Raw genomic sequence first — 142,754 nt, 5'->3', positions numbered from 1 at the left:
CAGGACAATGCTGGCCTCATAAAATGAGATTGGAGGTATTCCAATCTTGATTTTTCAATTTTTTGGAAGAGTTTCAGAAGGAGTGGTGTTAGTTCTTTAAATGTTTGGTAGAATCACAGTGAAGCCATCAGATTCAGGGGATGGTTTTTTTGATTACTGATTCAATATCCTACTGGTTATGGGTTTATTCAGATATTCTGTCTTTTCATGATTCAGTCTTGGTAGGGTTTTTGGCTTTTAGAATTTGTTCATTTCATCTATGTTATCCAATTTAATGATATATAATTGTTTGTAGTACTTGATAGTCATTTACTTATCCTTACTTTCATTTCTGATTTTAGTAATTTTATTAGTCTTGTCTCTTTTTGTCTTAGTCAATCCAGCTAAATGTTTGTCAATTTTGTTGATCGTTTCAAAGAACTGACTTTTGGCTTCGTTGATTTTCTCTATTTTTCTATTCTTTATATTATTTATCTCTGCTCTAATCCTTTTTATTTCCTTCCTTCTTCAAGCTTTGGGCTTAGTTTGTTCTTTTTCTAGTTCATTAGGTTTAGAGTTCGGTTGTGATTTGAGATCTTTCTTCTTTTTTAATGTAAGCATATGCAGCTATAAATTTCCCCCTTAGCACTGCTTTCACTGCTTCCCATAAGTTTTTGGTACGTAGTGTTTTCATTTCCATTTGTCTCTAAATATTTTCTAATTTCCCTTGTGATTTCTTTTGACACATTGGATGTGTAAGAATGTGTTGTTTAATTTCCACAAACTTGTGAACTTTCCAGTTTTCCTTCAGTTATTGACTTCTACCTTTATCCCATATTGGTCAGAGAAGATAGTTTGTGTGATATCTACCTTTTCAAATCTATTGAGACTTAACTGGTAGCCTAATATGTGTTCTATGCTGGAGAATGTCAAGGTGTACTTGAGAGAATGCACATTTTGTTATTTTTGGTTAGAGTACATTGTGTATATCTGTTATATCTACTTGGATTATTGTGTTGCTCAGGTCTTCTATTTCCCTACTTATCTTCTGTCTGGTTGTTCTATTCATTGAGAGTGGAGTGTTGAAGCCTCCAACTATTATTGTAGAACTATTTCTTCCTTCAATCTGTCAATTTTTGCTTCATCTATTTTGATGATCTGTTATTAGGTATGTAAATGTTTATAATTATTCTATCTTCTTTTATTGAAGCTTTTATTAATATATAATGTTCTCTATCTCTTGTAACTTTTTCTGATTTAAAGTCTATTTTGATTTCTATTACTATAACCATCCATTCTCCCATTAGTTACTATTTGCTTGGAATATCTTTTTCCATCCATTCACTTTCAACCTATTTGTGTCTTTGGATCTAAAGTGAGTGTCTTGTAGACAGGATATAGTTGGGTCATTTTTTTAATTGCATTCTACCGGTTTCTGTCTTTTGATTGGAAAGTTCAATTCATTTAAATTTAAAGTAGTTACTGATAAGAAGGGACTTACTTCTGTCATTTTGCTATTTGATTTCTATATGTCTTATTCCTTTTTCTATACCCTCATTTCCTGCATTACTCTTTTTTTGTGTTGAGCTGATTTTTTTTCTGCAGTGCAACTTTTAGATTCCTTTCACATTTCCTTTTGTGTATATTCTATATCTCTTTGTGTTTACCATGGGGATTACATTTAACATCCTAAAATTAAAGCATTGTATTTTGAATTTATACGAGCTTAACTTCAACAGCATATAAAAATCCTGCTCTTACCTAGCTCTTATCTTTCCCACCTTTCAGTTATTGGTGTCATAATATTAAATATTTATACATCGTATGTCCAAATTCATAGACTAATAATTTTTAATGAATTAGTCTCTTAAATCACATAGAAAACCAAATGTGGAATTACAAATAGAAGTTACAATAATACCAGCTTTTAAATTGTCCATGTGTTGACCTTTACCTTGAATCTTTATTTTTCATACAGCTTTGAGTTACTCCCTAGTGTCCTTTTATTTCAACCTGCAGGACTAGTGTTAGCATTTTTGGCAGGGCAGGTCTAGCAGTAATGAACTCCCTCAGATTTTGTTTATCTGTAAATATCTTAAGTTTTCTCCTATTTTTAAAGGACACATTCACTAGATATAGGATTCTTGGTTGAAAGTTTTTATCCTCCAGCACTTTGAATATATCATTCTACTGTCTTCTGTCCTCCAAGGTTTCTGATGAGAAATCTGCTGATAAATTATTGGGAAGCCCTTGTTTGTGACAAGTCACTTTTCTCTTGCTGCATTCAAGATTCTCTCTTTGGCTTTCTACAGTTTGCTTATAATGTGTCTCACTATGGGTCTCTTTGAATTTATCCTACCTGGAATTTGTTGAGCTACTTGGATGTTTATATCCATGTCTTTCTTCAAATTTGGGATTTTTTGATCACTTTTTTCCTCAAATAAACTCTCTGCCCCTTTCTCTCTCTCTTCTCCTTCTGGGACTCCCAAAATGTGAATATTGATCCATATGATAGTGTCCCACAGGTCTCTTAGGCTCTTTTTACTTTTCTCCAATGTTCTTTCTTTCTGTCACTCAGACACAATAATTTTAAATGTCCTATCTTCAAGTTCGCTGATTCTTTCTTCTCCCTCAGCAAAACTGCTTTTGAATCACGCTAAGAAATTTTCTTTTCACTACAAACTACAAATCTTTTTGTAATTTTGAGCTTTAGAAATGTTGAGGGGTAAAAGGGAGTTCATATTTATGTTTTCTATCTCTTTATTGATATTTCTGTTTTGTTCAAATGTCCGTCTATGGACTTTAAACACATCTTCTTTCAAGTCTTTGAGTCTTTTTTTGTCTGGTGAGAATGCTTAAGATATATGCTCAGCAAATTTCAAGTATATAATACTGTACTATTAACTATAGTCATCATGCTATACATTAGATCCTCAGCTCATTTTTATTTTATGACTGAAAGTTTATAACCTTTGACCTATATTTCCCTAATTTTCCCTTCCCCCAGTTCCAAACCCCTGTAAAATACCATTCTACTCTGTTTCTATCATCAGTTTTTTTGTTTTTGTTTTTGTTTTTTTAGGTTCCATATATAAATGATACCATATAATATTCTTCTTTCTCTGTCTGGCTTATTTCACTTAGCATAATGCCCTCCAGATTTATTCACATTATCACAAATAGCAGTATTTCCTTCTTTGTTATGGCTGGATAATATCCTATATATACATATACATATATGTACACATATATATATATATCTCCACTCTATACATATATACACATATATATAGTATATATATAATATATATCACAATTTTTTATCCATTCATCTACTGATGGACACCACTTAGGTTGTTTCCATACCTTGCCTATTGCAAATAATGCTGCAATGAACATGCTAGTGCAGATATCACTTTGAGAAATGGATTTTGTTTCCTTTGATATGTACCCTGGAGTGGTATTGCTGGATCATACGGTAGTTCCATTTAAAAAGTTTTCAGGAACTGCCATACTGTTTTTCATAATGGATGTACTACTTTATATTTCTAACAACAGTGTACAAAGATTCCCTTTTCTCCACACCCTTGCCAACATTTGTTATCTCTTGTCTTTTTGATAATAGCCATCCTAATAGGTGTGAGATGATATCTCATTGTGGTTTTGATTTGAATTTTCCTGATGATTAGTGATGTTGAGCACCTTTTCATGTACGTACTGACAATTTGTAAGGCTTTTTTTAGAAAAATTTCTATTCAGATCATTGCCTTTATTTTAATTGGATTATTTGTTTTTTTCCTATTGATTTGTATGTATTACTTATATATTTTGGATATTAATCTCTTATCAGATATATGGGTTGCAAATATTTTCTCCCATCCCATAGGTTGCCTTTACATTTTATTTATGGTTTCCTTGTTGCTGTGTAGAAGCTTTTCAGTTGATGTAGTCGCTCTTGTTTATTTTAACTTTTGTGTCTTGTGCTTTTGGTTTCATATCCCAAAAGTCATTGCCAATACCAACGACAAGGAACTTTTTCCATATATTTTCTTCTAGGAGTTTTATGGATTCACTTCTTACGTTTATGTCTTCAATCTCTTTTAAGTTAATTTTTGTGAGTGGTGTGAGCTAGGGAGGTAGTGTCATTCTTTTGCATGTAGATATCCAGTTTTCCCAAGACCGCTTATTGAAGAGACTATTGTTTTCCTGTTGTGTGTTGTTGGTACCTTTGCCAAAGATTAATTGACTGTATTTGCAGGGTTTATTTCTGGTTTCTCTTCTGTTCCATTGTTCTATATGCCTATTTTCATACCAGTACCATACTGTTTTATTACGAATTTGTAATATTGTTTGAAATCCGAAAGTCTGATGCCTCCAGCTTTGTTGTTCTTCCTCAAGATGTTTTTGGATGTTCAGAATCTTTTGCGGTTCCATATGAATTTTAGGATCAATTTTTCTGTTTCTTTGAAAACTGCCTTTGGAATTTTGATAGAGATTGCATTGAATCTGTAGATCAATTTGGATAGTATGACTATTTTAACAATATTTATTCTTTCAATCCAAGAACATGGGATAGCTTTCCATTTATTTGTCTCTTTTTAAATGTTTTTCATCAGTGTCTTATAGTTTTTAGTGTGCATATCTTTCACTTGGTTAAATTTATTCCTAAGTATGTTATTGTTTTTGCTGCTATTATAAATGGAGTTGCTTTCCTAGTTTCTCTTTCAGATAATTTCGTGGTTAGAGTGTAGAAACACAACTTATTTTTGTATATTGATTTTGTATCCTTCAACTTTACTAAATTTGTTATTAGTTCTAAAGTTTTTTATTAGAATCCCCAGGATTTTCTATATATAAGATTATGTCATAGCCAAGATATCAAACAGCCTAGGTGTCTGAAAATGGATAAATGGATAAAGAAAATGGCATATATAAGTATCATACACACACACACACACACTCACACAATGGAATATAATTCAGCCATAAAAAAGAATGAAATCTTTCCATTTGTAACAACATGGATGGAATTTGAGGATATTATGCTAAATTAAATATGTCAGACAAAGACAAATACTGTATGTTCTCACTAATATGTGGAATCTAAAAACAAACAAAACAAAAACCAAAAACTAAGCTCATAGATACAGTGAACAGATTGTTGGCTGCCAGAGGTGGGGGATGGGGAGTGAAATGGGTGAAGGGGGTCAAAAGGTACAAATTTCCAGTTATAAAATAAATAAGCCATAGGATGTAATTGTACAGCATGGTGACTATAGTTGACTATACTGTATTTTATATTTGAAAGTTGCTAAGAGATTAAATCTTAAAAAAAATATTATGTCATTTGCAAACAGAGACAATTTCTCTTCTTCCTTTCCAATCTGGATGCCTTTTATTTCTTTTTCTTGCTTAAGTGCTCTGGCTAAGACTTCCAGTACTATGTTGAATAGAAGTGGTAAGAGTGAGCATCTATGTCTTGTTCCTGATCTTATAGGAAAGGCTTTTAGCTTTTCACCATTGAGTATGATGTTAGCTGTCAGCTTGTACTATATGGCTTTATTATGTTGAGATACATTCCTTCTATACCAAATTTTGCAAGTTTTATCATGAAATGATGTTGAATTTTGTCAAATGCTTTTTCTGCATCTATTGAAGTGATCATATTATTTTTATCCTTCTTTCTGTTAATGTGGTGTATCACATTTATTAATTTGTGTATGTTGAACCATCTTTGGATTCCAGGGATAAATTCCACTTGATCATGGTGTATTATCCTTTTAAAGAGCTCTTGAATACATATTGCTAGTATTTTGTTGAGGATTTTTGCATCTATCTTAACCAGGGATATTGAACTGTAATTTTCTTTTCTTGTAGTGTCCTCATCTGGCTTTGGTATCAGGGTAATGCTGGCCTTGTAAAATGAGGTTAGAAATGTTCCTTGCTCTTCATTTTTTTGAAGAGTTTGAGAAAGATTGGCCTTAATTCTTCTTCTTTAAATGTCTGGTAGAATTCACCAGTGAGGCCAGCTGGTCCTGGGCTTTTCTTTGCTGGGAGATTTTTGATTACTGATTCAATCTCCTTCCTAGTAACTGATCTGTTCAGGTTTCCTATTTCTTCATGATTTAGACTTGGTAAGCCATATGCTTCTAGGAATTTATCCAATATTTCTAGGTTATCTAATTTTTTGGCATATAATTGTTCATAGTAGAGTCTTATGATCCTATGTACTTCTGTGGTATCAGTTGTAATATCTCCTCCTTTGTTTATAATTTTATTTATTTGTCATCTCTTTCTTTCCTTAGTGAAGCTAAAGGTTTGTCAATTTTGTTTATCTTAACTTAGTTTCATCAATCTTTTCTATTGTGTTTTTAGTTGCTATTTCATTTATTTACACTCTGATATTATTTTCTTTCTTCTACTAACTTTGAGCTTAGTTTGTTCTCCTTTTTCTAGTTACTTGAGGTGTAATCTTAGGTTATTTATTTGTAATATTTCTTAATGTAGGCATTTATTGCTATCAAATTTCCTCTTATAACTACTTCTGCTGCATCCTATAAGACTTGGTATGTTCTGTTTCCTTTTTTGCTTATCTCAAGAAATTTTTTTATTTCTCTTTTGATTTAGCCTTTGATCTATGGTTGTTCTGGAGTGTGGTGTTTAATTTCCACGTTTGTGAATTTTACAGCTTTCCTCCTGTTACTGGTTTCTAGTTTTATATCACTGTGATTGAAAAAGATACTTATATGATTTTTATATTCTTAAATATGTTAAGATTTGTTTTGTGACCTAACACTTGAGCTATCCTGGATAATGTTCTGTGTGCACTTGGGAAGAATGTGTATTCTGCTGCTGTTGAATATAATACACTGTATATGTCTGTTAGATCTGTATATGTCTAAAGTATAGTTCAAGTCCAATATTTCCTTATGATTTTCTGTCTGAATGATCTATCTATTGTTGAAAGTGAGGTATTGAAGTCCCCTACTATTATTGCATTACTGTCTATTTCTGCCTTCAGATATGTTTATAATTGCTTAATATATCTAGGAGTTCCAACGTTAGATGCCTATATATTTATAATTTTATATCTTCTTGGTGAATTGACTCTTTAATCATTATATAATGACCTTCTTTGTCTCTTGTTACAGCTTTTGTCTGATATGAATATAGCTCATCCTGTTCTCTTGTGGTTTCCATTTGCATGGAATACTTTTTCTATTCCTTCACTTTGAGTCTATGAGTGTCCTTAGAGCTAAAGTGAATCTCTTGTAGGCAACATATAGTTGGGAGTTTTTAAAATCCATTCAGCCACTCTAAATCTTTTGATTAGAGAATTTAATCCATTCACATTTAGAGTAATTGTTGATAGGTAAGCACCTACTATTTTATTAATGGTTTTCCAATTATTTTTAGTTTCTTTGCTCCTTTCTTCCTCTCTTTCTGTCTTCCACTGTGAATTGATGACTTTTGGTAGTGAAATCCTTTGATTATTTTTTCTTTATTGTTTATGTATCTACTGTAGGTTTTTGCTTTGTGGTTACTGTGAGGCTTTCATAATTCATCTTATATTAGTCTATTTTACACTGATAACTTCAGATGCATAAAAAAAGCTCTACACATTTACTCCTCCTCCCACATTTTATGTCATTGATCTCACAATTTACATCTTTTTATACTGCGTATATGCTAACAAAATATTGTACCTATAGTTATTTTTAACACTTTGTCTTTTAACCTTTGTACTAGAGTTAAAAATGGTTTATACTCCATCTTACAGTACTAGAGTATTATCTTTATATAATTACCTTTACCAGTGCACTTATAGTTTCATATGTTTTCGTATTATTAATTAGTGTCCTTTCATTTCCATTTGAAGAAATCCCTTTAGCATTTCTTGTAAGGCATGTTTAGTGGTGATGAACTCCCTTAGATTTTGTTTGTCTTGGAAAGTCATTATCTCTCTTTTATTTCTGTTTTTTTTTTTTTTTTAAAGATTGGCACCTGAGCTAACAACTGTTGCCAATCCTTTTATTTTTCTTTCTGCTTTTTCCTCCCCAAATCCCCCCAGTATATAGTTGTATATTTTAGTTGTGGGTCCTTCTAGTTGTAGTACATGGGACACCACCTCAACGTGGCCTGATGAGCGGTGCCATGTCCGTGCCCAGGATCCGAACCAGAAAAACCCTGGGCCGCCGTAGCAGAGCGCATGAACTTTACCACTCGGCCATGGGGCCGGCCCCTCTCTTTTATTTCTGAATGATAATTTTGCCAGATAAAGTATTTTTGGTTGGCAGTTTTTTTCTTTGAGCACTTTGAATATATATTACCCCCTCTCTCATGGCCTGAAAAGTTTCTGTATTAATCTCTTCAATCTTGCTGAGCTTCCATAAAATAATTATTTTGAATTTCTTTTTAGGTAACTCACAGATCTCCATTTCTTTGAGATCAATTACTGGAAAATTATTGTGTTCCCTTTGTAGTGTTATGTTTCTGTGCTTTTTAGTGTTTCTAGTGGCTTTGTATTGATGCCTGTGCATTTGCAGGAATAGTCGCCTCTTCCAGACTTTTCAGACTGGCTTCAGTGAGGAAAAACTTTCACTTGAAAGTGGTGCAAGAGTGCTGTCTGGGTGAGGTGCAGCATTTCCAGTTCTGGGAAGGGTACAGTGGTATAGTCTCTGTGCGGCTCTGTCAGCTGAGGTCAACACTGGCAAAGACTTTTGGGGTCCTTAGCTGGCAAGGCTACAAGTGTCTGTGATGGTAGTGGAGGCTAGGGCTTCTAGGATCCTCCTATTCTCCTTCTTGCTTATGGGGGAAAGTTCTAGTCAAGGAGATCTTTCTTAGTACTGGGTCTGGTGCGCTGGTCTGGTACTCAGAGTGGTAGTGGAGCTGGGGGTCTCAGTCTTAGAGGTGTACAGAACTAACAGAGTGCTTGAGGCCTGGGGCACAGGAGCAATTTCTGTGGCAGTGGCATTGACGTCTGTGGTCCAGGCATGTGCAGATCACCAACAGAACTGAGGTCTGGTTCTCTGAGGCTTGCAGTAGTGACTCAAGCCCTAGGGAGGGAGCAGGGCACAGTTGTATCAGGGGTCCAGGGATGACAGGGTGCAGCAGTGGGCTGGACCTAGGAGACTTGGCACAGAAGCAGCATGCTCCAGTGATGATGGGTCAAAGCCTCAACTTAGGGACCAGAGAGTGGGGCACAAGGCATCACCAGTATGATCCTGGTGATGGTGGGTCAAAGGCACAACTTAGGACGCAGGGCGTGGGGCATAGTGCAAAGGCAGCTCAGCCCCAGTGATGGCAGGTATGGAAGCAGTGATTTAGGACCCAGGGGCCAGGGTATAGAATAGCAGCAGCTCAGCCTTGGTGATCACAGGTCAAAGCCCTGACTCGGGATGCAGAGGGCAGTGCGTACAGCAGCAGAACCACCTGGGTGATGGTGGGTCAAAGCCCTCATTCAAGGTCCAGAGGGTGGAGTGTGGAATGGCAGTTGCACAGCTCCAGTAGTGGTGGGTCACAGCTCCAATTCGCGACCCAGAGAGCAGAGCACAGTGCAGCTGCAGCTCCAGTCTCTGTAGATGGTGAGGTGCTGTGATGTCTCAATCCTGGGCAGCAGAGTGCAGTCATGACTTGGGCCCCTCAAAGCAGGTCTCACCACAGCAGGAGCTCCAGCCCTGGGAAGGAGATGAAGTGGCAGGGACTCCGGGCAGCTCCGTCAGCTAGATTTAGCATTAGTGAAGATTGTGGGGGTACTTGGTAGCAAAGGATGCATATGTCCACAGGGGAGAAGGACTGCTGGAGTCCGCCTGTTCTCCTTTTCCCTGTGGGGTGAAATCCATCCAAGGGGATCTTTCTTGGTGCCGAGTGCTCCGGACTGGCGGATGGGGTGATGCAGGTAAAATGCTTCCTTTGCTTTCCTATGCAGCCATTCTTGATTGTTGTGCTCTACAGAATTTCTGCTCCGTCTTCACTGTAGTCCAGAACGTTCCCAGAGCTATTTTCGTCAATTTGTAGTTGTTTATTTATTTATTCAGAAGCAGGTGTGGTACCCTATATATTTTAGCTAATTAGTTTTTATTTTTACCTTTTGATTTTTTTTTTGTTTTTGCTGTTTTTATGGAGGAGATGAGCATTGGGACCTCCTAGTCTGCTACCACTCTGACTTCAGTTTGAACATTTTCAAGTCAGTTGTTTTAAAGTCTTTGTCTAGTAGGTTTGCCATTTGTTCTTTCTCAGCGACAGTTCTGTGGATTGATTTTTTCCTTTGAATGGACCATACTTTCCTGTTTCTTTGTATGCCTTGTGATTTTTTTTGAAAACTAAACATTTGAATCTTATCAATAACTCTGGAAATCAGACTCTCTCCTTCCCAGGATTTGCTGAGTTTTTTGGTTTTGCTTTTATCTTTTGGTTGTTTTTGTTGTGTAAGGTATCTCTGTGGCCGAAATTTCCTGAAGTGTATACTTAGGAACTTCTCAGATCTTTTATGAGCCTGCACCTTTCCCTGGGCATATGCAGTAACTTTTTAAATTTCCCCATATTTGCAGTTGCTTTTGGATGTTCTAGTCCTTATATGCCTGCCTCCAAAAATTTTTTTAAAAATGGAAAATGAAGGGAGTAAAAATTCCCAAGCCCTTTAAATGCCCTTGATGTTGCTTCAACAGGAGAAGAGGCTTGTATTAATGGCAATGGGAGTTGCAAATGTTAATGCCTGCCTCTTTGCTGCACCTCCTTGATCAAAAGCAGCAAGCAGCAATCAGAACACTCATCCCTGATATTTGGAGGACAGGGTTCTAATTGCCCACCTTAACTCCTGCAAGCTGCTCTAAGGACACATGCTGGCTGCCTGCAAAGGCCTAGAGGGTGGAGGGTGCAAAGCCCCTAAGGTGCTAGGCTGAAATTGACTGAAGTCAACTACAATTTAACATCCAGGCCTTCCCCTGGAAGTTGCAAGCCTTCAGTAGACCTTAGCATTCCAAAATAGTTACATCAGATGGATTCTACCAGTGCAATTGTTGTACAGGTGGCAATATGGATCACTGATGCTTCCTATTCCACCATCTACCCTGACATCATTCCTTCATAGTCAATCATTGTAATTTAGGGATTCTAGTGAATTTGTCATAGTATCTCCTTATGGATTTTTTAAATTACTTTACTGAGATATTTTTCACATGCCATTCACCAATTTAAATATACAATTCAATAATTTTTGATATATTCACAGAGTTGTGCAACAATCACCACAACCAATTTTAGAACATTTTCATCACCCCCTAAAAGAAACCTCATACTTATTAGCAGTCACTCCTCATTTCTCCCATCACCTTTCCCCCAGCCCTAGGCAAGAGTTAATCTAATTTCTGTCTCTATAGATTTGTCTATTATGGACATTTCTTAAAAGTGGAATCATACAATGTGTGGTCCTTTGTGACTAGGTTCTTTTACATAGCATAGTCTTTTCAAGGTTCAGTCCTGTTGTCATTATGGTTTTAATTTGCATTTCCCTCATCTAATGAGGTAGAGCACATCTGTGTATGTTTGTTTATCATTTAGATTTCTTCTTTTGTGATTTTCCCATTCATCCACTTCCCCTGTACTCACCATGCTCTGTACCCCAGGAGACTATCCTCTATCGACTACTTATAGTATGGACTACTGTACCTCCAAATGCTCCCTAGCTTATGCGCTTCCATTTGAGTTTGGCAAATTGCAAGCATTAGACTATTCCTCTCTTAAATAGTCTGTCTTATACTCATTGATCTGAGAAGTTTTTATATATTCTGTGTATTAGTCAGTCCTTGGTTTGTACAGATACAGCAGAACTTCCCAATCATTGCCATCCACCATGGGATGCCCCAGGAGAAGAGGTGAGTCAGAGATGGAGAAGATATTTTGTGTCCTTTTTGAATTCTCTCAATGATCTCAACATTTTTCCAATTTTTTTTTCTCACAATTCCTTCTCAGTATGAGCAGTTTAAAGATTTTCAATGACACATTCTTATGGCTACCAACCTATTTGGCCAAGGCCTGGACATCGATCAGGTGAAGACTGCCTTTAACTTTGACATTCGTAAGGGTTCTGACACCTACCTACATTGGGTAAGTCCCACACCCAGAAGGACATCCCAGGGTCCTCTCCCACTCCTTCTTTTTCTTTATCTTTTCATATGTTACATCTTCATCCCCCTTTTGGGTGTCTTCTCTATTTGGGTCTTCCAGTGCTACCATCTGTCTCCTTCCAGGTGGCCAGAGCAGACCATTTAGGCACCAAGTGTCGGCCACTACGTTTGTGTCAGATGAGAATGATGCCAAGATCCTCAATGATGTGCAGGATCACTTTGAGGTCCATATTAGTGAGCTGCGTGATGAGAAAGACATCTCCTCCTACAGTGAGTATTGATCTCGTGAAACTGGCTTCTCCAACTCTTTAGATTCTCCTCGTTCCTTAGTGGACAGTCATGTGCCACACGACAACATTTTGGTCAATGACAGACCACATATACAATGGTGGTCCCATAAGATTACTACCATATAGCTTAGGCGTGTAGTAGGCTCTACCATCTAGGTTTGTCTAAGTATACTCTATGATGTTCCCACAGTGACAACACCATCTAATGACACCTTTCTCAGAACGTATCCCTGTTGGTAAGTGATGCATGACTGTATTTGTTTTAAATCCTATCTTGCATGTAATGGGCATCTAATGCATAATGGGTACTTGACAAGTTCATGGCTCCCTAGTCTTTATGCCAGGTTGGGATGTTTTGTGGACGTCTATGTAGGGTCTTCTTCCTCTCTCATTTACTTATTTTTCTTTCTCCACCCCCCAAGTCTATCCTCTGAATCCACACGCCATAGAAACATTAGCAAGTATGTGCATATGTGCTTCTGCCATCCTCACTTTTGCCTTTCCATGCCTTATTCCAACTGTGCCATGTTTTCTCTTCAGCTGAACAGACATGGTAGAGGGTTTACCCATTCTTCCCCTCTTCAGGAGATGACACCAAGTGTGGGGGTAAAGTGTGCCATCTACCCCTGACAACCCCATCCCACAGCTTCCCCCTTTTTCATCACCACCACTCCTAAACCTCCATTTATGATTTGGCAGAATTTTTAAAATAACATTACAATGAAACATGTGTATCTGTGGTATCTGTAAATGACTAAATTTGAGGTGAGGTAATTTTTGGGCATGATCCAAAAAAATTCCTGTAAAGGCTTGGGGCTTATGTACCATGCTGTGGAGTCCAGGTCAATGGGTGGTCAATGTAGTTTTCTTTTCTTGTAGTGTCTTTGTCTGGTTTTGAGATCTTGGTAATGCTGGCCTCATAGATGAGTTAGGAAGTTTTTCCTCTTTTTCATTTTTTGGGAAGACTTTGAAAAGGATTGGTGCTTCTTCTTCTTCAAATGTTTGTTAGGATTCAACAATGAAGCCACCTATTCTAGGATTTTTCTTTGTTTTCGATTACTCATTCAATCTTCTTACTAGTTATGAGCCTATTCAGATTTTCTGTTTCTTCATGCTTCAGTCTTGGTGGTTGTGTGTTTCTAGGAATTCGTCCATTTCATCTAGGTTTTCCAATTTGTTCATATACAGTTGTTTTTCACAATACTTCTTACAATCCTTTTTGATTCTATAAAATCAGTAGTAATGTCCCACTTTTTCTGGTTTTAGTAATTTGAATCTTCTCTCTTTTTTTCTTAGTAGATCTAGCTAAAGGATTATCAATTTTCATTGATATTTCCAAGAATACCTTTGGTTTCATTGATTTTCTGTCTTGGTTTTCTAGTCTCTGTTTTATTTTTCTCTGTGCTAATTTTTCTTATTTGCTTCCACCTGATAGCCTTGGACTCAGTTTGCTCTTCTTTTCGTAGTTCCTTAAGATATAAAGTGAGGTAGGAAATCTTTTTAAAATATGTCCACTTCCATTCCTGCTGCAGTTTGAGTGCCTGACCTGGCATAGAGCCCTAGACACATCAAAGGGAGATCCTGGAATGTTCTTCTGTCAAATATCTCCTGAATGTTCTAGACCAGTTGGGCCGTCACATGACTGCAGCCCCAGCTCGTGTCATATGGGGCAGAAGAGCTGCTCGCTTAGGCGAGCCAACTCTCAGAATGAGGGAGAATTAAAAGGTTATTGTTTTATTTGGGGACTGTTTGTTACTCAGAAATAGATAATAGGAACACAGACCATATAATTTAAGACTATTACTGTTTTTATTTATTGTCTGTCTTTCGTCTCAGACTATAAGCATCAAGAGAGCAGGAGTTTTTTTCTGTTTTGATTAATTGATCACCAGGCCTGGAACAATGCCTGGTACAGAGGCGCTCACTAAACATTTGCAAGTAAATGAATAAATACTGTGACCAGATTCCTTAAAGCTGAGTCTAGGGCTTGAAAGGGGGAGTTTATTGGTGTTTGGTTTTGAGGGTCTTCTGTGACGTGTGTGTGTTTGATACCTACCAATTTGTCCCAGTTTCCTGAGCCCCTGAAAAGCGCTCTCCATAGAGCTGCACTGTACTTGGGGTCCAGCCACCCAGGCACTGCCCACAGCCTGGGATGACCACCAGCTGCCTCCTCGAACTCCTGTGTCCTAGAAGGAAGCCCACCTGCCCAGCTCACAACCATGCTCAGCGACAGCATGTGGCGCCCTTTCCTATGAACCCCAAACCCCTGGGTCAGTCTTCAGAGTAGAAATGAGATTTAGGGTTGGTGCTGCAGAGCTCCTAAGTTCAGGGGTTGGGGTTATCAGAAAGTGAGGCCAGTGGTGTCCAGTCTGAGGATCTGGGTACTTGTGTCACCAGAGAGGAAAGAGGCAGGACCCCAGAGTTCTCAGGCAGCAAGCTGCGGAGGGTGCAGGGGCTGCCTCTAGGAACCTGGGAAATGCATAATAGGTTGCCTGGGTCTGCTGGCGAGGTCCTTGTAGCCCTTGATTGTGTCCAGCCCCCAGGTCATGTCCAATGCATGGTTGTCTAGGGCCCCTCAGCCTGGGGCAGAGGCTCCAGGTCTCATAGGCAAAGAAGGAACAATTGAGCCTACCTGCCCAGCTCACAACCATGCTCAGCGACAGCATGTGGGGCTGGGCTCAGATCACCTGTGAGGTCCTGGTGCCGGGAGTGGGACCCTAGAAATCCCAGAAATTCAGGACCAGGACTGGTCCCTACAGGGTCAGTACAGCACCTGCCCTTTGCTATCAGCCAGTACCCAGAAAACCCTCTCCAAACACAGTCCACAGGTGGCCCCTAGGCCAGCCACTCCTATGCACCTCCCTTCTCTGTCTCCATCCCCTCTCTTTCTCATAACCTCTCTGCCCCTGATGTCCCTATTTCCTCCCTGTCATCACTTCCCTGGGGGGCATCCCCTCCTTCCTGGACCTGCCGCCCCAGGGCTTCATCCCCTGAGATCCCAAGTTGAGAGACTCAATGGACTGAATCCCAGATGGAGGGACCTCCAGCCCCAGCTGCAGTAGGAGGAACAAGTGACAAGGACTCAGCAGTCCAAGGTCCCATGCCTGGAGACTGAGGGGATCCAGTGGGATGCAGCCAGGACCTGGGATTGGCTATTATGTCCTGAGGCCTCACTGGGCATCAATGTGGGGATGAGGAAGCTTTTGAGCAGCGTTGGACTTCACAAGGGTCAGGCTTGAGGGTATGGCAGGGATTGAAAGAGAAGAGAGCTCAGGAGCCCTTGTGCATTCCTCTGATGTTTCCTTCTCCTTCTGCAATCCCTCTCCCCAGCCCCTTGATGGGAACACCTCAGAACGCTGAAAAGTGGAAATATTTTTTTCTACTTCCTATTTCTAAATTTTTCAAAACTGAATTTTTAAAAAATCATCTCTTATTTGGAAACATCTCAATGTCTACATAATATTCATAGTGTGGATTTGCACATTGGGACTAAGAGCACAGCTCCCCGAGGACTTCTGTCCCCCTCAGCAAGGCAGAAGAGACCCTCTGTATCAAGGGTCACACCTGGTGCCCCAAAATGTCTCTCCTGAAGGAGGCGTCAGGCAGACCTGAGACCTTGTATGAGTATACTTCCACCCTACAAGGGTCAAGAGTGAACCCATGGACTTTGTTTAACACTCCTCCTCCCCCACTGGGGGGTTGCACCCCATAATCAGGGGGTCAAGAAAGGATCCATGGACTGAAACTAATCTCCAACGACCCCACACTTCCTCACCTTCATTGACAGAGCCCAAGTGAGAGCCCCAAACCCCTGCTCCTCCCCACTTTCATCTCTCACACACTCACCGCCATTACTTGCCTTGAATCCCCCAGGACTAATCTCATTATTTCCTTTTCCCTGTTTGTGTCAGTCATCCCTGGTTCCCAAATATCCTGCACTCTCATCCCCACAAGACTCTGCACATGCCCATTCTGTCACCTCTCACACCCCCTCATCAACTCCTGAAACCTGTCCACTGCGCCCCCTGCACTTCTCAGCCCATGATGAGCAAAATCTCCAAAGTTCTCTCTCAGGATGCTCCCTTTACCTCGCAGCTCTGACAGAAACCTGGGTCTCCCTGAGGACACAGCTCCCTCTGGAGTCCTCTCCCACGGGTGTTTTCCCTCCCACAGACCTTGTATCCCTTAGCTTGGAGGTAAGAGGTCCCTCATTACATCCAACCCTCCTTCTCCATTCTTATTTTGGCTAGTGACCTTGTTTCCTACTTCACTGAGAAAACCGAACACATTAGAAGACAATTTTTACCGATTTTTACCACCATCTACTCACGTAGTTGCATCTGCATGCTCAGGATGAGCCTTCCATCCTTTATCATAGGTTAACCGTCCATGCTCCCAGCCAGAGCCAGTCCCTCTGCTGGTGCAAGAATTAAGGAGCAAGAGGCTTGGGTGTCTGACCCAGCAAAAGTTGTAATCCCTTGCTCAGTAACAAGACCTGAGCCAATTTTCAGATTCAGAACCCTTTGACTTAAGAAGTGTCCAAATCCCTAGGAGGAAGGACCTTGGAATACCACGGCAAGTAGGTACTGGAGCAATGCCCTCGGTCTTTCTGCAAAGGAACCTACAGCCATTTACTCAAGTGACTGTACACTGAGGAAAGAGAAGTTTGCCAGAAATATTGAGAAATATTGTACATCAGGTTTGAGCTGACATTGATACCTCGATACCCACGGCATCATCACGTCCCCCATTGCAGTACAGACTTACAGATGCCAGGTTATAAATAGAGTCCTAGACAAAGTCTAGTTCACAAGGACCCCTGATTCCATAGATCTATGCTGTTATTTCCCCAATCTCTGAGTGCATAATTGGCATTGATATACTTTGCAGTTGGAGTAACCTCTGCACTGAGTCCATCGCTGGTCTGTGGAGTAAGGTCTCTCATAAGGTAGAAGGCCAAAGGGAAACCTCTGAAACTGGCCCCATCCCGGCCAAATCAGAAATGACAGTATGTTCCAGGAGCAGATATTGTGGAGGCTTTTGCAGGTATTGTAGGGGTTAGCACCAGCATTAGAGACCTCAAGGACGCAGGAGTGGTGTACACTCAAGTGACTCCATTTAATTAATTTAATCAAGTGACTCCTCCATTTAATTCAGCAGTCTGGCTCAGTGGAGACCCGATGGAGCTCAGAGAATACATGGGATTATTTCAGATATAACCAAGTAGTGGTCCTGATGCAGCTCCTGTGCTGGATGTGATGTCACAGGTAGAGCCAGTTAGTAAGGCCTCAGGCACATGGTATGCAGCTGTTGATTTTGTGAGTGCATTCTGTTTCATTCCAATAAGAAAAGTGGAGGTGGAATGATTAGCATTCACAGGAACAACAATATTTATTTATAGTTTGCCTCAGGGCTCTTTTAAGTCTCCTGCCCTCTGTAACAAAGTCTTAAGAGCTCTGGACCTCTTGGATATCCTATAGAATATCACATTAGTTCATTTAACTGAGAACATCATGTTGATTGGGATGGATGAGCAACAGGTGGAAAGTACAAGGGAGGCCTTGGTCAAAGACATGCATCCCAGAGGGTGGAAGATAAACCTGACAGAGACTCAGGGAGTGGCTGCCCCAGGTCAGTTCTGGAGGTCCAGTGGTTAAGGGTATGCAGGGATGTCCCCTTCAAAGTAAGACACAAAGTACTGCATATTGTGTCCCTCACTACATAGAATGAAGGATACAGCCTGGTATGCCTCTTTGGGTTCTGGCAGCAGCACGTTCCACACTTAGGTATGTTGTTTGGCCCATATTCTGGGTGACACAGAAGGATGCCTGTTTTGAGTGAGACCTGGACAGGAAACGACACTGCAGCAGATTCAGACTATCAAAATTATTTTCATCTGTATAGCAACAACCTTGTACTTACTTCATCTTGTAAAATCTTCTCTTTATCCAACTTCTCCCACCAGTGTCCCCCTCTATTTTGCTTGTCTTTGTATTATCTCTGAGTTAATAGTCATTTGTTGTTTTAAGCTGCTGAGTTTCAGGGTAATTTGTTACACAGCAATAAATAGCTAATCAGGCTTTCTTAAATTTCTATTATTCTATAGGTATTGTCAACATCTCTTTTATTTCCTCGAACCTTGAAATGTTATCTATGCTCAATTTCAATTCCTCTCCTCTCTTATTTTTTATATTTTTATCTTCTTTTGTCTTTTCTCCTTCCTTTATTCTTCTTATTGGATATTTCAAACATATAAAATACTGCTTTGTGGTTATGCTAAAAGGAAGCATTACCTAGGTATATAAGCTAAAAGTGTAACACCAATGTATACGGAATAAAAGTAAAGTATAGGAAGTGACTGAGAGTCTGAAAATAAAACGCCTGGGTGATTCTGCAACTCAGGAAGTGACTTTCAACTCTTATTTCCTTCCTTCCCCTGAGTTTGTTTTCATTTCAGAACAAACACATGAGCAACATGAACTCTTACACATTCCTGGCAAAAGTTTAAATTGGTGCTAGCACTCTGGAAACCAAATTAGCAAGGTCTAGAATGGTTAAAGTACACATCCCATAGAATCCAGCAATCCCATTCCTGATCATACACTCTGGGGAATTTCTTGCCTGTGTGCCCCAGGAGACACGTACACTAACGTTTACAGCAAAATCTGGAATCAACACAAACACATCAATAGGAAATTAGCAAAATTGTGTATAGTCACAAAATATAAAACTTCAGCAGTAAAAATGAACGAACAACAGTGTCATGCATGAGGAATAAGTCTGCTACAGGGAATGTTGAGTCACAAAATATACATGGAGTATTTCACGGTACATAAAGTCCCCAGACAGGCAAAACTAAATAATATTTGGTTTGGGGCTATATACACTTATTGTAAAATCTTTAGAGAAACTCAAGGGAATAGTGAACACAAGACCAGGATAGAGGTTACAGCTGGGGGATGGGGTTCGGGAGGCGCCCACAGTGGCTTCATAGGTTCTGCTTCTTACACTAGTGGTAGGTGCCCAGGTAATCACTTGGTCATAACTTCTTAAACTGACATTTTTAAAACTGCAGCTTGTGAACATTCCTGGTTAATTTCTTTTTAAACGAAAAAGAAAAGAAATTACCAAAGATCATGGCAAGGATCCTTATCAAAAACTACCACATTGAAGCAAAGCCACGGACAATGTTATGAGCAACATGAGAAAGAGGGCCAGGATACCATAAAAAATTAGTCTTGGCTAGAAATGGGTCATTTGATCTTTTTCTCACTGGGAGCTCTTTAGATTTTCTGTACAGTGTTCAATCTGATGTGCCAGGCAATTCTATCTTGTGAAGGTTTTGAGGTGCTGCTTACATTTAACCTCACTGGAGTAAATGCACTTACAGAGTTGGAAAAGACCATTGTTGATCAATATAAGGTAAACTGGGAAATTTTTAAAGGAATAACTAGTGATAGAGCAGAAAATATGAATGGAAAACAACAGAGATGCTTAAAAACAATTTAGAGGCACATGATAACAATGCATTTCAGAGTCACACTGGTGTCCAAATCATATCTATCAAATCTCATCAAAAAACACAGTGAAAGATGTTAAATTTATTGTAAGATGTCAACTAAATAGTCAGTGCCTGGAAGACTTAGTTCCTAGATTGACGTTAACCATTTCTGCCTATTGCATCACATCAAAATCCTTGTCATGATGCTAAGCCTGGAGTAGAATGAGGTATGAGAGCCACATTTTTCTTACTGAAAAGCAATCTGATTAGGTAAATATTTTTGAAGATGATATTTAAGTGAGAAATTGGCACTTTAGTTAATACTTTTAGCATTCTTAACAAAGGAAATTTAAAACTTGGAAGGAAAAACTCAGATTATTTTACAGGCATTATTATTATGGCATGGAAGTCTTGGAACCACTTGATCTAGCAACTAAGTATATATTCTCAACTTTGTTGCAACTTATTGAAGAAATATTGTGCCTGCTTTGGCAGCACGTATACTAAAATTGGAACATACAGAGAAGACTAGCAGGGCCTCTGTGCGAGGATGACAGGCACATTCGTGAAGCTCCTTATTTTTAAAAGAAAACAAAACATTATTATTAAAGGCCTTTGCAAGAAAAACCTAGAAATATTGTTGTATCTCTTTTCTCCGGTCTCAAACTTATTCTTAATCATTAATTTCCAAAAGATAAATTTAAAGTATTAAAAAAGAATCAGATAAAAAAAATTTGACTTACAAAATCCTGAAATGATATTTAATTTTTATTTTGGCTTTAATATGTATCTAAATTCTTAGATACTCCTCCCTTCCAGAGGTGGAGCTTAATTCCCTCCTCTTGAGTGTGGGCTGCACTTAACGGCTCTCTGCAAACTGATAGAATAAGGCTCGTGGAATGGTGTGAGACTCTGGGTCTAGGACATAAAATACATTGCAGCTTCCATCTTGGTTGCTCTCTCAGATCATCTGCTCTGGGGAAAGCCAGCTGCTATGTCATAAGCAGCCCTATGGAAAGGTCCATGTGGCTAGAATCTGAGGCCCTCTTCCAACAGCCATATGAGTGATTCCTGTGATTTCATAGGAATCCCCCAGCCCCAGTCAAGCCACCAGATGATGCAGACCTGGCTGACAACTTGACTGCAAACTTGAGAGAGGCTGTGAGCCAGAAGCACTCAGGTAAACCACTCCTAGATTCTTGATCATCAGAAACTGGGAGAATAAGTGTTTCTTGCTTTGAGCAGCTAAGTTTTGACTAATTTGTTATGTAGCAGTAAATAACTAATACAGTGTCTATGGTGGAAAACAAATTATTGCACTTTAATTTTCATTTGCTCTAAATTAACTATAAGATATTAAGTATGTCATTTGGTTTTAGGATTTAAGGAGAATTTTCATTATTAGACAGGATGTATTTTATCACCAAACAATCTATCTACGTGAACTTCAATTTCCATCTGTGACCCAATTAAACACAAAAGAAAGAACCAGGCCAAGCTAGCTTGATTTTGTAAAGGACCTCCCATAACCACTCCCTGGTTATTCACCCTCCCCCCAGTTAGTCACTCAAACATTAATGTAGGTGCTGCCGTGAAGGGATTTTGTAGATGTAACTAAGGTCACAGGGGGATTATCCTAGGTTGGACTGTCCTAATCAGGTGAGAACTTAGGAGTCCCTGAGCAAAGAGATTCAAAGCGTGAGAAGGATTCAATGTGAAAGAGGTTCTTCAGTGTGGGCTTTGAAAATGAAGGGCCACCTGGTAAAGAATGCTAGTGGCTACTAGGAGCTGGGACCAGCACCCACTTCCCCTCCACCAGCTGGCAAGGAAACAGTGACCACAATCTTATAACTGTAAGGAACAGAATTCTGCCAACAGCTCTGTATGAGTTTGAAGGGGGATCCCACCTCAAGATGAGAACCCAGCTTTGTGAGACCCTGAACAGAGGGCCCATCCATACCATGCCTGGATTTCTGACTAAGGAACTGTAAGCAATTAAATTGGTGTTGTTTTAAGCCACTATGTTTATGGTAATTTTTATGCAATAATAGGAAACTAATATACAGGTTCACTGTGCAACAGATAAGCACATGGCATTTTTTCCACTGGGATGAAGTTATGAACTGATATGCATACTAGTTGCATGAGATAAAACCTTTTCTGATTTTGTGATGTAACTAAACTCTAATGCAGTCAAATTTCATTCTTTCATTCAACATCAACTAATTTAATGCTCACTATGTATCAGGAATGGCTTTATATGCTAGGGATACAACTTTGACTTAAACAGCCCAAAGCCCCTGTGTTCATGCACTTTACATTCTAGAGGCTTCCCAAGAGTGAGACGGAGCCATTGGAGTGTTTTAGTGAAGAAATGACACATCCTGACTAACATTAGCAGGATCACTGACCACGGTGAGGAGCAGAGTCCATGGGTAGTAAGTGAGGAGGTGGTGCTGGTGCCACAATTCAGGAGTGAGAGGGTGGAGGAGACTAAGGGGAGAAGAGGCCCTGAGAGGTGAGAGGACAGAGAGAAGGGCTGGAGGAGCAGGGGTGGGGAGAAGAAGCAGAGGTAAAGAATTCCAAAGCAATGGAATGCCCAGCTTTAAATCTATTGTTTTAGAGATTTTTAACAAATATGTATCTACAGGGTTTAGCAGGATATTCTCTGCATCTAGTACTTACTACCTGCTGTGGGGCTGCCTAAAAACCAAGTGCTTCCTTATGTTAATCAGGATAAAAAAAATAACAGGTGCCCCAATATAATATGCACATCCCTTAGGTGTCAGTTCATAAACATAGGCAATGCATAAGCATTGATAAAGGGCATTTTGATTGCACTAAATACTTGTAACTTTGAGGTGATTAAAGTTTGTATACTCTTCTAGTTGAAATATACAGTAACAAATTGTGCTTTTGAAGCCAGGTACCTGAGGGTTATTGTAGATATTCAATATGAACATGACTGCCTTTCCACCTTGTTCCCAACACAGACATAGATGAAGACAGTGGGTGTTGAAAATCTGTACCTGAGGGTTACTGTAGATCGTGATTGCCTTTTGCAATTTGCTGTTTAACCTGAGGGGTGACTCAGGGGTCATGAGAATTTATGAGCTTGTTTTGCAGAAGAAAGAGAATGCCTTTGGGGAGGACGACCAGCCCCCAGAATTCATGCCCAGGAGACATATTGCCCAATGGCTTCTCTGGAGTGAAAGATTACCCCTTTGTTTCTCTGAAACTCCTCCTGCCAAGTCCCTTATCTCTATAACTCTGCTTTCTTCTTCTGTTGTTAAGGATTTGAGAGAACCCATCCTCCCACCTTCTCCTTTTGCCCAATTCCAATAAAACTTTTCTCCATTTCCAAGCACTAATGGCTCAGTGATGGGTTTATTGCGCATTGGGCACACGAATTTGAGATTAACACATTGGGTATCACTTCCGTATGTTTCTTTGTATTGAGGATATATCTGGGACTCACAAACTCAGGGCTATGGAATGAAGATAATTTTAAAATACAACACAGGAGTCACTGATACATCGGGAAAGTTTAAACTTAGGAGCTTTGTGAGTCTGACTGCAGGGCTGTGTAGACACATTTCTATAATAAGGGGCCAAAATCACTTTTACAGATTAGATTCTGATTTTCAGGGGTTTTCAACATTGTGTTACCCACTGGAGTTAATAAACAAAAAAGAAACGGGTCTCAATGGGAATCTCTACCCGGTGTTTTCAGGCACAACTCCTCCAGCTTTAAAGAGAAGACCCCTGTCACTCCACCTCCATTCCCAGGGCGAGCTCACTCTCTGCCAGCAAGTTCCCTGGGAGTGAGTTTTCTTCCAGAAGAGTCCAGGGGAAGAAGTCAGGGGTGGGTGGCAGCGAGTCCAGTTCAGCGAGAAGGATTCCAGAAAGAACAAGGCAGGAAAAGCGGCTGAGCCCAACCTGGGGATCGCTTCCTGGTTTCCTCACAGGGTCACGGGCCAGGCCTCAGGGAGACAGTGTGACAAAGAGCGCTCTGTGCTGGAAAACAGGTGGAGTCGGGAAAAGTCTTAGGTCCCGGTGTGTGGCAGGGGTCAGGAGCCAAGGGCGGAGTCTGGGGCGGGGAAGCTCAGCGTCGGGGAGTCCACATCTCCCTTGGTTTTTCACACAACCTGTATCAGCTCCTCCTGCCTGGAGACTCATGACGCGGCCCCAGTTCTCACTCCCATTGGGTGTTCGGTTTCTAGAGAAGCGAATCAGCCTCTCCGCGGTTTCCGCTTAGAAAATTCGCAGGGCAGGCTGGGAGTCACCCTCCCCAGACTCCGAGGGTTTGAGTCATGGATACCCGAACCTTCCTCCTGCTGCTCTCGGGGGCCCTGACCCTGACCAAGACCTGGGCAGGTGAGCGCGGAGTCGGGAGGAAACGCCCTCTGCTGGGGGCGGAGCGAGGGGACCGCGCGGCGGGAGCTCAAGACCCCCGGGGAAGGGGCGTCTCCCCGGACACTAGCCCAGACTCCCCCCCACGTTGGCCCTGCCCCGTCCTGACCCCTCCCCTACACTCTCTGGCCTCCTGTCCTCTCCTCTCTTCCACTAGGGTCTCCCGCCATCCCTTTTCTGTCTCAGGAGCCCCTCGTCCCCTCCCTCCCCCATAGCCCTCGGACCCGGGACCCGCGCCGGGAGGAGGGTCGGCCGGGTCTCAGCCCCTCCCCGCCCCCAGGCTTCCACTCCATGAGGTATTTCAACACCGCCGTGTCCCGGCCCGGCCGCGGGGAGCCCCGCTTCATCACCGTCGGCTACGTGGACGACACGCAGTTCGTGCGGTTCGACAGCGACGCCGCGAGTCCGAGGATGGAGCCGCGGGCGCCGTGGATGGAGCAGGAGGGGCCGGAATATTGGGAGGAGAACACGCAGACCATCAAGAGCACCGCACAGAATTTCCGAGTGGGCTTGAACACCCTGCGCGGCTACTACAACCAGAGCGAGGCCGGTGAGCGACTCGGGCCCGGGTCCAGGTCCCGACCTCCCGAACCCCAGGGCTGCCCCGAGCCTCCAGGTCGGAGCACCTCCCCCATGTCCGCCAACAGCGCCCTTGACCTGGGAAGGGCCCATGGGCACTCGCTCAGATTTTGTTTTCGGTTTAAACTGAAAAGGCTCTGACCAATCACCGCCCAGAGGTCTCTCGCGGGAGCGCGGCCAAGTGGGCGTGGCTGACCGCAGTGTGTGGGTCAGGGTCTCACACTTACCAGTGGCTTTGTGGCTGCGACTTGAGGCCGGACGGGCACCTCCTCCGCGGGTACAGTCAGTACGCCTACGACGGCGCCGATTACATCGCCCTGAACGAGGACCTGCGCTCCTGGACCGCGGCGGACACGGCGGCTCAGATCACCCGGCGCAAGTGGGAGGCGGCCGGTGTGGCAGAGCAAGACAGGGCCTACCTGGATGGGAAGTGCGTGGTGTGGCTCCGCAGATACCTGGAGATCGGGAAGGAGATGTTGCAGCGCGCGGGTACGAGGGACGGAAGGCGCCTCCTGCATCTCCCCTCAGGGTTTGGCTTGCTTCCCTCTACTAGAGGAGGAAAACGAGATATAGGCCAGAATACGCTCCTCACAGCTGCCAGGAGAGTGAGGAATCCACCTGTGTTCAGGTTAGGTACCAGAGAGTGAATCGCCCAGAGTGCCCACCCTCCTCTGTAGACAATAAAGGAATGCAGTGTCCACTGGGATGGAGGGGACACCATCTCTGAAATAACTGATCGATGATTCCCTTTTACTCTGCCAGCTGCTCTGGAAACCATGGGGGACTCTCTCAGGCTTTGTTCTCTGCCCTATACCCTATGTTTGTGAGATCTGATTCCAGCTTTTCTGATCACTCAGCCTCCACCCCCATCAGGGTCAGAAATCCCTTTTCTCCCCCTCAGAAACCTGGAGCCTCCTATGCTGGACTGTCTCATTCTGATTCTAGAAATTCCCAAAGAATAGTAAATTATCCAAGATGCCAGCTTCCAGGCTGGTGTCTGGATTTTGTGCTCCCTTCCCCCACTCCTGTTGCCCTGTCCATTCTCAGGATGGTCACATGAGTGCTGCTTCAGTGGCCCAAGACAGATGTAAAATTCCTGAGTTTTCTGAGTCTTCTCCTCAGATCCCCCAAAGACACACGTGACCCGCCACCCCATCTCTGACCGTGAGGTCACCCTGAGGTGCTGGGCCCTGGGCTTCTACCCTGCGGAGATCACTCTGACCTGGCAGCGTGATGGGGAGGACCTGACCCAGGACACAGAGCTTGTGGAGACCAGGCCTGCAGGGGACGGGACCTTCCAGAAGTGGGCGGCTGTGGTGGTGCCTTCTGGAGAGGAGCAGAGATACACATGCCGTGTGCAGCACGAGGGGCTGCCTGAGCCCATCACCCGGAGATGGGGTAAGGAGGGAGCCATGGGCTCAGAGTCTCTTCTCAGGGAAATCAGGAGCCCTTCTGGAGACCTTCAGCAGGGTCAGGGCTGAGAGCTGGGGTCAGGGCCCTCACCTTCCCTTCCCTTCCCAGAGCCACCTCCTCAGTCCACCATCCTCATTGTGGGCGTCCTTGCTGGCCTGGGTCTCTTCATGGTCACTGTAGCTGTGGTGGTTGGAGCCGTGATCTGGAGGAAGAAGCGCTCAGGTAGGGGATGGGTGGGGTCTGAGTTTTCTTGTCCCCACCCCCCCCACTGCAGGTGTTTCAAGCCCAGGTAGAAGTTTGTCCTGCCTCATTAATGGGAAGTCCCATCCATAGCCACATGTGCTTTCCTAGTCTGGGGCTGACACTGTTTAGGAAAGCACATGTGGAAATGAAGGACAGATTTATCACCTTGATGAGTCTGGTGATGGGGACCTGACTCCCAGCAGTCACAGGTCAAAGGGGAAGGTTGTTGGTGAGGACAGACGTCCAGGAGGGCAGTTGGTCCAGTCCCCACACATGTACTGTTGCCAGCTTTCCTGATCCTCCCTTAGGTCTGTAATCACAGTTCTGGAAACTTCTCTGGTGTCCAGGACTAGGTGATTCTTTTAGGACCTCATGGCCCTGCCTGCTTCCTGGCTTCTCACAGAATGTTTTCTTCCCACAGGTGGAAAAAGAGGGAGCTACGCTCAGTCTACAAGTAAGTATGGACAGGGGGTGATCCCTGAGATATTGTAGACAGGAGCCCATGGGGGAACTCACCCACCCAGAGTTCCTCCTTTAGTCTCATCTCCTGTTGGCTCTGACGGAGTTCTGTTTTGTTCTACTCCAGGCAGCGACAGTTCCCAGGGCTCTGATGTGTCTCTCATTCCTCCTAAAGGTGAGACCCTGGAGGGCCTAAAGTGGAAGGGGTTGAGGCAGAGGGAACAGACTGAGTTATGGGGATTCTTTGGTTGGGACATTTTGAGCATGTGGTGGGCCATTTAGAATGTCACCAATTACAGCAACTGGCTTCAATTTGTTCAAAATTATTTTCTTCTGTAGTTTGAGACAGCTGCCTTGTGGGAGACTGAGTGATGCAAGATTTGTTCCTGCCCCACCCCACACTGTGACTTCAGGAATCTCTGTATAGGGCATCTGAATGTGTCTGCATTCCTAATAGCATAATGTGAGGAGGTAGGGAGACTGGTCTCTCCCACAATCCCCTCCCCTCACTGACCTCTGTTCTCTTTCCTGATTGACTTGCCTGTTCCAGCAGAGGCGGGGCTGGTTCCTTCCCTGTCATAACTTCGTGTTGCCCTGAGCTGCAACTTCTTACTTCCTTATTGAAAATAAGAATCTGGATACCAATTTGTTTTTTCAAATTCTTGCCATGAGGGATCAATGGGTTAATTAAAGGAGAAGATTCCTAAAATTTGAGAGAGGAAATAAATGGAAGCACTGAGAACCTTCCAGAGTCCATATGTTTGCTGTGCTGAGTCTGTTGCAGGTGGGGACAGGAGAAGGCTGTCAGGAGCCGAGTGTGGACGGGGCCTGTGTCCACTCAGTGCTCAGTGCATCGTGGGGTGGGATGTAGTCACTCCTCAGCTGAGTCATCCCTCCGCTCCTTTGTCCTTGTCCCTTCAGTGGAACCTTGTCCCACCAGGACCTGTGATCTCAGGGACTCAGACGTCACCTGGGCTTTGTCATGTCTCCAGGACCCTGGGCAGTGAGGGCTTCCTGGGGCCGGGTCAGCCTAGGCTCAGGCCTGGGTTTGGCCTTCAGTCCCACTTTTGGGTGTTTATTTGTAGTTTCTTTGTTTCTGTTCTTGTTCTTGTGTAAAAGTTGTGGTCTCATTCTCCTCTGGGTGTCCCCTGTCTCTGACAGCAGCTAGAGTTGTTTGGCCTGTCATTGTCACCACAAGGCCAGTGGCCCCTGCACACAGGCGTCTCTGGTGTCCAGAGATGAATTTTCAGGCTCGTCCAACTCTGCCTCCTTCTAGGCCTTATTGTCATTTCCACCTTGTCCCAACCTCTCAAAGGAACCAGATTCTGGAATTAGCAGAGAGGGAGGGATCCCATCATTTCTCATCCTAGATAAGATCCTGTTGGGATGTTCCTGCTCTGCAGCCTGCCCTCTCTCCTGGCCCTGAGCTCCAGTCGTCCTAGTGCTGGCTCCAATCCAGACTCACGATGTATAAAGTAGAGTCTAATTTAGATTTGTATTTGGTTGGGAAATAGGACGCGTAACTCAAAGATCATTCATTGTTTTCTGAAGAGACAAGTGTGTGCTGTGGTGTGCAGGAGGGTTGGTGTGGGAGGGAGGGATGGAAGAAGAGGGAGGGGAGAGCAACACTTGTGAGAAAAGTACAAGTGGCATTGGTGTCAATGTGAGTGCACATTGTGCTGTTGCTGCCACGAAACAGCATGTGCCTGAGGTTATGTTAATAAAGATACTGTCTCTAGAATATGGAGGTGCTCTACACTGATCATTCATTCAACCGATATTGGTTATGTGCCGGATGTATCACATACTATCTTTGCATCTGTGAAACAGATAAAAAGTTGAAGTAAAAACAGAAGTTTCTGGCCTTGTGGAGCATATGTTGTAGTGGGAAGAGACAGACTATGTGCTATAAGCATAGTGAATAAGGACAGTGTTTATGTTAGAAGGTGGTATGTGCTATGTTAAAAATGCAGTGGGGCAGGTGATCCAGAGGGTGGGGGTAGAAACAAGGAAGACGGCTTTTTTAACTGGGGTGGTCGGTGGGGGCCTCACTGGGAAGGTGACTTTGAGGAAAGATGTGAAGGACATGAGGAATTATCCACAAAGATGTTTGGAGGAAGTTCTTTCCAGGCAGGGGCCTCCAGTGCAAATGTGCCAGGGCAGGAGTGTGTCTATGGGTCCTGGGGAGAGTGAGGAGGCCAGTATGGCTGCAGGAGAGAGCAATAGACATGAGATAGAGGTGCTGCCGGACCATGTAGGCCTGGAGGATGTTAGAAGGGTTTTGGCTTTTGCTCTGAGTGAGATGGGGAGTTAGATGACAGTTTAGAGCAGGAGAGGGACATGGTATGACTTCTCCTTTAAAAGCATCACTGTGGCTACTGTGCTGAGAGCAGAACTGGGAGGCAAAGGGTGAGGGAGGCCCTGGGGAAGCAGCAGGAACAAGGGCAGGGTTCCAGGCTGGAGGAGGCCACGGCTTCCACTGGTGTGAGCAGTGGAAGGAGTGGGAAGTGACTGGATCTGGATACATTCTGAAGATGGATTTCTTAAGGGATTACTCTGGGAATGAGAAAGAGGAGTCAAGGAGGATACCCAAGATTTTGGAGTGTGCAAGTAGAAAGATGGAGTTGCTGTCAGCAGAGATGGGGAAGTCTCTGGAAGGAACATATTTACAGGAACTTGGTTTAAGGGAAGTTGAATATGAGATGTCTATTAGAAATGCAAGTGAGGTCGCAGATCGGCAGTTGGACAGATGGGTCTGGAGTTTAGGAAAAATGTCTGGGCTGGAGAAGTAAATTTGGAAGATGATACCATAAAAATGCTATTTAAAGCCTGAGAACCAATGAAGTTACCAAGGGTGTGATGACTAGAGAAGAGAAAGGAACAAGGACTGAATCCTGGCCTCCCCAGTGCTAAGGGATCTGATCAGACCACACACCCAGAACAGAACGCACAGTTCTGATACCGCGTCTAGAAGGCACAGAGATCAGGGAGTCCCAAACTTCCCTGTGCCCAGGAATCCCCTGGACATGTGGTTAAGATTCAGAAAGTCTGGAGTAGAGCATGAGATTCTGGGTTTATAACAAGATGCTGATGCTCCTGGTCTTCAGGTCACACATTCAGTAGCAAGAACATAGACCGGGATTCCCACATGGCTGTGCATCAGGCTCACCTGTAGTTCTTGTGAAATAAGTGATTCCTTGGTCTTGTGTCTAATGCGCTGAGATCCGGGGTCTGGGGAGAGGCCTGAGTATTTTGTAAGAAGCCCCACAAGCAATACTCAGTCAGATTGGGAACTACTGAGGTCAGTGACAGAGAGTGCACAGGGTAGGGAGGGGGTCTTAAATCCAAACTAATTTTTTTTCCCCCTAGAAAATAAAAGGGAGGACCTATATTGTCAACTATGAGATGCCATGTGAGGAAATATATGTTGTTTCCTCTCCCATGGGCTATAGTCGAAGATTTAGGAAGTAGTTCATAATTCACCAAAACGAAAAACTCTGAATCCTTGCTCACTGAAATTATTCCCCAGACAGATTTTTCACTCATTTCTTGGAACAAACAGTGGAATCCAAAATTTTTCTAATTTAGACATAAAGTTATATATATACACACACACACACACACACACACGTATATATATGTATATACATATATATATACACACACACATACATGTATATATATATATATATGATACTGGGGACTAGTAGTATTTTAGGGAAGACCACAGAACAGGCTTGAGTCTACACAGTCAGGAAGAAAATTCACAATCCAGTCTAGGTTGGGTCCCACATAAGAACCACTGGCTTGCTGCTGGGCACTGCTCACACCACTGACACCCGTCATGATGGACACTGGACCCTGGGGCAGGGACTGCTGTCACTACTGCTCCTGGCAACTGGTTGTTGTAACTGCCACTCATGCCATTCTTGCCAAATGCAATCTGCACAATTCCAGCCTCTCCATGTCACCATGTCCTGAGTCACAGTCTGACATGTGGTCACCTGACTGGAGGAGCCTAAGATGTGGCCAAGTGCATGAATGTTTGGGAAAGTGGATTTTCCTCTCTTATGGAAAGAGGTGGCTCTTCCTCTTACCAAGACTCTTTAAGTGTTCAATTCTCCTAATTTAGGTGCTGCGGGGGGGCAAAGGATGGAAAAAGAATGGCAGATTTCAGCAATGGTCTGAGGTTGGAACTCCATCTGGTACTTTGTAGGCACTCAGGTTTGGGTGGAAGAACAAGTGACTAATAAATGACATCCAAGGTAGAGGTTTACTTGCTTACTCTTACTCTGAATTTCTTTGTGGGATGGTGAGGAATTGTTTTCCTCCACCCAACCAATTCTCTGATTCTCAGACACCATGTGGATGTCCTACAATTCAACTCAATTCTGGCCCTAACTACCTGGAGTTAGCATCAGACCCCACAGGTTAAGGGCTCAGTCCCAGAAGACTGCCCTCACTTCAGACACAAGTCTCAAGTATCAGTTCCCCATGTTGCCTGCACGTCTGTCTGACTTAGCTACAAAGTTCCACTTTGAGTTCCACTCAAGTTTGATAATTTGCTAGACACTCATAGAGCTCAGGAAAATGCTCTGCTTACTATTACAGTTTACTATCAAGGATACAAGTGATGATGAAGAGGTACATAGGGCAAGGTCTGGAAGAGCCCCGAGTATAGGACCCTCTGTCACTGTGGAGTTGGAGTGAGCTACCCTCCCAGCATGTGGATGTGTTCACCAATTCAGAAGCTTTCTGAATTCTGTCATTTTTTATAGAAGTTTCATTATGTCAGCATGATTGATTAAATCATTGGCCATTGGTGATTGAACTCAACCTCCAGCCCCTCTCCCTAGGGTCTGAGGAGTAAGACTGAAAGTTCCAACCCTCTAATCATGCCTTGGTCTTTCAGAATCCAGCCCCCACCCTGAAGCTATCTAGGATCCCTCAGCCAAGAGTCATCTCATTAGCATCCCTAAGATACTCATCACTCAGCAGATTCCAAGCTTTTGGGAAGCCCTGATCCAGGAACCAAGGACAGAAACCAAATATTTTTTATTGTACCACGGGCCATCCTCTGGTATTTGACCACAGATCCCTTATAGTAAAAGGATTATAACAGTTAAAAGATGCTAGCATATTACTAGAGCCCCATTCAGTCGCCAACAATTAGACCAGTTCATCATCCTATTGAGGATATTTACGTGGCTAATAGATTTATGAAAAATTGCTCAACAGTTTTATTCAGAGGGGAAATTCAAGTTAGACCATAATATGGTATCACTCCACACCTTCCAGAATGGCTAAAATGAAAAATCAGACAAAATCAATTGTTGGCAAGAATTCGGATTAATCATAGGTCTCATATTTTGCTAGTGGGAGAGTAAACTGATTAAAATACTTAGAAAAGTAGTTTGGTGGTACCTACTAAAGCCAAACATTCTGTCACCATATGACCTAGCATTTCCATTCCTAGTTACACACCCAATAGGCATGATCCACATGTGTGCCAAATACGTGAAAAAGTTATTTACAGCTGCGCTACGTCTAAAATATGGATGTAACACAAATGCCCGTGAACAGTGGAGGACAAGAAATGTGGTCTATTCATATAATGGAACACTTTATAACCATGACAGTGAATAAACTACAGCCACACACAGCAACAGGGATAAGACCCCGTGACATAATGTTGGGTGAGAGAATGAGATACAGAGGGGTATCCACTGTATAATTCCATTCTATCAAAACCTGACAGAACTCATCTATGATGTTTAAAATCAAATGATGATTACTTTGGGGAAGGGGGTTGGTTTATGACTGAATAGGATTCAAGAGTGTTTCCCAGATGCTGGAAATGTTTTTCCTTGCTGTGGGTGTTGCTTATCCCGACAACTATTTTGTGTACACTTATGATTTGTCCACCTCTCTCTATGGGTGTTGTCCTTCATGAAAGTATACTTTTCTGGATTTTTGAAACAATTCTCTCTAAGCTAACATAGAATTCTTCTCACTGAAAGCCCTTAGAAATGCTGAATTGAAAAATTACTGCAATTTAAAAAAGTCCAAGGAAATACATGCCTGTGATTCAGATACAAAAAAGAGAATCTAAAGTAAGATCAGTAAGCCTGGGAGCTGACACCTGAACAGCTGCGGGAATGGCTGTCCAGCCAGGAACTAGGAATCGAGACCCAAACAAGACCCTGGGAGGTGGAGAGTGTGAAAGATTCCCCCAAGTAGTGCATGAATGATTCATGGGCGGTGGCTAATGTGTTGGCTGGCTGGTTAGGAATTTGTGCAAAATAAAGTTGGAAAATTGAGAGGAGGAGGAGAGATGTGTTCATAGACTCTTGCCATGTGCAGAGTGGGTGAAGATACTGGTGTGCATGTGGTACAGCAGAGGGCAACCATGTGGTAGGGGCTGCTTGTAATCGAATGGGGGAATTGACTTGATGGAGGGTGTCACTCAGCCTTTCCTCTGCACCACAAGAGTTGCTCATGGAGTCCTATGCAAAGTGGCCGTGGTGACTGGGATGGAGACTGCATGGGCACAGCAATGTGGCTCTCCACTTACCAAGGCTGATCTGGCGTCTGCCACTGCTGATAACCCAGCCTGCAGAGAGCAGCTGTTTCTTTGAAAAGAGAAATAAAATAACCAAAATTAAGAACAAAACAGAGTTGTCTCAGATAAATATGTCACTGCAGATATAGAAGAGATTTCAACAGTCTTAAAACTATGAAGAAATGTATGGCAATGGAAAAGACTTCCTGCAAGTAGAGAAGCTAAAGCAGTTGTAAAAGTTCTATTTCCCTTCAACCATGTTGAGAATGTTTTACAGGTAAGTTCTACCAAACCTTCAAGGAAGGCTCCTGATCTTATATAAATATTCAAGAGAATGGAGAAATAATGGGAAAGCCAAACAATTCATTTTATTAGACATGAATAGCATTGATCCTAAAGCCAGTTAGGGAACAAAAAGAAAAAAAGTATTACAGGAAAATCACCCTTAACAAATCACATGTGAAAATCCTGGGAAAATCGTAGGCTATATCCACCAATGTAATATAAAATGATTAAATATCTTGGCCAAGTTAGGTATCCCAAGAATGCAAGGATGTTTAAACTTTAAATCTTTCAATGCAATTCACTGCTTAATTAAGGAATAAAAAGAGACAAGGATGATCATATCTTAGTAGATGTAGAAAGTATTACAGATGAAATTTAACATTCCATCTGACTCAAAACTTCTTCTTCAGTGTGTGCCACTTTTAAGTACCCATGTGATTAGATTGGCCCCCTCCTCCCAAATCAGGCTAATCTCTTCATTCCAAGGTCCATGTCTTTAATCACACTCATGAAGTCTTTTTTCTGTGCATGGTAACACATTCACAGGTTCTGGAGATTATGGCTTGCACATGTTTGTGGGGCCATTATTCTGTCTACCACATCATATATGGTGATTGAATGAAGAAATTTAATATTAGTCTAGTTAAAGTCCCAGAAGGTTGTTGATGCAAATAATCTATAACCAATCTATAAATCAAAATTGGGGTGGGTTTATTATGAGCCAACCCTGAGGACTATATAGCCTGGGAGAGTCCTTTCATAAAGGAATGGAGCACTCCAAAGAAGTGGGGGTGTACAGAGTGGTTATATACTGTCAAAGAGTGTGTATCACATATGATTGGAATGTCCCTTTTACAATAGTCACGAGATTGCTTTGCCAGCACAGCAATTTGGTGAACACAGCAGGTTGGTGGTCACAAGGTGAGTGGTCATAAGGTGAGTGCAGCAGGTCAGCAATCAATCCTTAGTTTAGGGAGAGATACTTATCCTTAAGAAAATGCCAATCTGAGAGTGAGATAGGAACCAACCTAACAAGACAGGGCCATCTGCAAAGCCCCTGGCCTAACAAGGTAAGGCCCCTAACCAATTGGCAAGCTAAGAGAATCAGATAGAGGCCACCAAGATCCACATTCCGCAGCCTCCGGACTTTCCCAGGCTTATGCATGCACCCTACCACCCAGGAGTCACTGAAGGTCATCCTAGCCCCATTACCATAGTAAAAATCACACCCTGGGGTGGAGAGCTAGCATGCTAATGATACATCCATTGCATGTAGTAGCATGCTACACAACAGCACAGGCACAATCATAACTCCACCTCTATATGCCTTGACAAGTCCTCCTTCCCAAACTTTGCCTAATAAAAGTCCCATAGTCTCATTCCCTTTCCTTTCCACACTGGCTCCCTTGTGCCTCTGCTGTGCACAAGCTAATAAACTTTCACTTTTCTACTCCCATTTGTTGTCTCTCTTGATTTGCATCTTGGGGGACAACAGAGGAAGTTACATCCTTATCTTTAAGGGCATTGTTCTTGTCTTTGGGCCATAGTAAATACTTAAAGCAGATATACAAGGCATTTGCAACAGCCACGTCAGGCCCTTGTGCAAAACACAAGTTCAGGCAGAATTAGTTTTACACCAGTGGCTTCATCACATACTCCAATATACCCTATTGTTTGTCATTTATTTATCAAGATGAAAAGGGAATAAATGGAGGGAGGGATTGTGTAAAGAGATTATGGCTAAGGGTTAAGCAAAGGTATACAGAGAAATACGAATAAAAAGAGATCCATGTTGATTCATAACTCACAGGAACATTAGACGATAAAGACAAACGATGATCTTAAGAGAAAAAACAGATCATCTTGAAAGGAGCTGCCACAGTTAGAATGCAGCCAATTTCTCCTTGTCAGGAATGGCATCCAGAAGACAGTGAAATAATGTCCTCAAAGCTGAGGAAAAACCAATGTCACACTGGGAATTTGGGACTTGGAAATCTACCTTTCATGCATAAGATTAAAAAAGGACATTTTCATGTCAATCTAATTGTTAATTTATTAGCAAAATATCTACTCAATATATTTACAATGTCATAGAGATAAGAAAGCAAGCAAGCAGAAAAATTAACTGGTAATGATAAATCATGATAAATCATTTATAGGTAAATCAATACTGTCTATATAAATATTAATAATGTGAAGTTCAAAGCACAGAAATAAGAAATAAAATAACATATTGTGTCATAATTTCTTTCCATATCTTCCCACCTGCACCTAGGCTGTGTCATCCTTGAGGACTGAGAGAGTTTGATTCTTTTTATTGAGACTCTACTCCTTATACACAGTACCCTGAAGAAAGTAGATATTTAACAAATGTATACCAAATGAATGAATTTCCTGGAAGTCCTTAGAAGACTAGGAATCATGATGCATAAGTACGATTGAAAAGAGGCTGAAAGGAGTGACCTCAGAGAAAATGATGGCATGGGAACTGCAAGGCCCTTATCCTTATACAGAGCAATGAAAAAAACTAGCAAAACCCATCAGAATCAACTTCATCAGAACTTTGGAATGTCACAGAATGCTTATAGTTACCAAGAAAATGCTAAAACGGAAACTCAGTAGGAGAGCTCTGTGGTATCTTCACTTAGTCTTGGCCTATTTCCTGCTCCCCAGCTCAGCTGTGATCTTGAAGACAGCAGCCTGTGCCTCTAGCGTGGGTTCTTGCTGCCAGAGAGATCCGAGTGGACCTTGTTCTTAAAGAATTTGGTGATTTTCTGTTATGATCTGAAGGATGAAGGTAAACAGCTTGTCTTTAATTCCCCTCACTCAGAAATCTCTCAGGGCAGAGAAGGAGCTAAGGCAAAGGGCATTTGTCAAAAATATTGAAATGCCAATGAGCCAGTAGCTGTCACCTGGGGCAAAAACATGAGTTGGGGCAAATAATAGACATTCAGAAAAGCCTAGGAGAAAAAGCTGAAGAGTGAGGTGCTTTGGGCAGTAAGGGCTGTGGAAACTTCCAAAAATTTCTGGGAATCTAGAAGGGCATGTGCATGCCCAGGTTGGGGCACATGATCAGAAAAGATCTGAGAAGACCATGAGATCATACATCTGGCTGATCTTCAATCTCCACACAAGCAGGAAGGGGAGGCAAAGGCAGAGTTGTAAACTGTCCAGATGAATGTGGAGCCATGCCCCAACACACACACACACACACACACACACACACACACACACACAGAGCACAGCTCCAAAGACTGGGAAATGTTTTCTTTTCTTTTTGGCTCCAGACATTTAAGGTAATCTCTGTCAAATCACTGAGTGGCCACTAAGCTAACAGAATTAAGACTTAAGTGACCACAGACAACAAAGAACAAAGTCTATACAAAAATAGTTAAGAAAATTCACTAAAGAAACAACTACAACCCACAACAAGTAACAAGAAGCCCCAAGGAGGAAGAGGGAGAATAATCTGATTTTCAGAGTTCTTACATCATAATATTCTAAATATGTAGTTTTCAGCAAACATTATCAGGCATTAAATGAAACCAGAAACTATGGCCCATTCAGAGGGAAAAAAAGAAATTGACAGAAACTATTCCTGTGGAAGCTCATACTTTAGACTTACTAGAGAAAGAATTTAAATCAACTATCTTAAATATGCTCAAAGAGCTAAAGGAAACCAGGGACAAAGAAGTGAAGGAAGCCGGGAGAACTATGATTAACTAAATAGAGATTATCAATCAAGAGATACAAATTTTAAAAAGGAAACAAATAGAAATTCTGGAGCAGAAAAGTACAATAACTAAAATGAAAAATTCACCAGCGGAGTTCTACGTCAGACTTGAACATGCAGAAAAAGAGTCAGCAAACTTGAAGGTACGTCAATTGGTATTATACAGTTTGAGGAACAGAAAGAAAAAAGAATGAGTAAAAATGTACAGAGGCTTAGAGATCTGTGAGATACCATCAAGCATGCCAACATACACATTATGGGAGTGCCCAAAGGAGAGGAGAGAGAGAAAGCATCAGAAAGAGCATTTGGAGAAATAATGGCCAAAACTCTCCCAAATTTAATGAAATTCATGAATCTGCACATTCAATAAGTCAACAAACTCTAAGCCCCATAAAGTCAAGGAAACATACATAGAGACATATTCCAATCAAACTGTCAAAATCTAAAGACAAAAAATCTTGAAATAAGCAAGAGAGAAGTAACTAGTCACCTATAAGGGATCCTCAATACGATTAACAGTTGTTGGGGATCAGAATGGCCACCCCAAAATGTTTCTCTTTGCCTTGCCTTGATTATTTTTAAGAATAAAAGACTCTGAAAGAAACTTTGATCTTCCCCCTAACTGCCTAAAAGAAATTTAAGGTAAAGGCCTGTCCCCAGGACAGGCCATCACCATAGATAACTCTGGGTATCCAGTAGACTGGGAGGATCCTTGTTAAGCCCACTCTTATCAAAGTTCTATTTACCAAACATTTGCTTTTCTATTTCCATGTGAATTTCTTTCCTCCCCTTTGAAATCCCACACCAATATCCCCAACATCCTCCTTTATCTGTAGCCGAAGATCGTACTTAAGATGAGATCCTCTGCCATTTTGGTGAATTATGCAGTTTTACTGGGTCTCTCCCATGTGTACATGTTATAAAGCTTTGTTTGATTTTCTCCTGCTATTATGTCTCATGTCAGTTTAATTTGTAGCCTAGCCAGAAGGACCAAGAGGGTAGAAGAAATATGTCTTCCTTCCCTACACAGTCAATTTTTCTGCAGAAACTGTGTAGTCCAGAGGGCAGTGGGATGACAAATTTGAAGTCTGAAAAAAACTGTCAACCAAAAATTCTATATTTGTCATAAGTATCTTTCAGAAATAAGGGAGAAATTAATACATTCCCAGATGAACAAAAGCTGAGGGAGTTCATCTCTAGTAGATCTGACCTACAAGTAATGCTAAAAGGAGCCCTTTAGGCTGAAATAAAAGGACACTGGAAAGTAATTTCAAGCTCGATGAAGAAATAAAGAACACTGGTAAAGGAACTACATGCCTAAATGTGAAAGCCAGTATTATTGCTTTTTGCTTGTTTGTTTGTAATTCCTCTTTTTTTCCCTACACAATTTAAAAGACAATTGAACACTCAAATGTCCATCACCTGATGAACGGATAAAGAAAACAGGGGTATCCATACAATGGAATATCATTTGGCTGTAAAAAAGAATGAAATACTCATATCTGCTATAATATGAATGAACCTTGACTACATTATGATAAGTGAAAGAAGCCAGACACAAAAGGCTGTATATTGTATGATTCCATTTATATGAAATATACAGAAGAGGAAACTGCGGAGAGACAGAAAGCAGATTAGTGATTTCTGTGGGCTGGGGCTAGAGGGGAATGAGGGGTTCTCTGCTTAATGAGTAAGCAGTTTCCTTCTTGGGTGATAAAATTGCTCTGGAACTAAATAGTGGTGACAGTTGTACAATATTGTGTATGTACTAAATATCACTGAATTGTACAGTTTAAAATGGTTAAAATGGTAAATTTTATGTTATGTGTATTTTATATCAATTTAAATAAAGAGACTGGGGGAAGATCCAAGATGGCGGTGTGAGTAGTCTTCTTTGTCTCTCCCCCTTCGAATCTACAACTAATTGGACATTCATCACTTAACAAAGGATATCCATATAGCATCTCAGGACGCCTGAGAGACCCACGCTGCTATACATCGGAAGGTGGACGGACTTCCCTCCGAGAGGAGGTGGAGATAGGTGAAGACTCTCCGATCCCGACCCCGAACAGCCTAGTACCTGCAAGCAGCTTTCTTCCAGCGGACGCCCCCAGAACATCGCCACACACCAAGGGCAGGAGGGAGTGCACACCAGAGGAGCAATGGTGGAAACAGGTGACCAGAGCCCTACCTAAGCCCCCCACAATTACACCTAAGCCCAGGGAGAAACTCCAGAGTTACACACCAGAGGCAGCAGGGAAAACCCCTACCCGCCATTAGTGGAGAGGCACCGCCTAGCATCCACAGTGCCAGGAGGCTCCTGGAAAGAATCCCAAATGGCGTGGCGGCCTGCCAGCTGCTGCTGCCAGCCCCACTGACCAGGCTTTCACCTTGGCAGGGCTCGGGGCTACTGGAGATCTCCTGGGAGAGGACTGGGGCTGGGTGGAGCTCCAGCGGCTGGCTCTGCGGCCTGGGGGGGAAACTCCAGAGTTCCGTTCGGGCAGCAGACAGAGTCTCTACCTGCCACTAGTGGAGAGGCCCTGCCCAGCATCCACAATGCCAGGAGGCTCCTGGAAAGAATCCCAAATGGCATGGCGGCCTGCCAGCTGCCGCCGCTGGCCCCACTGACCAGGCTTTCACCTTGGCAGGGCTCAGGGCTACTGGAGATCTCCTGGGAGAGGACTGGGGCTGGGTGGAGCTCCAGTGGCCAGCTCCATGGCCTGGGGAGATAACTCCAGAGCTCCGTCCAGGCAACAGGCAAAGTTTCTACTCGCCATTAGCGGAGAGGCCCTTCCCAGTATCCACAACGCTGGGAGGCTCCCGGAGAGTATCCCAAATGGGGCGGTGGCCTGCCAGCTGCCGTCACCGGCTCCACTGACTGGGCTTTCACCCGGGAGGGGCTCAGGACTACCGCAGATCTCTTAGGAGAGGACTGGGGCTGAGTGGAGCTCCAGCGGCTGGCTCTGCAGCTCGGGGGGGAAGCTCCAGAGTTCCGTCTGGGCAGAAGGCAAATTCTCTGCCTGCCATTAGCGGAGAGGCCCTGCCCAGCATCTACAATGCCGGGAGGGTCCCGAAGAGGATAATCCCAGGCAGGGCAGCAGCTGGCCAGCTGCCACTGAACTCAAGGTCTCTGGCTATCCCCCAGACAGGGCAAGGGGCTCCCCGAGATCCTAGGGGAGAGGACTGGGGCTGGGTGGAGTTCCAGCGACCTGGCTCCATGGCCCAGGGGGAAACTCTACAGCCTCACAGCAGCCTCAGCGATAGCCTCTGCACAGCACTAGTAGAGAGCACCCACCTGGCAACCACAAGGCTGGAAGACCTTGGGACAAAAGTAGCATAGCTAGGTGAGCTGACCACAGACTGCAGAAGATGCCCATAGCTCTGCTGTGACCCATAGTGGACAAGTGAGATTTTGTGGGTGCCGACAGTGACAGAGCTGCAAATATAAGTGATCCTGCCCCTGGCCGCTGGAAAAGCCCATAACACTGCTGCAGATCCTAAGGAGGGAGCACGTCTAGGTGGTCTGCAACAGTAGGCACCAGCAGCATGAAGCCCCCATGTGATGGCCCCCATAGCTGAAGAGGGAACCCATAGGATCACTGTGACTGCGAGGAGGGGACCAGGCCCAGTTAGCAACAGCTGATAGGGTTCCTGGTTGGTGCAGCATAAACAGCTGTCCTCCCACCACACCAGCAGAAACAAGTGGAAGCAGTAACTAAACTCTATCTCTATGCAGAGGCACAAATCTACACCATCAAGCAATATGAAAAAATATATTAAATCTCCAGAACAGAAGGAAAATGACAAACACACAGAAAACAATCCCAAAGACAACGAAATATACAACCTAAATGATGATGACTTCACAACAGCCATCATTTAAAAACTCAATGAGTTAAAAGAGAATTCAGATACACAACTCAACGAGTTCAGGAGCTATGCCACAAAAGAGTTTGATACTATAAAGAAGAACCAAACAGAAATACTGGAAATGAAGAACACAATAGAGGAGATTAAGAAAAATCTAGACACACTGAACAGTAGGGCCGATAATATGGAGGAAAGAATTAGCAATTTGGAAGATAGGAATATAGAAATGTTGCAGGCAGAGGAGGAGAGAGAACTAAGACTAAAAAGAAATGAAGAAACTCTCCGAGAATTATCTGACGCAATTAGGAGATGCAACCTAAGGATTATAGGTATACCAGAGGGAGAAGAGAGGGAGAAGGGGGCAGAAAGCCTATTCAAAGAAATAATGGCTGAGAACTTCCCAAACCTGAGGAGAGAGATGGAACTTCACGTGACAGAAGCCAATAGATCTCCAAACTTTATCAATGCAAGTAGACCAACCCCAAGACATATAGTAGTGAAGCTAGCAAAAGTCAACGACAAGGAGAGACTACTAAGGGCAGCCAGGCAGAAGAAATTAACCTACAAAGGAACCCCCATCAGGCTATCAGCAGATTTCTCAGCAGAAACGTTATAGGCTAGAAGAGAGTGGAATGATATATTCAAAAATCTGAAGGACAAAAATCTGCCGCCGAGAATTCTCTACCCAGCGAAAATATCCTTCAAATACGATGGAGAAATAAAAACTTTCCCAGATAAACAAAAATTAAGGGAGTTTAATGCCACAAAACCTCCTCTTCAAGAAATGCTCAGGAAAACCCTCATTCCTGAAAAATCAAAAAAAGGAAAGGGGCTACAAAACCAAGAGCAAAGGAGATAATTAGAAGGACAACAACAGAGAGTAGCAGCTCTCCATCAGAACAGACTAAACAATGGGACAAGAAACAAAGGAAATTGAAGAGAACTGGAAAACAAGACATAAAATGGCAGCGGTAGGCCCCCACATTTCAATAATCACTCTAAATGTTAATGGATTGAACTCTCCAGTCAAAAGACACAGAGTGGCAGGATGGATCAAAGAACAAGACCCAACAATATGCTGCCTCCAGGAAACACAGCTCAGCCCCAAAGACAAACACAGACTCAGAGTGAAGGGATGGAAGACAATACTCCAAGCTAATAATGAACAAAAGAAAGCAGATGTCGCTATACTAACATCAGACAAAGTAGACTTCAAAGCAAAACAGATAAAGAAAGACAAAGAGGGACAGTATATAATGATAAAAGGGACTCTCCACCAAGAAGACATAACACTTATAAATATGTATACACCCAACACAGGAGCACCAAAATTTGTAAAGCAACTCTTAACAGAACTAAAAGAAGACATCAGCAAAAATACAATAATAGTAGGGGACCTCAACACACCATTAACACCAATGGATAGAACATCCAGACAGAAAATCAACAAGGATATTATAGAATTAAATGAAAAACTAGACCAGATGGACTTAATAGATATATATAGAACACTTCATCCAAAAACAGCAGGCAACACATTCTTCTCAAGTGCGCATGGAACATTCTCAAGAATAGACCATATTTTGGGAAACAAAGCAAGTATCAATAAATACAAGAGAGTTGAAATAATATCAAGCATCTTTTCTGATCATAATGCTATGAAACTAGAAATCAACTACAAGAATAAAGCAGAGAAAGGTGCAAAAATGTGGAGACTAAACAACACGCTACTGAACAAACAATGGATTATTGAAGAAATTAAAGAAGAAATCAAATATTATCTGGAGACAAATGAAAATGAGAAGGTGTCATACCAAATCATTTGGGATGCAGCAAAAGCAGTCCTAAGAGGGAAATTCATCGCAATACAGGCTCACCTCACTAAACAAGAAAAAGCTCACATAAGCAACCTCAAACGACACCTAACAGAATAGAAAAAGAAGAACAAACAAAGCCCAGAGTCAGTAGAAGGAGGGAAATAATAAAAATAAGAGCAGAAATAAATGATATTGAAACAAAAAAGACAGTAGAAAGGATCAATGAAACAAAGAGTTGGTTCTTCAAAAAAATTAACAAAATTGAAATACCCTTAGCCAGACTCACCAAGAAAAGAAGAGAGAAATCTCAAATAAATAAAATTAGGAATGAGAGAGGAGAAATCACAACAGATACCAAATACAAGGGATCATAAGAGAATACTATGAAAAACTATATGCCAACAAATTGAACAACCTAGAAGAAATGGACAAATTCCTGGACTCTTACAACCTCCCCAAACAGAACAAGGAAGAAATGGAGAATCTGAATAGACCAATCACAAGTAAAGAAATAGAAAGAGTAATCGAAAACCTCCCCAAAAATAAGAGTCCAGGACCAGACGGCTTCTCTGGAGAACTGTACCAAACAGTCAAAGAAGATTTAATACCTATCCTTCTCAAACTATTCCAGAAAATTGAGGAAGATGGAGTACTCCCTAACACATTCTATGAAGCCAACATCACTTTGATCCCCAAACCTGACAAGGACAACACAAAGAAGGAGAACTACAGGCCGATATCGCTGATGAACATAGATGCAAAAATCCTCAACAAAATTCTGGCAAACCGAATACAGCAATACATCAAAAAGATTATACACCATGATCAAGTGGGATTTATACCAGGGACACAGGGATGGCTCAACATCCGCAAGTCAATCAACGTGATACACTACATTAACAAAATGAGAAACAAAAACCACATGATCATCTCAATAGATGCAGAGAAAGCATTCGGCAAGATCCAACACCCATTTATGATAAAAACCCTCAATAAAATGGGTATAGAAGGAAAGTACCACAACATAATAAAGGCCATATGTGACAAACCCACAGCCAACATCATACTCAACGGACAAAAACTGAAAGCCATCCCTCTGAGGACAGGAACAAGACAAGGGTGCCCACTTTCACCACTCGTATTCAACATAGTACTGGAGGTGTTGGCCAGAGCAATTCAGCAGGAAAAAGAAATAAAAGGAATCCAAATAGGCAATGAAGAAGTAAAACTCTCACTGTTTGCAGATGACATGATCTTATATATAGAAAACCCCAAAGAATCCATAGGAAAACTATTAGAAACAATCAACAGCTACAGCAAAGTTGGGGGGTATAAAATCAACATATATAAATCAGTAGCATTTCTATACACTAACAATGAACCAACAGAAAAAGAAATCAAGAACTCAATTCCAGGGGCTGGCCCCGTGGCCGAGTGGTTAAGTTCGCGCGCTCCGCTGCTGGCGGCCCAGTGTTTCGTTAGTTCGAATCCTGGGCGCGGACATGGCACTGCTCACCAGACCACGCTGAGGCAGCGTCCCACATGCCACAACTAGAAGAACCCACAACGAAGAATACACAACTATGTACCGGGGGGCGTTGGGGAGAAAAAGGAAAAAATAAAATCTTTAAAAAAAAAAAAAAAAAAAAAAAAAAAAAAGAACTCAATTCCATTCACAATCGCAACAAAAAGAATAAAATACCTTGGGATAAATTTAACCAAGGAAGTGAAAGATCTATACAACAAAAACTACAAGACCTTCTTGAAAGAAATGGACGACGACATAAAGAGATGGAAAGACATTCCATGCACATGGATTGGAAGAATAAACATAGTTAAAATGTCCATGCTACCTAAAGCAATCTACAGATTCAACGCTATACCAATCAGAATCCCAAGGACATTCTTTACAGAATTAGAACAAAGAATCCTAAAATTCATATGGGGCAGCAAAAGACCACGAATTGCTAAAGCAATCCTGAGTAAGAAAAACAAAGCCGGAGGCATCACAATCCCCGATTTCAAAACATACTACAAAGCTACAGTAATCAAAACAGCATGGTACTGGTACAAAAACAGGTGCACAGATCAATGGAACAGAATTGAAAGCCCAGAGATAAAACCACACATCTATGGACAGCTAATCTTTGACAAAGGAGCTGAGGGCCTACAATGGAGAAAAGAAAGTCTCTTCAACAAATGGTGCTGGGAAAACTGGACAGCCACATGTAAAAGAATGAAAATTGACCATTCTTTTTCACCGTTCACAAAAATAAACTCAAAATGGATCAAAGACCTAAAGATTAGGCCTGAAACAATAAGTCTTCTAGAAGAGAATATAGGCAGTACACTCTTTGACATCAGTTTCAAAAGAATCTTTTCGGACACTATAACTCCTCAGATGAGGGAAACAATAGAAAGAATAAACAAATGGGACTTCATCAGACTAAAGAGTTTCTTCAAGGCAAGGGAAAACAGGATTGAAACAAAAAAACAGCCCACTAATTGGGAAAAAATATTTACAAGCTACTTATCCGACAAAGGATTAATCTCCATAATCTACAAAGAACTCACACAGCTTAACAACAAAAAAACAAACAACCCAATCAAAAAATGGGCAGAGGACATGAACAGACATTTCTCCAAAGAAGATATAAGTATGGCCAAGAGACACATGAAAAGATGTTCATCATCACTAATCATCAGGGAAATACAAATCAAAACCACACTAAGATATCACCTTACACCCGTTAGATTGGCAAAAATATCCAAAACCAAGAGTGACAAATGTTGGAAAGATTGTGGAGAAAAAGGAACCCTCATACACTGTTGGTGGGAATGCAAACTAGTGCAGCCACTATGGAAAACAGTATGGAGATTTCTCAAAAAGTTAAAAATAGAAATACCCTATGACCCAGCCATCCCACTACTGGGTATCTATCTTAAGAACCTGAAATCAGCAATCTCAAGAGTCCCATGCACCCCTATGTTCATCGCAGCATTATTTACAATAGCCAAGACGTGAAACCAACCTAAATGCCCAGAAACTGATGACTGGATAAAGAAGATATGGTATATATACACAATGGAATACTACTCAGCCATAAAAAAGGACCAAATTGTTCCATTCGCATCAACATGGATGGACCTTGAGGGTATTATGTTAAGCAAAATAAGCCAGACAGAGAAAGACGAACTCTATATGACTCCACTTATAGGTGGAAGTTAACATATAGACATGAAGAAATGATCGGGGGTTACCAGGGAAAAGGGGTGTGGGGGAAGGGCACAAAGGGTGAAGTGGTGTACCCACAACATTACTAACAATAATGTACAACTGAAATCTCACAAGGTTGTAATCTATCATAATCTTAATAAAAAAAAAAAGAGACTGGGGAATATATCCAAAAAAACGTTTATATAGTTAACACTAAGATTTGCCTCAGAATCTGCCCCTTTGTCTTCTCCCATCAGGACTTCATCTCCTGCTTAGAGCTCACCCTTGGTCTTCTGCCTGTGGAAAGCTGCCTTTCAGAACATCCTCCAAGATCAGTAAGATCTAAACCACAAAATGACTTCCTGCTTTGGATCCAAATTCTCAGATGCAAGTCTGAGGCTAATTTTCAGTGGGAGTTAGGAGATTGTCTAAATGTTGGGATTCACTGTGGATGACAATGATGAATCTTAATGTTAGGGATGTCGTGTTCATTTCTGAAGAGAAGCCTATGACAAGTGAATATACAGTTGTGGTATGTGCAGGGAGAATCCTCAGCAGAGGAACTAAAGATGGCTGTAGGAACACCAGGCACCCTGCTGCTAGCTGAACGACTCGCTCATCTGCCCCCCACAGCTGAAGAAAGACTGGAACTCTTACCTTGGCCCCTCCTTCAGCTGTGTTCCACTGGGTGTGGACAGACTGTGAATGTGAAAGATCCCGGGATTTCAGCTGCTCTTCCTGCTGTTGAATGTGTGACATAGAGATTTTCTTGTAATGATATTTCTTTGATTGACTTTGACATCCACTCCTGGTGGCTCTGACTTCCCTGACTGGTCCCTGGAGGGAATGGCCTGTCCTGCGCCACTTTTTAGTATCCCTTTGAGTAGGAGTGATCAGTAGAGTCAGAGGCAGGGGCTCCCCCGCTCTCTCCCTCCTCCTTAATGCAGAGTCCTTTAAGCTTTTGGTGTGATAGGGGGTCTTCACAGTCTGCTGATCTGATGAACACTATTGTCTCATCTCCTGAAATAAAGGCACTTGTACGCAGAACACCAACTTTTGCTTGCAATGCCAACATGGGGAGGTTCCAGAGATGCCAGGTGAAGGACTTTGACTCTCCATTTAGACATAAAGAGAGGGGTGGATGGGAGTTGGGGCTGATGTCCAGAGTGGGAGCCACAGGTCTCCTGCAGGGTTTCTCCATTGGTGTTTATTTGTTTTCCTTGAGTTTGGAGGAATTTACACTCAGGAGAAAAAAGCCTTTGAAGGCTTTGAAGAAGGTGAGAGATATTCAGGAGCTGTGTCTGGAAAGGGGAAAAAGATGAAGAGGTAGAGACAAAGCAGAGTGGGGCTGGGCAGGAGGTGACGGGAGTCCAGGTGGAGAGGGGCCTGGCCTGATGGCAGCAGGTCTGGAGCCTGGAGCCTCACTGCACGGAGGCCCAAAGCCATGAGGAATGGAGAGAGTTCAGGACCTTCTACTGGCCAGATAAATCAGGGCAGAATTTGGCTTATTGTTTTATTTTTGTTTTCTATCAGGATGAATTTGTTAACTCAGCAGGAGTGAGACATAAGGACCTACTTTTCAAAGGATTAGTGTTAATCTCCTCCCTGTTTGATCTCATCACCAGTCACCTGGAGAAGAAAGCCAGGCACCACACATTCTTGAAACTTCTTTAGATCAGAAAGTCAGTTTTATTCTTCAAACTTGCTCCAAAAGACTTTGACCTTTCACAAGGGCAAACTGATAGTCAAGGAACAGGATTTGCCCTGATTTTTTAATGACCCAAGGATGCTATAGCAGCTTGGGTTTCAAACTTGGTTTGCGTCTAAATGCTATAGGGTCCATGTGCCCACACTGATTTCATGTCTTTTTTTAAATTATAGCCTGTGCATTTTATAGCATTTTTATGTATCTGTCTACTCCACTAAAAACATCCCTCTCAAAAGCACTTTAAGAAACATTCAATGCTATCGAAATATGAAGGATTATATTAAAAGAGAATTTCTGGAGTTGGATTAAATTAATAATTCGGTTTTTAAAAATCTGTAGCTTAATGAGTTTGTGGCTGAGCTTCACAATATTTTAAAACTAAAACATTCACTCCATTACCCCCTTTTAAACCCAAATTTATATTAAAAGACAAAATTTAAACATTTCTGAGAAAGTGAAAGTCACCAATTTATCCCACTCCCTGGGGATACCACAATTAAAACTGTGGTGAGAAATCTTCCAGGTTTTTCCCTATTTAAAAAAAAATAGAGAGGGGAGAGGTGTCAAGATGGTGGCATAGGTGGACTCTGAACTCACCTCCTCCCATGGACACAACTGATCTACAACTAGTCTTGGAACAACTACCCCTGAGAGAGAACTGAAAACTTGATAAAAAGAACACTCACAACAAGAGACAGTGCTGAGCTAGGTGGAAGAGGCAGGAATTCCTTCTTCAGAGAAAAAAGTTACCTTCATGAGCCATGGTGTTTCACAGGCAGCCAGGAGCAATCCTAAGGTGCACAGCCTTCCCTGGAGGAACGGTGCATCTGAGTGGGGGAGTGTTTCTGCTATAAGCACCCTTTGGACTCAGCATAACGGAAATGAATGTCACAATATCTGGCTTTGCTGGCTATTAACTACAACGGGGAATACCCCTAAAAAAGCTATTGGACATAAGCAGAAAAAAAGCCAGCTCTTAGAGGGCCCATGCACAAATTTACCCATTTCAGAAAGCAACGTAAAACCACCAGAAAAGTGCACAGTCTTTTCTTGGAAAGAGACTCACCTGGTAGGCTCTGGGCACATCTCAGTGAGACGTGAGACCTCTCCAGGGACTGAGATATTGGTGGCAGCCATTATTGTGACCTAGTAGAGGCATGCTGACATAGCTGCTAGCAGATGCCATTAGAGTTTGTCCCCTGGCTTGTTAGCTCAAGGTCTGCCCCACCCACTAGAGCACTGATTTAATCCAGCTCAGACAGGGATGGCAGCCCACCCTAGGGACTGACACCACCCAGCAGCAAGCCCTCAGGCAACTTGTGGGCCTGCATTGGCTGGGTGCCTGGATCCTCTGTAGCCAGGTGAGTGGGTCTACCTCTGTGGGCAGGGTGTGCATAAGAAGGAGGAGGAGTGTGTGGGGCACTGGCAGAGTGTGGGGGCCTCTGCTGTGGGGCAACTGGGTCTGCTTCAGGGGGTTGAGGCATGCACATGGCTCAGGACTGTGTTTATGGTGTGTGTGGCCTTGTGGGCAATGGGGTATATCAGCTGCAGAAGACTTGTGCTTCTCAAACAACCACATAGGGGATTGGCCCCACCCTCCAAAGTCTGAAACAATTGGGTACTCCTGTGCCTGGGGCTGGCCCCACTCAGCTGCAACCCTGAAAGAGCTGACAAGAGCCTTGCAAGCTGGAGGCCTACAGCAATTATAAGCCCCTGAGCCTAGCAACCAGCCACAGTGGGGGCCTACTCACTCAACAGAAAAACTGCAACAGGAATATGTTATTAGACTTTACAGCCAGCTGTGCTGGGGATCCCCATGCCTGATAAAGTAATTAAAGGGTCCATAGCAGCCACATGCAGCTGAGAATTACAACCAGCTGCACGGGGGGACAGTCTAGCCTCCCTGAGCACCTGCGGCAAAAGCAACCCTGCCACAACAGAAGGACACATGTAGCCCACACAGGGGACACCCCTGGAACATTAGGAACTGGTGATGAGTGGGAGGCACACTGCTGGGCCTCATAAGGCATCGCTTTACATAGGCCATGTCTCCAAGATCAGGAGATGTAGCTGACCTACCTAATACATAGATATAATCACAGAGAAAGAGGCAAAATGAGGAGACAAAAGAATACATTCCAAGGAAGGGAGCACGACAAAACCTCAGATAAAGACCTAAATGAAACAGAAATAAATAATCTACCTGAGAAAGAGTTCAAACAAAAAGTCATAGGGATGCTCAATGATCTTGGGAGAAGAATGGATGAACTCAGCGAGAACTTCAACAAAGAATTGGAAAATATAAAAAAGAACCAATCAGAAATGAAAAATAAAATACTGGAAATGAAAAATTCACTAGAGAGACTCAATAGCAGAGTTGATGATACAGAGGAAAAGATCAGTGAGCTGGATGAAAGACTAGAGGAAATCACCCAAGCTGAATAGATAAAAGAAAAAAGAATTAAAAAGAATGAGAACTGTCTAAGGGACAACATTAAATGCATTAATATTCATATTATATGTATCCCAGAAGGAGAAGAGAGAGATAACAGGGAATAGAATCTATTTGAAGAAATAATAGCTGAAAACTTTCCTAACCTAAGGAAGGAAACAGACATTCAAGTACAGGAAGCATAGAGAGCACCAAATATCAACAATTGAAGATAAATTGAGAATTCTAAAAGCTGTAAGGGAAAGGTAACAAATTACATACAAAGGAAACCCTATAAGGCTATCAGCTGACTTCTCAGCAGAAACCTTACAGGCTAGAATGGAGTGGCACGATATAGTTAAAGTGCTGAAAGGAAAAAACCTACAGCCAGGAATACTCTACCCAGCAAGGTTATCATTCAGAATGGAAGGAGAGATAAAGAGTTTCCAAGATAGGCAAAAACTTAAGGAGTTTTTCACCAAGAAACCAGCTTTACAAGAAATGCTAAAGGGACTTATTTAAGTGGAAAACAGAAGACAGCAAACAGGAATAAGAAAATTATAAAAAAAAAAAAAAAAGTAGGGCTGGGCTGTGGCCAAGTGGTTAAGTTCGTGCACTCTGCTTCAGTGGCCCAGGGTTTCACCGGTTCAGATTCTGGGCACAGACATGGCAGTGCTCATCAAGCCGTGCTGAGGTGGTGTCCCACATGCCACAACCAGAAGGACCTATAACTAGACTATACAACTATGTACTGGGGGGCTTTGGGGAGAAGAAGAAAAAAAGATTGGCAACAGATGTTAGCTCAGGTGCCAATCTTTAAGAAAAAAAAGCAATAAAATCACTGGTAAAGGCAAATATACAATAAAGGGAGCAGATCAACCAGCTATGAAGCTAACATGAAGGTTAAAAGATAAAAGTACTAAAATTATCTATTTCCATGATAAGAGGGTAATGGATACACATGCACAAAAAAGAAGTTAGATATGTTATCAAAAACATAAAATGTGGGAGCAGGGGAGTAAAAGAGTAGAGCTTTTAGCAAGGGGTCAAACTAAAGAGACCATCAAATTAATATAGATTGCTATTTACATAGGTTATTGTATATGAACTTCATAATACTAAAGAAAGCCACAAGGGAAGAGAGCAAGAGAACAAGAAAGGAACAGAGAAGAACTACTAAAACACCAAGAAAAAAACTTAACAAAATGGCAGTAAGTACATTCTTATCAATAGCTACTTTAAATGTCAATGGACTAAATATTCCAATCAAAAGGCATAGAGTGGCTGATTGGATAAAAAAACAAGACCCATATATATGCTGCATACAAGAGACACACTTCAGACCTAAAGACATTCACAAACTGCAAGTGAAGGAATGGAAAAAAATTGAACTGTATATTTTATAAATTTATTTATATTTTATAAATATAAAATGTCCTTTTAGGCAACAAAAGCAGAAACAAACAAGTGGGACTACATCAAACCAAAAAGCTTCCATACAGCAAAGGAAGCCATCAACAAAATGAAAAGGGAATCTACTAAATGGGAAAAAATATTTGCAAACCATATCTGATAAAGGGTTATAGTCAAGATATATAAAGAAGGCATACAACTCAACAGCAAAAAAACAAACAATCTGATTTAAAAATGGGCAGATGATCTGAATAGATAATTTTCCAAAGAACACATACAGATGGCCAACAGGTACATCAAAGTTTCTCAGCATCCCTAATCATCAGGGAGATGCAAACCAAAACCACAATGAGATCTCGCCATTCACACATGTTAGAATGGCTACTATTAAAAAGATAAGAAATAGGAGCCCACCCAGTGGCGGAGTAGTTAAGTTCACACACTCTGCTCCAGCAGCCCAGGGTTCATAGGTTGGGATCCTGGGTGCAGCTCTAGCACCACCCATCAAGCCACACTGTGGTGGCATCCCACATAAAACAGAGGAAGATTGGCACAGATGTTAGCTCAGTGACAATCTTCCTCAAGCAAAAAGGGGAAGATGGGCAACAGAGGCTAGCTCAGGGACAATCTTCTTCACACACACACACAAAAACATAAAAATAACAAATGTTGGTGAGGATGTAGAGAAAAGGGAACACTGAGATACTGTTGGTGGGAATATAAATTGGTGCATCCACTGTGGAAAACAGTATAGAGGTACCTCAAAAAATCAAAAATAGAACTACCATATGATCTGGCAATTCTACTTCCGGATATTTATCCCAAAGAAATGAAGAGACTAAATAGAAAAGATACATCCATCCCCATTTTTCTTGCAGTATTGTTTACAATAGCCAAGACATAGAAGCAAATTTTTAAATCAGATTGTTTGTTTTTTTGCTGTCCATCAATGGATGAATGGATAAAGAGAATGTGATATATACATGATGGAATATTATTCACCCATAAAAAGAAGGAAATCTTGCCATTTGTGACAATACAGATATACCTTTAGGGCATTATGCTAAGTGAAATAAATCAGACAGAGAAAGACAAATACTGCATGATCTGACTTATATGTGGAATCTGAAAAAAAACAAACAAACAAAAAAACCCAAAAAACAAAACCAAACTCACAGATACAGAGAACAGATTGGTGGTTGACAGAAGTGGGCTGTGGGGCTGGGCAAAATGGGTGAAGGTAGTTAAAGACACAAACTTCCAGCTAGAAAATAAGTCAGTCCTGGGGTTGTAATGTACAGCATAGTGACTGTATTGCATATTTGAAAGTTGCTAAGAGTGTAGATCTTAAAAGTTCTCATCACAAGAAAAAAGATTTTGTAACTATGTGTGGATGTTAACTAGACTTATTGTTGTGATCATTTCACAATATCTACAGACAGGGAATCATTATATTGTACACCTGAAACTAATGTAATGCGATATGTTAATGATATCTCAATAAAAAGTCCTTTTGTGGCTTGAATGGTACTATTTTAAGTCTTCTTCACCTGAAATTAACATACTTAAACCAGCTTTGGACGGTGGTGTCTCTCTCTCTATTTTCTGTTAGACTTTGTGGTGGATTGGCTTTGCTTTTGTCAGGAGCTCAGCTCAGCTGGAAAGAGCTGAACTGCAGGCTGTGAGTAGCTGATTAAAGCAGCAAGCCAAAACTGAAAGCAACGGTTAAGGCTTTGTCACTTCCTGTGATGGTACAAGCCGGAGGCTAACGCAGAGAAGAGGCCCACTGCCCGATTCCATTTTCCACCACAAAAGGTGCACTCTGTAGAGGGTGACGTAGGTTAGCATAGACGAAGGAGTGGTCTCACTGCTGAGGGAGATGGGAATAAAAGGCCCTTGCAGTTTTTCGGGGGAGGAAGGCTGGGGAAGAGGAAGGAGGACCTTGGGTGAAAAAGTGCTGAGAACTGAGTCAGAGTTGAGAAAAGTGTCTCAAGACTTCCCCTCCTTGCCCTGACAAAGAGGTCTCAGCAGAGGTGCCTGAGGAAAGCCCCAAATAAAGAGGCTTCGGAGTGGAAATGCCCGGGTGAGTAATACAGATACTCCTAAGAGCGTGGCTGGTAAGGGAGGTTTGAGTCCTTGACTGCAACTCCCCTTAGAGTCTGTCGTGTATTTGGCTGTGCACCAAGTCTGGTGTTGGGTGGGCAGCTTTCTCCTGAGAGGCCTGCCAGGTAAAGCCTCTGTAATTGCCTATGGTCAGGCCTGAGAAATCACACATAAGTTTTTAACCAGGAGACAAACTCCCCCATTTTTCTTTTTTTTTTTCCGTTGAGAAAGTCACCCTGAGCTAACATCTGTGCCACTCTTCCTCTATTTTGTATGTGGGTCACCATGTCAGCATGGCTGCCAATGAGTGGTGTAGGTCCAGCTCGGGAACCGAACCCAGGCTACCACAGTGGAAGGTGCCAAACCTAACCACTAGGCCACAGGGCTGGCCTCCAAACTCCCCCATTTTTAGTTCATAGTACTCACCAGGGAACCATCTGGGCCTGGTTTTTTGATTTGTGGATGGTTTTTTTAAAGATATAGTTTTTAAAATAGTTATAGGATCATTGAGATTTTCTGTAACTTCTTGCGACAGTTTTAGTAAGTGTGTTTTCCTGAACTATTTTCCTTTATGTCGAACTTTTCAAATTTATTGGCATAAAGTCATTCATAATATTTTTCTGTTATATTTTAACTGCCTGCAAAAGCTGTAGTTTGTTTTTTTCCCATTTCTGACAGTGGTTGTTTGTGTCTCATCACTTTTTTCTGGATAATATTTTACCAGTACTATTGATATTTACAATTAACAAGTTATAGTTTTGAGATTGCATTGTAGGTTTATTTTCCATTTCATCAAAATTTTCCCCCTTCCTTTTTTTCTACTTTCTTTGAGTTTATTTTCTTCTTTTCTTACTAATGTCTTGAGATAGGTTATTAGATCATTAATTTTCAACCTGTTTATTCTCTTAATTCTGCTGTTAGGGATATAAATTTCCCTCTAAGAAATGAGTATCCCAATACAACAAAGTTTTTATATGGATTATTTTCATTGATAAAGAAAAATGAGCCCTGACAGCTGTCAGCTGAGGGCTGTTCTGCCACATGTTGCTGGGCTCTGGTGTTGCCTCTTAACGTAATTTCACAGAACAACATCAGGCGATGTCTGGACCTCAATGAAGTGAAACAAAAACGAGATAAATAAACACTGACATAAATGAGAACATTGCAAACCACAAAATGACCAAATATCCCCAACTGGGGGCTAACAGGAATGGCCGCTGCTTCTTTACCAAGTTCAGCTTCAGCTCTGCTCTCATACTCCCACCTCTTAGATAAATTGATAAGATTCCCGATTAGAGAATTACTTCCACTTTCCAAGCACACCAAACCCCCTCCTCCACTTCTTTGAACCCTCCCTAGAATCTCCTCTTACAACCTAAATGTTATAACCAGCCATTCTACCATCTTCCTGCTGAGGTGCTACGTGCTTCCGCATGGGGTGGGGTCTCCCTTCCTGCATCAAGTACCAATAAAACCAGCTTTCTTTGGACATCAGGTATGTTCCTGGTGGTCTTTGGCTGGTGGGTATCAATATTGTCATCAATTATTACAAACTGTTCTCTTCTTACCTTTTTAATTTTCCCTTGATTCATAGGTTATTTAGAAAAGCTTTTTAAAGAAAATTTTCCAATATTGAAAGTGGATTGTGGTCAGAGACTATTCAATTTCCAATTTTATTTTCATAAAAATAAAGAATCATTTCTTTAATATTTCCTGATACTAGCATTATAGCCCCATATATGCTCAATGTAGTAAATTTTTCATAAACACTTATAATGAAGGTGTATTCTACATTTGTTGAGTAGAAGGTATATTATGTTGTATGTCCATTAGTTCAAAAATTTTATTTGTATTCTTCAAGTCATCTGTGTTCTTAGTTTTTTCCTATAAGATAATGAAAGAGGTATATTAAAATCTCCCTATGATAATTTATTTATATATTTTTTAGTTCTGTCAATTAATTAATAATCATATCTCATTAAACAAGTATGTGTCAACTTGGCTAGGCTATGGTACACAGTTGTTTAGTCAAACATCAGTCTAGATGTTCCACTAATCCCACTAGACCAGGGCCCCACCTTCATGACCTCATCTAACCCTAATTACCTCCCAAATGCCCCATCTCCAAATGTTCAGTCATAGCACCGTGCCCCTGACTCCTTAAAACTCATGTTATCACATACAAAATACATTTATTCCATCCCAATAGCCCCAAAAGTCAAAACTCACTCCAGCATCAACTAAGTCTAAAGTCCAAAGTCTCATCTAAATATCTTCTAAATCAGATATGGGTGAGATGTGAAGTACAATTCATCCTGAGGCAAAATTCCTCTCTAGCTGTGAACCTGTGAAACCAGACGATTTATGTGCTTCCAAAATAGATTGGTGGACATGCATAGGATAGACATTCCCATTCCAAAAAGGAGCAACAAGAAAGAAAGAAGGGGTGATGCGTTTGAAGCAAGTCCAAAACTTAGCAAGGCACGTTCCGTTAGAACTTAAGGCTCAATAATAATGCTTGTTGGTTTGATGCTCAGCCCTTCAGCCCACTTAGGTGGCAGTGTCACCCCAATGTGCAATTGTATACTGATTCATGGGCTGTGGCCAGTGATTTGGCTGGATTGTCAGGAACTCAGATTAGCAAATTGGTGACAAGGAGGTGTGAGGAAGAGGTAAGTGGATAGAGCTCACTGAACGAGCAGAAAACAGAGATATTTGTGTCCTTGTGAATGTTCACCAAAGAGTGACCTCAGTAGAGGAGGATTTTAATAATCAAGTGGATAAGATGACCCATTCTATGGATCCAGTCAGCCTCTTTCCACTCTTGTCATCCTTATCACATCCTTGTCACTCCTGTCATTGCCCAATGAGATCATGAACAAAGTGGTCATGGTGGCAGGGATGGAGGTTATGCATGGGGTCAGCAACATGGACTTTTACTGACCACCGCTGGCCTGGCAACAGCCACTGTTGAGTCCTCAATCTGCGGAAATCAACACCAAGTCTCTGATATGGCATTGATTCCCAGGGTGTTCAGCTAGCTACCTGGTGGCAGGTTGACTACATTGGATAATTTCCATCATAGAAACAGCAATGTTTTGTTATTGTTGGAATACACACTTTCTCTGGAAGTGGGTTTGCATTCTCTGTAGGCAGTGCTCTTGCCCAAACTACCATCCATGGATTTACAGGATACTTTGTCATGATATTACGCACATAATTTGTTCTGATCAAGGAACTCACTTCACAACAAATGAAGGGTGGCAATAGGTCCAAGATCAGGAAATTCACTGGTCTTACCATTTTCCCCATCATCCAGAGGGAGTTGGCTTGATAGAATGGTGGAATGGCCTTTTGAAGAATTAGTTATAGTGCCAGCTGAGTGACAACATTTTGCAGGGCTTGGGCAAGGTTCTCCAGGTGATTGCTCTGAAACAGCGTCCAATATAGGTACTGTTTCTCCCATAGCCAGAATTCATATGTCAAAAATCTATGGATGAAAATAGGAGAGGCACCACTTACTAGTACACCTAAGGACCCACTGGAAAACATTTCCTTCCTGTCTTTGTGACCTTAAGCTCTACTAGTGCTGAAGGTATAAATGCTTCCACCAGGAGACACAACAATGGTTCCTTTGACCTGGACGTTAAGATTGCAACCGACGATGTTGGACTCCTCATGCCTCTGAATCAACAGGGAAAATAGAGATTTATTATGCTGTCTGGAGTGATTGATCCTGACTACCAAAGAGAAACTGGACTACTCCTCCACAATAGAAGAAGGAAGAGTAGGTCTGGAATATAGGAGATCTCTTACAGCATCTACCATGCCATGTGATTAAAGGCAACAGAAAAGTGCTATAGCCCAATTCACCAAGAACTAACAATGGCCAGATCCTTGAGGAATAAAGGCTTGAGTCACCCCACCACATAAAGAATCACAACCAGCTGAGGTCTTGCTGAGGCCAAAAGGAATACAGAATAGGTAGTTGAAGAATGTAGTTATAAATACCAGCTACAATTATGTGACCAGTTACAGAAATGAGGATTAAAACTGATATGACTATTTCTTCGTTTTGTCATGAATATAGTTGTGTGTGTGTGTGTAAAGAAAATATCTTTATGTTCTTCCCTCTCTTATCCCCTTATCATATAACGTAACATATATTGACTTTATATCATCATATTTAAGTATTTAAGTTAAAGGATATCAAGGAAAGCACAGAACATCACCCAAGAATTTTGCATCTTCTTTTTTTCTTGCTGAGGAAGTTTCACCCTGAGCTAACATCTGTGGCCAATCTTCTTCTATGTTGTTTGTGGGTTGCTGCCACAGCATGGCTGATGAGTGGTGTAGGTCCACTCTCAGGAACCAAACCCAGGCCACTGAAGCAGAGCACACCAAATTTAACCACTAGGCCACTGGGCTGGCCCCTTCATCTTCTTTTGGGGAAAGAGTTAGTGAGTTTTGGGTTTTATGAAGGATAGTTGTATCATGTTAGGTGGAAGTATGACCTTGTTTTTGTGTTTACTTGGAGACTATGTATGGTTTCAAGAGTTGAGTATGGTTGTCAAGTTGACAAAGGTTCAACAGTCATGATTAATTTTTTGTGTTGACTTAAATAGGATATAGTATCCAGGTGTTTAATCAATCACCAATCTAGATGTTGCTTTGAGGATATTTTTTATATGTGATTAACATTTCAATCAGGAGACTCAGAATAATACAGGTTACTCTCCATGATGGAGGTGGGCCTAATCCAATCAGTTGAAGGCCTTAAGAGAAAAAACTGAGGTCCTCTGAGGAAGAAAGAATTCTGCCTTGAGACTGCCTTCTGGCTCAAAACTGCAACACTGACCGTCCTGGATCTTCAGCCTGCCGGCCTGCCCTGAATATTTCAGACTTGCCAGCTCCCATAACTGCATGAACCAATTCCGTAAAATCAATCAATCAATACCTATCTGTCTATCTATCTATCTATCATCTACCTATCATCTATCTATCTATCTATCATCTACCTATCTATCTATCTATACACATGTCGCATTGGAGAGATAAATATATAGATAACATACACACACCCATGCATCATTTGGTTCTATTTTTTTGGAGAACACTGACAAATGCAGTCACCTAGATTTTCTCCTGTGTTATATTGTAGGAGTTTTATAGTTTTTGCATTTTACATTTAGGTCTATGGCCATGTTGAGTTATTTTTTGTGAAAAGTGTAAGGTCTGTGTCTAGATTCTTTTTTCTCTTTTTTTGCATATGAATGTCCAGCTGTTCCAGTACCATTTGCTGAAAAGACTGACCTTTCTCCATTGAATTTCCTCTGCTCCTTTGTCAAAGATCAATTGATTACATTTGTGTGGATCAATTTCTGCATTCTCTTTTCTGTTCCATCTTTCTATGTTTCTATTCTTTCACAAATACCACACTGTCTTGATTACTGTAGCTTTACAGTAAGTTTTGAAGTTAAGTTGTGTCAGTCTTTTGGCTATGTTCCTCTCATTCAATATTTTGTTGGCTTTTTTGGGCCTTTTGCCTTTCCAGATAAACTTCAGAAAGAGTTTTTTGACGTCCATGAAATAACTGGGATGTTGGGAAGAACTGACATCTTGACAATATTGGTTCTTCCTATCCATGTACATGGAATATCTCTGCATTTATATAGATCTTTGATTTCTATCATCAGAGTTTTGTGTTTTCCTCATATTGATCTTTTGCATATTGTCAGATTTATGCCTACATATTTCAACTTTTAGTACTAGTATAAATGATATTGTGCTGTTAATTTCAAATTCTAGTTGTATATTGCTGGTATATGAGAAAGCAATTACTTTTTAATATTAATCTTGTATCCGGCAACCTTGGTATAATCACTTATTAGTTACAGCAGGGTTTTTTTGTTGGCACTTCTCTCGGATTTTCTCCATAGATAATCTTGTCATCTGCAAACAAAGGCAGGTTTATTTCTTCCTTCCCAGTCTGAACACCTCTTATTTCCTTTTCTTGTATTATTGCATTAGCCAGGACTTCCAGTATGATTTTGAATAGGAGTGAAGACGGAGGGATATCCTTGCCTTGTTCCTGATCTTAGCAGAAAAACATCTAATCTTTCACAGTTAAATGTGATGTTGGCTGTAGGTTTTTTGTTTTGTGTTGTTTTTTGTACTTCTTTGTCACGCTGAGGAAATTCCCCTCTAATCATAGCTTACCGGGAGTTTCTATCATGAATGAGCGTTGGATTTTGTTCAATGCCTTTTCTTTTTTTTTTTTTTTTAAAGATTTTATTTTTTCCTTTTTCTCCCCAAAGCCCCCCCGGTACATAGTTGTATATTCTTCGTTGTGGGTCCTTCTAGTTGTGGTATGTGGGACGCTGCCTCAGCATGGCTTGATGAGTGGTGCCATGTCCGCGCCCAGGATTCGAACCAACGAAACACTGGGCCGCCTGCAGCAGAACGCGCGAACTTAACCACTCGGCCACGGGGCCAGCCCCATTGTTCAATGCCTTTTCTGTGTCTATTTATACAATATGATTTTTCTTCTTTACTCTGTTGATGTGATGGATTACATTAATTGATTTTTGAGTGTTTAACCAGCCTTGCACACCTGGAATAAATTCTGCTTTTTGGGAGAGTATTGTTCTTGTTGAATATTATTGGATTCAAGTTGCTAATATTTCACTGAGGATTTTTGCATCTATGATCATGAAATATATTGGTCTATAATTTTCCTTTCTTGCTTTATTCTTTAGTATTGTATTAGTATTAATATTGCTTTTGGTATTAGGATAATTCATGTCCCATAGAATAAGTTAGGAGTATTCCTTCTGCTTCTATTTTCTTCAAGAGATTGTAGAGAATTGGTATAATTTCTCCCTTAAGTGTTTTCACCAACGAATTCACCAGTGAACTCATGTAGGATTGGTACTTTCTGTTTTTCTTATTAATTTTTGATTCAATCTCTCTAATAGATATAGGCCTATTCAGATTATTTCTTCCTTCTTGTATAAGTTTTGGTAGATTGTGTCTTTCAAGGAATTGGTCCACTTCGTCTAGGTTATCAAATCTGTGAGTATAGAGTTGTTCATAATATTCCTTTATTATCTTTTAATATCCACAGTATCAGTAGTGATGGCTCATATTTAATTTCTGATTTTAGTCAATTGTGTCTTCTCTCCTTTTTTCTTAGTTAATCTGGCTAGAGTTTATCAATTTTATTTATCTTGTCAAAGAACTAGCTTTTGGTTTCATTGATTTTCTCTATTGATTTCCTGTTCTCAATCTCACTGATTTCTGCTGTAATTTTTATTATTTCTTTTTTCTGCTTACTTTGGATTTAATTTACTCCTCTTTTTCTAGTTTCCTAAAGTGAAAGTTTGATTATTGATATTAGATCTTATTTAGATTTTGTTTAGATCTTTTGGGGTGAACTGTCCTGTATATGTCTGCTGGGTCTAATTGGTTTACAGTGTTGTTCAAGTCCTCTATTTCCTTATTGATATTCCATCTAGATGTTCTATTCATTATTGAAAGTATGGTATTGTAGTCTCCAGTTATTATAAACCTATTTCTCCTTTCAATTCTGTCAATCTTTATTTTATATACTTCAGAGGTCTTTAAGTGAGTCTATATTTACAATTATTATATCTTCTTGAGGATTGACCTTTTCATCAATATATAATCACCTTGCTTGTCTCTTGTAACAACTTTTGACTTAAATTCTATTTTGTCTGATATTATTACCACTGCTTCAGCTCTCTTTTGGTTAATATTTGCCTGGAATACCTTTCTGGTCTTTCACTTTCATCCTATTTGTGACTTTTGATTTGAAGTGTGTGGCAAACTACCCTTCAACAATTAAGGAAGAAATTAAGATATTCCCAGATACTCAAAAGATGAGGGATTTCATTTTCAGTTGAGCTGCAATATAAAAAATGCTAAAGGGAATCTTTCAGGCTGAAATGAAAGTCTGCTAGACAATAACTTGAGCCATATGACTAAATAAGGTAACTACATAGGTAAATATAAAAGGCGGTATTATTGTATTTGTGGTTTGTATCTCCTCTTTTTATTTCTATATCATAGAAAAGACAACTGCATAAAACAATAATTATAATCTACCCTAATGGCCAAACAATGTATAAAGATGTAATTTATGACAATAACAACATAACAGGAAGAAGATGGATCTGTATAAGAGCAGAGTTTTTTAATATTATTGAAGCTAAATTGGTATTATTTTGAAGGGGACCAGAATTTGCCACCCCAAAATATGTCTCTTCGGCATAAGGATGATCTTGACCTGGTTATTTTTGAAAAACTATAGCCACAGGAAAAGCTCTGTAAACTGAGTAGAAGTTGCTCTTGTGTAAGAGATATTTGCATTTGTAAGAGAAATCTCCATTTGTGAGAGCATCTTTTTCTCTCTGTACTAGAAAGAGAAGACTAACTCTCAGTCTCCAGTAACTGTAATCAGTGGAGAAAGCAAAGACTTAAATCTGCATAGCAGCCATATCCTCATTTACTGTGCTTTGTCTGATAACCTGCCATAACTGTCCCCTACAACATCTTCTTTTTTCTTTAGCTGGAGATAGTGTGTAAGGTGATGGGAAGGGGTGTAGGCCTAACAAGGACTTGAGGAATGATCAGCTTTTAATTGTAACTACTCACAAGTTCCAGAGCATTGTTTCCAGAGGGATTGACATCCTTGGGTCTCTGGGAAGAGACTTGACGAGGGAATTAAGAACCTCAAACCCAAACGGAAGGCATTAACAAGACCTTCATCAAAGAACCTATTAAGTACAGCCATGCCTCATTGGGAAGAAATCCTTATTTATAAAGAATTGCTGGGGTAAGAGGGAAGGCAACATCCCTATCTTGGTTTTGCGGGCATTGTAAATGTTTAAAGCAGATGTACAATGCATGCCTAGCAGGCTAGTCAGGGCTTTTTATAAAAATAAGGTTAGGCCAAATTAACTTTAAACCAAATGGCTCCCTCATATCTTCTATATCATAGAAAAGACAACTGCATAAAACAATGATTATAATCTACACTAATGGCCAAACAATGTATAAAGATGTAATTTATGACAATAACAACATAACAGGAAGAAGATGGATCTGTATAGGAGCAGAGTTTTTAATATTATTGAAGCTAAATTGGTATTATTTTGAAGGGGACCAGAATTTGCCACCTATTATCCTTTTGCTTTCTATTTATCCTATTGCTTTCTATTTATTTATCATTTTCCCCTTTTTCATTTGATAATCCTTCCATAGAAAGCATTGATGACCAAAATATCGTCCCTCGGCGCCAGGGTGGTAGTTACTTGCCCTGGGTCCCTCAAGTCCCTTGGTGCTAGGCCTTTATCCCATTGATTTGCCTAATTATCCACCTTGGGGGGAAATAGTGGACAAGCATAGATATTTACGTATTAACAGAGGGAGGTTTTCCTATGTTTTTCGATTAACTTTAGATTGCTGTGCAAACATTGTACATGTTCTTTTTTACGACTGTTTATGATTATGTTGTTTACAACTATAGAAAAGACTAGTTTTAAAATAATTTAAGCTTTATCAGAAATAGTCTTTATCAGAGAGAGAAATTCATCCAGAGTCATAGAATTGATTGACCATCTCAAGTTGTTGAGCCATCATTACTTTAGCCTCCATACTAGTCTTACAACACTGAGTAAAGAAAACAGTAATCAGTTTGAATACTCTGACTAATACGAGAATTCCAAGAAGTAATAGAAATAGGAATTGTAATCTGGATAGCAAAAAGGAACCAATACCCGAGGGAAGCCAACCAAATAAATCAAGACTGGGTGCAGGATCGCTCAAGGCATTCACCTGCTTTCTCATGTGCTTTAACAGGAACGACACATTGGAAGATTCATCAGGTGTACAGACAGAGCATTCAGTTTGAATAATTGCACATGTACCACCTTGGGAGGCTGGTACCATCTAAGGCCATTCTGTTTATTCTGTTTTAAAGGACAGCCTTCCTCATTGAAGACACTTCAGTATTTAACAAGGCTATTCCTGCTTGACTATCTTTAAGATCTTGTTGGCTAAATTTAATCAGAGTTTCTACATGTGTTATGATATCTTCTAGCCCCAAGGGATGAAAAAATATAGCTGCTAGGGGGTCATACCAGAGGAACACTGAATGAGCCCATCTGGTCTTAAGGAGAGGAAGATTGGCAATGGATGTTAGCCCAGGATGAATCCTTCCCTGCATCTAAGGGAAACGCAGGGTGCAGTGTCCTAGCCATCCAGGTGGTAACCAAGGCAGAGGTTTGTTCCACATAACCACCGAGTTCCATTAGGAGGCACCTGGTAAATGGCTAGCCATTGAGAACAGTCTGTTCCAAACCAGTCTTTTTCTTTAAGTATAACAGTATTTTGACATGACTCAAGGGATATCCATCCCATATTTCAAGTGCAATTTGGAAAATTTTGTTTCGAACGATTTCTTTGTTCCCAACATGAGGGTGCTGGCACATTTAAAGATCCATAACTAGGAGTAAGCCAAACATATCCATCCTACATTTGTGTAAAACCTCCTATAGTTCTCACAGTATTATCTATCTTCTTTTGTTTCTTTACAAGTTGTTGGGATAACTGTCTGGTTTGAGTAAGAGGGAAAGAGTAGTGTGCCCTGTATCATTAACAGTATGGGCTACTGGCCATATTTCAGGATCATAATTAGTAATATGGAATGTACTGTGAATACTAGATTTTTCCATCAGAATAAATTGCTTTAAAGCTTTCCAATCCATATCTTGTAAGGGAGAAACCCACCAAGGAAACCCAGATGTACTAGGAAGGGGAAGTTGGCCACATATTCAACAACTGGACTGATTTTTGTGTGTGGCAAAGGAATGTACCCATTGTGAAAAAAGACGTTGCCATTAGAGGCCCATTCAGATGTGGATTGGAGGAATAAACACAGTATCAGGCAAATCTCAAATGGCATTTTTGTGATTAATCAAAAGGGTTTTGTAATCAGGTTCTAATCTATCTTATAGAATCGGTGAGTAAGATATTGGGGAAGGTAAAAATGTAAGGCAATCCAGAAATTAATAGTTGTAGCTATTAAATAGAGTTTAAACCTTACAAGGATTTAAATTAAGACATATAAGGTTAAGAACAGAGGCCTGGTCCAGAGTCTTGGGACAGTGGTCTACAACAGATGCCATCTTCTTCTCATCCTGGTTTGGAGATACTTGTATTGGTCAATCAGTCAAGTGTCAGAAAGGGAGTTGAAACTCACTCAGCCTAGTGGAGACCCAAGAGTTTCCTCAGTTTTTGTTGCTTTTTCTGAAAAGTAATTTAAGATCAGTTAGGGGTTCACAGGAATACTCTCTGGTAGAACTGCAGGCCCTCAACCTCCATGCCCACCCAATGTTTGGATGATTCGGTCCTTCTGTTTCCTGATGTCTGTGAATTTGAGAATTATAAAGGGGGTGAGGGAGGTCCTGGCTGGAAATGGGTGCTATTTTTACTCATGAGTGGTGTATCCAAGGCTTGACTCCCTTTAATCTTATTGAAGAATGTGTAAGCAGAAGGATTTCATAGGGTCCATTCCACTTAGGTTGCAGTTGGTCCTGCACAATACTCAATAAGAGTATTGACTTACTGAAGTCTTGAAGAGGACCCAATGCCCTACTTGTGCAATGCAGCGGAATGTCAGTAGGAAATATTAATTGGCTAGAAGCATATTTATGTATAGCAGATGAAGTAGCACCTAAGGACTGTACACATTTTATAGAATCCAATTCTCTTACAACATGACCATTTTCATAATCGCAATAATGTTTAGTCTTAAGGAAGGGTCTCCCATATAACATTTCATAACAGCTTAATTGAAGCCTACTTCTAGGAGGTACTTGTACCCTAAGTAGGGCAACTGGCAAGGCCTTGTCCCATGTTAAGTTGGTTTCCTGACGTATTTTGTTTTCTTTAAGGTATGATTCATCTTTTCAGTCTTCCTTGTAGACTGGAGTCTCCATGAAGCATGTCACTTCCATTGTATTCTGAGGGCTCCAGACAACTCTTGTGTTACCTTGGCTATGAAAGCTCCTCCATTGTCACTTTGAACTGAAAGAGGCAGTCAAAAACAAGGGATAATTTCTTTTAATAAGGCCTTTACCTCGGAAGCCTTTTCTGTTCTACACAGAAAGGCTTTAACCCATCCTGTGAAGATGTCCACAAAACCCAGCAAATATCTGTAATTTCCCATGGCCTTTGGCATAACAGTAAAGTCTATTTGCCAATCATCTCCTGGTTCTGTCCCTCAGGTTTGCACCCTTTTGATTATTGGTGGTGGCCTGGTTTGGGGATTGTTTCTGGCACAAATCAAGCAATTTTGTACTACCTTCTGGATAGTCCCTTGCATTTGTGGACCAACAATAAACTTGTAGCCAATGATAGGTTGCATCTCTCTCATAATGGGTTTCCTGACGCAGGTGAGTAATGATTTTTTCCATTAAGTGCTCGGATATAAGCACTAGTCCCTATTCATTATAAATCCAGACTTCTTCAGTTATTTGGTACTGATTACCATCTGAGCCTTGAGGGTCTGCATGAAATCCCCATTCATCTGCTCTGTTTAAATCCATTTCTGATTACTGAGGCTTAACCAGGGAGAGATCCATACTCAGGATGAGTGCTAGGGCCTTAGGATTTGGATTTTTGGTTCTGGCTGCCTGTTTTGCAGCCCAACCAGCCAAATTATTTCCTTTAGCTAGGTAACTATCAGTCTTTTCATGGCCTGGGTAATGTACTATGGCCACTTCTTCTGGCATCATAACAGAATCTAATAAGACCAGTATCTCTTCTGCGTGTTTAATCTCTTTCCTACCTGAAGTTAGTAGACCTCTCTCTTTCCGTATAGCCCCACGTGCATCCATGACAGAGAAGGCATACTTGGAATCAGTATAAATGGCTACCATTCTCTTATCTCCAAGATGCAGGGCTCTCGGTAAGGCTATGAGTTCTGCCTTCCAAGCAGATGTACCTAAAGGGAGTGCTTCTGCTTCTAGGACTTCTTGATGAGTTACTATTGCATCCATGGCCTTTTGAAGGCCACAGTCCATGAAGCTCCTGTCAGTAAACATTTCCACACATGGATTCTCCAAAGGCTGGTCAGTCAGGTCAGGTCTGATAGAATAAATTTCTGCAGTGGGAAGCAAAGTGGCTGGATTTAGGGTGGACACCGCCTTTAATTTTACATTTGGGTTGTCCAGCAGTATGGCCTGATATTTGCCTAGCCTCCTGGAGGTGAACCAGTATCCTCCCTTTTGTTCCAAAAGAGGACGTACACATTGTCTATGAAAATAATCCATAACCAATCTATAAATGAAAATTTGGGTGAGTTTATTCTGAGCTAAAATCTAAGGACCATGGTCCAGGGTCTTTCTTCCCGAAGGAAGAAAGGGCACCAAAGAAGTGAGGTGTACAGAGTGGTTATATACCCCCAAACAGGATGTGTCACATATGATTGAAATGTCCCTCCCACAATAGTCACAAGATTGCCCTGTCAGCACAGCGCTTGATGGACACAGCAGGTAGTGGGTCTGCTATCTCGGAGGGCATAGCAGGAGGCAAGTCTATTGTCTCGAGCTGGGTGGTCACAGGTGAGCACAGCAATCAGTTCCTAGCCTAAGAAAAGATGCTTAATCCTTAAGGAAATGCCAACTTGGGAGGGGGAGGGAATTTTCACCTTTATCTCAAGGGCCTTTGTTCTTGCCATAGGGAATGTCTAAAGCAGATATACAATGCATGCTCAACACCACCGTCAGGCCCTTTTGGAAAGACAAGGTCAGGCCGAATTAGGTTTACACCAAATGGCTTCCTCATATACTCCAATATATTCTGTTACTTGCCATTTTTATTTGTCAACATTAAGGAGTGTGCACAGTTGTAAGCTGACCCAAAAGTAAACTTTTCTGCCTCCTGTAACAAGTCACAGGTGGCTGCCGCCGCCCTCAGGCAGACCAGCCATCCTTTAATGACTATACCCAACTGTTTAGAGAAGTAGGCAATAGGCCTTCTCATGTTACCCAAATTCTGGGTTAGTAACCCAAGGCTAACTCCTTGCCTCTCATGAACAAACAGGTCAAATGGCTTTCTAATGTCTGGGAGGCCTAGAGCAGGTCAAGTTAGGGGTCCCAGATATGGCAGAATCCTGCCATGTCTAGGAATCCTTGCAACCGTCTTCCGGTGGTGGGCACAGCCACCCTAGCTAATGTTTCCCTTCCGTCTGTCAGTAAGTTTCTTGCCCTTTTGATAACTCAGGTACTTTACAGTCAGTTGAGAAACTTGTGCTTTTCTCTTAGAGACTTTATATCCTCTTTCTTACAGAAAATTTAAAGTAAGGATTGTATTTGGTCTGAAGCTTCCTTAGTTTTACCAGCAATCAGTATGTCATCCATATTGGAGTAAGACCCCCTCACATAACTGGAGATCCTGTGAGTCTTTGGCTAAGGCTTCTCTGAAGATGGTGGGAGCATTTTTAAATTCTTGAGGAAGTACCATCCAGCAATACTGTTGTTTTACATTAGTCTCTGGATGGCCTTATTCAAAGGCAAACAGTTCCTGGGTCTCAGGACTTAGGGGTATGCAGTAAAAGGCATCCCTTCAGTCCAGAACTATAAACTTGCAGAAGTCTCCAGATAAAGTTGTAAGGAAAGCATAAAGATTTGGTACCACTGCATGTATAGCCTCTACAATTTGTTTAACGGCTCTCAAATCTTTTACAAAAGCATAGTCTCCAGTCCCAGGTTTTTGTACTGGCAGGATGGGAGTATTATACGGAGATTGACAAGGTCAGATTAATTGACATTTAAGAAAGGTGGCTATCAGAGGTTTGATACCCTCTTTCGCTTGTCTCTTTAAAAGACATCGTTTCAAATTTGGAGTCTTGGTGTCTGGGCAGAGTTTAACTGCTATTGGATCAACTGTCTTGGTTCGTCCTGGCCTCCTGTCAGCCCAAACATCTGCTCTTACCTTTTGCAGAATTTCTTCAGGGACTTCTGATTGAGGCTCTTCTTCCAGTTCCAGGACTTAGGGGTATGCAGGGGTATTCCAAGCGCTGCTTGGAATGCACAGGCTCGATCTGGGAGGACTTTAATGTCTACTTTTTCTGGTGAAAAAGTCAATGGGCATTTAATTTTGTTAGTAGATCTCCTACCAGAAGTGGGATAGGGTACTCAGACATATACAGAGAGCTGTGCTTTAGATATGTTTTCCCTATGTGACACTTGAGCAGTTTGTAGTAAAGGCTATGAGAAACTTCCCCAGAGACACCAGTAATGGATGTGGTCTTGGGGGAGAAGGGGCCCTGCCTGGTGTTTAGTACAGATTAAGTAGCTCCAGTGTCAATTAGAAAGTCTATAAATTTTTTTTTCACTGCTGTTGTTACCCAGGATTCCTTGTGGGAAATGTTGATGGAGCTAATACAGTTTAAAGGAGCCCCTGGACCCCATCATTCCTGGTCATACCTGTCTGCGAGCTGTGGCATCTGGTGGGAGGCTTTGAGGCAAGCCTCTTTCCCTTCCTGCTGAGGAAAGTTGGGATGTTCTCATTTCCAGTGTCCGTCCTGCCTACAAATGGCACATTGTCTTGGCCCCAGGCCTGAGTATCTCTTGTGGTTGGAAGGTGGGGACGCCAGGGGTCTTACCTATGGCTGGCTGTCTTCTCTCATTGGCCTTGGAAGATTGTGACTGAGGGCTGCAGCAAGTAGAGTGGCTTGCTTCTGCATCTCCCACTGTTTTTGTTTCTCTTGTTCCTGGTCACAGCTGTTAAACACCTTAAATGCAATCTCAACAAGTTGTGAGATGGGCATCCCTAATCCCCCTTCCAATTTTTGCAGTTTCTTCCTTATATCAGGGGTACTCTATCTGATAAAGTTCATATTGACCAGCCTCATGTTATCCGGATGCTCTCAGTTGATGTCAGGACACTTTCTGTAGGCTTCAAAGACTCTCTCTAGGAAGACTGAAGGATTTTTGGTCCTTGTTGTTCCTCCTGGACCTTATTTAAGCTTTTCAGTTTTGGGACCCCCTTCTGCATTCCAGTTATCAAACAGGTTTTATGATGGTTTAAACTTGCCCGGCCTCTGGGGTCATTGGGATCCCAGCTTGGTCAACTCTGGGTATGGTCTCTATCGCTGGAGCACTGATTGGGTTGTTAGGTTGTTACTTGTGGAATCTCTCAGCCTCTTGATGAGCTTTGTCCAGTACCATCTTACGCTCCTCTGGGGTGAGGAGGATGTTCATAAGGGCCTGAATGTCAGTTCAGTTGTGGTCATATGTAGCAAAGATGGATGTAAATAAACTTTCCATCTTTTGGGGATCATCTCAATAAGTACACATGTTCTTCCAGTTGTATAAGTCCAAAGTTGAAAAGGGAACATGCACATACAAAAACCCTCTAGGTTGGCCTTGATCATCAAGACCTAGAGGGACTTGTCTTAGAGGGAATTGACCTGCCTGGGGTGGAGCGTTCCCTGGGCTGAATTGAGTACCCCAAAGAGTATGAGGAGGGGAGACCATTCCTGTCTGACTATGGGGTAAAGCGGGGTATAAAGCCAAGCCAGTGGCTTCGGGGGAGCCATTATGCTCTTCCTGGTCATCTCCAACTGCATCTCTGATACACGGTGGAGGAGCTGTAGGAGAGAGCAAATGCAGAAAGACAAGGTCATCATCTGACTTTGCTTCTGGGAGAACAGGTTTTTTTTCTGTGGATCCTCCCTCTGAATCATGATCTTATATCCTTTGCTCAAATTCTTATTCTGATATAAAGACATAAAAGTCTGCACATAAGGGATCTCGTCCTGTTTCTTTTCTCTTTTACAGAATAGGTCTAATTGCAAGATGGTATTACAGTTCAGAGATCCGTACTGGGACCATACCTCATATGACCCCAGTGAGTATTGGGGCCAGCTTGTATTACAAAAGAAAATCATTTTCTCTTTCTTCATGGACTTATAACTGAACATTGTCCAATTTTTAAGAATGTATCCCAGTGGGCTACATTGGTATACTATTGTATACCTGGTATGCTATTTTTATTTCTCATTTTAAGGGGGATTTATCAATGTGGCTGCAATAAACGAGGTCCTTCTAAGGAGAGGTGTTTAACATCTGATAGTGCGTTTGTGGGAACAGCTTCCCCAAGAATAACAAAGGGGTTGTCTCTTTCCCTTACGTGTTCTAGCACCCACAAAATTCAGGTGATTTAAGCCCTGGGTGAGCTGCCATGACTGATTGCCTCACCACAAACAATGAGGGCCCAATAGGATATGTTCTTCAGGTGGGGTACCTCTGAGGCTGTTGCACATCATGGGCAGACACTCCCAACACCTCTATAAAGTTCCTAGTCACCTGGGAACATCCTGAAGGACCAGAGGGAAGAGTGCCTCTTTTCTTCAGAGTCAGAAGACCCTCACAAGATTAATCTTAAAAGCAGTTTGTTGCGGTCACTGAGAAATTCAGTCCCCAAGTAGCCAATTTTAACAAATAACAGAGTTAAACATAGACAAACATGAATAGACACAGAGATCCAGTACTTTGGGATGGTAACCCAGGGTACTGTGGGACCCTACCCCAGAGCTCAGTACTCTAACCTGATCCTTTTGAGTGCCCTAGAGGCTATAACCCTTTTATGTTGTCTCGCTTAAACTCATAATCCTAGCCTCACGATTTTAACCCAGAAAACAAATCACACCAATGGGGCCTCTAACCCATGATCCTTAGAAGATATTAGACAATTTTAGGCACAGGTGTGTTTTGATGAGGTCACTCACCCAAAAGACGTGTGATCCTGGAGCTGTTTTCTTCTCCCAAAGGAAAAAAAAATGCCTTAGGGCTGGAGTACCGCAGCAGTAAATGGGAATCTGATCAGTCGAGCCTCTGGACAAAATTGTCTAGGGCACTGCTTAGGGTCAAGGAAAAGAGCCCACACGCTGCCAGGGGTGTCAGAGCCTTGGGCAGGTGGTCACAGGACCTACTCCAGCTAGAGTCACCAATTGTTACCATACAAAATTGGGGTTCTCTGCCCGATGTGCATAAACAAGCCGATTAATTATGGCATCAGCCTTTGGGGGAGAAATCAGCTTTTATTCTGTGAGAGTGATCTGCAGGGAGACAGGGGGCATGTGCCCTCAGATCTGTCTCCCCTGTTCAGGATTTGGGACAAAATTTAAGACGTTAGGGAAAACAGGCTGGCACACAGAAATACTGGTGGGACAGGTTTTGATTGGTGGGTTTCTGGCATTTACAGTAAGGTTTTAAACATTTATGACAGGGTTCTAAACATTTATGATGAGGTTCTAAACATTTATGATGGGGTTCTAAACGTTTTTGCATGAGGTGGGGAAGGCATTTTAACACTGGCTCTTCCTGAATGACCGACCCCTTGCTTCTGATAAGAGTCTAACTTCAAGTTCGGGTCATGCCCCTGTCCTTGGGTTCCGTGGGAAGGAGGGTCTTTGGTTTTGAGGTCACTTCAGGTCATGATTTCTTCTTTTGTGCATGACCTGGTGAAAGACAATCCTTAATCACTTTATTGATGAGGGAGGGGGTCTGTTTGAACTGGCTCCAAATGGGCCCATGGTGACATTTTTTCTTTCAGCGTTTTAAATAGGTCACCCCACTGCCTTGTTTCAATAATTTCTGATGAGAAATTGCCTATTAATCTTAATAGGAATCCTTTGTACATGATAAAGTGTTTCTTTCCTTCTGCTTTCAAGATTCTCCTGTTGTCTTCGTCTTTCAACAGTTTAAGTATCATGTGGCTTAGTGTGGATCTCTGAGTTTATCCTACTTGGAGTTCATCAAACTTCTGGAATGTGTAGCTTCGTGTCATTCTAGAATTTAGGCAGTTATTTCTCATTTCTTCAAATACTTTTTCTGTCCCTTTCTCTCCTCTCCTCTGGGACTCTGATTACGTGTATGTTGGCATGCTAATGGTGTTCCCAGGCCTCATAAGCTTTCTTCATTTATTTCATTCTTTTTTCTTTCTGCTCCTCAGACTAGATAATTTCAGTTGATCTATCTTCAGGTTTGCTGATTCCTGCTACTACCTGCTTAAATCTGCTCTTCAACCTCTCTAGTGAATTTTTTTATTTCAGTTACTGTATTTTTTGGCACTGGAGTTTCTATTTGATCTTATTATAATTTCTACCTCTTTATTGATTCTCTTTTTGGTAAGACATTGTTCTCCTGGTTTCCTTTGCTTCTTCAGCTACGGTTTCCTCTAGCACTTTGAGTGTAGTTAAGACAAGTGATTTAAAGGCTTTGTGTAGAAGTCCACCATCTGGGCTTCCTCAGGGATAGTTTCACGTTTATTTGTGTTTTCCTATAAACGTGTTATACTTTCTTATGTCTTTATATACCTCATAATTTTTTGTTGAGAACTGGGTACTTGAATGTGATAACTCTGGAAATCAAATTATTCACCTATTTCCAGGTTTCTTGTTGCTATATATTGTGGATCACAGTTTTTCACGTTTACTGAGTTTTCTAAACTATTTTTATAAAGACTACTTTTTGCTATGTGTAATCTCTTAAGTCTCTGTTCTGTTAGCATAGCAGTCAGCTAGTGATTTGAAGAGATTTCCTTTAACCATTGGAGACAAAAAGATAAATTAATACTCTAAGACTTTGCTGTTGACTCTGAATTGAGGCACTGTTTCAATGCTTAACCAGGCTGTTTACAACTCTGCCTTAGGCTTCATTTCCTGATTGTGTAGATCTAAAAGATCAGCTGAGGTAAAAGCTAAGGTCATCTCAGGTCTTTTCAGAGCATATTTCTGGTCCTTGGCATGTGTGGCCTTCTAGATTCTTTGATATATGTGGGAGCTTTACAAAGCCCTTATTCCCCCATGTATCCCCTTCCCAACCCTCTGCCTTTCTGGGCTTTCTGGTTTATCTGCTGCTTGCCCCTTCTATTATACCTTGCCCCAGGTGGCTGAAAATAGTGTTCTTTAAATGCATTCAACAGTGCTGTTATGAAGGCTGTTAAACCCCTAAGAAAGTGCTGAGGAGGGTGAAACAAAGGCAAACCTTTGAGGCAATCCAAAAGGAGCCACCAGACAGGTCAAAACACACAACCAAAATTCTTTTAGAACAAAGTTCATGTTGCCTCCCTTTGACATCAAGAGGCTTGCACCAGGAATGTGGGCCACCTTTTCCACAGCCTTCTCAGAGCTGGGGCGTGGGGATGGTAGGTGGGTAGGTAAAAATGTCACAGTTTTCTCTTACTGAAATTTAGCAGCTTCTTTCTTCATTAAACACTCCTCTGGTTGTTGTAGGGTTTTAAAAGTTGGATTCTAGAGTTCAGAAAACCTTGACTCTAGGGCCAGCCCCATGGCCGAGTGGTTAAGTGAGCACACTCCTTGTTGGTAGCCCATGGTTTTGCTGGTTCAAATCCTCAGCACAGACACAGCACCACTCATCAAACCATCTGAGGCAGCATCCTACATAGCACAACTAGAAAGACCTGCAACTAGGATATACAACTATGTACTGGGGGCTTTAGGGAGAAGAAGAAGAAAAGAATAAAAGAAAAAGAAGATTGGTAACAGATGTTAGCTCAGGTGCCAATCTTTAAAAAAAAAGAAGAAAACCTTGAATCTGACAGTTTTTGCCAAGTTAATAGTAGCTTTAGCAGAGGAATTGTTTTTTGGTGTTCCTTACTCCACCATTTTCAATGACGTCACGATTATATATATATTTTTTTTGGTGAGGAAGATTGGCCAGCTAACATCTGTGCCAATCTTCCTCTACTTTGTATGTGGGATGCCTCCACAGCATGGCTTGATGAGCAGTGCACAGGTTCATACCCAGGATCTGAATCTGCAAGCACTGGGCCAATGAAGCAGAGTGCGTGAACTTAACCACTATACCACTGGGTCTACCCCACAATTATCTTTTAAAGAGATTTAAATAGCAATAAAAAAAATAGTATATAGATGCACATGTAGTTACCACTTCTGTTGCTCTTTATTTCATATTCTTATCCAGTATAATTTTCCTCTTGCCTGAAGGGACTTAAACATTTATTGTAGTGCTTATCTTCTGGTTATAAATTCTGTTAAATTTTGTATGTCAAAGAAAAGTCTTCATTTTTCCTTCACTTTTGAAAGATATTTTCACTGGGAATAGAATTCTAATTTGACCATGTTTTCCATACAGTACTTTAAAGATGTTGTGTCTCTATTTCCTCACGTTTCCAGTGCAAAAACTGGTGTCATTCTTACCTTTATTGCAGTAATGTGTATTTTTTCCCCCTCTTAATGCTTTTAAGATTTACTGTTCTTATCTTGTTTTAAGCGATTTTAGGTTATTTTGACCTACAATAGTAAAGTGATTTGGGCCAGAAATCCATAGGAGAACTGGCTGATGCTTACAAATTCTAAAAACAGTTGTTTGCTCCTTGTTTTGCTGGCTCACAGCCAAATATCCTTAGAATAATTTTATATTGGTGGATGAAGCAGATTTTCTTTTGTTTCACATTAGTCTAAGAATACAGATCTTAAGTTCCCAGATTGGGGAGACTGAGGATGTTTCCTATTATATTCCCCACATGAACAAGCTCTAGACATCATCTCTTGTCTACTACAGCTTGTGAACCCAAGAAAACCAAAGGTAAGATTTTCCAGATTTGGCAAATGCCCTCAAAATAAAGGCAATGTTCCTCTGAATTCCAGCTTACATTTATATTTTACCCTACACGATCATTCTCTTGTTTATTCTTCTATACTTTTGGATGCTTTTTATATTCTATTATTTTCAGTGGATGAGACAGCCTTAAAACCTCATTACTGAAAATGGAACCACCATTAACTACTTAATAATAACTACTATTTACCTGACCAGAGCAGGTGCTAGGATGCAAGTTCATCTAAACCAACACTACTTGTAGTCTATGACCCAGTGATGGACTGTACACTGTTTGTTACCAGGTCACAATGAGAACTTGAAAATGAGAATAAACAGGTAAACCTATACCTTACCTTGTCCCACGGCAAAAGACAAGCAAAATATAAAGATTTATATTGTGCTATCAGGTCTACTAAAAATAGTTAGCTGACCAGCTGTTTGTAGACCACACTTTGAGTAGCACTGCCTCTAAACTAAGCAACTAGGAATTTCTTCTTTAGTCTTTTGGAGTGATCACATAAAAACTGATAAATGCTAGAGATTCTTTCCCTAGAAATATATCCAAGAACAAGGAAGCATAAAAACTTATATGTCAGTGTGCACACAGGATGTTTAAAATCTAGTAAGAAACAAACACAGGGAGAAGATGTTTTGAGTAATCACTTCACCAGCCCATGATTCTACTCCACTTATTTGTGAGTATAAACTGGAATAGCCAAAAGCTGGACCCTATAATGGACTATCAAGGGAATAAGTTGAAAGATGCCATTTATTATTCACTAGTTCATCCAACAGAACCTAAATGCCTACATTATATTAGTTCAAGTTCTAGTGTCAGATCAATGTTCCAGGAACTGACTTTTTAAGTTCTTTCTCCATCCCCTGACACCATGTCTCAATACCAGCACCATTTTCCTACATTAGAGGAATTCCACAGTTAAAAAGCCTTGGTAGGAGGCAGAGACCACTTCCCCCCTAAAAGAGAAAAATTTACTTTCCAAACATATTTGCACTTGGAAACAGGGTTGAGCCTTCAGCTCCACCAGTCAAATGACTACATGGCAGATTCAGGACATGGTGACAGAGAAAGGCTAGAGCTACACAGATATACTTCCACAAGGGTGGTGTGAGTGGCAGTAGCAATGTCTAGTTTCCAGGAGCAGCAGCGACAGCAGTCCTAGCCCCAAGGCTTCAGTGTTCAGCATTAGGAATGTCAATGGTGTGAGCAATGACATCTGTGCCCAGCAGCAGGGGCAGTGGTTCCTATGTGGGACCTGACCTAGGGTGGGATTGATGGTTTTATTTCTGGCTGTGTAGCCTCAAGCCTGGTTCTGTGGCTTTTCCTAAAATAAAATTAGCCCCCAATATCAATACACACACACACATATATATCTTTATGTCTAAATTAGAAAAATTTGGATTCCATTGTTTATACCAAGAACTGAATGAGAAATCCACCTGGGGAATAGTTTCAGAGAGCAAGCATTCAGAGATTTTCCTTATGTTGATCTGAGAACCACTTCATGAGTCTTTTACTTGGCAAGACCCCTTGGTAGAGAAAACGATATGTATCTCCCAACATCATGTCTCATAATTGACCATGTATGTCCTCCCTTTTCCTTCCCAGGAAAAAACAACATTTAAATGTTAAAATATAAACTGAGGCATATTAAAAATTTTAAGAGTTTATTTGAGCAAAAATGGATTTGAACCAGGCAGTGTTAAACCGGAAGTGGTTAAGAGTCCTCTGCAGATAGGAGCTGAGGGAAAGACTTATGTAGAGATTGACTATAGCTTAAAGCCTAGTGGGCTGCTTGTGATTGGTTGTCCATAGCGTTTTGATTTTGTAACCTTGAGGCATTTACAGGCTTAGACTTTGGTTTTCTTATGTAGGCCACGAAGGCATTAGAACCACCTGTCTAATGGCCTCCTTTTTTAATTTAATGATGTGGATTTAAGACCCTTTCCCCACTGTAGATCCTCTCTAATAACTGACCTCAGTGGTTCCAAATCTGGCTGAGACCAGGATTGCTTGTGGGCTTGTTAAAAAATACTCAGGCCTCTCCCCAGACCTACCATTTCAGAGTATTGAGCTCAAGGCCCAAGAATCACTTATTTAACAAGCTCTAGATGGGGGCTGATGCACAGCCATAGGGGAATTGATAAGAAATTTTCATGTATTGAGGTATATGAGATAGCTATTCTAGTTTAAATTTGATTCGGCCCGAACTAAAGAAGCCTGACTTATGGCCTGTCAAACATACCTTGTACATCTGCTTTAACCGTTAAAGATAAGGATGCATTAAAGATTATCTCAAAGTAAAAGAATGCATTCTTTGAAGATAAGGATGCATGATGCATACTTCCTTTCCTACAACCCTAGTACCAGTACTCCTGAAGGTAAGTTTCCTTTCCCAGACATCAGGGTCACATTGACCTGCTAATCTGTACCTAAATATCTCTTTGAAACTTTGATGAATATGTATCCTGGGCACGTTTGATGTATGTTCCTTGTTCTAAAGAGATATAAAACTGTACTGAAAACCATGCTTCTCCAAACACTTTCTTCCCTTGTGGAGACTGCATTCCTGGGCTAGTCCTCAGCTTGGCTCAAGTAAAACTCACCTTATCTGTCTTATCTATAGATTGGTTATTGGTTATTTGCATCAGCAGAATCCCTGATCGATGTTCTTCACATTAAAAGTGTGATCTGAAGACAAGCAGAATGTGCACCAACAGTGACCTCATTATAAATACAGACTTTCATGCTCTACTCCAGACCACTTAAATCTTAACGAGATGCTCAGGGGATTCCTGTGCCCAGGAAAGTTTAAGACTCCGTGGTCTCCATGCCTTCTAGATGCAGTGTCAGAACTGCACAGTCTGCTCTGGGTGTGGGGTCTGATCACATCCCTTAGCACTGGGGGGTCCAGGGTTCAGTCCTTGCTCCTTTCTCTTCTATTGTAATCACTCCTTTGGTGACCTCACCTGTTCTCAAGGATTTAAACATAATTTAGGTAGTGTCACCTCCTGTGATAATGTGATTTATAATAAGAAATATAGCTTTGGTATTAGTCCCCATTCCAGGTACAGAGCTCCTAAAACCCTTGGAATTTCCTAAGTGTTGAGAGGGAAGAAGCTGTCCTTTGCTATGTTAATGAGTGACTTTGAGAATGCCCCCAGGTAACCTAAGGATGAGACTTGGTTGCCCAGGAAACCATCACTATGATTAGAGGGTTGGAACTTTCAGTTTCACTCCCCTACACACTACCCCCAAGACCATTTGGGAAGGGAGAGGGGCTGGAAACAGAGCCCAATCACCAATGGCATGTGATTTAATCAATCATGCCTTTGTTGGGAATCGTCTACGAAAACCCAAACGGACAGAGTTCAGAGAGCATCCAGATTGGTGAACACATGGAGATTCAGAGAAAGCAGCACACCTGGAGAGGGCATGGAGGCCCCACACCTTTTCCCCATACCTTGCCCTATGCATCCCTTCCATCTGGCTGTTCCTGAGACATATCCTTTTCTCACAAACTTGTAATCTAGTAAGTAAGTGTTGCTCTGAGTTCTGTGAGCTGCTCTAGCAAATTAACCTAACTCAAGGAGGTTGTTAGAACCTCTGATCTACAGCCAGTTGGTCAGAAGCCCAGGTGACAACCTGGACTTGTGATTGGCATCTAAGCTGTAGAGAGGTGTGCAGTCTTGTAGGACTGAACCCTTAACCTGTGGGATCTGATGCTATCTCCAGGTAGATAGTGTCAGAATTGATTTGAATTGTAGGACACCCAACTGGTATTGGAGAATTTCTTGGTAGTGTGGGAGAAAATACAAATTGGAATTGGGTGCAGAGTTAGACCTCCCAAATCTATTTTTCCAGCTCATATATTTGTCCTAAATCATAGATTCATATGTCCAACTGACTACCCAACAACCTCATCTGCATTTCTAATGGACATCTCAGATTAAACATCTCTTAAACTGAACGCCTGTGATGCTCCCTCCTCAAATATGCTTCTTCCAGAATCTCCCTGATATCTGCTATAGCAACTCCATCTTTCTACTTGCACAGTCCGAAACTTTGGTTATGCTCCTTGACTCCTCCTTCCCATACTCCAGATTTAATCAAGTAGGAAATGTATAAGTCCATCTTCAAAATGTATCCAGAACCAATCACTTCCACTATTTCCACTGCTCACACCCCAGGCAAAGCAACCAAGATCTCTAGCCTAAAACACTCCATGAATTTTCTAGTTTTCCCTGCTACCTCACTTACCCTTCACCTGTGGATTCTGTTCTTAGCACAGCAGCCAGGGTGATCCTTTTAAAAGAGAAGTCATACCATGTCTCTCTTCTGCTCAAAGCTGTTTGGCAACTTCCCATCCCACACAGAAAAGTCAAACCCTCACAGTATCTTCACTGCCTATATGGTCTGGCCATACCTCTAACCTCATCTCAGTTACTCTCTGCTCCAGCCATACCAGCCTCCTACCTCTTGCAAGAATACACAGAAAAACTCCCACCTTAGTGCATTCACACTGGAGCTTCCCTTTCCTGGAAAGAACTTTCCCCGGACATCCTTGTGCTTATAGTACATAGTCTGTCTCTTCCAACTACAACATATGCTCCACAAGGCCAGCAACATTTGTCTGTTTTTACTTCAATGATGTTCCCCAGAAGCAAAAGTAGTATGTCATATACCCAGCACTCAACAAATATCAGGTGAATGAATGATTAGTGTAAAGCAGCTCCCTGTTCTAGAGACAGTATCTTTATTCACATAGCTTCAGATCAAATGCTGTTTTGTAGCAGCTACAGCACATCATCCATTCATATTGCCATCAATGCCACCTGTACTTTTATCACAAGTGCTGCTCTCCCCTCCTCCCCATAGCCCCCACTTCTGACACTAGCCCTTCTGCACACAACAGCACACAATTTAATTTCTCTCTTCAAAAAAGAACAGAGGAGAGTGATGTCAGCATCATGGTAGAGTGAGTTGTTCCCTTTGTCTCTCCCCTCTAAGTTACAGCTAAATGGACATTCATTAACCAACAGAAGATTCCCTACACAGCACAATAGGATGTCTGGGAGATCCACACTGCATACGTCTGAAGATAGGAGGACTGGATCCCTGGGAAGCAGTGAAACTAGGTGAGCAGACCTCTCCCTGTCTCCAGTGGTAGTGATCAAGATCATGGATCCTCAACAGTGGCCAGCATGACTGTCAGGGGAGGGAGGGGCAGCTCAGCCTGCATAAAATGCTTTAGGAGTGGTAGCCAAGCCCACAGGAGTGCCCACCATGCCATGGGAGCACCGCCTGTGGGAATGCTCCCTACCAAGTGGTGTTGTTCAACCCTCACAAAAGAGCCCCCACTAAGCACAGCAGCTCAGCTGAGCCAGTCTGAGTGAGAAAGAAAGCATCCCTCCCCTCCCAGTTAGCACACCAGCTCGGTTGGTCACCTGCTGAGCACAGTGATACCATATCAGAGCAACCGACTGGTGGAACACAGAGGCCCTGCCTGTGCTTGTGTATGTGACCTGCCAAGTGGCTGCAGCAAGTGTGTAAATGCAGAGGAGCCCTACAAGCACAACTTCCAGCAGATGGGGTGGGATCAGAAAATACAGCTCCTGTCTCCCCCTCCAGCAGAGGCAGGTGGAATCTGTGACCTGACACTACCACAAATGTGCTGGCAAAGGATGAATTCATCAAACACCATGAAGAACCACATTAACACTTCAGACAAGAAGGAAAATGACAAGTCTCCAGAAACCAACCCTGAAGTCAGAGAACTTTACAATCTAAATGACAGAGAATTCAAAATAGTTGTCATGAAATTCAGTGAGTTACAAGAAAACTAAGACAGTTCAATGAGCTCAGGATAAAATTATTGAGCAGAAAAAATACCTCACCAAAGAGATTGGAACTCTAAAAAAAAAAGCAACAACAGAAATTCTGGATATGAGGAACACAATTAATGAGATAAAAAATAATCTAGAATCCATACAAAATAGAGCTGATGCTATGGAGGAAAGAATTAGTGATTTAGAGGATAGAAATAAAGACATGCTTCAGGTGGAAGAGGAGAGAGAATTAAGATTTTTAAAAAATGAAGAAATTTCTGAGAAATATAACTTAATTAGGAAAAGCAACATAAGGATTATAGGTATTCCAGAGGGATATGAGAGGAAGAAAGGAGGAGAGAGAACGTTCAAACAAATAATAGTTGAGAATTTCCAAAATCTGGGGAACGAGGTGGAATTACAAGTAAAAGAAGCTAATAGAACTCCTAGTTACATCAACGCAAGATCTTCTCCAAGGAATATAATGGTAAAACTAGCAAAAGTCAATGACAAAGAAAAGATGTTAAAGACAGCAAGGCAGAAGAAAATAAACTACAAAGGAACCTCTATCAGGCTTTCAGTGGATTTCTCAGCGGCAACTATACAGGATAGGAGAGAATGGAATTATACATTCAAAATACTCAAAGACAAAAACTTTCAGCCAAGGATACATTATCCAGTGAAACTGGATTATTATTATTCAGATACAATGAAGAAATAAAAGCTTTCTCAGATGAACAAAAGCTGAGGGAGTTCATCACCACTAAGCCTGCCTTACAAGAAACATTGAAACGAGCCCTCCCATCTGAAACTAAATAGGGAAGGTTTACAAAACCCTGAGCAAGGAGATAAAGAGACAGAAACAGAAAATTGCAGCTCTATATGAGAATAGTTTAGTAAGCACTTAATTATAATACAAAAGACAAAGAGAAGGAAAGCATCAAAAGTAACTATAAACACTTCAAATTAGTCACAAACTCACAACATAGAAAAGAACAATTTGTGACAACAATAACTTAATAAGGGGAAGAGGTTAGGGATGGATCCTGCTTAAGCTAATGGAGACAACAAGCTATCGGAAAATGGACTATCTCGGGGGCCAGCCCAGTGATATAGTGGTTAAGTTTGGCATGCTCCGGTTTGGCGGCCAGGTTCAAAGTTCTGATCCTGGGTGTTTACCTACATCACTCATCAAGCAATGCTGTGGCAGCGACTCACATGGAAAATTGAAGAAGATAGGCACAAATGTTATCTCAGGGCCAATCTTCCTCAAGCAAAACGAGGAAGATTTGGAACAGATGTTAGCTCAGGGCCAATCTTCCTCACCAAGAAAAAAAAAAAAAAAGATCTATGAGATCTTTTATACAAATCTCTTTGTAACCACTAAACAAAAATTCAGAGCAGAGTCAGAAATCAAAAATAAACAGAAAAGTGAGAAATCCATCACAGAGAACCACCACACTGAAATGGCAGTTAGAAATACAAGAGAAAAGAAACAATAGAAATATAGAACAACTGAAAAAAGAGATTAAATGGCAGTATTAAACCCTCATACATCAAAAATCACTCTAAATGTAAATGGATTGAATTCTCCAATCAAAACACACAGAATAACTGGATGGATTTTTAAAAATGACCCAATAATATGCTGATTCCAGGAAATACACCTCAGCTCTAAAGACAAAAACAGGCTCAGAGTGAAGGCATAGAAGACAATTCTCTAAGCAAATGGCAAGCAAAAGAAAGCAGGTGTTGCCATAATCATATCACACAAAGCAGACTTGAAGATAAAAAAGACAATGAGAGACAAAGAGGGGCTGTATATAATGATAAAAGGGACATTCCACCAAAAGAACATAACACTTATGAATATATAGGCACCTAACACAGGAGCACCAAGGTATATAAAAGAGCTACTAACAGACAAAAATGGAGAAATGGAAAGCCACACAATAATAGTAGGGGACCTCAACACTCCATTTACATCAATGGATAGATCATCCAACAGAAAGTCAACAAGGAAACAACAGTCTTCTTAGCACCTACAAACATAGGTTCCCTACCTACCACACAAGAGGGGCCAAATAAAAACTGGAAAGGGTTTTTATTTTGGATGATATCAGCCAGGAGATGAGAATGAGCTCTCAAATTTGTCTCATCTCTTCTCGTCTCCCCAAAAGATGGGAGGCCAGGGGTTTTAAAGGTTTGTGAGGAATGTGGCTGCTTGTAGAGAGGGGGGAGTCAGTGGCCTTGCTGGTCAAAGCTTTCCCACCAGCCTGCATTCAGCCTTGGGAACTGCTTGTAAGGAGGAGAAGGAGATGATAAAGAACCCAGGTGGCTGTCCTTGGCCATGTGTCTCTACAGTGGAGAGTGGATTCTGGAACCAGGGAGCCAGGGAGTAAGCAGGGAAAGAGTGCTTTGGTTTTAACCCCATATATGCTGGATTTAATCTAGGGGAACCAATATCACGGCCGGTATCAGCCTTAAATGAAAGACTAGACAAGATGGACTTAATAGAGCATTCCATCCAAAACAGGAGAATACATATTCTTCTCAAATGCCCATGGAACATTTTCAAAGATAGACCATATGTTAGGAAACAAGGCATGTTTCAAAATTTAAGAAGACTGAAATCATTTTAAGCATCTTTTCTGACCATAATGCTATGAAACTAGAAATCTACTACAAGAAAAAAGCTAGGAAAGTCACATCTATGTGGAGACTAAAAACATGCTACTGAACAACCATGGGATCAATGAAGAGATCAATGGAGAAATAAAAAAAATACTTGCAGACAGATGAAAATGAAAACACAACATACCAACTCCTATGGGATGCAGTAAAAGCAGTTCTGAAAGGGAAATTTATAGCAATACAGGCCTTATCTGGACAAACAAGAAAAATCTCAAAGAACTAATCTTAAACTACACTAACAGAACTAGAAAAAGAAGAACAGGCAAGGCCTAAGTCAGTAGAAGGAGAGAAATAATAAAAATTAGAGCAGAAATAAATGAAATAGAGACTAAAAAAACAATAGCAAGCATCAACAAAACTAAGATCTGGTTCTTTGAGAAGATAAACAAAATTGACAAATCCTTAGCCAGAACTTGCTAAGAAAAAAAGAGAGAAGGCTGAAATAAATAAAATTAAAAATGAAAGAGGAGAAATTACAACAGACACCACAGAAATACAAAAGACTATAAAAGAATACTGTGAAAAACTGTATGCCAACAAATTGGATAACTTAGAAGCAATGGATAAATTCTTAGCCTCACAAAACTTCTCAAAACTGAATCAAGAAGAAATAGAGAATCTGAATAGCCAAATCACAAGTAAAGAGATTGAAACAGTAATCAAAAATCTCCCCAGAAACAAAAGCCCAGGACCAGATGGCTTCTCTGGAGAATTCAACAAACATTCAAAGACGACTTAATACCTATCCTTCTCAAACTATTCCAAAAAATTGAAGAAGACAGAATGCTTCCTAACTCATTCTATGAGGCCAACATTACCCTAATACTGAAACTAGACATACACATCACAAAGAAGGAAAATCACAGGCCAATATTACTGATAAACATAGATGCAAAAATCCTCAACAAAATATTGGCAAACCGAATACATCAAAACATTAAAAGGATCATACACCATGATCAGCTGGGATTTGTACCAGGGGTACAGGGATGTTCAACATCTGCAAATCAATCAATGTGATACATGACATTAACAAAATGAGGAATAAAAATCACATGATTGTCTCAACACATGCAGAGAAAGCATTTGACAAGATTCAACATCCATTTATGATAAAAACCCTCAATAAAATAGGTGTAGAAGGAAAATACCTCAACATAGTAAAAGCCATATATAACAAACCCACAGCCAACTTCATAGTTAGTGCAAAACTGAAAGCCATCACTCTGAGAAAAGGAACAAGACAAGGGTGCCCACTCTTGCCACTCCTATTCAATATAGTACTGGAGTTTTTGGCCAGAGAAATTAGGCAGGTAAAAAAAAAGGTATCCAAATTGGAAAGGAAGGAGTAAACCTCTTGTTGTTTGTGGACAATATGATTCTATATACAGAAAATTCTAGAGAACCCACCAGAAAATTATAAGAAATAATCAACAACTATAGCAAAGTTGCACGGTAAAAAATCAACTTACAGAAATCAGTTGCATTTCTATACATTAACAACAACTAGCAGAAAGAGAACTCAAGAATACAAACCTATTTATAATCGCAACAAAAGGAATAAAATATCTAGGAAGAAACTGAGCCAAGGAGGTGAAAGACCTATACAATAAAAACTATAAGACATTATTGAAAGAAATTGATGATGATGTAAAGAAATGGAAAGATAGTCCATACTAATGGATTGGAAAAATATACATAGTTTAATGTACATATTACCTAAAGCAATCTAAAGATTCAATGCTATCCCAATCAGAATTCCAAGGACATTCTTCATGGAAATACAGCAAAGAATCCTAAAATTTATATGGAACAACAAAAGATCCTGAATAACCAAAGCAATCCTCAGAAAAACAACCAAAGCTGGAGGCATTATAATTCCTGACTTCAAAATACAGTACAAAGCTATAGTAATCAAAGCAGCATGGTACTGGCACAAAAACAGACACACAGATCAATGGAACAGAATTGAAAACCCAGAAACAAAACCACACATCTACAGATAGCTAATCTTCAACAAAGGAGCCAAGAACATACAAAGGAGAAAGGAAAGTCTCTTCAATAAATGGTATTGGGAAAACTGGACAGCCACACGCAAAAGAATGAAAGTAGATCATTTTCTTGCACCATCCACAAAAATTAACTCAAAACGGATTAAAGATTTGAGTGTAATACTTGAAGCCATAAAACTCCTAGAAGAAAATATAGGCACTACACTCTTTAACATTGATCTTAGCAGCATTCTTTTTGAATACCATGTCTACTTAGGCACAGGAAACAAAAGAAAAGATAAACAAATTGGACTTCATCAGATTAAAAAGTTTCTGTAAAAAAGGAAACCATGAACAAAATGAAAAGACAACTCACCAACTGAGAGAAAATATTTGCAAATCATATATCCAACAAGGAATTAATTTCCAAAAGATATAAAGAACTCATACAACTCAACAACAAAAAAAATCCAATCAAAAAATGGGCAAAGGATATGAAGAGACATTTTTCCAGTGAAGATATAGAGATGGCCAACAGACACATGAAAAGATTTTCAACATCACTAATCATTAGGGAAATGCAAATCAAAACTGCAATGAGATATCACCTCACACCTGTCAGAATGGCTATAATTAACAAGGCAAGAAATAGTAAGTGTTGGAAAGGATGTGGAGAAAAAGGAACCCTCATACACTGCTGGTGGGAATGCAAACTTGTGCAGCTACTATGGAAAACAGTATGGAGATTTCTCAAAAAAATAAAAAAATAAAAATACCATAGGATTCAGTTATCCAACTACTAGGTACTTATCCAAAGAACAGGAAATCAACAATACAAAGAGATCTATGCACTCCTATATTCATTGCAGCATTATTCATAATAGCCAAGATGTGGAAGCCACTCAAATGCCCATCAACTGATGAATAGATGAAGAAGATGCAGTATACATGTACAGTAGAATGCTCCTCAGCCACAAAAGAAGACAAAATCGTCCCATTTGCAACAACATGGATGGACCCTGAGGTTATTACGTTAAGTGACATAAGCCAGACAGAGAAAGACCAACACCCTATGAATGCACCCATATGTGGAAGATAAACAAACATATGGATAAAGAGAATAGATTAGTGGGTGGTTACCAGAGGGGGAGGGGGTTGGGGGGTTAGGCAAAAGGGGTAAAGGGGCACATATGTATGTTGATGGATAAAAACTAGACTATTGATGGCGAGCACGAGGTAGTCTATACAGAAACTGATAGATAATAATGTACATGTGAAATTACATGATGTTGTAAATCAATATGACCTCAATAAAATAATAAGAAAAAATAAATAAATAAAAGGGATGAAAATTTGCTGAAACAGCAAAGTGGAGATTACTGACTGAAAAAAAGGAGATCATGAAGCAGTACATATAATGTGATCACATTTTGGTAAAAAAATTCTTACATGTAAGAAAATCACTTGGAGGGATACAGCAAGGTATTAATAGTGGTAGGAATGTGGTTTTTATTGTTATATTTTTTTTTCTGTATTTTTAAATTTTCCAGAATGCACAGGTATTGCTTCTGTAATAATAAATTATTTAATAAATAAAACGGGCACAAAGAAAGAAAAAGAAAGAACAATCCTCAACTGATGGGTCCTACTTTTCATCTAAATATAAATATAAATCCTCGAGTTTGGACTGGAGCCAGAACTAGAATTACTAGAGCGAAGGGCAGGGAGAGACAGTAGGTGAGCAGAGAAGGATAGAACCATGATAAGAATTCATCAAAGACAAGGAACTCTAGACAAGAAATTGTCTGCTAATTCCAGAATTTAATTTCTTTTAAAAGGTTGAGGGAGAGGATGGAAAAAGCAATCCAGGGAAAAGCCTAAGAAGGAGGACAAGAAGTCGCTGACTCTGAAAATTCATCTCTCCATACCAGAGGGACTCCTGTTTGCAGGGCCTGCCCTGAGCACTGTGGGGACAATGACAGCCAAAACGACTCCTGCTGCTGTCAGAGATGGGGACACCCAAAGGAGAATGAGACCAGAACTTGCAACGAGAAGAAAAGGCATAATCCTCAAATGAAACAAGAAAAAAGTTAAATTCACAAATTGAGGCCCGAGGGCTGGGGACCTAGGCCTGAGCCTAGGCTGACCCAGCCCCATGAAGGCCCTGCTGTCCACCATCTTGGAGACAGGACAAGGCCCAGGTGATGTCCCAGTCCCTGTGATCACAGGTCCTGGTGGGACAAGGTTCTATTGAAGGGACAAGGACAAAAGAGCAGAGAGATGACCCAGCCGAGGAGTGACCACATCAAAATCCATGATGCAGAGAGCACTGACTGGACACAGGCCCTGTCCATGCTTGGCTCCACACAGTCTTTTCCTGTCCCTGCCTGCAACAGACTCAGCACAGCAAACATGGATTCTGGAAGGTTCTCAGTGCTTTTGTTCATTTCCTTTCTCCAATTTTAGGAATCTTCTCCTTTAATTAACCCAACAATCAATCCCTCATGGCAAGAATTTGAAAAAACAAATTTATAGTCAGATTCTCATTTTCAAAATGGAAGACATTGCAGCTCAGTGCAATGTGAAGTTAAGACAAGGCTGGAGACATCTCAGCCCACCTCTGCTGGAAAAGGAGAGTAGATGGGAAAACAGGAAATGTCAGTGTGGGGACGAGGTCTTGGTGGGTGGGGCGGGGGGGGCAGTCTCTCCACCTCCTCACATTACGCTAACAGGAACGCAGACACATTCAGATGCCATTTGCAGAAAGCGAGGTCAGAGATTCCCGAAGTCACAATTGGGGAGGGGGAGGCATGAACAAATCTTGCATCACTCAGTCGCCACAAGGCAGCTGTCTCACACTATAGAAGACAAGAATCATGAACAAATTCAGGTCAGTGGCTGTAGGTGGTGACATTCTGAACAGCCCACCACATCTTCCAAATGTCCCAACCAAAGAATCCCCATAACCCACCTGTGTTCCTTCTGCCCCAACTGCTCTCCCAGGCTCTCCAAGGTCTCACCTTTAGGATCCGCGAGAGACACATCTGTGCTCAGGGCACTGTCACCGCCTGGGATAGAACAAAACAGGACATGGTCAGAGCCCAGGGGACACGAGACTAAAGGAGGAACTATGGGGTGGGTGAGCTCCCCCATGGGCTCCTGTCTGCACTATTACAAGGGTCTCAGGGATCAACCTCCCCCTTCCACACTTACGCAGCCTGAGTGTAGCTCCCTCCTTTTCCACCTGTGGGAAGAAAACATCCTGTGAGAAGCCACGGAGGAGGCAGGGCCATAAGTTCCTAAAGGAACACCCTAGTCCTAGACCCCTGGGGAGTTTACAGAACTGTGACTACGGACCCAGGGCAGGATCAGGAAGAGGAAAGAACATGTGTGAGGAGTGGAACAAGTGCCCTCGTGGAAGTCTGTGCTCAGCAGTGACCTTCCCCTCTGTCCTGTGACTGCTAGGAGTCAGGGGTCCATCACCAGATCCATCATGGTGATAAACTTGTCCTGAATTTTCACATGTGCTTTACCAAAGAGTACGTGTTAGCAAACAGGGCACCAGACTGGGTAAACAAGTGTGTGGATGGGACTTCCCATTAACAAGGCAGGGCAAACCTCTCCCTGGAGCTAGAAGCCTCCCAGCGGGACAAAAACACTCAGAGCAAACCCCTTCCCTACCTGAGCGCTTCTTCCTCCACATCACAGCTCCAGCCACCACAGCGACAAGGAGACCCAGGCCAGCAATGACTCCCACAATGAGGATGGTGGACTCAAGAGGCGGCTCTGGGAAGCGAAGGGAAGGTGAAGGCCCTGACCCCAGGCCTCAGCCCTGACCCTGCTGAAGGTTTCCAGAAGGGCTCCTGAGTTCCCTGAGAAGAGGCTCTGAGCCCACAGCTCCCTCCTTACTCCATCTCAGGGTGACAGGCTCAGGGAGTCCCTGGTGCTGCACATGGCACGTGTATCTCTGCTCCTCTCCAGAAGGCACAACCACGGCCGCCCACTTCTGGAAGGTCCCGTCCCCTGCAGGCCTGGTCTCCACAAGCTCCGTGTCCTGGGTTAGGTCCTCCCCATCACGCTGCCAGGTCAGGGTGATCTCCGCAGGGTAGAAGCCCAGGGCCCAGCACCTCAGGGTGACCTCATGGTCAGAGATGGGGTGGCGGGTCACATGCGTCTTTGGGGACTCTAAGGAGAAGGGTGAGAAAATTCAGGAACTTTGCATCCTTCATGGGCCACTAAAGCAGCACTCATGTGACTATCCTGAGAATGGATGGGACAATTAGGGTGGGCAAAGGGAGCACAAAACCCAGACACCAGACTAGACACAGGCTTCTGGGATAATTTCCTATTGTTTGGATAGTTCTAGGAAGAGGGTGAGACAACAAGGTAGGAGACTCCAGCTGTCTGATGGAGGAAAGGGAATTTCTGGTCCTGATCTGGGTGGAAGTGGAGTGACTCAGAAAATCTCACACACATAGGTGTGGGGCAGAGAACAAGGTTGAGAGAAAGTCCCCCACAGTTCTCAAAGCTGCTGACAGAGAGTCAAGGGGTGCTGCCGATTGGTTATTGCAGAGATGGTCTCCCCATCTATCCCTAGAGAGACTGGATCCCTTAATAGTTCCTCAGAGAAGGACTGACCATCGGCACTAGTCACTCTCTAGTACAGGATCTGAACACTCAAGGCGGAATCCCCTCTCTTGACTCACGGGAGGGGTCGTATTCTGGCATCTACTCCATCTTCGTCCTCTCCCTGTGGGAGCGCAGCCCCAGCCTGTGAAGAGATCTGGGAAGCACGGAAGCGCCCCTTATACCTGTGCGCTGCAGCATCTCCTTTCCATTCTCCAAGTATCTGCGAAGCCACTTCACGCACGTGCCCTCCAGGTACCCCCTGAAGCGCTCATGTGCAAGGGACGCCTCCCACTTGCGCCGGGTGATCTGAGCCGCCGCGTCCGCCGCGGTCCAGGAGCGCAGGTCCTCTTTCAGGGCGATGTAATCGGCGCCGTCGTAGGCGTACTGCCAGTACCCGCGGAGGAGCGGCCCGTGCGATCCCACCTCGCAGCCATAGGTCAACTGGAAAGCGTGAGATCCTGGCCCCGCCCCCGCGGTCAGCCACGCCCACTTAACCCGGCCCCCGCCCCTCACCGATGGGTGGTGATTGGTCAGAGCCAGTTTCCAACTCAACAGCAGACAATTGAGACTTAGGGGGGCCCTGGCTGGTCAGTGGCAGATGGGGAGATTCATGATCTGCGACCTGGGCCCGGGGTCATTCACCGGCTTCGCTCTGGTTGTAGTAGTCCCTCAGGGTCAGCAAGTTCCTTCGAAAATTCTGTATGAGGTCCTTGGCGCGCCGTGTCTCTTCTTCCCAATACTCCGGCCCCTCCTGCTGCACCCACGGCGCCCGCGGCTCCATCCTCGGACTCGCGGCGTCGCTGTCGAACCGCACGAACTGCGTGTCGTCCACGTAGCCGACTTCGAGGTACCGGGGCTCCCCGCGGCCGGGCCGGGACACGGCGGTGTGGAAATACCTCATGGAGTGGGAGCCTGGGGGCGGGGAGGGGTTGAGACCTGGCCCGACCTTCCTCCTGGCGCGGGTCCCCGGGTCCGAGGTTGAAGGGGCCGGGAGGGAAGGAAGGGGAGGGGTCGTCAGACAGAAAAGGGGCTGCGGGAGACCCGAGTGGGTGAGAGGCGACAGCGAGAGACTGGGGAGGGAGCCTGGGCCCGAGGCGGCGGAGACGCGACTTCCCCGGGGGTCCTGCGCCCCCGCCGCGAGGTCCCCTCGCTCCGTGCCCCGCAGAGGCCGTTTCCTCCCGACGCCGCACTCACCCGCCAAAGTCTCGGTCAGGGCTAGGGTCCCCGAGAGCAGTAGGAGGAGGGTTCGGAGCGCCATGACTGTTTCCTCAGAGTCTGGAGAGAATCTGAATCTAGGCCTGTGTGTGCAGACTTTGTAACAGGGAACTGCAGTGAAGCTGATTGGCTTCTTTAGAAACCGGACATGCAATGCGAATGAGAACTGGGGCATCATGATGAATATCTAGGCGGAAGGACCTGAAGGGTTGTGAGAAGAAGTGAAATTTCTGGGCAATGGGGAATCCCTAAGGTGTGGCTTCCCCACCCCAGACAGAGCCCTCTGGGTTGAGACCCTGAGAACCATGCTCTGGCACTTGGGACTTGCCCTGACCCCTCTCCCCCTGCACCGAGAGCTCTTTGTCACACCGTCTCACTGAGTCCTGGCCCAGGGGCTGTCTGAGGAAACCGGGAGAGACCCCCAGGCTGGGCTCAGCCCCTTTTCCGCCTCTTCCTGGAATCACTCTCGCTGAACTGGACTCTGCCTTCCATCCCTGACCTCTCCCCCTGGACTCTTCTAGAAGAAAACTCACCCCCAGGGAACTTGATGCCAAAGAATGAGTTTGCTCAGGGAATGGATAGGGAGGGACAGGGGTTTTCTCTTTAAACGTGGAGGAGTTGTGCCTGAAAACACCAGATAAAGATTCCCGTAGAGACCAACTTCCTTTTTATTCACTACAGTGGGTAAGACAAACTTAAAACCCCCGAACATCAGGAATCTAATCTGTAAAAGCAGTGATTTTGACGCCTTGTACAGGAATGTGTCTGCACAGCACTGCAGTCGGACTCACAAAGGTCCTGAGTTTTACTTTCCCAGGCAGTATATCTGTGACCGTTTTGTGACTGTATTTTAAAATGATCTTCATTCCATAGCCCTGAGTTTGCCTGTGTGAGACCCCACATATCCTCAGTACAAAGAAGCACATGATAACACAATTTGTTACTGTATATTTCAACAAGGAGAGAGTGCAAACTTTAATCACCTCGAATTAGCAAGTGTTGATCAAATGGGCCTGTTCCAGTGCTCATGCATTGCCTGTTTTTAAGAATTACTATCTTCTAAGCGATGCGCATTTTTCACCAGGACACTTGGTATTATTATTTTGTTTGAACTGATTAAGGTAAGGAGCCAGTAGTTTTTAGGAAGCTCACACAGAGTGCAATCAGAATAGCCTGATTGGCCATGTAGATATATTTATTAAAAATATGTGAAATAACATATTTAAATCTGAGAATTCCACTGCTTTAGAATTCTTTTCCTCTGCTCCTTTTCCTCACCCCTGCTTCTCCAGCCTTTCTCTCTGTCTCTCTCACCCCTTAGGCACTCTTCTCCTGAAGTCTCCACCGCTCTCTCACTTCTGAATTGTGGCACTGCTGCTGCAGTGCACAGACTGTTCCCCTCACAGAGGTCATGGATCCTGCTAATGCGAGTCAGGATGTGTCCTTTCTTCACTTAAAATGCTCCAGTGGCTCCATCTCACTCATGTAAAGCCTCTACAAAGTAAGGAACATGAGCTCAGGAGCTCTGGACTGTTTTGTTCAAAGCTGTATCCTCAGTATGTACAGCCAATACTGGTATGTTGTAGGCGCTAGATTAATTTTGTCAAATGAATGAAATATAGTGGAATTAAAATTTAATTGTATCACATAAAAATCACAAAATAAAAAATACAAAAAAAAATCGGGAAAGATTTTACTTCCTGCAACTAGTGTGCCTGACAGTTCATAGATTCATTCCGTTGGAGAAAATGTTATGTGCTTGTGTGTTGCACAGTTAAGCCTGTGTGTAGTTTTATATTACCACATAAGAAATTACCACCAACTTAATGGCTTAAGACAGCATCAATTATTTGCTTACAGTTCCTTATTGAGAAATCCAAGCAAGGTGTATGTGGGTTCTCTGTTCAAGGTCTCACAAAGCTGTGTTCTTATCTTGAGTTTGAGGTTCTCCTCCAAACTCACATAGAGCTTGTTGGCAGAATTCTCTTTCTTGCGGTTGTAGGACTGAAGTCACATTTCCTTGCTGGCTGTCAGTGAAGGAGGGGGTGGTAATGTGGCTCTGACTTCCCTGCCTGGGCCCTGGTGAGAATGGTCTGTCCTGCACTTCTTTTCAGAGTAGGAGTGATCAGTAGTCTTGGAGTCAGGGGCTCTGTATTCGCTCCCTCCTCCCTAATGAAGAGTGCTTTATGCTTTTTGGGAAGCAGGGGTCTTCACAGTCTGCTGATCTGATGAATATCATTGTCCCATCTCCTGAAATAAAGGCACATGTGCACATAACAGCAACTCCTGCTTGCAATACCAACGTGGGGAGGTTTCCTAGACCTTGATTCTCCATTTACACAGAGAGAGAGGGGTGGTGGAAGTAGGGGCTGATGTCCAGAGCGGGAGCCCCAGGTGTCCTTTAGAAATTCTCCATTGGTGTTCATTTGCTTTCTGAAGTTTGGAAGAATTTGCACTCAGGAGGAGAAAGCCTTTGAAGAAGGTGAGAGATATTCAGGCGTGGGTATAGGGGGTGGAAGAGGATGAGGAAGTACAGACAAAGCAGAATGGGGCTGGGCAGGAGGTGAAGGGTCCAGGAGGAGAGGGGCCTGGCCCACTGGCAGCTGGTCTTGAGCCTGGAGCCTCAGTGCAGGGAGGACTGAAGCCCATGAGGAATGGGGAGAGTGCAGGACCTTCTATTGTCTAGAAAAATCACCTCAGAATTTTGTTCGTTTTTGTATTCTATTAAGATGAATTTGGTAAATAAGCCAAATTAATAAGCATGGGAAATAAGGACCTACTTTTCCAAGGATAACTTTTACAATCTCCCCCGAGTTTGAACTCATCACCAGTCTCCTGAAGAAGGTAGCCAGGCACCATCATGAGGCCTGTGAAGCCTGCTCTTTTTACTTGAGTCTCTGCACTTCCCCCTCTGCTTTGGGCTGGGGGAGGGGGTGGTGAGGAGGAGCATGGAGGCTTTGGGCGCTTCCTTCTGCACTTCCTTTCTCTGTTGTTATTGCTGGAGTTCCTGCCTCCCCAGCACCCCATCCCTCACCTAAGCAAAACACAGCCAGTGGCATGCTTGGCCCAGGAAGCCCCTTGGGGCCTCAGACCCACTGGAACTACCCACCCGAACAGCTTCTCTGCATACTCTCCCTGCCTGAGGCAACTGCCCAGATGGACTGGATCCTCTTGCAGACGCTGCCTTTGCCCAAACATTCTTGAAAGTTCTTTAGATCAGAAACTCCTTCTTTAGACTTGCTCTGAAGCCTTTGACCTTTCTCAAGGGCAAATTGATGTTCAAGGAACAAGATCTGCCCGAACTTTGTCTAAGACCCAAGGATGCTATGGCAATGTGGGTTTCCGGTGTGGCTGAAGCATAACTGTGACAGGTACCCAGTGCTTGCACTTGATTTTGCACTTCTTTTTATTCTAGCCTGCGCCTTTTGTCTTAGTTTTACATATCTGTCTACTCCACTCAAGACATCCCTTTCAGAAACAATTTAAGAAAGATTCAGTGCTATCAAAATGTGAAGCTGTGTCTTATAGAAGAAAGTATAGTGTTGAGTTTTAATTAACATTTTGGTTTTTAAAAATCTGAAATTTACTGAGTTTTGGGCTTAATTTTACAATATTTAAAAACTGAAATATTCTCCCTGACTCCCATACAAATTCAAATGTATACTAAAAGAGAAATTTCTGCATATCAGAGAAAGTGAAAATCACCAAGTTATCCTACTCCCTGGGGATATCACTGTCAAACTTTGGTGAGAAATCTTCTAGGTTTTCCTCTGTGTAAAACATGTATTATATTAGTGGGATTAGTGGCATTATAATTCAGTTTGTTCCTAAGCTTTGGCAAAGCTTGACAGTGTATTGGGCACACCTTTTCACAGCAATATATTAAAATCTATCTTATGCCTTTTATTGGTTGCAAAGATTTTTATCACATGACCTTTCTTTGGGGAGATGGAAATGTCCCACATCTTCACTGTGGTAGTGGTGACATGGGTGTGTACAATTGCCAGAACTCAACCAGCTGTGCATTTCAAATAGATGCATTATATTGTATGCAAAGTACGGCCCAATAAAGTTGGTTTTAAAAATATTATCCTCTTTAAAATTTGTACTTTGGTTATATAAAAACAACCAAACACCTTGTTGGTGTTGCTAAAAGACACACCCTGACACATCTGGAGTTAATGGGTCCTGATCTGCAACTTTCTCTCAAATGGTCCCACAATAACAACAATAGCCATCTATTTATGCATTCAGAGAAAGATCAAACAGCTGAAGTCAAATGTCAACAAATGACAAAACTAGATAGAGGGGGAAAATAAAGGTTAGAAATAATACTACATTTTTTGAAATTTATTTCCCCTTTACCATTTTTCTTCCTTTTTCTTCTCTCTTCCTTTCTTAAAACACTTTCCCCCTTCCCTCTCTCTTTTCCCCACTCTCTCCTTTAAGTCTTATCCCCTGCATATTCGAGCCCCGTGGTCAACACGCGTGCTTGCGTCCACCTGCAGAGGTCAGGTACGGGTCAGGTACCGAGGTGTGAGTGGGCTGTCGCCTGGGCATTTTGTAAGCGGTAAAGCGCTACCTGGCCAGTGGAGCTAGATTCAAATAGGACGGTCCTGGGCGGGCACTTTCCTTTCTGGGGTGACCTGAGGCTGTAGGAAGTGTTTTCCATTGTTAGAAACCAAGATGGGGCCCCTTGGGGGAGGGGGCTGGAAGCAGCATTTCCGTACTCACCCGCCTCAGAATCAACCAATGTGTTATTTATAAGTCAGATTCCAGGTCCCCCTCCAGAGTCTGGGACTCCGAATGTCGCTGGACCCGGGGCAGGTCTGCGTTTTCACCACTGGCAGGTATAACTGCCTAGGAGTTTGGGAACAGAAACCTAAATGCAGCTGGCTCCTCTCCCACTCCGCCCATAAGCGCCTTTATAACAATGAGCAACATTTTTTAGGCCAGGTTGCGGGGGCGGGGCGGGATGTAAATCCTCCATGGAAGCTCTGGGCCAGCCCGCTTGAAAATAAGCCCGGGCCGCCCAGAGAAGCCGCGCCTTGGATTATGTAAACTGCCGTGGGTATTTCGGTTTCTTTTCTAGACCCGGCAGCGGCGCCTGAGATCTGCGCAAGGACGACGCCCCTATGCTTGTGAGTCTAGGGGTCCAAAGGCGAGAGTGGAGGGAGAAAGTTTATGGGGCAGAAAAGAAGGGGGCTGGAAGCGGGGTGGGGTGGAGAGGACAGGGCTTTGCACGGAAGATGACCTGCAAGGCTTGGTGGAGGAAGGGCAGGCACGCCTAGATCCTGGGGAACACCCCAAATCAGAACCCTAGACCATCAGGGCCTCTCCTGCTCCCTAGGAAGAGTGGAAATGGCTTCATCTCTTCTTGCAATCGTTTTTAAATGCATTGGAACAAACTTAGCATATTGTCATTTTTTATTTTAAAGTATTAAATGCGTTTTTATGGAGGAAGGGGTCAGCTGAATGAGACAGTTTGCTGGAGCTGCCACACCTCGGAAGTCCTCAAGGAGGGTTGACATCTTGGTGGGAAGGGCTTGGGACCAGCTGTCAGGAGAGCTGGGTTCCATCTGCCTCTCTACACTGTCGCTACCCTTGTGACCCTTAGCAATGGAAAGAATCTCTCTGAGATGGGACAGGACCCAGTCCATGATGTGTTAGATAAATTGTGATGGTCAAAGAAATTAATTAATAAACATGGATGTGAAATCTAAGAAATTGTTAACACTTTCTGATGCATGACATTTCTATCCGCAGAAAAGGTGTAGGAGAAGGGTCTTAGCAGAATGGTTAGTAATGATGGGCATAGTTCAGCTTTAAAAAAGGATTTGCAGGGCAGACAAAGGTGAAGTGAATACAGCTCCTGCTCCTGGGGTGGCTTGTTGTCTAATGGAGTGAGCACAGGTTGGTAAGATGGGGTTCAAGACAGGGCACGCTTGGTACCATCAGGGAGGTTCGAACCATGGGCCAGACCAGTGGTTCTAAGACTCGCCTACACACTGAAATCATCGAGGAGCTTTCAAATATATGAAGGTCCAGGTCCAACTCAAGGGGTACTGATTCAGTTGGTTTTGGCTGTGACCTGGGCATGTGGATAGTAAAATCTCTCTAGATGGTTCTAAGAAGCAGCCAAGATTGAGGACCACGGGTGAGATGTTCCAAAGGCCAAGAGCTGTATGCTGGGGATAAGGCACAGCTTTTAGTAGAAGGAGTCTTTCAGGACGGCATTATTGTTATTATTATTATTGATACATAGTTCATATATCACATAACTCACCCTTTTAAAGTGTATAATTAGGTGGTTTTTAATTGTACTGAGGTTGTGCCGCTATAACCACCATCTAGTTAGGATGATCTTTTAGCATGTGCAGGTCTGATGGGTGGGAAGGCAGAGGTGAGAGTAATCCAGAGGAGGGAGATGCTCAAGCAGTGGCATCCTGGCGGGACAGGGTAAGGAGATGGGGGGGAATCCACTTTTACAGCAACCCAAGGGAGATGTCACCAGAGAAATGGGGGTGATGCCAAACAGCAGGTGGTGGCAGCTCTGGGCTTTGATGGTGTGTTAAATTTGACTGTGTGTTAAATTCAGCAGATGGGGCAGCTGTGGATGGCTTGGGGCCCTATGCTTATAACTGGGGACAGTCACAGTGTTCAGGAAGCCTTTGCAGTTTTCTAGGCTGAGGTAGATGAAAGCCTGGACTAAGGTAGTGGCTATGGGATTGAATAGGGGCTGGAGGAGTTGACTTTGAGTTCATGAGGCAGGGGAAAGGGGGATCAGAAGGGACCGAAGATGGTGACGCTAAGAGAACTAGGGGAGAGAGAGAAGCTGGTCTGGTGGGAGAGGTGCAGTTTCCTTGTAGACCTGTTGGATTCGAGGGGCAGATGTTCCCAGAGGTGCAGATGTCCTGAGGCAGGTTGGAAAGGGGAGTCTGGAGTGAGGTTGTTGTTGGAGTGGAAGGTGGGGAGCCACCCATTGGGCTTGTGATCCCCCAGGGGCTGAATAGAGTGGCTGCCCTGGGAGCATTCAGACACTTAGAAGATGTGGCCACTTGGCTGGATCTGGTCATTGGGAGGAAGAGGAGGACGTTATAATGGCTGGAACATCTAAGAGAGTTTGGACTCTGAGTGATTCAACTGGGCAAGTTGCTTCTGAGAAGCAGAGGTGGCTAAAACCTGAAAATCTGGTCACTGGGGATGTTGCCAACAATGCTATGCTTGGTTAGGAAGCCTTGCTGTGGGAGAGAAGATTGTCCTAGAAGGAAGAAGCCAAAGAAAGGCCAGCCTGTGGGATTTCTCTACAGGAGGTCAGTGAGACCAGCACTACTCTGTGCAGGGGCGTCCACTTTGCTGGGGAGGGGGGCAGTCATCTGGGTGCCTCTGAGGTTAGGGCCCTAACACTCAGGGGCTCAGAACCTGTCCCTGGGACATATGGCTACACTCATGGGTGGTCTAACCTGCCTGGGGATCATAATCATCAGGCCCTTAGAGCTTTTTTCAGCCAGACCCAGACCAGCCTTGAGGACTTCCTGTGATCTTCTTTTTTTCTCAGCCAAGTCCTGGGACTTTCCATGTTTATAGGCAAAACCCTCCCTGTGTTCTTGATTGGGAGACATTTTCTCAGGTGAGCCTGAGTCGAGTGGGGCCAGATGTTTTTGTTCATAATTTTCTGCCGGCACTTAGTCACTCAGGCAAGCTCTGACTCTGCGAGGTCGGCAAAGTTGCAGTCATGTGGCCATGCCATTTCCTGCTGCTCAGGCCAGTGCGGCCCTTTTTGCCCCCGTGGTTACCAGTGCTGGTGAGTGGGGCTCATTGTGGTCCTTGGCCTGGCAGGAGCCTAGGCCGATTCAAGGGGTCCGGGAGGGTTTTGGTGAGTGTCTTTAAGTAACAGTGATGGTATCTGTGGTGAGGCCTGCATGATGGGGGGCTGGATGCAGCCTGTTGCCACCCCCACTCAACCTTGCTTTTCCAGTCTCTTTAAAGTTCTCTTCTCACCCTTCCCCTTTCCCCCCATGGTCTGCTCTCCTTGCTTTCCTCTTCCTGTTCTGACATCTCAGTCCTTCTGACCACCCTGGGCCCCAGGCTGCCTCTTGGGTTGGTGTTTTCAAAGATTTTATTTTTTCCTTTTTCTCTCCAAAGCCCCCCAGTACATAGTTGTATATTCTTCGTTGTGGGTCCTTCTAGTTGTGGCATGTGGGACGCTGCCTCAGCGTGGTTTGATGAGCAGTGCCATGTCCGCGCCCAGGATTCGAACCAACGAAACACTGGGCCGCCTGCAGCGGAGCGCACACACTTAACCACTCGGCCACGGGGCCAGCCCCTTGGGTTGGTGTTTTGAATGGCATTCAAGGGCCCTTGGAGGTTTGAGGCTGAGACCACACTTCCTACCAGTTTGTGGAGCACCCTCTCAGGCCCCTGAGCACTGTCTTCTCTGCTCCTGTTCCAATTCCTGCTTTGGGTAACAAGGAGAATCCAGGCAGGCAGCTCTCAAGGGTCTCAGTCCTAGGAGTTAGAGGCCTTTTTCTAGTGACCAGGAGCTCTATGGGGAGCCCAGGCTCTAACCACACTTCCTCCTGCTGTGGGCACCTAGGCTGCTCCTGACTCTCACACTGAGGGAGGGTAGAGTCTGAAGGCTTCTGGCCAAGGGACTCCATCTGTGACTTCTCTGGTTTCCACCATTCCCCTCCCCTCTCACTTCCCCATCCCAGTGTTAACTCTAATTTTCTGATATGCCAGCTTCCCACACCAGATTCTCTTGGCCTCCTCCCCTGCCATGTCATGTGCCCCCTCAGTCCTTTGCCCTTCCCCTCCCTGCCATCCTTTTCTCTCTACAGTTCTCTAACCCCTCTCTGGAGTCTCCTTCCTTCCTCCTCTCCCCCCACCACAGATCCCTCCTCCTCCCTTCCTGGGTCATTTTCTACAAGAAGCCTTCATCTGCCTGGCTCTCCCCAACTTTCCTGAACCCTAACTTTCTGGGAGTGTCTTTTGCCCAAGGTGTCTCCCTTCATTCCCACTCCCCTCCCCGCCTCACCGCCCTCACCAAGGGGAGTCCTGAGGCACAGTGCACAGCCCCTTGTGCACAGACCTGTCCCCTGTCTTGGTGCCCAGTTGTACTCTCTCCCCTCCAGTGCAGACTCCTGCTTTTGGCCCTTCTTCGTTATGGGCCTTTCACTCAGCACCGCCCCTCCTCACTCCATTCCACACCTCACCCTCTTAAGGCCTCCACTCTCGAGCCCACAGGTGCTAGACTCCCTCTCTCCCTGGTCTCTCTGCACTCCTCTTTGCATGCCACCTTCCCTGCTCTCAACACTTGCCCACCAGCCTGAGACCCTCACCAAGTTCTCATCTCTCACAAGCCCTCTCTAGTGAGGCCCTTGCAATCACTACACCACCCTCACGCAGAACACTCCTCCTCTCCTATCAGCACCCTAACGCAAGTTATCCCAGGGTCACCCCTACTTATCCCTAGGCCCCAGTCCCAGGCCCTCAACATTATCTCCCTTGCCACCTCTGGTCCTTTCAATCTTTCCACCCCTCGTAGACCTGCAAACTGTTCTTGGTCCAACTACTCTTTGGCTTTAACTGCCCCCCCACCTTTGGTTCCTTGAGCCCACTGGGCTCTCACTCCCTACACCCTGTATCCAAATCCTTGTTTATGACACTTGGTTGGATCTGGCCTTTCCCTGCTAAACCCTCTTTGGAAGTACGACCTGCCCTGCTCCCTGAACAATATGGGTCCTTCCGCAGGCCATGCACCTTGGTATTTAAGATCTATTTTCCCTTCTATTCTGCCTCCTTTGTAACTCTAAATGACCCTTGGACACACTGTACTGACTATTTGAAACCTGGAAACCTGCCTATCCCCAGGGGATACTGGCACGTCCATCTACTTGGGGCCTCGCCATGCCTCTTCCACTCTGGGCCCAGGCCCACGCCTTCACCTCCCCCAGGGCACTGGCCCACCCTAAACACCCTTGTGTCACAGTTCACCCCTCATGCCCTCTGCCTCACTGCCACACCCTCCCTTGGCCCCAGCTTGTCCATGATGAGCCTTCACCACAGGCAGCAGCCCCTCACTCCCCATCTCACCCTAACCCACCTTTGTACCACAGTCAACCTGACCATGGATCCCTCCCATCCTGGGCCCCTCACTCCTCCCTGAGAAGACCTACCATCAGCGTGGCCTCCATGCTTCTCCCTTGCCCCCTGCAGGCCAGCCTGTCCCCTTGACCTCCTACCTGGCCCCTTAGGCAGCCCCTGCCTCCCTCTCCTGGCACCTGTCCTACATGTTTTCCCATTTCCATTCCCCTCTTTCCATTCCTCAATTCCCCTCCCCCCCTTTTCCCTTTCCTACTGTCCTGTATTGGAAATCTCATTCTTGTCCCTTTGCACATGTGCATTTTCTGCATCCTCAAGACCTCAAGAAGCTCAGGGCAGCTGAGCTTTTCTGTTTAACGTCTCATGCGCAATTATTTCCAGGCAGCAGTTTCATCTGGTCTCCTCCTTGCCCAAGGGCTCACAGTCTTCATTATAACCTCACAGTAGTGTCCCAGGATGGATCTGTGCAATCAGGATTTTTCGCTGAGGGGCAGTTGGATGGTCAGCCCTTCCTGAGCTACGACAGTGAGAAAAGCAGGGCAGAGCCCCAGGGACTCTGGGCAGAAGCTGTCTTGGGAGCTGAGACATGGGACGCAGAGACTGAGGACTTGATGGAGAAGGGGAAGGACCTCAAAATGACTCTGGCAGACGTCATGGCTCTGCAGGACCAGAAAGGAGGTGAGAGTAGGGATGGGACACGAGTGATATGAAGCCTTTTCCAGGAAAGTTTGAGGCAGACAGCAGGGACTTATGTCTTTCCACTGATTAGGCTGGGAGTCGGGGTGAGGAATGGGGACTGTGGAATTCAGCACGGAGGCGGCCGTTACTCAGCTAGCACAGGAAGACATGGAGGAGAGAGAGGAGGGGCCGCCTGGCTGGAGTTTCTCACTTGGGCAGGGAAGGCAGAGGGACACAGAGAATGGAGAAGTCACTGCTCAGTCAGGGCAGACTTTCACTTCCTCCAGGAGATTTGGGGCTGCGAGATCCAAGAAGACAACAGCTCCATGGGCTTGTGGAATTTCTACTATGATGGGGAACTCTTCCTCTCCTACAACCCAAAGACCCATGGATGGATAGTGCACCAGTCCTCACCTCAAACCCTGGCGATGGAGATCAAGAATGCTGGGACACAGATAACTTTCAAAGCCAGGATTACCGTGCCCGTGTGCAGGGAGAGCTTTGTCAAAGACTGTGGAGATATCTAGAATCCTGGATGGGCTTCAGAGAGAGAACAGGTATGACCCCGGGGCAGGGCCGTCCTCTCCACCAGACCCCTGGAGCCTCCCTGTCAACTCTGCCCAAGGAAACCCTCCTTGTACTATGGTGTACATATGTGTTTTGCTGGTGTGTTATGTTGTGATTTGCCTGTTCTGTTAAAGTCATTAGATAAAGAAACCACACAGGTGGGCAGGGCAATGAACTTACCCAGTGACCCTAAAACGGGTAGGCGGTGCACCCTCAGGCAGAACACTGAACTAGGGAAGGTGGGTATCAGGCAAGAGAGGAAGCCCTCAGACTAGGGGGCTAGAACCTGGCTCCCAGTGTGTCGGTTGCGGAGAGCCCACTCCTCACATCCCTCTCCTCAGCTTCAACATGTGGATGTGAGAGAGTGAGGCCTCGATCCCACCCATCCTCCTGCCAGTCTAAAGAAATTGGGTCTGAGGGTGCAGAACAGACTTGGAGAAGGTGCGGGGTCACTGACGGCTTCAGCCAGAGTTGGAAAGGTGGGGAGGGGCAACCATGTTCTCTCTGTCTCCCTTAGAGGGGAGCAGGTCTTGGCCACCAGCCTCACTGGCTTTGTGCTTTCTTTCCCAGTGCCCTCATCCGTGAACGTGACCCACAGCCACGACTGGGAGGGCATAGTCACCCTGACATGCTGGACTTTTGGGTTCTTTCCCACGTCTCACTGACCGGGCTTCAGGATGCCCAGCCTGAGCCAGGATGCCCAGCAGTCTGGGGGTGTCCTGCCTGATGGGAATGACCATAAGGATTCCCCAAGGAGAAGAGCAGAGTTTCACATGCCACGTGGAACACAGTGGGAACCACACTGCACGCCCAGTGCCCTCTGGTGAGCCTGAGGTGCTCCTGAAGGGGCTTCTGACCCTGGTGGGGTCAGGGGCCAGGGTAAGGGAGAGGAGAGCAGGCTGGAGGCTCTGAGTGCCCAGATTATAATAAGGCTCTTTTTCAGGAAAAGCCCCCGTACAGCAGAGTGGATGGCCAACCATTCTGCTTGTTGCTGCTGTTGTTGGTATTGTTAGTGCCATTATTCCATGTGCCCTTTGGTACAAAAAGAAGAGGCGGACAACATTGCCTGCAGAGATCCCAGGTGAGCAATCTGAGGAGCGAGTGCACATGGGAGGGGTCTGCCTGGGACATAAGGTCCCTCTCATCTCCCTCTGCACAGATAGGAGTGGGGATGACAATCCTCTGTAATTGGAGCTGGACGTTGGGGTACTTGTGAGGGGAATGGGAGCCACATCTACATCTATAGCCTTTAGTCCTGCCCCTATCCAGGGCCAGGTCTGGGCCCTTGCGTGTGCAGCTGTGGCCTCTCCTTGCTCTGGGTAGGGATCGGGCCACAGGGAAGACCGTGGCTCTCTGCTCTGCTCTCATCCCTGTGTCTCTGTAACTCAGGATCACCAGCTGGTCCAGGGGTGATGTGTTGAGATCATGTGCCCATTGGGAAAGGCCTGGGTGATCATGGAATCAGAGGGAAGGAGCAGTAAAAGCATCTGTGACTCTGTGGGAGAGTCACACACTGAGAAGGCATAAGAACAAGAGGGGACACCTGTAGTCCCTTCCTGCCTGTACCCCTTCCCCCGAGTTTTCCAGCCACCAGAAAGAATCCAAGTAGAAGACTCATGAGGCCCAAACTAGGGGTCACTGGATGGTGCCGGAGCCCTATCTAAGACATCCCCTTGGGAATCCCTACTTCCAACAGACAGATGATTCCTGAGCTGAAGTGGTCATCTTCTATCCATTTTGCAGACCCTTAAATTCCTCCTCCAGGAACTGTCTCCCAAGTGTTGTTTCCTCAAGGTCACTCCCAGCCTCTACTCTTTCCCAGCTCCCGTCACGTGCCCTCATGCTTCCTGGAGTTTTCTTGCAGATAATATGGAAAAGTAGATGAGCAGATCCCCCTTAACCATTTGGGGACAGGGGATTGCCTATTCTCAGGGCAGATGTGGTCACTATTTGTATCCCACCATCAGGGTTTTTTTGCCCAGCTTCTCGGGGCCTGGCCCAAGAGGCCTTTTGGAGTGGGCATGTGGGCTGTGCTTGGGACCTCACCTGGTTCTCCCTGAGCCCGTTCCCTTCCTCTTGGTGGTCACTTCCCTTCTTCATGGTGGTCACTTCCATTGGAGAAAGGGATGGTCAAAATGATTTCCCCACATTCACTTGCTTGAGAGGAGAGGAAATGGGAACAGGGATTTTTGTGTTTGGGCAAAGAACAAAGGTAATGCATGAAAGAGTGAAGTAGGGGTGAGGGGTGCAGGCACTGGGGTCTTTTGTTCCCACCACTTCTGTGTGACCCTGGAGCTGGGGGGGGGAGGTGATTGTCACCTTGAAACTGATTTCCTTACAGTTGACACTCAGTCCTGAGCAGACTGGGAGGGTTCATCACTCTGCCCCAGCAAGGGGCTCCATCCATGTCACACTCAGAGCAGGGGCCCTTGCAGGTCTGGGGTTGCTCCTGCTCTCCCCGGGGCAGCCTCCTTGGATAGAACAGTAGTTCTGATTCCCTTGGGGTAGAAATGGTTGCCTCCTATGTCACTGGGGCATTAGCCAGGAAAAGAGTGTGAAAATCATATGCTCATTTCCCAATATTCCTACTTTAAATTTTGATGTCCAAGACAAATGTTTATGATATCAGCTGGCTCATCTTAATAGGATTTCCTCCAACACTCACCTTGCAATGCATATAGAATGAATCAGGAATTCAAATGGGGAGCTCCCTGTCTAGGAGGGTTCCATGAGGGAGGTGGGTGTGGTGGCAGTGGCAGTCCAGGTACAGAGGTGGGCAGACACAGCCTCAGGCTGAGAGGTCTCAAGAATCCCCAACTCCACATTGAGCAGCAGATTTCCTCCAGGCTGCCAGCAAAGTGCCTGGTTGAGTCCCTGCTAAGAATGGGAGCAGAAAGTCCTGACAGCCTCAGCCCAGCGGCAGCACTTGAATGGAGCTGTGATTCCAGGAGCCAGTGGGCCAAGAAAGGGCAATTAGAAGGCCAGAGCAGCCTGAGAGCCTGGGCAGGGTGTGAGGGTCAAGGTGATACCAACCCTGATATCAGTTTCCCCACATTAAACCCAGCATATATGGTTAAAACCAGAACACTCATTCTCTGCTTACTCTCTGGCTTCCTGGCTCCAGAATCCACTATCCTCCGTGGAGACAGACACCATCAAGGACAAGCACCTGGACTATCTCCTCCTGCAAAGAGATACGGGCTGGTGGGAAAGCTGCTGACCAGCAAGGTCATGAGCTCCCTCCTCTCTGCAAGTAGTCTGAAGACCAAAGACAGGCTGGTGGGAAAGCTCCGACAGGGAAGGCCATATGCTCCCCCTCCCCTACCTAAAACCCCAAATAAAAACCTTTTCTTTTAGCTTTTCGGGGAGTTTGGGATTTCAGCGTTAGCTGCCCTCTCTCCTTGCTAAGCGCTGTGCAGAAATAAAATTCCTACTTTCTTCCACCACACCCGGTGTCAGAGATTGGCTTGCTGCGCAACGGGTGAGCGAACTCACGTCAGGTTTGGTAACAAAGGCAAGGTTGGGCCTCTGTGAACATGGGGTGCTCCAGAGTCTGGTCAGGTATGGACCCCACAGCAGCCTTGTTTTTCTAGACTGGGCCCGCTGGTCACCTGAGATTCCTGGTGGGCTTTCCAGCGAGGAGCTGCTGGCTCAGGGCTGGGGGAGGAAAGGAGGCTGAGCTGAGAGGGCAATCAGTGCCTGTGGTTGTGCAGGGCCAGTGGAGCGGACACTGGCCCTGGTGGGCAGGTGCTTGTGCAGGTGAGGAGGCCTGAGAACTAAGGAGAGAAGAAACTGTCTGTATGACCACTCCCAGGCCTGGAGGAACAAGGGGCTGGGGCCTGTCTTTCAGGGAGGCCTCCCACTGTGTTGGGGGATGAGTGGGGCTTGAGAAGGTGGGAGGCCATTGTGGTTCCACTCCCTGATGTTGTCCTTTAGTCCTGTGGCCCTTTCTTGTTCCTGCATGGTGGATGGTGGAAGCAGAGATAGGTGAGGATATTGATGGAGTCATGGGAGGAGACCAGCAAGGGCTGGGAAAAGTGGGGTGAGAGGGAGAAAAAGTGGGGGTGCTATCTTCCCTCAGAGAAAGGCACAATCTGGTTTTGGGGCAACTGAAGGAGAATTCCTGAGGGAATATAAAATAATTTTCTGCAACCAAGTGAACATTTGTTTACCTCCTATTCCTCCGGAAGTCGTTAGCCTACAAGTCCTGGATCAACACCAGATGGCGCCAACAGACCTCAGTGGCACCAGGCAGCTGGGATTTCAGTCTGTGTTGTCAGCCCCTGAGTCCACTGATTGAGCTGAGGGAGCATGGAATCTGCAGCCAGGAGGCCAGAATTCAGCTCCCTGCTCGGGTCTTACTAGCACTTTCCCTCTTGGTGCCTCAGTTTCCTCATCTAAGAAATGGAAAAGATAAGAGTATTTATTTCCAGTTGTGGTTGCAGGATCAAAAGTGTTAATATATATAAGTTTCTTGCAGCTGCACTTCATTATTTATCAGTATTTTTATTTTTTGTTATATTACCTGTATAATAATTCTATTATTATCAGTAGGGTTTCTCTGTGAATTCCTTTGTTATGGCTCTACTCGAGGACTCTTATAGCAGCTTTCCTGGCACCTTGAGTTCCCCTTTACCCCCCATCACACTTGTATATGCATTACTTCATAACAACCATGTCTGCATAATTTCTTATTGAAAGTGTGTAAATGCTCTTTGAATACACATATCTGGTCTGTGTTTTACTTCACGTGCCTGGGAAGAGACAGGGTGTGAGGTTCTGGGGAGAAGGAGAGGTGTGTCTCGATGCCTGGACACAGCCTTAAAAAATCTCCACGTCCATCACCTCCAACTCCCAGTGAGTGACAGGTTCACAGCCAAGCGTAAAGGGCTGGGAGAAGATGGGATGGGACACCTGAGGCCAATGTTGAGAGGTGGCCCTGTAGGGGGAAAATCTCTTTGAACAGTTGGCACCTTCGTAAGGAAGCAAAGCTGAAGTGTGATATCAGGGGAGGGGCACAGTGACAGTGCTTTGGGGTTTCCTGATTATGAAGATTAGGGGTCTGTCTGCTTCTGAGGTGAAGCGACTGCTGGGCATGTGTGGGCTGAGTTGATGAGTAAATAAATGAGCACAGAATGTGGATGAATGAATCAAGTGTCAGCATCTGCCTCCATCAGTTCAGACTGACTTGTGCAAGGCTGATGGGGAGGTGAGATATTCCCCCCATGATGCTCTGTCTTTCCTGACTTGTGGTGTGGGGCACACACCTCTTTTTCTGTGGACTCAAAGGAAAAGAGATCAGATTTGTGGTTAACAGGTGGGAGGTGGGGGTAGGGGGATTGGATGAAGGTGGTCAAAACGTACAAACTTCCAGTTATGAGAGAAGTCAGTCCTGGGATGTGATGTACAGCATGATGACTGTAGTTAACACAGCTGCAGGGCATGTTTGAAAGTTGCTGAGAAAATAGATCCTAAGAGTTCACATCACAAGGAAAAAGTAAGGTTTTTTCCCCTTTTTTTTGCATATGAGATGATGAATGTTAACTAAACTTACTGTGACAGTCATTTCACAATATGTAAGAAAAGTCGTTATGTTGTACGCCTTAAACTTACACAGTGCTGTATGTCAATTACACCTGAATAAAATTGGAAAAAAAGAATTTTGTTCGTAGTTCTATTGCATTGTCTTCCATTCTCTGATTTATTTAATTCCTAAGCCCATTGGTATTTTTCATTAGATTTAAGGTAAATTCTTCAGCAGATTACGTGGTTTAATGTAGTTCTACTTGTTTAGTTTTGCATTTGTTCCCTTTACTTTTGGTGTCAAATCCAAAACATCATCACCAAGACTGAGGTGAAGGACCTTACCACCTATGTTTTCTTGTAGGAGTTTATGGTTTCAGAACTTACATTCAAGTCTTTTACACATTTTTAGTTGCTTTTATGTATAGTGTAAGCTAGGGGGTCCAGTTTTATTATTTTGCATGTGGCTGTCCAGTTTTTCCAACACCATTTATTAAAGAGACTGTCCTTTCCCTATTGTATATTCTTGGCTCTTTTGTCATAAACTAATTGACTAGGTATTTATGGGTTTATTCTGAGCTCTCTATTCTGTTCCATTGATCTATGTGTTTATGTTTATGCCAATACAATACTGTTTTGACTACTATAATTCTGCACTATAGTTTGAAATCAGGAAGTGTGATGTCTCCAGTTTTGTTCTTCCATCTCAAAATTTTTTTGTATGTTCAGGGTCTTTTGTGATTCCACACAAATATTAGGATTGTTTGTTCCATTTCTGTGAAAAATACCTTTGAAATTTTCATAGGGATTGCATTAAATCTGTAAACTGTTTTGGGTAGTATGGACATTTTAACAATACTAATTCTTCCAATCCATGAGCGTTAAATATCATTCCGTTTATCTGGGTCTCGAGGTTCTTGAATAACTGGGTAATATTCTTCCCCAGCTGAGATTCAGATAGTTAAACCCCAGGAAAAGAACAGTGGGGGACCCTGGGGCTCACGGGAGAAGAGGACTGCTGACTTACCAGGTCTCCAGCTCCAGCCTCTCCTGTCAGCCTGCACTTCTCTGCCTTGTTGGCTGCCGAACTTCTGGTTCCCAGAAGCCTCCTCTCTTACCTTTGATCTCCTGGTGGGGCGCAAATGGCCACTTAACCAGGCAGCGGCCTCTCTGCCAGCCTGTGTGCCTGCTTCCCTCTCAAGGTTTGTGGCTGTCTGGGTTCACTGGCCCCAACCCCAGCAGTAGCAGGCACAAGTGACATGGCAAACCTTTCACTTGTGGTAGGATGCCTACAGACAGAGCAAAGCCATATTCCCACCCCTTCCATTCATGAGGACTTCTTCTTGCACATCACAGCTCCAAGGACCAGAGCAGCAAGTAGCATCAGGCCAGCAATGATCCCCACAATGGCAGCATGAACTGGGCAGGTGGTTCTGAGGTGGAAATGAAAGGGACCTTGAGCCTTCAAGTCCAAACCCAGACCTTGGCACATGTACCCAGAATAGCTCCTCTTATGCTGGTTCTGTGAAGAGGTTTCCACCCCTTCACTCCCTCCTTAACCCATCTCAGCCTAAGGAGACTGGGCAGCCCCTCGTGCTGCACATGGCATGTGTATCTCTGTCCTCCCCAGAAGGCACCACCAGGGCTGCTCACTTCTGGAAGGTCCTGGCCCCTGCAGGCCTGGGGTCCACATGCTGCATGTCCTGGGCCTGGTTCTACCCATCCCAAAGCCAAGCCAGTGTGATGTCTGCTGGGTAGAAATCCCAGCCCAGCACCTCAAGGTGACCTTTCCTTCAGGGCCTGAGTGACAGGTCGCGTGTGTTGATGGCTGGTCTGAGGAGAGACAGAAGGTTGAGGCATAGAAAAGAGGATTCTTGTGGGTGGAGAAAATTAAATGAGAAGCCCAGATACTAGCTTTCTGTCTGGTGGTTCAGGTTGTGGCAATAGGTTCTGGAATGATCTTCCCAATCACCAATTGTCTCTGTCTCCCAATATGTCTCATCTTCTGTTAACCCACTAATTTGGTTCTAAAATTGTTGATATTATTTCTCAGTTTAGAAAAATTTCTATTTGTTTCTTTCCTGACTTGCTGTCAGATTTTATAAGTTCCTCATACTCACTATCTGCTACTTTTTGATATTAGAGTCTTTGCAGGAATACTTCCATTTGCCCTCTTTTCTGCTGATTCTATTTCATGGTATTTTATCTCCTGGGGGGTTAAAGGTTGTTTGGAATTGTGTGCTAGACTGTTTTAGAAAAAAATTAGAATTATTTTTAGCCCTAGATGATTTTTTTTTTTCCTGCAGGGGTTTCTGTACATTTCTCTGTGTTACACCTGGTAGATTTCCAACCCAGGAATGTTTCAATCCCAATTCAAGGCATCAAGCACCCCAGATCACCAAGAGGTGAAGCATGAGTATAAGTTCCTGCAGGTTCACAGCTCCCACTAGGAAGCAGCATTGCAGAGACTCTGCTTAATGTGGGGGGTGGGGGTTCACCCACGTCCCCACCTTTGTGACCCTTGGCTTTCACTTCTTTTCTCACTCAGCCCCACAGGGCAGCTGAAAGCTTGCTCATCTCCTCAGGTTCTGTAAATGCCCTCAGAGCAGAGGTGGATCTAACGTCTAGGATTCCTGATCTCACTGTCCTGGGCTGTGGCTCTCACCTGGACCTCGGCTGGCAATGGTGAGGTCATCGTCTCAAGGGGATGCAGTTGACCAGGGAAGGGGAAGATCTCTCTGTGAAGGGGGACTCGAAATACATCACCATGGACAAAGGTAACTGCTGTCCTTTTCTATGGACCTGGCTACACTCTTTCCCTCTGTCCCCTCTGGCCTCAGTAGCCTGGGCAGAATCCCCAACCCCTCAGAGGAAATGCTGAGGAGGCAGGAGGGTGCTGGGGTCCCTTCTTTCCTCCTTTAGGAATGCCTCCAGGAACTTAATCCCAACCTCAGGGAGGTCCTGTGTGTGTTCCGTGGCCCCTGGTACCTGCCTGCAGCAATGTGTGGTTGCTGTGCTCCAGGGGTCTGAGAAGCCACTCGGCACAGTGACCCATCAGGTATTCCCTTGTGGCCTCCACCATGCTGAAGCTCTCCCAGGTGCACTTGATCCTCAGAGCCTGGTGTGCGCCACTGTCCAGGTCTGCAAATTCTCCTTTGAGGAGATGAAGTTCTCACCATCATAGGCAGATTGAACATGACCTCCGACGAAGCTCCCGTCTGGCATCATCACTCAGGTGTGGAACCTGAGCAGGGGACCCTGGTCCTCCTGACCTGCCCAGCTCGCATGCCCTCCCACCTCAGGCTCCTCCCCATGATTGGTCACAGCAAAAGTCAGTGACAATCTAGACTGAAAATGAAACTTGAAGCAAAACCTCCCTGTGTCCTTCTTACTTGTGAGGGGTCAGTTTGAAGCTCCGCCCACATCACCAGGACCCATCAGTGCCTGGTGCGTGGGGCTGGGGGTCTGGACCTGTGTCAGGAGCCTGATGTCACTCACTGGACTCATCCAGGCTGTCATACCCACTCTGGAACCTCAGGTCACTTAATAGACCCTTTAGGGTCTTGATGAACTCTGCCTCAAAGCGCAGATAGTCTGGTCCCAGCTTTTCCAACCAGAGCTTCAAACTCTGATCCTTTTTAGAGTTGAGGAACCAGGGAGAATCAGATGGGCTGCGCAGGAAGTTTATTAACTGCATCCTACAGGATCAGCAGCAACATCCTTCTCCCCACCTCGGGGCTCAGCTCTTTTACTATCTCCTTGGAGCAGGATGATGCCTCATGGCCACCTTGTGGTCTGTGGTGTTCCTTTCCCCGGATGAAGCAGGACCCTGAGATCAACCTGGAGCCCAGGCCTTTATAGACTTTCCAGTAAAGCAGAAAAGGCAAGAGGTGGGACTCTGTCGGGGGAGGAATGGTGTCATCTCCACCTCTGGGGAGATCCCCATCACCATGTTCAGGGGGAGGGCCAAGCCTCTCTGCCCATGCTGAGAGGGAGCTCTGGGCCAGGACTAGCCTGTTGGAGAGGAGAGGACCTGCTCTCTCACACTGATGGCCCCAGAGAGAGAGACTTCTCCCCAGCTGTGTACTAATCAGGTCCATCCACCCCTCAAGAAATAGACCCTGGAGGTTGCTTCAGGTGACATGAGCAAGATGCGCACTCAGAGATGAGGTGGCTCTGCCAGGGTCCTTAGGCCTCCAGTTATTCTGGAGTGCTCTGTGCTCTGACAGGAGTTGGGTAGGAGGCTCTGTATAAAATAGAAATTCTTTATAGCCTCTCGCTATGTTATTTTACTTTTCATTAGCCTTTTAAAAATTGTAATATAAAACACAGATACCAAAAAAGAACAGATATCTCAAAACAGTGCCTCTAATAAAAGGCAAACACCTTTTAACCCCCAGAGAGACAAGATTCTCAGTCAAGCCACAAGCCACAGAATCTGCCCCATCTCATCATAACCTCCTCCCTCCCCAAGTCTTGACTTTTATGTTAATCGTTTCTTTGTTCTATTTTATAATTTTCTCATTCAAAATCATAGTTTAATTTTACCTTTAAAACTGATTTTGTTCCCTTTTGTTCTCCAGATTCCTCCTTTATGCCTTTTATCCTCCTACAAGGTTTCTCATAGTTTGCATTTTCTCTTGTAGACAGAGAAAGGAATTATCCAGATGCTCAGATGAGGACCTTACCCCCTAACACAGATGGTCGAAAAATCCATTAGGAGTAGAGCCACGTCTGAGTACAGGAATGGAAATCTGCCGGTCCTGGCCCAGCGTCTGTGAAGAGCTCACCACCTGCCTTGCCCCCAGCCCTCTTCTGATCTATCTTGTAGAGTTTCTCATAGTTTGCATTATGCTGATTACATCTCCAAAGTTTACTTGAATATGTATCTCTGCTATCTGTATTTTCATAAATTGGTGTATGGATAAGGAGGCTTGATGATATTCAGCTTTGGTGATTTATTTTTGGCAGGAGTACTTTATTGATGGTTTTGTCTTCTTCCATCAAGAGGCATTTAGATTCTAGTTATTTCTTTTACTGTAATGTTAATGGACATTGCTCTATAATGGGTAAATCTATTAATTCATTTGAGGTTGCGAAAGAGTTAAATTGCCAGTCTCTCACTCCTTCTTCATTTATTAGCTGAAGAATTTCTAAAATTAGAGATTTTCCCAGTCTACCATGTGGTTACTCAGTAGAACCCTGTTTTGTGAGAGGCAACTCTGAGTTAGTATCTAGCAGTTTCTGAGTATTTTGCTACCCAACTCTGACCAGATGAGACTCCTCTGTCTACTGGTCAGTCCCTCAACATGGCATGCACATGGTGGGCTTGGCTCAAATCCATCTCTGGCCAAAATACTACGATCAGTGTGGCAGGCTGCACAGAGCAGAAGCCTTTATAACTTGCAGGATGAACTCTTGGTGGATGCTGTTATCAGAAGAGGGCTTGGGGCAAGACAGGGAGTGAGCTCTTCACAGATGCTGTGCCAGGACCTGCAGATTTCCATTCCTGTACTTACATTTCTGTGGCGCTACTCTGAGCGGATATTTTAACATCTCTGCTAGGGAGTCAGGTCCTCATCTTAGCATCTGGATAGCTCCTTTCTCTGACACAATATACAATGACTTTTCCTCAGAATCAGAAAAGAGAGATCAGGGAAAAGAACCTGAAATATGTGAAGTAGATCAGAAATAGACCAGAACAGCACAGGGCATATGCTTCGAAATTTGGGGAAAAAAGAATGTTTTGGGGAACAGTCATAATCATAAATATCCCCACCTCCCCAAAACCTTATCAACCAGCACCAGGACTGAGCTCCTAGTATAGGACAAGCACTGTGCTCCATGGCTTACTGTAACTCTAGGGATTATCCTAAGGGCCCTGGGACCCCATATGGGCAGCTGACCACCAGAAACACAGGGCAGCTTACACACAGTCATCCAATCCTAAAGTGGGAGAATGGATTATCTGAACACAAATATTTCTGACTCTGAAGCCCAAAGGAGTAAAACAGATTCTGAAAGGGCCGTTTGGACACTAATTAATAAATAATTACCATTATGTGAGAGGGAAAAAAGTACTCTTTGTTTCTATGACTGTGATTACATTTACCTTACAATTGAGAAAATTCTAACTGGTATATATGTGTACCAACTTTAAGAATAATTATCCCGAATGCATTTAGAATAATAAGTTTGCATAATATCCTTTCTGTTTTCTGAAAGTATAACTTGCTGAAGAACCTACCTTAATTTTAATTAAAAATACTGAATGAGTTTAGGAATTCAACAAATCAGAGAATGGCAGATACTGCAATGGAAATATGAACAAAATTCTTTTTTTCCAGTTTTATTGAGATATAATCGACCCACAGCACTCTCTGAGTTTAAGGTATACAGCACAATGACTTGTCTACACAGATTATGAAACGATAGCCACACAAAGTTAAGATTCATCATCTCATAGAGATGAAAAAAGGAAAGAGAAAAGAAATGTTTTTTTCCTTGTGACTCAGGATCCACTTCCCTAGGAACTTTCGCACACACCCTACAGCTGTGGGAAGTAGTCATCATCTTGGACATTACATCCCCTGAACTGAGTTCTCTTAGAGCTGGAAGTTTGTGTCTTTTAATCGCCTTCATCCAATTCCCTACTCGCCACCTCCCGCCTCTGGTAACCACAAATCTGCTCTCTTTTTCTATGACACACCACCATCTGTGTGCCCCAAGACCAGAAGGCGGGAAGGACAGAGCATCCGGGGGACTATCTCACCTCCCCATCGGCCTTGCACAAATCAGTCTGAACTGATGGAGGCAGAGGCTGATGCTTGATTGATTCATCCACATTCTCTGCTCATTTATTCTCTCATCAACTCAGTCCATGTATCTTCAGCAGTCACTTCACCCCAGAAGCACACTGACCCCTAATCTTCTTAATCTGGGAACCCCAGAGCACTGTCCCAGTCCCCCTCCCCTGATGTCACACTTCAGCATTGCTTCATCACCAGGTGTCACCTCTTCAGGCAGAATTTCCCTCACAAGCTCACCCAGGAACATTGGCCCCAGGTGTCCCATCCCAGCTCCTCCCAGCCCTTTACGCTTGGCTGTGAACCTGTCACTCACTGGGAGTTGGCGGTGATGGAGGTGGAGATTTTTTAAGGCTGTGTCCAGGCATCGAGACACACCTCTCCTCATGAGGAGCAATAACAAAGGAACTCACAGATAAAGCTCACTGACAACAATATAATTAGTATATAGGTAATGTAACATGACATAAAAATATTGATAATCTGGTGAGCTATAAGGACCTTAAGGATAGTAACACTTGATCCTGCATCCACAACTGGAAATACTGTTATTTTCCCCATTTCTTAGATGAGGAAACTGAGGCACCAAGAGGGAAAGTGCTAGTAAGACCCGAGCAGAGAGCTGAATTCAGGCCTCCTGGCTGCAGATTCTAAGCCTCCTCAGTTGAATCAGTGGACTCGGGCTGACAGCAGAGACTGAAATCCCAGCTGCTCAGTGCCATTCAGGTCCGTTGACGCCATCTGGTGTTGAGGTTGCAGGCTAACGCTCTGGGGAAAGAGAAGCCAATAAGTGTTGAAAGGCTGCAGATTGTTTTCTATACCCTCAGGAATTCTCTTTCAGTTGCGCCCAAATCAGATTTTGCCTTTCTATCAGGGAAAATAACACCCCCACTTTTTCTCCCTCTCATCCCACCCTTCCGAGCCCTTGCTGATCTCCTCCCACGACTCCAACATCCTCGCCTGTCCCTGCTTCCATCACCCACCACGCAGGAAGAAGAAAGGGCCACAGGACTAAGGGACAGCATGCAGGAGTGGAAAGCCAAGGCCCTCCCCTCCTCTCAAGCCCCCAGTCTCCCCAACACGGTGGGAGGCCTCCCTGAAAGAGAAGCCCCTACTCCTTGGTCCTCCAGGCCTGAGAGTGGTCACACACACACTTCCTTCTCTCCTTACTTCTCAGGCCTCCTCACCTGCACAAGCATCTGCCCACCGGGGCCGGCGTCTGCTCCACTGGCCCTGCTCCACCACAGGCACTGACCTCCTGCTGCAGCTCAGCCTCCTTCCCTCCCCCAGCCCTGAGCCAGCAGCTCCGAAATGGAAAGCCCATCAGGAAGCTTAGCTGACGAGTAGGCCCCGTCTGTACCGACCTGACCCTGGAGCATCCAATGCTCGCGGAGGTCCGGCCTGGCCGTGACCTTCACACCTGACCGAGGCTCTCAGGTGGCACTTGGCCTTCTTTGCTCCTTCTTGGCCCACTGGCCCCTGGAATCTCAGCTTCAGCCAGAGTGCTGCTGCTGCGCAGAGGCTGCCCAGGCCTTCCTGCTCCTGTTTCTAGCAGGGACTCAACTGGACACTGCTCTAACTGCCCGAACGAAATCTGCTTCTCAGTGTGGACTCAGGGGTTCGTTTTGTTTTGTTTGCAGGGGAAGAGTCACCCTAGCTAACATCTGTTACAATCTTCCTTCTTTTTTCTTCTTTCCCCCATGACAAAGCCCCAGTACACAGTTGTGCATAGTTTTAAGTTCTTCTGGTTCTTCTCTGTGAGCAGCCACCACAGCATGGCTACTGACAGGAAAGTGATGTGGTTCCAAGCCTGGGAACTGAACTTGGGCCACTGAAACAGCACGTGCCGAACTTTAACCACTGGACATCAGGGTTCACTCGAGTCAGGGGTTCCTGAGGCCCCTCAGCCTGAGGCGGTGTCTGACCATCTCTGCACCCTGGGACTGCCACTGCCACCACACCCAGCTCCCACATGGAACCCTCCCAGACACAAAGATCCCCATGAATTCCTGTTTCATTCCATATGAGAATATGAGGAAATCCTATTAAGGTTAGCCAGCTGAACACATAAACATTAGTTTTGGACAGCAAAATTTAAAGTAGGAATATTGAGAAATGAGCACGTCTTTCACACTCTATTCTTGACTAATGCCCCAGTGACAGGGGGAGGCGACCATGTCTGCTGCAAGGGAACCTGAACTGCTGTTCCCTCTCTGGGGGCCAGAGCAGGATACACCACAGACCCGCAATGGCCTCTGCTCTGGCTGTAACACAGATGGAGCCCCTTGCTGTGGGGGAGGTAACAAACCCTCCCAGTCTGCCCAGGACATAGGGCCAAGTGAGAAAGGAACTAGGTTCAAGGGTGAGAACTTACTTCCCTCTCAAGGGTCACGTAGAACTGGTGGGAACAAAAGACCCAAATCCTGGCACCCGTCAGCCCTTCACACTTTCAGGCATTGCTTTTCTTCTTTGCCCAAAAACAAAACTCCCTCTTCCCCTTTCCTTGCCCCTCCAGCAAATTGGTTGTGGGGAAATGATGTTAACCATCCCTTCCTCCAAAGTACAGGGCAGTGACCATCATGGGGAAGAGAACTGGCTCAGGGACAGCCAGGTGAGGCCCCAAACACAGCCCCAGTGCCCACTCTGCATGCCCCCTTGGACTGGACCCCAAGGCGAAGGGCAGGAAAAACCTGCAGGTGGGATACAAACAGTGACCACAGCTGCCCTGAGAATGGGCTGTCCTCTCTCCCCACATGGTCCAGGGTGATCTGCTCTTCTGCTCTTCCATATTATCTGGAAGGAAACTCCAGGAAGCATGAGGGCGTGTCCTGGGAACTAAGAAGGTGTAGAGGCCAGGAGGGACCCCAAGGAAACAACACTCGGGAGACGGTTCCCGGGGGAGAACTTTGAAGGTCTACAACATGGACAGAAGATGACCGCCAGTGCTCAGCACCCAATTGTCTGTTGCAAGTGGGACCTCCCAACGGGACGTCCTAGGCAGGGCTCGGGCACCAACCTGTGACCCCCACTTTGGGCCTCGTGGGTCTTCTACTTGCATTCCTCATAGTGGCTGGAGAACTGGGGGGAGCGGGTACAGGCAGGAAGGGACTACAGGTGTCCCCTCTCATTCCTATGCCTCCCCACTGTGTGACATTCCCACTAGGTCACAGATGATTTTACTGCTTGTTCCTTCTGATTCCATGGTCACTCAGGCCTTTCCCAACAGGCACATGATCCCAATACATTCCCCCTGGATGAGCTGGTGAGCCTGAGTTACAGAGACAGAGGGTCCTCCCTCTGACAGAGCCACGGTCCTCCCTGCTGCCCAGTCCTTACCCAGAGCAAGGAGTGGCCACAGCTGCACACTCAAGGGTCAAGGGGCCCAGCCTGGCCTTGGCTGTGGGCAGGACTAAGGGGTGTAGATGCAGATGCGGCCCCCCTTCCCCTCACAAGTACTCTAACCCTCAGCTCTCCTTACAGAGGCTTTTCATCCTCACTTCTATCATGCATAGGGAGATAAGAGGGCCCTACATCCCAGGCAGAGCCCAGCCATGTCCGCTCACTGCCCAGTTTTCTCACCTGGGCTCTCTGCAGCTGGTTTTGTCTTCTTCTTCTTCTTATGTAACATACGACACACACAGTCACAGCACTAATAATAATACCACCAAGAGCAAGAGCCAGAATGACTGGCCATTCAAACTGCTGCACCACGGCCTTTCCTGAAAAAGAGCCTTATGACAACCTGCGCACATGAGAGCCACAGCCCTTCTCTCTTCTCTCCCACCCAGGCCCCTGACTCCACCAGGGTCAGGACCCCCTCCAGGAGCACCCCAGGCTCACCAGAGGTCACAGGGTGTGCAGTGTGGTTCCCGCTGTGTTCCAGGTGACACCTGAACCTCTGCTCTTCTTTTTGGGGAATCCTTATGGCCACCCAGGTCTGGTAGGTGCCATTGCCATCAGGCAGGACACCCCTAGACTGCTGGGCATCCTGGCTCAGTGGTTTCTCATCCTGAAGCCAGGTCACTGAGATGTTCCGAGGGGAGAAGCCGAAAGCCCAGCACGTCAGGGTGACCATGCCACCCGAGGCCTGGCTGCGCGTCACGTTCACTGCTGGGGGCACTGGGGAAGAAAGCACGAAGCTAGTGAGGCTGGTGTCCCAGCCCCACTCCCCTCCGAGGGAGATGGAGACCACAGGGCTCCCCACACCGTCCCAGCTCTGGCTGAAGCCCTCACTGACCCAGGACCTTCCCAAGCCTGTCCTGCACCCTAAGGCCAAATTCCTCTAGACTGCCAGGAGGATGGGTGGGATTGAGGTTCACTCTCTTGGATCCACGTGGTGAGGCTGTGAAAGGAGATGAGGGGGTGGTTTGTCTGTGACAGGCAGGCAGGGAGTCAGGGGGACTCGCACCCCAGAAGGAGGCTTCCTCTCCTGCCTGACACCCACCTTCCCAGTTTCAGTGTTCTGTGTAAGGCCACACCGCTTCCCTGGATTATGGACACTGGAACGGTTCATTGCCCTGCCCGCCTGTGTGGTTTCTTTATCCAGTGGCTTTGACACAACAGGCAAATCACAACACAAACCCCCCTCACAACATATTTGCATCCCATAGTGCAGGGCGGTTTCCTCGGGCAGAGTTGGCGGGGAGCCTCCAGGGGCCTGGAGGACAAGTAGGTCCTGCTCCAGGGTCATACCTGTGTGGTCCATGAAGCCCATCCAGGATTTCCGATATCTCCGCAGTCTTCCACAGAGCTCTCCCTGCACACGGGCACGGTAATCCTGGCTTTGAAAGCCATCTGCTTCCCAGGACTTCTTGATCTCCACAGCCTGGGTCTGAGCCGAGGACTTGGCCACCGTCCACTCATTGGTCTTCGGGTTATAGGAGAGGAAGAGCTCCCCATCATAGCAGAAATGCCACAAGCCCCTGGCGCTGTTGTCTTCTTGGATCTCACAGCCCCGGATCTCCTGGAGGGAGTGAGAGTCTGCCCCCACCGAGCAGTGACTTCTCCATTCTCTGTGTCCCTCTGCCTTCCCTGCCCAAGTGAGAAACTCCAGCCAGGAGACCCCCACCCCCCACCCCCACCCCCGGCTTCCGTCCTCCATGTCTTCCTGTGCTGGCTGAGTAATGGCCACCTCCCTGTTGAACTCCACAGGCCCCATTCCCCACCCTCACTTGCAAGCAAATCCGGTGGAATGACACAGGTCCTTGCTGTCTGCCCCAAACTTTCCTGGAAAAGATCTCATATCACCTGTGTCTCCTCCCCACACTCACCTCCTTTCTGGTCCTGCAGGGCCATGATGTCTGCCAGAGTCATTTTGAGGTCCTTCCCCTTCTCTGTTAAGTCTTTTGTCTCTGTGTTCCAGGTTTCTGCTCCCAGGACAGTGCCTGCCCACAGCCCACGGGGCTCTGCCCTGCCTTTTTCACTGTCATAGTGCAGGAAGGGCTGCCCATCCAAGTATCCATCAGCAAAAAATCTTGGTTGCACAGATCCATGGTGAGACACCACTGTGAGGTTATAACGAAGACTGGGGCATCCTGGGCAAGGAGGAGACCACATGAAACTGTCAATTTGCAGAAATTTGTGGAATTTACAGAAATAACTGCACGTAAGATGTTTAATAGAAAAGTTGTGCTGTCCTGAGTCTCTCAGGGTCTGGAGGATGCAGAAAACGCACATGTGCAAAGGCACAAGGATGAGCTTTCCAATATAGGAAAGTAGGAAAGGGCAAAGGAGGAGAGGGAATTGCAGAAGGTGGGGGATGGAGATGGGCAAACATGTAGGTCAGGTGCCTGGAGAGGGAGGCAGGGGCTGCCTAAGGGGCCAGGTAGGGGACAGGCTGGCCTGCAGGGGGCAAGGGAGAGGCAAGAAGGCCATAGAGAAGGGGAGGTGTCATTAGGGCAGAGTCAGGGGATGTTAGGGGCCTGGGATGGGAGGGATCCATGGTCAGCTTGACTGTGGTGCAAAGATGGGATACGGTGAGATGGGGAGCGAGGGGTGAGGGCTCACCATGGGTGAACGAGTTGGGGCCCAGGGAGAGTGAGGCTTGAGGCCTCAGGCATAGGGGTGGATTGTGACACAAGAGAGTTTAGGTTGGGCCGTTACCTAATGGGGGAGGTGAAAGTGTGGGCCTTGGTCTAGAGGTGAAGAGGCATGGCGAGGCCCCAGGTGGCAAGCTGGATGGACCTGCCAGGGCATGGACCTTTCCCATCCCCTGGGAAAGGCGGGTGGCAGGGTCTCAAAGAGTCAGCGCAGTGTGTCCAAGGAGTTGAGAGTTAGAAAGGAGGGGGGATAGAAGAGAAAATAGATCTGAAATGCCAAGGTGCTCAGCCTGGAGAAGGAACTACATGGTTGGAGCAGGTCAGGTAGAGGGGCAGGAGCAGGAGCCTGCACTGGAGGGGAGTTAGGAGGATGGAGCACCAAGACAGGGGACAGGTCTGCGCATGAGGGGCTGTGCAATATGCCTCAGGGCTCCCCGTGGTGAAGGTATTAGGAGAGTAGGGATGGAGGGAAAACTCTCTGGACAAAAGACACCCTGGAAAGTTAGGGTTCAGGATAGTTTGGGAGAGCCACGTAGGTGAAGGTGCCATGTAGACAATGACCCATGAGGGGTGGAGGAAGGACTTGGAGTGGGGGGAAGGGGGAGGGGAAGGATATAGTAGAGAGGGGTCAGAGAACTGCAGAGAGTAGGGGATGGCAGTGGGGAGAGGTCAAACGACCGAGGGGGCACATGATATGACAGGGGAGGAGGCTAGGAGAGAGTCTGGTGTGGGAAGCTGGCGTATCAGAATATTAGAGTTAACATTGGGAAGGGAGAGTGAGAAGGGAGGAGGGAAGAGGCCAGAGAGGTCACAGATGGAATCCGTTAGCCAGAAGCCTTCAGACTCTAGCCTCCCTCGGTGTGAGAGTCAGGAGCAGCCTCAGTACCCACAGCAGGAGGAAGTGTGGTTAGAGCCTGGGCTCCCCCATAGAGCTCCTGGTCACTAGAAAAAGGTCCCTAACTCCTAGGACTGAGACCCTTGAGAGCTGACTGCCTGGATTCTCCTTGTTGTCCAAAGCAGGAATTCAGACAGGAGCAGAGAAGACAGTACTCAGGGCCCTGAGAGGGCACCCCACAAACCGGTGGGAAGTGTGTTCTGAGCCTCAGACCTCCAACGTCCCTTGAGTGCCATTCAAAGCACCAACCAAGGCAGCAGTCCAGGCCCCAAGGGTGTCAGAAGCAGTGACGTGTTCTAACAGGAAGAACCAAAGTGGATGGCACACTGAAGGGTAATAGGATATGTCACCCCAAAATATGTCTCTTTGATGTATTGATTATTTTGAGTGGTAGGCCCTTGAAAAGAAGCAAATGGGGCGTAACGTCAGCATCATGGCAGAGTGAGTTGTTCCCTTGGTCTCTTCCCTCTAAGTTATAACTAAACAGATATTCATGAACCAACAGAGAATTCCCTACACAGCACAAAAGGACACCTGAGAGAACCACACTGCCATCCATCTGAAGGTGGGTGGACTAGATGCCCAGAACGCAGTGGAACTAGGTGAGGGCACCTCTCCACCTCCCCAGCAGCAGTGATCCCAGTCTCAGAATCTCACACAGTGGCCGGGTAGGAGTGTAAATGGAGGAGGACGACAGCCAGCCCAAGTACGAACACTTTCTGCGTGGTAGCCTGGCCCGCAGTAGCATCCACAGTGCCGTGGTGGCCTCACCTGTGGATCAGCTCCCCACTGAGGTGTGCATCTCAGCCACGGCATAGGTGCACCTGCCATCTAGTGCTCCAACTCAGCTGGTCCCCATGGAGCACACTGGCCCCGCCATGTGAGTGCAACCTGCCAGGTGGCTGTGGCAGCGCGCACAAAGGCAGAGTTTCTCTACCCTCCCAACTACAGCAGAGAAGGCGGGATCAGAAAACACAGCTCCTGCCCCCCTACCCAGGGGTGGCAGGGACAATCTGTGATGTCATACTACCACAAACACACCAGCAAAGGATCAATCATAAAACACCAAGACTACATCACACCAAGAAGCTTCTGCAAGGCAAAGGAAACCATGGACAAAACGAAGACAGTCCACCAACTGGGAGAATACACTTGAAAATCAAACATCCAACAAGGAGTTAATTACCACACTATAAAGAATTCATACAACCCAACATCAAAGAAACAAACAATCTGATCAAAAAATGGACAGAGCAGGGGCCGGCCAGGTGGCGCAGCAGTTAGGTTCCCACCTTCTGCTTTGATGGTCCAGAGCTCCACGATTCGGATGCCAGGTGCGGAGCTATGCACCTCTTGGCAAGGCATGCTGTGGCAGACGTCCCACACAGAAAGTAGAGGAAGACAGGCAGGGATGTTAGCTCATAGCCAGTCTTCCTCAGTAAAAAGAGGAGGATTGGCAGCAGATGTTAGCTCAGGCCTAATCTTCCTCAAAAAAGTAAAAAAGAACACAGCATGTGAAGAGACATTTTTCCAAACAAGATTTACAGATGGCCAACTGGCACATGAAAAGATGTTCAACATCCCTAATAATTAGGAAAATGCAATCAAAATTACAATCAGATATCACCTTACACCTGTCAGAATGGCTATAATTAACAAGACAAAAAATAACAACTGTTGGTGAGGGTGTGGAGAAAAGGGAAGCCTCATTCACTGCTGGTGGAATGCAAACTGGTGCAGCCACTATGGAAAACAGAGATTTCGCAAAAAATTAAAAATACAACTACCATAGGATCCAGCTATCCCACTACTGCATATTTACCCAAAGAACATGAAACCAACAATACAAAGAGATTTATGCACCCCTATGTTCACTGCAGCATTATTCAAAATAGCCAAGACATGAAAGCAACCCAAGCGCCCTTCTACGGATGAATGGATAAAGAAAATGTGTCATATGGACACAATGGAATACTACTCAGCCTTTAAAAAAAAAAAATCATCCCATCTGCAACTATATGGATGGACCTTGAGGGTCTTAAGTTAAGCGAATAAGCCAGACAAGGAAAGCAAAACACCATATGATTTCACTCCTACAGGGAAGATAAACACATAGATAAAGAGAACAGATTAGTGGTTACCAGAGGGGAAGGGGTTGGGGGGTGGGTGAAAAGGGGCAAAGGGGCACATATGTATGGTGACGGATGAAAACTAGACTATTGGTGGTGAGCACAATGCGTCTATACAGAAACTGATATATAATAGTTTACACCTGAAATTACACAATGTTATAAACCAATACGACCTCAATAATTTTTTTAAGAAAAAGCAAATGCAGGAAGAAGCTTTGTCTGAATTCCCCTTATCTACCTCAAGATAGGTCCTCCAAAAGGAAGTCAACTGGCACAGATCACAGGCGAGTTTCATTAACCAAAGATCGATTCTTATGACAGCAGAGGAGACACCGTGCCCGAACTTTGTCACAAACTACCAAATCCCCCATCTATTCTTCTAAGGGCCCATTCACCTTTCCTAAATCATGTGCTCTCCCTACAGACCACCTCCCCTTCCCTATTAAGATGGATGTGATCCTGAATTCTGAGGCACTCTTCAGAGGAAGGGATCTCCCTGGGAGTCTCTCCTGGATACAGGAGGTACACCTGTTAATAAACTTTGGGTTGTTTTTCTCTTCTTAATCTGTCTTTGATTACAGGGGTCTCAGCTAGGAACTCAGAAGGGTTGAGGGAAAATTATTTTTTCTCCCCTACAACCCCAAGTATAGCAAAGAGATTAAGATGAGACCAGAAAATGGCGGGGTGGGGTGGGGTGTGAGGGGTGAATGAAAGACTGGGAAGAAAACGGAAAAACGAAGGGAAAAATCCTGCTCCAACCGCTGCCGCACCCCTCCCCATCCCTCCCAGCCCCCCCACCCCACCCCGCCCCGTGCCACAGGCCCCCTCCCAAGGCCCCATGGTTCCCCCTTGGCTGCGGACTGCAAATAACCCCACTCACCAGCAGCTGTATGCAGGTGGGCAAAAAGGGCAGTGCCGGCCAGGAAGGGCAGAACATAGCACAGCCACATGGCTGAAATGAACAACCTCCAGCAAGTCCACAAGCTCTGAGGAGCTCATCTGAGCCAGGAATGTGGCAGCAAAAACTTTTAAGACTTCACCGGGGCAGCTCTGTAGGCTCCCTCCCAGAAAACATCGTCATATCACACCCCGTCCAATCCTGAGCCAGCAGAGAGAACTACCTGCCAATGAATGTAACTTACCCTCCCAAGCCCAGGCGGAGTATAAAAGCCTGAACAACACCCAGGGGGAACTGAGGGAACTGACATTCATTCCAGTCCAGGGCTATAAAAGCAGGTGATTTGGGGCTGGCCAGGTGGCCCAGCATTAAGTTGGCACGTTCTGCTTAGGCGGATGCCAGGTGCAGACCTAGGCACAGCTTGGCAAGCCATGCTAGGCAGGCGTCCCACATAGAAAGTAGAGGAAGATGGGCACAGATGGTAGATCACGGCCAGTCTTCCTCAAAAAAAAAAAAAATTAAACAGAAAGCCTGCCGTTGAGGATCCCTACGAAGGTTAGAGCCCGAGTGAGTACAGCCAAATAGCAGGGACAGGCTCTGGGCAGCTGAGTGTTAGGGCCCCAGCCTCAGAGGCACCCAGTCACTGCAGCCCTCCCACCAAAGCGGACTTCCTGCCACAGACCAGTGCTGGTCTCACTGAGCTCCTGTACTGACATGCCACTGGCCAGCCTTTCTATGTCTTCTTCCTGCCTTCAGCCACCTCTGCCTCCCAGAAGTAACTTCCCCAGTTGAATCACTCAGAGTCGAAACTCTCTTAGACTCCAACCATTAGAATCTCCTCCTCTTCCTCCCAGTGACTCTAGATCCAGTCAGGTCCCCTTTCCTGGGGCTCCCAGGGGATCTCTTTATTCAGTGCCTGGGGGATCACAAGCCCAATGAGGCAGCTCCCCAGTATTCAATCCAACACGCACCTCTCTCCAGACTCCCCTTTCCAATCTGCCTCAGGACATCTGCACCTCTGCAAACATCTGCCCCTCAAATTGAACAGGTCTACAAGCAAACTACACTACCCACCACACCAGCCTCTCTCCCACCCCGAGTTCCCTTAGCGTCACCATCCTTGGTCCTTTCTGATACCTCTTTCCCCTGCCTCATGGACTCAAAGTCAGCTCCTCCAAACCCTTTTCAATCCCACAGCCACTACCTTAGTCCAGGCTTTCATCCACCTCAGCCTAGAAAACTGCAAAGGCTTCCTGAACACTGTGCCTGTCCCCAGGTAGAACCATAAGGCCCCAAGAATTGAACACATAATGCCTCTATTCTACCATCAAAGCCCACAGCTGCCACAGCCTGCTGTCTGGCAGCACCCCCATTTCTCTGGCGGCATGTCCCCTGGGTTACTGTAAGAGTGGACTCCCCCCATCTCCTCACTCTGTCCCACCAAGATGCCACTGCTGAAGCATCTCCCTCCTCCGCATTACTCTCACCTCTGCCTTCCAACCCATCAGACCTGCACATCCTAATAGATCATCCCAATTAGATGGTGGTCATGGTGGCACAACCTCAGGCTTATACTAAAATCCACCTAACATACACTTTACAGGGTGAAGTATGTGATATATGAACTATGTCTCAATAATAATCACAATAATGCCATCCTGAAAGACTCCTTCTACTGAAAGCTGTGTCTTACCCCCAACAGACATCTCTTGGTCTTTGGAACATCTCACCCATGCTCCTCAACCTTGGCAGCTTCCTAGAACCACCTGGAGAGTTTCTACTATCCATATGCCCAAGCCAAGGGCAAAACCAATTGAATCAGTATCCCTTGGGTTGAGCCTAAGCCTTAGTATCTTTTCAAACTCCCTCGGCGATTTCAACATGTAGGTGACTTTTAGAACCACTTGTCTAGCCCAGGGTGTGAACCTTCCTCATGCTGCCAAGCGAGTCCTGCCTTGAACCCCATCCTACCAAATTATACTCCCCTCACTAGATAATCAGCCACTCCAGGAGCAGGAACTATGTTCATTTCACCTTTGACTCCCCTGAAAACGCTTTTTAAAAGTTCAACTATACCCACCATTAACAACCGTTCCACTAAGACCCTTCCCCTACACTTTTTCTATGGATGGAAACGTCAGGCAACAGAAAGTTTTAACAGTTTCTTAGGTTTCACACCCATTTTTATTAACTAACTTCTTTGACCATGACAATATATTTAGCTAGACCAGGTGTGGGTCCTGTCTCATCTCAGAGAGATTCTTTCCATTGCTAAAGATCACAAGGGGAGTGAGACTGTAAAGAGGCAGATGGAACCCAACTCTCCTGACAGCTGGTCCCAAGCCCTTCCCTTCATGATGTCAACCCTTCTTGAGGACTTCCTAGGGGCGGCAGTTCCAGCAAACTGTCTCATTCAGCTCATCCCTCCCCAACCAAAAAAGACTTTCAATACTTTAAGAATAATAGTATGCTGGGTTTGTTCCAAGGCAATTAAAGATGCTTGCAACAGAGATGAAGCCACAGCCACTCTTTCTGGGGGGTAGGAGAGGCTCTGACTGTCTAGGGCTCCGGATTTGGGGTGCTCCCCAGGAACTGTGCATGGCTGCCCTTCCCCCAACAAGCCACCCAGGTCGTCTTCTGAACAAATCGTTTCCCCTCCACCCCACCCGGCTTCCAGCCCCCTTCTTTTCTGCCCCATAAACTCCTTTTTCTCGTCTACTCTCGCCTTTGGACCCCAGACTCACAAGCAAGGCTGAGTCTTCCTCCTTGCAGATGCGCGCCACTGCTGGGTCCAGAAAACCAACTGAAAAACTCAGGGCGGATGCTTGGGAAACCGGAAACCACCGAGTTTCCTGGGCGGCACCTGGGCTTATTTTCAAGAGCGCTGGGCCAGAGATTACAGGGCTGATTGACACCCGCCCTCCCCCAACCCTGGCTTGAAGGAAAGAAAGGTTGCTCCTCGTTATAAAAGCAGAAAAAAGGCGCTTATGGGCAGAGTGGGAGGGGAGCCAGCTGCACTTCGGTTCCTGGCTCCCAAACTCCTGGGCGGTTACTCCTGCCCATTGTGAAAATGCAGACCTGCCTGGGTCCCTGGAAACTGGAAGTCTGCATGGGGATGTGGAATCTGGCTTATTTTAAACAGCATCAGAGGTGTTTCTGAGGCAGCCTCCTCCTCCACAGTGCCTGGACCTTGGATTCTCACAATAGAAAACCCTTCCTACAGCCTTGCTTCCCCCCGGGAAGGAAAGTGTCCACCGGGAGACCTTCCTGTTTGAATCCAGCTCCAGCCGGCCCAGTAGCACTTTACAGCTTACAAAATACTCAGGCAAAAAGCCCACTCTGGTCTTGGTACCTGACCTCTGCGGGTTGGAGGCAGTGATGCGGGTTGACCACGGATTCAAATATGCAGGGAATAAAATGTAAAGGATAGAGTGGGGATAGGAGGGAGGAAAGGGGGAAAGTGTTGAAGAAAGGAAGAGACAAGAAGAAAAAGCATGGAAAAAGCTAAAGGCGAAATACATTTCAAAAAATTTAATATTATTATTTCTAACCTTTATTTTCCGCTTCTATGTAGTTTGTCATTTGTTACCGCTTGACTTAAGCTGTTTGATCCATCTCTGAATGCATAAATGGATGACCATTTGAGAGTAAGTTGCAGAGAAGAAAGTTTTCCCTCCAGATGTGTGTGTGAGTCTTTTAGCAAGAAGAACAAGGTGTTTTGTTGTTTTTACATAACCAAAGTACAAAGTTCAAAGAGGATGATATTTTTTAAACCAACTTCATTCCAGAGTACTTTACATATGATGTACTGCATCTATTTGAAATGGACACCTGGCTGAATTTTGCCAATTGCACACACCCATGTCACCACTACCACAGTGAAGATGTAGGTCATTTCCATCCATCGTCCCCAAAGAAAGGTCATGTGGTAAAATTCTTTGCCGCTAATAAAAGGCATAAGCTAGATTTTAATGTGTTGCTATGAAAAAATGTGTCCAACACACTGTGAGGTGTAGGAGTCTGGAATTGGCCACCCCAACATATGTCTCTTTGGCATGATTATTTGAGGCTGGTTTCTTTGCAGACAGGAAAGCAACTGAACAGTAGAACTTGCTTGCCCTTTGTTAGGAGACATTTACATTTGTAAGGTAAATCTCTATCTATAAAGATGCCTCCCTCTCTGTACCAGGAAGAAGGGGAGATGACCTTGCCTCTAGAAACTCTTAATCAATGCCAAAGGCAAGGACTTAAATCTGCATTTTGTTTACTGTACTTGTGTGGTAATCTCCCATGATTGACTCCCCCTCCCAACGTTGGCATTTCTTTAAGGATTAAGCATCTTTCCTTAGGCTAGGAACTGTTTGCTACGCTCACCTGTGACCGCCCAGCTTGAGACAATAGACTTACCTCCTGCTACGCCCTCCAAGATAGCAGACCACTACCTGCTGTGTCCATCAGGCACTGTGCCAACAGGGCAATCTTGTGACTATTGTGGGAGGGACATTTCAATCACATGTGAAACACCCTGTTTGGGGGTATATAACCACTCTGTGCACCCCACTTCTTCGGTGCCCTTTCTTCCTTCAGGAAGAAAGACCCCGGGCCATGGTCCTCATAAAGCTTTGTTTAATTTTCACTTGCTGTTCTGTCTCATGTGAATTTAATTCTTTCTCCGGCCAGACGAACCCACATTAGGTAGAGGAAAAGTCCTCCTCCCCTACAGAAGCTTTTGTCAAAGGTTAAGAACAAGCAGAGGGGCTGGCCCCATGGCCGAATGGTTAAGTTTGCGTGCTCCGCTGCAGGCGGCCCAGTGTTTCGTTGGTTCGAATCCTGGGTGCGGACATGGCACCGCTCATCAAACCACCCTGAGGCAGTGTCCCACATGCCACAACTAGAAGGACCCACAAAGAAGAATATACAACTATGTACTGGGGGGGCTTTGGGGAGACAAAGGAAAAAGATAAAATCTTAAAAAAAAAAAAAAAGAACAAGCAGAATTATAACGCCAGTAATCCCACTTACATAATTTATGTTTTAAATAGGGAGAACCTGGAAGATTCCTTACCAAATGTTTGACATTGATGTCTCCAGAAAATGAGATAACTTGGTGATTTTGACTTTCTCGGAACTATTGGAAGTCTATCTTTTAGTGTAATTATCCATCTGCATGGGAGTCAGGGAGAGAATAGCTCACTTTTAAAATATTGTAAAACTAAGCCCCAAACTCAATAAGTTACAGATTTTTAAAAACCAAGATGTTAATTAAAACCCAACACCAGATACTTCCTCCCCTAAGACAATCTTTCACGTTTCCATAGCACTGAACCTTTCTTAAATTGCTTCTAAAAGGGATGATTTTAGTGCAGTAGACAGAGAAGTCACAACTAAGACAAAAGGCGTGGGCTAGAAACAAAAGGAGCGAAAAATCAAGTGCAGGCACTGGAGACCCTGTCCCAGTTATACTTCACCACATTCGAACCCTGCGTTGCCATACTGCCCTGGGGTCTTAGACAAAGTCAGGGCAGATCTTGTTCCCTGAGCATCGATTTGCCCTTGAGAAAGGTCCAAGGTTCTGCAGCAAGTCTGAAGAATCACAGTGACTTTCTGATCTCCAGAACTTTCAAGAATGTTTGGGCAAAGGCAGTGTCTGTCAGAGGATACAGCCCATCTGGGTGAGGCTCCCTTGGGCTCACTCCTTGGCAGTGGCCTGAAGGAGAGGACTCAGAGGAGATGTACGGGTGGATCTGAGGCCATGAGGGGCTTCCTGGGCAGCTGTGCTTTGCTCAGGTGAGGGGTGAGGTGGCAGCAGGAAGGCAGGAACTCAAGCAATAACCTCAGAGAAAGGAAGCACAGAAGTAAGTGCCGCAAGCCTCCACACTCCTCCTTCCTCCCCCAATCTCGCACTCCTGCCTCCTTCATCCCACCCTGTAGGGGGAAGTACAGAGACAGGGGCAGTACAGTAGAAACAGCAGGCTTCATGGGCCTTGTGATGGTGCCTGGCTCCCTTCTTCAGGAGACTCGTGATGAGGTCAAACTGGGAGAAGACTGCAAAAGTTATCCTTGAAGAGTAGGCCCTTATTTCCCACACTGGCTTATTTATCAAATTCATCTTAATAGCATACAAAAACAAAACAAAACAAAATTCTGCTGTGATTTTTCCGGGCAACAAACGGCCCTGCGCTCTCCCCATTCCTCATGGGCTTCAGGCCTCCCAGCACTGAGGCTCCAGGCTCCAGACCTGCTGCCTTCAGGCCAGGCCCCTCTCCTCCTGGACTCTCTTTACCTCTTGTCAACCTCACTCTGCTTATCTCTGCTACCTCATCCTTTTCCACTCCCTAGACCTGGCTCCTGAATATCTCTCACCTTCTTCAAAGGCTTTCTCCCCCTGAGTACACATTCCTCAAACTTCAGGAAAAAACAAACACCAATAGAGAAATCCTGCAGGTCTCCAGGGGCTCCCAGTCTGGACATCAGCCCCCACTTCCACTCACCCCTCTCTCTCTGTGTAAATGGAGAGTCAAAGGCCTTAACCCAGCATCTCAGAAGCCTCCCCACTTTGGCATTCCATGCAACCGTTGGTGTTATGTGGGTAAACAAACTTTTGGGACCTCTGTCCCTGGTCTCATAGCTGAATCTAACAAGCAAGCTGTAGAGGCTTAAAGTCAGTACCAAATCCAGGCTGCACTGTGAAGGAGCCATGCAGCCATCCTAAGCCTGTGTTAGAATGAATATGCAACCCCACATCTCATGACTGAAGATGCCCGCTGGATAGATCCACAACAGAAAAGGTAAAGGGTACCTCGCTCTCACATTTCCCAGCGGCATTTCTTAAAGATTGAGGGAAAAAGTAAGACCATGGTCGTCGCCTCCCTCCACACATAGACAACACCAACACTCCAAACCTTGTTTGCCGCATAACCGGAAAGTTCTTGTTTGTGTTATCCTTGAAGTATATAACTATTAGATGCGTAAGCCCTTTCCTACACATACACTGCTTTGCTAAAAAGGATATAAACTGCACTCAGATCTGTAGATCTCAGAGCAGCTCCTCAGAACACTCTGTCGGACTATTTCCCAGGACTTGACCTCCTCACCTTGATTGTGAAGTGAATTCCTTAATTAACCTTTACCTGGACTCCTTATTTCAGCTGACGTGTGCACATGTGCTTTTATTTCAGGACATGGGACAATGATATTCATCAGAACTGCGGACTATGGAGACACCCTGTCCCCCGGAAGCTTAAAGCACCGTGCAGTAGAGAGGAGAAGAGAGTGTGGGCGCCCCTGACTCCAAGTCTACTGATCACTCCTAGCAAAAGGATACTGAAAAGAAGTTCAGGACAGTCCATTCCCTCCAGGGACCAGGCAGGGATGTCAGAGCCGCCAGGAGAGGTTGTGAAAGTCGATCAAAGAAAAATCATTACAAGAAAATCCCTATATCACACTTTGAAGCTCACAAAAATGATTGGAAAACCAAAGCCCTAGCTCAGGTGACATCACTGAGGTTGGCGGTAAGGCTTTGTGAGACCTGTAGGGAGAAAGAAGGACATTTCTAGGACTGCAGCCCAGTAGCCCCTGTGTCTTGGGGCCTCCAGAAAGGACCCTCTCTCTTTAGCAGTGCTGAAGAAGTTCTTTGGACTTCTGAGGTTTTTATTCTTATTTGTTGACTTTGTAGATGTCAAGTTCTTTGAAAATCTTGGAGTTAATTTGCTTTGACCTTGTCTAAGTGTGAAATCTGAGACTGTGCCTGTGCAGGAAACAAGGGACTGGCCCTGTGACCATGGCCCCAAGTGAAGGTCAATTTTCTGTGTCAACTTGCCTAGGCCACAGTACCCAGATCTTTGATCAACGTTTTTCTAGCTGTTTCTGTAAACTTATTTTTTAGATGAGATTAATATTTAAATAGGTAGAGCTTGAGTAAAGCAGATTACCTTCTATAATGCAAGTGAGCTTTATGCAATCAGCTTAAGGTCATAATACAAAAATATAATCCTGTCCTCCCCGAAGGCAGAGGAACTCATGGGGAGACTGCTTTCAAACTTGAACTTTAACATCAGTTCTTCCTGGGGTCTCCACTTGGTGTCCTACCCTTCCCCACAGATTTTGGACTTGACGACCTCTGCAATCACATGAGCCAATTCCTAAAACTAAATATCTCTCCATATATATATATATATACACACTCAAACATATGTATTAGATACATAAATGTATATATAAAATATGTATATTTTCATATATAAGTACATATTGTATATATTATATAATATATAAATATATAATAGAAATACTTTATAATTTATAAAAGTAAATATGCATATAGTAAATACATTTGATATAAGTATATATTAGAAAGTAACACACAAGCACACACCCACACAAATATATTTTCTAAAACACTCTCACTAAATGTTTCAAATGCTCCAGCTTGCCTAGTAATATGCTAGCTTTAGCCTTAACTAAATGTTAGTTTAGCCTTCACATCTAAATATTTATGTTTTCCTCGGTGTTGATTTTTATAATTCCTGTATGTTGCATTGGGTTTGTTGCAGTAAGCCAGCTTCAATCAGTTGTGGAATTCAGACAAGGAAGCAAATGGGTGGTTTTCCATTGAATTACTGCTAACACCATCTTAAAAATGTACCAACACTGAATCCAGTCACTTCTTGCACTTCAACTGTTTCCATCCTGGAACCATCCTCTACGACGTGAACAGGTAGGCCTTCCAGCTGGGCTCCTTGCTGACTCCCATGCCTGCTGTCCATGACCCATGTAACAGACAAAGTGTCACATCTCTGAAATTGTGCCTTAGAACATATCCTCTCCACCACATCCCACAGAACACCCCAGTGTCTTCCCTTCTTACGCAGAATGGAGCCCAGTCCCTCACATACAAGGCCCTCAGGACAGGGCCCCTCTGACCACTCTCGGCTCATCTCATCACTCTAAGCCTGGCTCACTCGTCTGTACTCATATCAGTCACTGGACACTGCCCAGTCCTGTCTCAGGGCGCCTGTTCCTGCTGTGAATCCCCGTGTGTATCTCCTCCCTAAGGCTGCTCCTCGCACCATTCAGGTCTCACTCATGCATCCAGTAGTCAAGTCCACAGAAACATCATGTCCAACACAACTGTCTGAAATGTAATGTCCTGCCATCTCCCCTCACCAATCTTCTAGCCCAAGCATATTTTTCTCCACGGCAATTATCACTAATTCTATACCACATTTCATATGTTTAATGTCATTACCACTGGCATATATGTTCTTTGAGCAAGAGATCTTGTCTGTTCCTTCACTGCTGTATCCTCAGCATCATCCCCAGCACACAGTTGGGCCTGAATAAATGTGTCAAATGAATGAATATGTCAGTACAGCGATTTAGAGAAGAATTTGACCACGTGCATGAAAAGGCTTAAAAATCTTTGAACTCTTTGACCTAATACTTACCACGTGAGTGGCCTATGAATTTTAAACATCCGAAGTACAGGGGAATCTTGATGCAAAACAATGCTTGCCAAATCATTATTTACAAGAAGATGAGACGAAAATAGATGGATACAAATGGGGTCTGGTAATATCTCTTTGCTTGAAATGGTATGAAGTTTGTAAAAGAGGTGTAAAATTTATGCAGAGTTTATAACATGGAAAAGTATTTGTTGTATAACAGCAAATTTCATTTCATAAAGTAACATTCAGAATAACCCATAACATGTGAATGCAACTTTGTAAAATGAACAAACACACACATATATAATTTTATTTTATATACTATTATTTATATAACACATAAATGATAATTTACAAGTTACGTAAGTATAAATTATAATTTATATAATATGCAAATAATATTTACATAATAATAGTACATACAATACTATTTTATTACTATTATATTATATGTAGATATATGTATATTTCATATATGTAACACATATAAAACCACAGAATGAAAATGAGGACCGCTACAGATAGCAAGTCCAGACAGCACCTTTCACAGTGGAGTCTATGAAGTTTCAACAATGCAACACTTAGTGATTTTCTGAGGACAAACCATATTTCTATATTTCCTCTATGCATTTCAAAGTTTTCTATGATTGAACAGGTTTTTATTTTCTAATATAAAAAACATATTTGAACTTTCAAAAGAAAACATTTGAAGTAAAGTGATAAGGAAAAGAAGTCCAGATCTCCTTCCTACCTCAACCTGACACAAATCTCTCCTTTGGACTTCACAGGGCGGAAATCCCTACAGATGGCTCCTCAGAAGAATACATAAACTCTTCCTCCACAATCCACCATCCATCCTGTGGTTAAAGAGATGGTTAAAGAGCTGAGCAATAAAGGCGATATTAAGAATAGCATCCATTTATAGGTTACTGTTTGTCGTATATATATATAAATGTATGTATCTATTTCTACATGTGTACATGTATGTATATTTTTTATCCCATCACACCTGAAGGAGTTGGATGGATTCTTCCCTTTCTAAGCTTCAGAATCTGAGACCCTGAGAACCTAAGCCTTGGATCATAGAAAATGTTGGTCTTGAGAATTAAAGGACACTCAGGACCTGCACAGCTCACATGGGCATCAGTCATATGGGCAGAAGCTTCTCAAGAGCAGGAAGAGCAACTGAGATCCCAGGACCTTTCACACTCACAGTCTGTCCACACCCCGTGGAACAGAGCTGAAGGACGGGCCAAGGTAAGAGTTCCAGTCTTTCTTCAGTTGTGGGTGGCAGATGAGTGAGTCGTTCAGCTAGCAGCGGGGTGCCTGGTGTTCCTACAGCCATCTTTAGTTCCTCTGCTGAGGATTCCAGCTGCACATACCACTGTGTATTGATTTGTGAGTAGGCTTCTCTTCAGAAACGTACACAGGACACCTCGAACATTAACACCCATCATTGTTAACTGAATCCTACTAATTGGACAATCTCCTAACTCCCACTGAAAATTAGCCTCAGACTGGCATCTGAGAGTTTGGATCCAAAGCAGGAAGTCATTTAGGGGTTTAGATCTTGCCGATCTGACAGGATGTTCTGAAAGGCATCTTTCTACAGGCAGAAGACCGAGAGTGAGCTCTAAGTGGGAAATGAAGTCCTGAGGAGAGAACAAAGATGAGCAGAATCTAAAGCAAACCTTCACATTTACTATACAAAAGTTTCTGGAATATATTCCCCAGCCTTTTAAAAAAGTTGATATAAAATACACAAAACATCCATTTTAACCATTTTCAAGTGCACAATTCAGTGTCATTTAGGGCATACGCAATATTGTTCAACCATCACCTCTATCTAGTTCCAGAGCAGTTTCATCACCCAAGAAGGAAATTGCTTAGCCTCAAGCAGTCACCCCCTATTCCCCTCTACCCCCAGCCCATGGAAACTGCTAATCTGCTTTCTGTCTCCATGCGTTGGCCTCTTCTGGATATTTCATAGAAAGGGAATTGTATAATATGTAGCCCTTTGTGTCTGGCTTCTTTCACTTATCATATTGTTTTCAAGGTCCATTCATGTTATAGCATGTATGAGTATTTCATTCTTTTTTATGGACAAATAATATTCCATTGTATGGATATCCCCTTTTCCCTTAGTCATTCATCAGCTGTCGGACATCTGCATTAGCAGTTGTCTTTTAAATCATAGAGGGAGAAAAAGAGGAATTACAAAAAAACGGAAAAAACAACAATACTGGCTTTTACATTTAGCCATTTAGTCATCTTTCCCAGTGTTCTCTATTTCTTTATCAAGCTTGAAGTTACTTTCTAATGTCCTTTTATTTCAGCCTAAAGGGCCTCTGTTAGCATTACTTGTAGGTCAAACCCACTAGAGATGAACTCCCTCAGCTTTTGTTCATCTGGGAAGGTCTTAATCTCTCCCTTATTTCTAAAAGATACTTGTGACAGATAACAAGAGATTTTCACATATTGAGGTATGTGAGGTAGCTACTCAAGTTCAAAACTGATTAGGCTTAAAATAAAAAGCCTGACTTATGTCCTATCAAACATACATTGTACATCTGCTTATCTTATGTCAAGAATGCACTCTCTGAAGATAAGAATGCACACCTCCCCTCCTACAGCCTACTGGTAATGCCCTGTTGATAACGTGGATTAATCCCTTCTCGGACAACTCAATACCTCTTTGCAACTGAGTACCTCTGAAATTTGGATGAAAATGTATCCTAGGTGTGTTTAATGTATGTCCTTTGTTCTAAAAACATATAAGAGTGTACTGGACCATATACTTCTCCTTCTAAGGCCTTCCCGGGTTAGAATCCTCACTCTGGCTCTTGATAAACTCACCCCAATTCTGATTTATAGGTTGGCTATGGATTATTAACCTCAACACAGATATAGAATTTTTGGTTGACAGTTTTTTTCAGTCTTTAGATTTGTCTTCACGCTGCCTTCTGGACTACATAGTTTCTCCAGAGAATTCGAGTGTTAATCGTATTGAGGATGCCTTATGGGTTCCTAGTTACTTCTCTTTTGCTGATTTCAAGATTGTTTATTTGTGTTTGGATTTGACAGTTTGATTAGAATAAGTCTCTGTGTGGATTTCTTTAGCTTTATGCTGCTGGAGTTTGATGAGCTTATTGAATGCATAGATTCACGAATTCCATTCAATTTGGGAGGGTTTTGACCATTATTTCTTCAAATACTCCTTTGATGTTTCTCTCTCCTCTCACTTGGGGGCTCCCATAATGTGTATCTTGGTATCCTGGATGGCATACCGCAATCTCTACAGCTCTCTTCATTTGTATTCATTCTTTTTTCTTTCTGCATAATTTCAATTGTCCTACCTTCAAGTTTGCTGACTCTGTTTTTGCACATTCAAATCTGCTGTTGAACCTCTCTGGTGAATTTTTCATTTCACTTATTACACATTTTAGCTAAAGTATTTCTATTTGGTTCCTTGAAAAAATTTCTCTCTCTGGGGCTGGCCTGGTGGCACAGCGGTTAAGTTTGCACATTCTGCTTCGGCAGCCCGGATTTGCCGGTTCGGATCCTGGGGGCAGACATGGCACTGCTTGACAGAGCCATGCTGTGGTAGGTGTCCCACATATAAAGCAGAGGAAGATGGGCACGGATCTTAGCTCAGGGCCAGTCTTCCTCAGCAAAAAAGAGGAGGATTGGCAGTGGATGTTAGCTCAGGGCTAATAGTCCCCCAAAAAAGAAAAAGTTTCTATCTCTTTATTGATCATCTCTGTTTGGTGAATCATAATTCTTCTGGCTTCTTTCACTTCCTTGTCCCTGGTTTCCTTTAGCTCTTTGAGCGTATTTAAGATAGTTGTGATGTAGGCTTGGTGAGCTGAGGAGTTGAAAGAAAGGTTTCATGGACTCTCAAGGTCTGGTAGTAGTGCTCTTTTATTCAGAGAATGGCATGAGGACAGGACCCATGGGCAGTGAAGAGTTGCAATGTGTTGAGGGTAGGGTTCAGTTTATAATGCATAGGTATGTGAGTTAATTTTTACCAGACAAAGGAAGGATCATGCAAAAACGTCATTAAAATGGTATCGGTGCAGGTGGGGTGTGGTTACATGTGGTCATATAACTTTAAATATGAATCAGGTCAGGATGTTTTATACTTCCGGGTCGGTGATATACATCACATGTAGTCCAGAATGCCTTGGGCTTCTCTCCCTGGAGCAGCTTTGATCCATGGCAGTTGATTTAAATTCTTTCTCTAGTAAGGCCAACGTCTGGGCTTCCTCAGGAATAGTTTCTGTCAATTTATTTATTTCCAGTGAATGGGCCATACTTTCTGGTTTCCTTTAACGCCTCATAATTTTTGCTGAAAACTACACATTTAGAATATTATAATGTGATTACTCTGAAAATCAGATTTCCCCCCATTCTGGTCCTATTTGTTATTACTTGTTGTGGGTTGTAGCTGTTTCTTTAGTGAATTTTCTTAGCTATTTCTGTCTAGACTATAGTCTTTGTTATCTGTGGTCACTCAAGTCTTAGATCTGTTAGCTTAGTGGCCAGCTAGTGATTTGACAGAGATTTCCTCAAATGTCTGGAGCCCAAAAGAGAAAAGGAAACACAACATTTTCCAGTCTTTGGAGCTAGGATCTGAGTTTGCGTATGTGTGCGTGTGTGTGTTGGGGCATGCCTTCTACACTCATATGGGCAGTTTACAACTCTGCTTTGCCTTCCCTTCCTGCTTGTGTGGAGACTGAAGAGCAGCCAGTGATATGATCTCATGGCCTCCTCAAGTCTCTTCTGATCACGTGCTACCTGGGCATTTGCACGGCCTTCTAGATTCCCGGGATTTTGTAGAAGTTTTCACAGCCGCTATTCCCCAAAACACCTCACTCTCCAGCTTTTCCTCCCAGGCTTTTCTGCATGTCTATTATCTGCCTCAACTGATGTTTTTTGCCCCAGGTGACAGCTACTGGCTCATTGGCATTTCAATATTTTTGTGAGATGCCCTTTTCCTTAGCTCCTTCTCTGCCCTGAGAGAGTTCTGAGTGAGGGCAATTAAAGACAAGCTGGTCCCCTTCATCCTTCAGATCATAACAGAAAATCACCAAATTCTTTGAGAACAAGGCCTACTCTGACTCCTCTGGCATCAAGAACCCACACTAGGGGCCAGCCCGGTGGCGCAGCAGTTAAGTGTGCACGTTCTGCTTCTCGGCAGCCCAGGGTTTGTGGGTTTGGATCCTGGGTGCGGACATGACACTGCTTGGCAAAAGCCATGCTGTGGCAGGTGTCCCATGAGTAAAGTAGAGGAAGATGGGCATGGATGTTAGCTCTGGCCCAGAATAGCTCAGCCAAAAGAGGAGGATTGGCAGTAGTTAGCTCAGGGCTAATCTTCCTCAAAAAAAAAAAAAACAAAAGAACCCACACTAGAGGCACAGGCTGCCATTTTCAAGATCACAGCTGAGCTGAGGCACAGGATATGGGCCAAGGCTAAGTGAAGATACCACAGAGCTGTCCTACTCATTTTCTGTTGCCTTTTTCTATTTTTAGCATTTTCTGGGTAGCTATTAGCACTCCATGATATTCTAAAGTTCTGAAGAAGTTGAGTCTGACAATTTTTGCTAGTTTTTTCATTGTTCTGTGTGAGGACAAGGCCCTTAAAGTTCCCTATGCCACCATATTCTCTGATGTCACTCCCTTCAGCCTCTTTTCAGTTGTACTTATGCATCACACATACTGGTCTTCTAAGGGCTTCCAGGGAACTCATTCATTTGGTAAACATGTGTTAAATGCTTACTTTATTCTGGGTACTATGTATAAGGAGTGGAGTCTGAATAAAAAGAATCAAGCTTTCAGCCCTCAGAGATGACACAGCCTAGATGGAAGTGGGAAGACAGGGAAAGAAACTCTAACAACACGTTAAGTGTTTTAATTATCTTATTTCTGTGCTTTGAACTTCTCAATATCAATATTTATATAGACAGTATTAATTCACCTGTACCTATCATTACCAATTAATTTTTCTGCTTACTTTCTCTCTTATATGTCTGTATGACCTTGTGAATATATTTAGAGTAGATATTTTGCTAATAAATGAAGTTATGTTGACATGAAAATGTCTTTTTTAGTCTTATACATGCCAGACAGATTTCCCAGCCCCAAATTCCTAGCGTGACGTTGGTTCTCCCTCAAGCTCTTGCGATGTTATTTCACTGTCTTTTGGCTGCCGTTCCTGGCTGGGAGAATTTATTTATTTGTATTCTAAGTGTAGTTGTTCCTGTTACCACACAAACATGTGGTTCTCTTGCCTGATTCTCCCAAAAAGCCAATTATTATGGCATCAGCTTCTAAAAGGAAAAAGCTTTATTGCAAGGTTGGCATGAAAGGAGACAGGAGACAAACTCTCTCAAATCTGTCTCGCTGATTCAGGGTTTGGGGTGAAACTTAAGAGGTCAGGGAGAACAGGCCAGTACACGGAAATGCTGCAGGGGCAGCTTTCGACTGGTGGGCTTTAAACATTTATGGTAAAGCGTGGAGGGGGCTTGAACGCCTGATCTTCCTACACAAGTGATGCCTCACTTCTGATGAGAGTCAGACTTTCAAGTTCTGGTCATGTCCTGGTTCTTTGGTTCTGTGGGGTGAGGAGAATCTTTAGTTCTCAGATCTTTTCTGGTCAAGATTTTCTCCTCTGTGCATGTCTGGCTAGGTAACTTGCAAATTTTTGGCTTGCCCCTGAAAAAACTTCTGTTGATAAGAGGGGATAAGTTTGAACTGGTCCTAGAGGGCCCATGGTTCCATTTCCTTTTAGATGGCCTGCTCTTTCTTTTGGGATCATCGTATGTCTTTACCGTATGATGTTCCAGTGAAATATGAATCAATGTGGGTCTCTTTTTGTTCTTATTATTCTCTATATATTTGCTTAATCCTTAGCCATAATCTTTTTACAGAATACCTCCCTCCATTTACTCCCTTTTCACCTTCTGGGACTTTAAGTAGACTAATATAAACCTCTTCATTCAATCACTGTATATAATGTGGTAGGCGGAATAATGGCCCCACAAATATGTCCAAACCCTAATTTCTAGAACCTGTGAATATGTTACTTTATATAGCAAAAGAGACTTTGCAGATGCTACTAAAGGCATGGGACTTGGAATGAAGAGATGATCCTGATTTGGGAGGGAGAGTTAATCTAATACATGGGTTCTTAAAGGTGGAAGACACTGAAGAAGAAGTGTGAGTCAGATGGAGTGTTGAATTTCATCTGTATTACTTTCTACATCTTCTAAGCTATGATCATCCCTTGTCTTTGTTTATTCTTGAATTAATTGGTGAGTTGCATTGAAAGATTTAAAGTTTAAATGCCACCGCATTCTTGGTATATGAACTTGGTCAAGGGATTTAATTGCTGTAAAGTGTATCTCTGGATACAGTCTACCTTTTTTCTCACGATTTTTTCATCTGAATTCTTAAAGGTGATTTTCCTAT

At 44.0% G+C, this 142,754-nt stretch overlaps 4 protein-coding genes, 3 long non-coding RNA genes and 1 other non-coding gene across 24 annotated transcripts; 6 read left to right on the top strand and 2 right to left on the bottom strand.

Annotated features, from left to right (window-relative positions):
• Window positions 1–11,724: 11,724 nt before the first annotated feature.
• On the top strand, window positions 11,725–23,262 carry LOC138919469 (uncharacterized). 2 transcript variants are annotated; one of them, XR_011429670.1, is made up of 7 exons: window positions 11,725–11,852; window positions 11,950–12,084; window positions 12,228–12,374; window positions 12,585–12,630; window positions 20,981–21,075; window positions 22,222–22,310; window positions 23,022–23,262. It is a non-coding gene; the product is annotated as an uncharacterized lncRNA (long non-coding RNA). The 2 variants fall into 2 exon arrangements; XR_011429669.1 differs by lacking the exons at window positions 22,222–22,310; window positions 23,022–23,262 and having other exon boundaries at window positions 20,981–21,206.
• Window positions 20,375–20,480, top strand: LOC111769380 (U6 spliceosomal RNA). Its single transcript, XR_002802372.1, has one exon. It is a non-coding gene; the product is annotated as a U6 spliceosomal RNA (small nuclear RNA).
• Window positions 23,263–24,118: 856 nt separating the features above from the next.
• Window positions 24,119–27,758, top strand: EQMCE1 (MHC class I antigen 3.7). Of its 8 annotated transcripts, none has more exons than XM_070243961.1 (8): window positions 24,141–24,272; window positions 24,524–24,858; window positions 25,101–25,376; window positions 26,010–26,285; window positions 26,409–26,522; window positions 26,965–26,997; window positions 27,130–27,177; window positions 27,342–27,758. In XM_070243961.1, the coding sequence occupies exons 2-8, from the start codon at window positions 24,600–24,602 to the stop codon at window positions 27,344–27,346; spliced, it is 1,011 nt and encodes a 336-aa protein (XP_070100062.1). In that variant the 5' UTR covers window positions 24,141–24,272; window positions 24,524–24,599; the 3' UTR covers window positions 27,347–27,758.
• A 5,066-nt stretch (window positions 27,759–32,824) lies between these two features.
• On the top strand, window positions 32,825–39,453 carry LOC138919470 (uncharacterized). The gene is made up of 2 exons (XR_011429671.1): window positions 32,825–33,841; window positions 36,125–39,453. It is a non-coding gene; the product is annotated as an uncharacterized lncRNA (long non-coding RNA).
• Window positions 39,454–53,776: 14,323 nt separating this feature from the next.
• On the top strand, window positions 53,777–88,783 carry LOC106782293 (uncharacterized). The gene is made up of 3 exons (XR_001379259.3): window positions 53,777–54,121; window positions 80,851–80,978; window positions 88,192–88,783. It is a non-coding gene; the product is annotated as an uncharacterized lncRNA (long non-coding RNA).
• Window positions 88,784–88,867: 84 nt separating this feature from the next.
• On the bottom strand, window positions 88,868–92,472 carry LOC100054114 (class I histocompatibility antigen, Gogo-B*0102 alpha chain). Of its 4 annotated transcripts, none has more exons than XR_002801980.2 (8): window positions 92,177–92,469; window positions 91,625–91,894; window positions 91,165–91,440; window positions 90,263–90,538; window positions 90,035–90,139; window positions 89,567–89,597; window positions 89,325–89,421; window positions 88,868–89,211 (listed from the first exon to the last, which is right to left on the bottom strand). XR_002801980.2 is itself a non-coding variant. In XM_005603708.4 (8 exons), the coding sequence occupies exons 1-7, from the start codon at window positions 92,373–92,375 to the stop codon at window positions 89,415–89,417; spliced, it is 1,164 nt and encodes a 387-aa protein (XP_005603765.2). In that variant the 5' UTR covers window positions 92,376–92,470; the 3' UTR covers window positions 88,868–89,211; window positions 89,374–89,414. The 4 variants fall into 4 exon arrangements, 3 of the variants coding, with proteins under 3 accessions (XP_005603765.2, XP_005603763.2, XP_023479994.2); XM_005603708.4 differs by having other exon boundaries at window positions 89,374–89,421; window positions 92,177–92,470; XM_005603706.4 differs by lacking the exon at window positions 89,567–89,597 and having other exon boundaries at window positions 92,177–92,472.
• Window positions 92,473–96,988: 4,516 nt separating this feature from the next.
• On the top strand, window positions 96,989–104,362 carry LOC100146287 (H-2 class I histocompatibility antigen, alpha chain-like). The gene is made up of 5 exons (XM_070244390.1): window positions 96,989–97,047; window positions 97,290–97,338; window positions 102,746–102,979; window positions 103,363–103,536; window positions 104,117–104,362. Exons 3-5 carry the CDS (start codon window positions 102,913–102,915, stop codon window positions 104,209–104,211), a joined length of 336 nt encoding a protein of 111 aa, XP_070100491.1. The 5' UTR covers window positions 96,989–97,047; window positions 97,290–97,338; window positions 102,746–102,912; the 3' UTR covers window positions 104,212–104,362.
• An 11,929-nt stretch (window positions 104,363–116,291) lies between these two features.
• LOC100054254 (MHC class I polypeptide-related sequence B) lies at window positions 116,292–128,769 on the bottom strand. 6 transcript variants are annotated; one of them, XM_070244388.1, is made up of 7 exons: window positions 128,583–128,769; window positions 121,146–121,409; window positions 120,568–120,855; window positions 120,113–120,217; window positions 119,716–119,994; window positions 119,455–119,594; window positions 116,292–116,643 (listed from the first exon to the last, which is right to left on the bottom strand). In XM_070244388.1, exons 2-7 carry the CDS (start codon window positions 121,186–121,188, stop codon window positions 116,545–116,547), a joined length of 954 nt encoding a protein of 317 aa, XP_070100489.1. In that variant the 5' UTR covers window positions 121,189–121,409; window positions 128,583–128,769; the 3' UTR covers window positions 116,292–116,544. The 6 variants fall into 6 exon arrangements, with proteins under 6 accessions (XP_070100489.1, XP_070100488.1, XP_070100487.1 ...); XM_070244387.1 differs by having other exon boundaries at window positions 116,292–119,594; window positions 128,583–128,705; XM_070244386.1 differs by lacking the exons at window positions 119,455–119,594; window positions 128,583–128,769 and adding an exon at window positions 125,821–126,023.
• Between the last annotated feature and the right edge of the window lie 13,985 nt (window positions 128,770–142,754).

Source organism: Equus caballus, chromosome 20 (assembly GCF_041296265.1).
Source record: "Equus caballus isolate H_3958 breed thoroughbred chromosome 20, TB-T2T, whole genome shotgun sequence".
Classification (NCBI taxonomy): Eukaryota; Metazoa; Chordata; class Mammalia; order Perissodactyla; family Equidae; genus Equus; species Equus caballus.
This window is presented reverse-complemented; position numbering and strand designations above follow the sequence as displayed.

Excerpts from the sequence above, each read along its gene's own strand:
- EQMCE1 (XM_023624017.2), top strand. The coding sequence starts at position 24,209 with ATGGATACCCGAACCTTCCTCCTGCTGCTCTCGGGGGCCCTGACCCTG. Across the intron at positions 24,273-24,465 it reads CCTGACCAAGACCTGGGCAG|GGTCTCCCGCCATCCCTTTT; the intron begins GTGAGCGCGGAG and ends CTCTTCCACTAG. Across the intron at positions 26,998-27,129 it reads GAGCTACGCTCAGTCTACAA|GCAGCGACAGTTCCCAGGGC; the intron begins GTAAGTATGGAC and ends GTTCTACTCCAG.
- LOC100054114 (XM_005603706.4), bottom strand. The coding sequence starts at position 92,375 with ATGATGCCCCAGTTCTCATTCGCATTGCATGTCCGGTTTCTAAAGAAG. Across the intron at positions 90,539-91,164 it reads GGAGATGCTGCAGCGCACAG|AGTCCCCAAAGACGCATGTG; the intron begins GTATAAGGGGCG and ends CCTTCTCCTTAG. Across the intron at positions 89,422-90,034 it reads GTGGAGGAAGAAGCGCTCAG|GCGGTGACAGTGCCCTGAGC; the intron begins GTAGGGAAGGGG and ends GTTCTATCCCAG.
- LOC100146287 (XM_070244390.1), top strand. The coding sequence starts at position 102,913 with ATGGAGAAGGGGAAGGACCTCAAAATGACTCTGGCAGACGTCATGGCT. Across the intron at positions 102,980-103,362 it reads TCTGCAGGACCAGAAAGGAG|ACCCATGGATGGATAGTGCA; the intron begins GTGAGAGTAGGG and ends TACAACCCAAAG. Across the intron at positions 103,537-104,116 it reads GGGCTTCAGAGAGAGAACAG|TGCCCTCATCCGTGAACGTG; the intron begins GTATGACCCCGG and ends TTTCTTTCCCAG.
- LOC100054254 (XM_070244384.1), bottom strand. The coding sequence starts at position 125,890 with ATGTGGCTGTGCTATGTTCTGCCCTTCCTGGCCGGCACTGCCCTTTTT. Across the intron at positions 121,410-125,820 it reads CCACCTGCATACAGCTGCTG|GATGCCCCAGTCTTCGTTAT; the intron begins GTGAGTGGGGTT and ends CTCCTTGCCCAG. Across the intron at positions 120,856-121,145 it reads CCTGCAGGACCAGAAAGGAG|ACTCTCACTCCCTCCAGGAG; the intron begins GTGAGTGTGGGG and ends CGGTGGGGGCAG.